Source organism: Rana temporaria, chromosome 2 (assembly GCF_905171775.1).
Source record: "Rana temporaria chromosome 2, aRanTem1.1, whole genome shotgun sequence".
NCBI classification, from domain to species: Eukaryota; Metazoa; Chordata; class Amphibia; order Anura; family Ranidae; genus Rana; species Rana temporaria.
Window position 1 is genome coordinate 241,803,317 of NC_053490.1, and position 121,896 is coordinate 241,925,212.

The window sequence follows — 121,896 nt, forward strand, 5'->3', positions numbered from 1 at the left end:
TGCCACTAGCGGTCAATGCGCTGGTACAGCGGCATTTCAAAAATCAAAGTGAAGAAGTAGCAGCAAAAGAGAAGTAATATATATAAAAAAAGGGAAAACAGTTATTTTCCTTGCTGAATTCTTCCTGTACTGCTGAATCAATGAATGAATGAAAAACTTATATAGCGCGGCACATGCAAACTAAATCGTCTCTGGGCGCTTGTTGTTCCTTTCTCCTTTGATATCAAAAGAGATGAGTTTTGATCTTTCTTCTGAAGGCAAGATGGTTCTTCTCCAACCGAATGCTGGTCGGTAAAGCGTTCCATAGTCTAGGACCTTGGAGCGCAAATCTTCTTTCTCCTTTGGACTTGAATTTGGCTTTGGGTATCTGAAGCAGATTTTGGTTTGGTGGATCACAGAATGCGATTGGAGTTTTGAGCTTTTATCTTTTTGCATATATTTTGCGGAGCCTTCCCATGGATGCACTTATGCGTCAGACATAAGCAATTCTGTCTTTTACTGGCAACCAGTGAAGGGATCTCAACAAAGGTGAGATTGATTCCCATGTTTTTTTCCCAGTCACAAGTCTGGCGGCCGTATTTTGTACGACTTTCAGACGAGAGATTTGGTACTTTGGGAGTCCGAAATAGAGAGCATTTGCATAGTCCAGTCTGGAGTTCACAACTGTTCCCACCACGACTTCTACATCTTCTTTAGGAATAAATGGAATAAGTCTGCGTAGTAGGCGCAGCAGATGGTGAGATCCGCTGACTACTGACCCTATTTGTGCGTCAATAGACCCAGTAAGTCACTGGAGTCCCCTTTCACCTCCGGATGAGGCTCTGTGTAACCTGCAATTTTGGCCAGGTGGGCCACGCCGGCGGGGTCCATGAATGTGCGCACCCTGAAGGTGGATGCCGCACCTGGAACCCGGACCCCGCGAAGATTTTTTAGCACATGACACCTGTCACAGATATACTCTCCCCCAGCATGCCCCGCGAGGGAAAAACTCCTCTGATTGGCTGCTGGGGAAAACTCGCTCTGCCAGAACCCCTCTGGTGCTAACTGCTGGCCAGGGATGGCACTGCATCCCTGGAGCACAGACTGACTCAGTGGATATTTCTTTAAATGGCATGAGACATACAACATACACAACCCTATCTATCTAGCTGCCCATTCTCTGCAGTGTTGATAGTAGGTGGGTCCAAGAAAAAAAAACCTGTATAGGAAAAAATAAAGAAGCATACAAATATACATTCTGATGTTACCAATATAATTTTCCATGTACAGTTTTTGGGGTCAAAATTAAAAACTGTGCACTCGAGCCCAAGCGCAAAATTTCCACTTCTCCCCAAGAATTCTAATGTAAGTGCTGGAACATATTACTCTGATTGCAAGAATATAAAATGGGAGAAAGAAACCATATATACATTTCTATTCTGCATAGTAACGTTGCAGAACACTGCCACTAGCGGTCAATGCGCTGGTACAGCGGCATTTCAAAAATCAAAGTGAAGAAGTAGCAGCAAAAGAGAAGTAATATATATAAAAAAAGGGAAAACAGTTATTTTCCTTGCTGAATTCTTCCTGTACTGCTGAATCAATGAATGAATGAAAAACTTATATAGCGCGGCACATGCAAACTAAATCGTCTCTGGGCGCTTGTTGTTCCTTTCTCCTTTGATATCAAAAGAGATGAGTTTTGATCTTTCTTCTGAAGGCAAGATGGTTCTTCTCCAACCGAATGCTGGTCGGTAAAGCGTTCCATAGTCTAGGACCTTGGAGCGCAAATCTTCTTTCTCCTTTGGACTTGAATTTGGCTTTGGGTATCTGAAGCAGATTTTGGTTTGGTGGATCACAGAATGCGATTGGAGTTTTGAGCTTTTATCTTTTTGCATATATTTTGCGGAGCCTTCCCATGGATGCACTTATGCGTCAGACATAAGCAATTCTGTCTTTTACTGGCAACCAGTGAAGGGATCTCAACAAAGGTGAGATTGATTCCCATGTTTTTTTCCCAGTCACAAGTCTGGCGGCCGTATTTTGTACGACTTTCAGACGAGAGATTTGGTACTTTGGGAGTCCGAAATAGAGAGCATTTGCATAGTCCAGTCTGGAGTTCACAACTGTTCCCACCACGACTTCTACATCTTCTTTAGGAATAAATGGAATAAGTCTGCGTAGTAGGCGCAGCAGATGGTGAGATCCGCTGACTACTGACCCTATTTGTGCGTCCATTGTCATGTAGGTGTCAAAAATGACCCAGAGACTTTTGACTTTGGAGCTAGGGGTGATGATTTGGCCCAGAATGGGCGGGGGTGTCCAGGTTGTTGCTAGTTGATTCTTACGACTGGCGTGAAACAGAAGAAGTTCTGTTTTGGAATTGTTGAGTTTAAGATAACTCTTTGTCATCCAGTTTTCTGTTAAAGAGAGGCATGTCTCTAGACTGAGGTGATGATCCTTTTTGTTGCAGATGCGAAAATACAGTTGCGTGTCGTCTGCATATGAGTGATAAAGTAGTTTTTGGCTACTGATGATTTCAAAGAGAGGGCGAAGATAGATGTTGAACAGCACTGGTGACAGAGGGGATCCCTGAGGGACTCCGCATGACGTGCGTTTTTCAGAAGTGAAAGGTCCCAATTTCACTGTTTGTGATCGGTTTTCCAGAATGGAGGAGAACCATGATAAATCACCTTCTACGACTCTGGCTACCTCAGCCAGCCGAGTCAGTGACAGTTTGTGGTCTACCGTGTCGAAGGCTGCGCTTAGGTCCAACAGAACCAGGAGACTAGATTCTCCTTCGTCTGCAGCCTCGAGAGCGTCATCCCATATTTTGAGCAATGCTGTTTCCGTCCCGTGTCCGGGACGGAAACCCGATTGAAATGGATCAAGTAGATTATGGGTATCCAGATGCTGTTGCAGCTGTTGTACCACTACTTTCTCCATTACCTTGGAGAGAACGTTTAGGCCTGTTATGGGACGGCGGTGAGTTGGGTCCTTGTGGTCTAGGGTGGGTTTCTTCAAAATGGGTTGGATCGTGCCCTCTTTCAGCTGGGAGGGCACTATGCCTTCCTTGAATGACTGGTTTATAAGCTGCGTGATAGGCGGTGCCAGGATATCGGCACATTCCTTCAGCAGTTTAGTGGGGATGATATCATTAGGCGCTGTGCTGTTTCGCAAAGTACCGATGATATTTTTTATGGCATCGATGGAGATAGGTTCCAGAGTGAACTTTGTTGATTGTAGAAAATGTCTATGGATGTTGTGTGAATGATTGAGGGGGGGGGGGGTTGAGGGGGGTATTGTTTTGCTGAATGCTTTCCTGAATTCTCTTAATTTTATTGATGAAGAAATCCGATAATTCATTGCAAAATTCTTGGGTATCTGAACTGGGGGCTTCAAGACAGCCTGGATTCATGGTCTGAGTGACCACTTGAAGAGTTCACGCGGGCGGTTTATGGCGTTGGTGATGGCGTTGGAAAAGTGATATTTCTTGGCTTTGAAGATTTCTTTATGGTATTTTCTTGTTATTGCCTTGTAGATGATGAGGTTCTCCTCTGAAGAGCTTCTTTTCCTGGCGGCTTCCGCCCTTCTGCGCTCTTGCTTCAGTAATGACAGCTGGTTGTTGAACCAGCCGGAGTTGTTTTTCCGGATGCAGGCTTTGCGTTTCGGCGCTACTAAGTCGGCTGACTGTAATAGGGCTGTATTTATGGCATCCAGTGTTTCTGAGGCTGTTTGAAGTGGTTGGATTGTTTTTATTTTATTCCCTAAGGTAGATTTGAAGAGTTCCGAGTGGAGCTTCTTCTGAGATGTAGTCCAGTGTGTTGTCACCGGCTTAGGTGTTCTTATTGATGGGGGAATTTTGGAAATTATGAATTTAATTGCATGGTGATCTGTCCATGGCAACGGTTCATTTTCCAAAATGTTTATTTTCAGATCTTGTCTGAAAATTAGGTCGCACGTGTGACCTGAAGCATGTGTGGGCCCACATACTAGTTGCTGTAGCCCTAATCCTTCCAGGTGGTCAATACAGGCGTCGGCAACGGGATCCTGTGAGGAGTTTGCCCAGAGATTGAAGTCCCCGAGCAGCAAAAGGTGTTTTTTTTTAATCCAAAAAACAAGTTTATTGATCATAAATTTGTCACTTACAGTCCAAAGTACCGTAATCATAAACAATAGAGCAGATCCATACATGGCCATGTACAAAACATTCACAAGTGTAAGTATAAAACAACATTCTGACAGGTCCCATGGGCCGCATCCCGCCCTCACACCTCAACCCATCTCTCTAGCCCAAGATTCTGTCCATGACCAGGTCGTTCGGGGCTAGCCCCGGCGTTCCCAGCCAGGAATCCCATAACCGTTCAAATTTTCCGGAGCAACCCCTATGCTGGTATATGACCTTTTCCATCCTTAACGTGCTACCGAGTGCAGTTATCCATTCCCTAACCGTGGGAGGCTCCTCGGATATCCAGTGCCGCATAATTAGTTTCCTGGCCATGAACAGGGCCCTGGTGATGGCCTCTCTAGAGTGGGGTTCCCACTCCAGCTCATCCAGAAGATTCAGGATACACTGCTTAGGGTCTAATGGGATTGAGACCTGGAACACCGCGTTTAGCGTGTCTATCACACCCGCCCAGTAGGTGTGCAACTTGGGGCAGCGCCAGAGCATGTGTATCAAATCCCCATGGTCTCTTTTACATCTTGCGCATGTCGGTGTGGGCCGCACCCCCATAAGATGCAATCTGTGGGGCGTATAGTATACTCTTAGGAGTATATACAGTTGTGTGAGTCGCTGTGTCACATTTAGGGAGCAGCTGTTAACTGACTGCAGGGCCTCCTCCCACTGCTCCTCCTCCAGGGGGCCTACATCCGCTTCCCACTTCTTCCTAACTGTCAGAGGGTGTTTTTTAAGGTACCTGCAAAGCAGTACACTATAGCTCTGGGATATAAACCCTTTAGACGTTTCTGCGCTCTTGAGCTGGGAGAGGATTGGAAGGGATTCCACATGCCACTCTGAGGCCCTGGATTGGGCGACAAATGCGTGCCTAAGCTGCATGTAGTAGAAGAACATGCTCGCTGGCAACTGGTATGTCTCCCTCAGCGTCTCAAAAGGCAACAGACCACCACCACCCAGAATCTGTGATAAATAACGGATCCCATATCTCTTCCACCTTTCCCCTTGTTGCAGTTTGGCCAGTTCAGGATACGATTCATTTGCCCAGATAGGGCTAAATTCGGTGACCCCCGAGGCCCCTTGTAAATACTTGGCTTTGTTCCATATCTTCTGTATTAGGCTATAGGTGGGGAAGTTTTTATGGGATCTTTCAAAGGCCAAGGACTCCAGTGCTGTCGGGATCGACGCTCCTCCCACCGTCCTGAGCATAATATGCTCAGAGGCGCTGGGGACCCTGTCTGACTGCCCCCCCTCTAGTACCATGGTACCTATTAAGTGCTGCAGTTGCGACGCCAGATAGTACAGCCAAGGATTCGGGAGGGCCAGCCCCCCCTCCTCCTTGGGGCGCTGCAGGTGCTCTAATTTTATCCTGGGTGGGCGGTTCTTCCATATCAATTCTCGAAAGATGGTGTTAACTATCCTAAAGGTCTTTAGGGGGATAACCACCGGGAAATTGTGCAGCATGTAGAGCAGTTGGGGCATTAGAATCATCTTAATCAGATTCACTTTGCCCGCAACTGACATACACAAAGCATTCCACGTCTTAGCCCGGGAGCGAAATCTAGCCAGCAGCGGGGAGATGTTCAACGAGCCATATTCCCCAATACGCGGCGTCACCTGTATTCCTAAGTATTTAAAGGTAGTGGCTACAGGGATACCACCCACACTGTCTCCGTGTTGCAGCTGGGTGTCATCCAGAGGCATCAAGGCAGACTTAGACCAGTTTATTTTAAGGCCCGAAAACTCCCCAAATTTGACTACCGTTTCCATTGTCCTGCTCAGGGATTGCTCCGTATCACCTAACAGGATCATCGTGTCATCTGCGTACAGCATCACCTTCTCCTGTCTATCTCCATAGCAGAAGCCGGTGATACCCCTATGGTCCCTAATCTGACTCGCCAGTGGCTCTATTGCTAGGGCAAACAGCAGGGGGGACAGTGGACACCCCTGCCGCGTACCCCGGCCCAGAGCAAAAGACACAGACACTCTCCCAGCCTCTCTGATAGCCGCTTGGGGGAGATGGTACAGCAACCGCACCCAGGAGATAAACACCTCACCGAATCCGAATCGCCGCAGCACCCCCCAGAGATACGGCCACTCCACGCTATCAAAAGCCTTCATAGCGTCAAGCGACAGCAGAGCTCTCCTCCCCAAATTATCTGCCCTGGACTGCATGTTAAGAAATAGCCTTCTGAGGTTTATGGCTGTAGATTTGTTGGGCATAAATCCCGCCTGATCCGGGTGTATGACTGAGGTAATTACTTTATTTAACCTGAGGGCCAGCACTTTCGCAAGGAGTTTGATATCAGACTGGAGTAGTGAGATCGGCCTGTATGAGGCCGGATCCACTGGGTCCTTGCCCGGTTTAAGGATTAGTACAATGTGTGCCTTAGCCATGGAGGATGGGAGGGCACTAATCTCCCTTGCAGCATTAAATACCCTCAGTAGTCTGGGCAATAGGATCTCCGAGTATTGTTTATAAATCTCCATGGGTATTCCATCGCCCCCTGGAGCTTTACAATTGGGGAAGGTCGCCACTGCCTCCTGTAGTTCTTTTAGGGTCAAGGGAGAGTCCAGCTCCGAGCTCTGGGAAAGGGATAGACACTGAAATGCTATGCCGTCCAAATAGGCGGACAGCTCCTCAGTGCTACAGGTCGAGGCCGGGCGATACAGCTGTTCGTAAAAATCCGCTAGTGTCTGTATGATTAGGTCGGGAGTATGAACCAGTCGCCCAGCTACGGTCCGCAGTGCCCCAATAGCTGGGGACTTCTGTTCAGAGTTCGCTATCCTAGCCAGGAGACGACCCGTCGTCTCTCCCTCCTCAAAAAATGCAGTTTTGGTGAAAAAACGTTTTTTTTCCAGCAAAAGGTGTTTGCTGTTAAGGGTATAAGTGGAGATAAACTCCATCAGTGATGGTAGAAGCTGCGATTTTGGGCCAGGTGGTCTATAGCAGAGAAGAATACGGATGGTCTCCTGGGGATTTATTTGCAATTGCAGAGTAAGGGTTTCCATGAATGGAAGAGGGTTTTGAAGGACTGGTTTAGTGATCACGAGGTGAGTCTTGTGGATCACCGCCAGGCCTCCTCCTCTTTGCCCTATTCTGTTTTCAGTTATAATACGATAGTTTTCTGGCACCAGTTCTCCTAGAATGGTGTTACAGTCGGCTGTAAGCCAGCTTTCTGTAATAAAGAGGCAGTCTAAATCGTATTGTAGTATGAAATTATAGATTTCTAGTCAGTGTTTTACTGCTGATCTTGTGTTGATCAAAGCACATGATATGTGCTTAGGCTGGGGTGAATGACTGAGATTTTTGACAGTCGATCGTTGATCGATTCTCAATAGTTGCTCAATTCTTAGGGCCTTTTTGGTGACGGCTGGTAATATTGCAGCAAATCGCCTCAGACCCCAAATGGTTTCTGCAGAATACCGCAGATTAGCAATAGTCGCCAATCACTGGGGGAGGAAGGTTTTTAAATGGCGATGGAGGGAAGATTCACTGAATCCTCTCTCCCTGCTTGGTCCAGAGGAAGGCAAAAAAACCCTGGAAAAAAAATCCTTCCTGATCCCTAAAAGGCGATCGGACGAAACCCTGGATCAAGTGCTGTTGGGTTGTGAAGGAGGGAGTGGGGGTGAGAGATATCTCTGTTGCTGGGGTGTACCAAGATGGCCACCGATCAAGACACAGGACCCAGGCTGGGGGGCTGTCAGCTGTGTGGATCGGTAAATACAGGGGAGGCTGGTTGTTAACCGGGGGGGATGGAGTCCTTCTGGGGTAGGGGGGGTATTCTGGGCAGTTCTGGAGGTGTTTGCTGGGTGTGGGTACGGCGCGCCGCTAGGCTGCGGATGAAAGATGGGGAACTGAGACGGGGAGGTAGCGGGGGGATGCCTCAATTGTGGATGGCAATGTGGGGGAAAAGGAGAGGGGGAGAGCCGCAGTGATTAGGCCATTTTGCAGCGGCTTGTCCTGAAAAGGATGGCCGCCAGACGGCCACTGAGAACAGGGGCTTACCTGGAGATGTCTGCGGAGAAAGCGGGGGGCCCAAGGGGAGGAGTATGAGGGAGCTGTAGTTGTTGCGTACAGCAAGGGGCTGGAAGGAGCCTGCCTATCTGCCTGCCTGCCTGTCTGATCCCTGGGTGAGATTTTCTCCACGCATTCCAATCTCCACGCATCACAATCAATGGACCGGGGAGACCTTCCTCCTGTGACGACACACCTGATGGAGGCTGCGCCGACAGAGACGGCCATGTGGGTGGTCTCGGCCTCCACGCATGCCGCGCGGGCCATACAGTCACTGGTATTCCCCATCCCGTCCAGCGGGCTTACCTTCTGAGGGTGGGAGAACAAGGCAGCCGGCAATGAAGTCATAGTGGACGGGACGGTGGTACTTCCATCATCCGGGGCCTCCGACTCCACGCTTTCCTTGGAGGGGAGAATTTCCGGCCATGGGGCCTCCACCTCCGCGGTGACTGCTCCCGAGAGCCGATCCACGTGATACTCTTTCGGGGGACCCACGGGCAATACCACATCGAACAGATATGTTCCGCACCTCCAGCATTGGATGAAGGGCATAAGGCAGACAGCCAGCTCCTGGCATTCATGGCAGGCCAGGCCCAGCATCTCCGTCCCCACGTGGGACAGCAACACAAATTGTCCCTTGGTGGACAACCTAATGCCCATGTCCGTCACAGGTGTCCCAGTTGAGATGGGCACAGAGGACACTCCCGGTGTGGTCAGGGGGCGCCTCAGTGCAGCAGGGACAGCAGAATCCTTCGGAGTTCCGGACATTCTCTGTGGCGATCCGTCCTCCACTTAGGAAATGGTGGTTCTGCTAATTTGGCGCGGAAAATGGGCGTTCCTTGCTAGTTTGGTGCAAAATCCCACTGTACGTCTCACGCAGGGGAGGGTGGCTCCTCCCACTTGGAATAACTTGTCCGGACACGTTGTAGGCGCGTGCTAGGCCGCACGTACGCCCAAGCTTAGCAATGCGAGGTTAACTCCCTCATAACCGGACAGTTCAAGCACACAACACTGGACACTCTTCGCTCTTTAATAAATGGTCACTCACTTTTCTTGTTGCCAATGGTAACAGCCGAAAACCCAGACGACCCCCCACGTGTAGCGCTACCCCCGAAGGAGCCGCTGATTTGTTATTGGGATCGGCATATTAAGTTCCCTTAATGTGGTCTAGGAGTGCAGTTGGAGAACAAAGCAGTGAGCGAAGGTCCAGACAGTGAATAAAGGGTTTTCCAATGCTTTATTTCCAGGCCAACGCGGCCAACATCAACATCAAATAGGAAGACAGGGTTGATGAAGAGAAAAGCATAACTTTGCGGTATCAGGCCTGGATATGAACCGAGCAGTCCTGCTCTCAGTAATGTCAATTTGTGATACGTGGCCACTCTAGCCAGAGAGGGTGAAGTGCCCCCGGACAGACCCCTCTCACTAGTCTGGCAGCCGAAGTGTCACTTTGAATTTGCTGGGAGGAACAGGCCTCTCTCACAGACCTGGCTCTAGGGCCTCTGCCACAGGCCTATTACTTTAAGCGAACTAAATAGATGAATGGAGTAAATCCTCCCAGTAGGTTTTGGAATAGGTCACCGGATGACAGCAAAGCGTACCTGTCAGCATTACAGTCACCAGATCCCCGATTGGTTCGTTCAAGCCCTGTTGGACAACCTGCCTCCGGGTTCCCCTCAAGCCGACCCCCCAATCGAACGGCACCCAGCCTGGGATCCTCTCAATAGAACTGGGGACCCAGAAAGTCACTGGAGTCCCCTTTCACCTCCGGATAAGGCTCTGTGTAACCTGCAATTTTTTGGCCAGGCGGGCCACGCCAGCGGGGTCCATGGATGCGCGCACCCTGAAGGTGGATGCCGCACCTGGAACCGGGACCCCACGAAGATTTTTTAGCATGATACCTGTCACAGATATACTCTCCCCCAGCATGCCCCGTGAGGGAAAAACTCCTCTGATTGGCTGCTGGGAAAAACTCGCTCTGCCAGAACCCCTCTGGTGCCAACTGCTGGCCAGGGGTGGCACCGCATCCCTGGAGCACAGACTGACCCAGTGGACATTTCTGGAACAACAGAAGTTCAATTTAAGAAATTGCGAATGGGAGCAAAATAACTCTCCCATTCCCCACTAACTGTAGCGTAGTGCCCATACTGAAAGTAAGGGGGCGCTACATAGGTAAATACTATTTGTCACTCTTACCTTTTGGTATTTTCTTTTCCAATGCTATATTTATGCCCCTGGCTGACTGTTTTATCATCCTTGAGAATGTAGGACCTTCCTTCTGAATGGTCGCTATTTTATCCATGTTTTTCAGGTTTCCTCTTTACTTACCTTTCACAAGTCCTGTGTGATGCTTTAGGATTGAGCAATTCACCTTATGCTCACACTGCTTATTTTTCCATCACTGGCAGCTTACTCAGCACCCACCCACCCATTTAACACTTTTAAATTATCTCAATTAGGTATGTATTGAGGCTATGTTAGTCCTTGTTGGAGGAAAAGCTACCGCAAATTATTTTTTGTGGTCTTTTAACCCCTAACTGTTTTTCCTTTTTGAATTTTCTATACTCTAGTGTGCAATATTAGCCCCCTGCAACCACACTAAGGTTGGAGTTTTGCTGTGATTGGCGCTGCAATGTGCTGCATTTTGGCTCTGCTTTTTTCTTGGACATACAGGGTATGTATGGCTCCCACTTTGGTCATTTTACCTGGTTACTTCCACACTTGAAATCATTGTTTATGCATTGAGTCTTTGAGAATATAGCCATGTCTTGAAGCATTCCTTTGTTTATACTGTAATGTATTAATTATGTATGTATTGTACAGGACGCCATGGCTGGGTCCTGGAAGGACGTTATATTTCCCCTCTGTTTGGACTGTGGTGCCTTTAAGGGAATGGAAAGGGTTAACACACCTGTGTAAGGAAGTAGTTTAAAGCAGACAGGAAGTGCAGGTGAGAGTGGAGGAGTGTAGGAGAGTCCAATGCATGGTGAATGGTGGACAAGGACAGCTGTGGAAGCTATGAAAAGCTGTGAAAGGACTTGGCAGTGTCCTGCCTAAAAACCTGCTACTGAAGGACTTACCTGGAAGGACTGTTTAACTGCGATAGCAGTTCTGAGCTGTACAAGTCGGTGAGACTGTTATTTCTTTTGTTTTTGCTGCTACTAAGCCATTTAAGTTTAATAAACCATAGCTTTGATTTAAAGCGGTAGTTCACCCTCTCGTAGTTGATTTTACCATCGAGACAGGCATTGTAGCGCGAGCTACAGTATGCCTGTCCCGATTTTTTTAACCCCGTACTCACCTCGTAGTCGTCCATCGTAGATTCCGGCTCCCGCGGGGAATGGGCGTGCCTATGGAGAGGGAGGATGATTGACGGCCGGCCCTGGCACGTCACTCTCCCCGAAGACAGCCGGAGTAGGTCTCGGCTCTTCACGGCGCGTGCGCACAGGCTATGCGCACGCGTCGTGAAGACCAAGCCTATTTCGGCTATTTCCGGAGAAGCGTGACGCGCCAGAGCCGGCCGTCAATCATCCTCCGTCTCCAGAGGCACGCCCATTCCCCGGTATCTTCGATGGACGACTACAAGGTGAGTATGGGGGGAAAAAATTCGGGACAGGCATACTGTAGCTCGCGCTACAATGCCTGATTTAAAGGTAAAAGAAAAAAAAATATTTTTTTTCCCGTCGATAGGGTGAACCCCCGCTTTAAGAAGCCTGTGTCCTGCGATCAAGCTGGTCCCCCAAACATTACACTGGTGGAGAATGCGGGCAGGACTGAATAACAGGCATAAGAAGAGAAAAAAAAAAAAAAGTTTTTTTCTTTTTGCATTGGACTTTATGTTGAACTGACATTTAAAGGGACAGTACATTGGATTTATGTCCTGGGTTAAAGCTGCACAAACGTTGAAAGCTGAAGCAATGGAGGAGCTAATTAAACAGCTGACCTTGGCTAACATACAAGCGCAAACTTACCACAAAGAGGCGCTGGCTCTGCAGCAAGAAAATACTCGCCTGTTGGTGGCCCAGTTAGCAGCCCAGCAAGCAGCCCAGCAAGGGGTTATGCAGGCTCAGGTTACTGCCTTAAAGGAAGCGGTGCAGCGGCTGTCTCAGGTTCAGGAGCCAGCGGCTGTTGCCCCTGGCAACCAGATGACTGTGAGGGCAAGCCATTTTTTACAGAAATTGTCCCTAAGCGATGATGTAGAGGCATTTCTTGCTACGTTTGAGAGGACAGCGGAGAGAGAAGGATGGTCTCAGGACCAATGGGCCGGCCTCATTGCTCCTTTTCTCACTGGAGATCCTCAAAAAGCCTACTTTGACCTGCCACCAGATGATGCTAAAGACTATCAAAAGCTAAAGGCAGAAATTCTGGCTCGTCTGGGGGTGACTACGGCCGTTCGGGCCCAACGTGTACACCAATGGAAATATCGTCCAGATCGGCCACCCCGGTCTCAAATGCATGACCTGGTGCAACTAGTAAAAAAATGGCTGCAGCCTGAGGTGTTGTCTGGCCCCCAAATTGTGGAGCGGGTCGTGCTGGACCGATACCTGAGGTCCCTGCCAGATGACCTCCAACGGTGGGTCAGCCATGGAGACCCCAAAACAGCAAACCTCCTTGTTGAGATGGTGGAACGATATACAGTGGTGGAGGACCTGCTCGGACCTACCAAGCGCCTAGGGCCTAGTCTGCCACGGCCTGTTCGACCAACTGCTGCCCTTCGAAAGGATGTTCCAAGGAGCCCTGGGACAAACACCCCGGAAGGCCAAGAGACACTCCCGGTACCTTCGCAGCGTTCTGTTCCTGTTCGGAGAGGAGGGGATGTACAATGTTGGCGATGTCATTCCTGGGGTCATACCCGGGCACACTGCCCACTGCAAGAGGAGCTCATGGAATGCGGGGTTCTTCGGAGGGGGTCTTTTTGTGCCCATAAAGTGTGCACCACACACCTCGACCTGGATGAGGAAAAGTTTGAGTGTGAAGTCCAAGTGAACCACCTCCCTGCCCGGGCTTTGTTGGACTCTGGAAGCATGGTAACCCTGGTTCATCCTAGAGTGATTGGGAAGATCGGTCCGGTAAGAAAAACTTTACGGGTGGTATGCATTCACGGGGACACTAGAGAGTACCCGCTCATCATGTTGTCTATCTCCTCAGCATGTGGCACTGTTACTCAAGAGGTGGGGGTGGTAAAGAACTTGGTGCATGATGTTATAATAGGACGAGACTGTCCATTGTTTACAAAACTGTGGGAACAAGGAGAACAGTTCAGAGACTGGGGAGAAACCAGCCCCCCTGTTTCTGCTGTTGAGAGGGATAACCCTGAACTGCCAAACGTTAATGTGGACCCAGATGGGGAAAATGCTAATGATTGGGTTAATGGTGATGAAAGTAGTGTTGATACTATTGAGGATGTTAAGATATGTGGTCCACAGACCTACCAAAACACTAAGGGGGAGGAGCCTTTCCCACTTCAGGTAATGCTGGGGCAAGAGGATGAGGAAGTGGCCTCTACCCCTGCGCTGCCGGATTTGGGTGTTCCCCATGGGGCATTTGGGACTGCTCAGATGCAGGACCCCACTTTGGCCCATGCACGGGAACAAGTGGTAGTAGTAAATGGGGTTCCCCAAGAGCCAGGTGCGAATGAGAGGTGGCCACACTTTGCAATATATAATGAATTGCTGTATCGGGTTACCAAGGAGAGAGAAAATGTGGTAGAGCAATTGTTGGTACCCCAACAATATAGACGAAAGGTTCTGGACCTGGCCCATAACGATGTGTTAGGGGGACACCTGGGAGTTGAAAAAACGGAGGCACGGATCACCGACCGGTTTTACTGGCCAGGTCTGAAAGCAGAGGTAAAGAGATACTGTACCTCTTGTCCGACCTGTCAGTTGACCGCTCCGGTGACTCATTTTCGGAGCCATTTGGTCCCTCTGCCCATAATTGAGGTCCCATTCGAGAGGATAGCCATGGATATAGTGGGTCCCTTGGTAAAGTCAGCTCGAGGTCACTCCTACATATTGGTGATTCTTGACTATGCCACCCGATATCCTGAGGTGCTACCCCTGCGGAATACCTCCTCAAAGGCCATTGCCCGGGAATTATTCCAGATGTTTACACGGACTGGTTTCCCCAAGGAAATACTCACAGACCAGGGTACCCCGTTTATGTCAAGGGTTATGGCCGATGTGTGTAAGCTGTTCCGGATTAAACAGCTACGCACATCGGTCTACCATCCCCAAACGGACGGGTTGGTGGAACGCTTTAATAAGACCCTTAAATCTATGCTCAAGAAAGTGGTACAAAGGGATGGGAAAGATTGGGACTGCCTGTTACCAGCTCTCCTGTTTGCTATCCGGGAAGTGCCCCAGGCCTCCACGGGTTTTTCGCCCTTTGAGTTGGTATATGGGCGGAGACCTCGCGGACTTCTTGACGTGGTTAAAGAGGAGTGGGAAAGTGAACCTGTTCAGCATAAGAGTGTCCTGGAATATGTCTCCCAAATGCAGGAAAGGATCCAAACCGTGATGCCGCTAGTCAAAGAGCATTTGCAAAAAGCCCAGGAGGCTCAACGACGGGTCTATAACAGGGCTGCTAAAATAAGGCACTTCCAAGTGGGGGATCGAGTAGCGGTGCTAATTCCCACTGTGGAAAGTAAGTTCTTAGCCAGGTGGCAAGGACCCTTTGAAGTTGTGGAAAAAGTGGGAGAGGTCAATTATAGAGTCCATCAGCCAGGCAAGAGGAAACCGTATCAGATATATCATGTCAACTTGTTAAAGCCCTGGACAGACAGGGAACCGGTGACCTCCCTGGCTAGTGCAAGGCTTGAGCCACAGGTTGGGGTGGAGAGTGTCCAAGTAGCAAATACCCTATCTAAATACCAAAGTCAGCAGGCAAAGGAGTTCTTGCAGAGAAATAAAGAGAAGTTTTCAGACTTGCCGGGGCTAACTAGTATCATAGAGCATGATATTATCACGGAACCTGGAGTCAAAGTTTTTGTCAGGCCCTACCGCATCCCAGAGGCTCAAAGGAAGGCCGTTTCAGAGGAAGTAAAGAAGATGCTGGACCTGGAGATCATTGAGGAATCGCAGAGTGAGTGGTCGAGCCCGATTGTGTTGGTACCAAAGCCCAACGGGACTCTGCGATTCTGCAATGATTTCCGGAAGCTTAATGAAGTTTCACGGTTTGATGCCTACCCCATGCCCCGGGTAGATGAACTTATTGAGAGACTAGGTCCAGCTAGGTATATCACAACATTAGACCTTACCAAGGGGTATTGGCAAATCCCATTAACTAAGGCTGCTAAAAAGAAAACTGCTTTTTCTACTCCAGAGGGGAGTTTTCAGTACAAAAGAATGCCTTTTGGACTGCAAACTGCTCCAGCCACGTTCCAGCGAGCAATGGATAGGATTTTACGACCTCATCGGGAGTATGCCTCAGTGTACTTGGACGACATAGTCATTTTTAGCAGAGACTGGGAGTCACACTTGCCCAAAGTCCAGGCAGTACTGGACTCTCTCTGGAAAGAGGGGTTTACAATAAACCCTGAAAAATGTGCTTTGGGAATGGAGGAGGTGAAATACCTGGGCTATATTGTGGGTAGAGGGGTGGTGAAACCTCAGGTCAGCAAGGTAGAGGCTATAAAGAGTTGGCCCCGCCCACTCACAAAAAAGCAGGTACGTGCATTCCTGGGCATGGTGGGATACTACAGGAGGTTCGTACCCAACTTTGCCACATTGGCGGCTCCATTGACCGATCTGACTAAGGGTCGGAAATCGGTCATGGTGGAGTGGAATGCAGACGCTGAGAAGGCTTTTTTGGTGCTCAAGTCAGCACTGTGCCAACACCCTGTCTTGATAGCGCCCAATTTTTCAGAAGAGTTTGTTGTCCAAACTGATGCTTCCGATGTAGGATTGGGAGCTGTGTTGTCACAGGTTGTTTGTGGTGAGGAACACCCAGTAGTCTTCCTCAGTAGAAAGTTGACACCAGCGGAGAAAAACTACGCTATTATTGAAAGAGAGTGTCTGGCCATTAAGTGGGCTCTGGATTCCCTCAGGTATTACCTCTTGGGGAGGAAGTTTAGGCTCATTTCTGATCATGCCCCTTTAACATGGATGAGGCAGGGTAAAGGGACTAATGCCAGGATTACACGTTGGTTCCTGGCGCTCCAAGAATTTAAGTTTGTAGTGGAGCATAGGCCCGGGAGACTGCATCAAAATGCAGATGCCCTCTCCCGAGTCCATTGTTTGAGCTCCACTGTTGCCTCCACCTCCTTGGCGTTGGGGCACAGGGGGGGGATATGTACAGGACGCCATGGCTGGGTCCTGGAAGGACGTTATATTTCCCCTCTGTTTGGACTGTGGTGCCTTTAAGGGAATGGAAAGGGTTAACACACCTGTGTAAGGAAGTAGTTTAAAGCAGACAGGAAGTGCAGGTGAGAGTGGAGGAGTGTAGGAGAGTCCAATGCATGGTGAATGGTGGACAAGGACAGCTGTGGAAGCTATGAAAAGCTGTGAAAGGACTTGGCAGTGTCCTGCCTAAAAACCTGCTACTGAAGGACTTACCTGAAAGGACTGTTTAACTGCGATAGCAGTTCTGAGCTGTACAAGTCGGTGAGACTGTTATTTCTTTTGTTTTTGCTGCTACTAAGCCATTTAAGTTTAATAAACCATAGCTTTGATTTAAGAAGCCTGTGTCCTGCGATCAAGCTGGTCCCCCAAACATTACAGTATGTATATCTTCCATTAGATTATACAAAGATATAATGACTGACTTACACCCCTGAGGAAGGCAACGATTTTCCGAAACATGTCGGGATTTATGTAACAACTCATGTCAATCTTAGTCGATCACTATTGTTTTTATCCCCTGTTTTTCTATTATAAATAAAATGTTTATATTCAAAAAAATGTTGTATTGATTTTTCTGTACGATTTGTTTAAATGGCACCGTTATAATCCCTCTCATCCTTCACAATCCTATACCATAATCTATAGGGATGAGGTGCCGGATCTAAAAGAGGACACACCAATCACTTTTATTCACAAAATATGTCTCTACATCATGTTTCTGTCACATAAAGAAGGGCGTTGACTTACTAAGGATGGAAGCATTACAGCATGCAACCAGAGCTTAGCGATTAAAATATATTTGTTAGCTTCAAGGACTATATTCCAATACACCTCTACATGCGCGTGACCTTGAGTAAAGCACCCCAGGTTAGAGGTTCTGTACATCAATATCACCTGCAGCATGCAAGGATGTATTAGGTTACTAAGGGAAATGCCATGAAATAGCATCAACCCTTAGCCAAGAAAGTTTAAGGGAGAACAAGTTTGAACTATTAGGCCAAGGCCTATAAGACATTTACACTCATGCCAAGCTCGTAGTACTTGAGAGTTGTAGTGACAACTGGTATCTGTATGTAGCGCCTGTGTACTTTCAGTCCAGGTGCTAAGTTAAATTTAGAAGGGGGATGAGAGAGTTATTTTGCTCTCATCCGGTTAATCTGTGTAAATTGGGTCTCTGCCGGGCTGGGCTGCCTGTGGTTTCATTCTGTGTTCTAGAGATGCCTTTCCATCTCTGGGTGGCAGGTGGCGCCAAAGGGGTTCAGGCGGAGGTGCCTCTCTCCAGCAGCCAATCGGACGGGTTTCTCCCTCGCGGGGCATGCTGGGGGAGGGTATTTCTGGTGCAGACGCCATTTTGTGAGAGGAGTTCCTGTTTGGTTAGGAGTGCGGCACCCACCTTCAGGGTTTGCGCACATCACGGGCCCCGGCGATATGGCCTACCAGGCCGGGGGGAGCACGTGCTATGCAGTGTCCTTGGTTCCTGGACCATTATGGCCCGGAGCAACTGAATCTATGGGGGGGCCCCAGTCGTCCACTGGGTCCCCAAATTTCTGAGGAAGATCCCAAGCAAATTGTGGTGTTCAGGGGGGAGTCAGTCTGAGGAGAGCCCGGAGGCAGGCAATCCAATAGGGCCTAGACAATCCATCGGGGATCAAGGTGACCGGACATTGGGAGTTTGTCTTTTGGCAACCTGTCAGTCGGTGACCTGCAAACTGAGAAGACTACCTGAGGGAGATTCAGGCAACTACATTATCGAGAAGGATTCGCTCTACTATCTACGTTCTGGAGAAAGGGCCTGTGGCAGAGGTTCCACTCCTATCTTAATTTCAGCCAAGTCTGTGGCAGAGACTTGTTCCTTCTTAAAGCGGGGGTTCACCCTATTAAAAAAAAAAAAAATTTTTTTATTCTAGCATTACATTCGGCATCGTAGCGCGAGCTACAGTATGCCGGTCTTACATTTTTTATCCCCGTACTCACTGTGCTATTCCACATTGAAGATTCCGGGGAATGGGCGTTCCTATGGTGAGAGAAGGTGATTGACGGCCGGCCCTGGCACGTCACGCTTCTCCGGAAATAGCCGAAATAGGCTTGGCTCTTCACGGCGCCTGCGCATAGCCTGTGCGCAGGCGCCGTGAAGAGCCGAGACCTACTCCGGCTGTCTTCGGGGAGCGTGACGTGCCAGAGCCGGCCGTCAATCATCCTCCCTCTCCATAGGCACGCCCATTCCCTGCGGGAGTCGGAATCTTCAATGTGCAATAGCACAGTGAGTACGGGGATAAAAAATGTAAGACCGGCATACTGTAGCTCGCGCTACGATGCCGAATGTAATGCTATAATGATGTTAAGGAGGGTGAACCACTGCTTTAAGGTTCCGAGTGATACCCTGGCTGCCAGGTCGGTGTGAGAGGCCTGTCCAGGTACACTATACCCGCTCCGGCTGGAGTGGCGACGAAGCAAAAGTGTCGCTAGAAGCAGGACTGCTTCTATTTGTTCAAAGGCCTGAATCTGCAATTCTCCTTTTCACCCATCTTTCTCTATCTATCTCAAGTTCACTGTTTGCCGTGTTAGGCAAAAATAAAAGCACAGAAAACGTCACCCTGCTGTTTGGACATTCCGTTATTGCTCTCATCATCTGATCATCATCATACCCCTAGACGCATCACAAAGGTAACACGCCATCCCTATTCTGTCCAGCGGCTCCTGCGGGGGTAACGCTACATGTATTCACATTTACTATAGTGAGGTAATAGCACTTGTGTATACGTAGTAAGTAGCTTAGGTAATTACAGTTGCATACTTGGAGTAATTCCTATGGAAGTATTAGTATTATTTGAGACAGAAGCAGTATAGCTCAGGTATGTATTGTGCATAGATGAGGTATTAATAGCTGCATACATTAGATAGACATAGCATTGGTATATTGTAGGTTGCTGAGCCTTTTAGTTAATACTTTGCAAGCAGGGTTTAACATAGTAATATCTCCAATTTAGTATGTTGATAAGCAGACGGCACATTCAGTAACTGTATTGTAATAGTTGAAACACTAGCAGTAAATCTTCTATAGGACTACAAGTGTAGTAAGGTACTTATCTGTTTGTAGCTTCATTTAGGTTTGGAGACTGAATTCCCATGAAGGAAGATGGTTGTTGAATGCCCTGAAGTTAGTTTGTAGTAAGGCTGTATTGCAGAGAAGACATCAGCAGCAAAGGAGTAGTGGTTTCCAGGAACGGTGTTGCAGCATAGGGAGCTGTGGAGGCGGCATGTGTAACAAGGCCGCTTTGCTGACAAGCTACAGCTCACAATACTGCTGGGCCACGACTGACACACGGCTGTCAATAATAGAACAACACCTGTATCTCATATAGCAGCCTTTATAGGCAAGAGATCAGGTGTAACACATTGCAGTGGATTCGAATAGAGCGCCGTATAAGACGCACTTCCGCGTTCCAAGCTGGAACACATCATGGCGCCGGGCGATGATGTCATTGTGCACGTGCCGTATGCGTTCCAGCATGGAACGCATTACGGCGCTGGAGGCGCCCAGTATACGAAGTGACAGGCGTGCAGAGCGCCTGTTAACAGAGAACAGGCAGCGCCTGTTACACTGAGGCTCTGATTGGCTTTAAAAAGGGTGGGCAGGGGGTGCAGAGCACTGCCCCCTGAGCCCACCCAGTTGTGCGACATTGTCTTCCTGCTTCTTCTCCGGGCAAATCAGGAAGCAGGTCTTAAGAACTGATTGGCCGAGAGGAGAAGCGATCGTATTGGCTGGAAGCAGGGGGAAGGCGCCAAGAATGAGAGACAGGGGGAAGCCGCCAAAGCTGCTTGTGGCCTGGATGGGGTAAGTGCAGGGCCAATGGGCAGACGGACGGGCGAGCAATGGAGGGGTTTGACCGAGAGACCGACTGACTGACTGATCAACCGACCAATCGACGGGGGTGGGGGGTTTGACCGACCGACCGATAGACTGACGAACGAATGGGAGGGGGGGTCGGGTGTTTTTTTTTCTGCTCCCCCCCCCAAAGAAAATAGAGCACCAGCCACCACCACCAGTACCCTCTCTGATCACTTTTACATAAAAGAGCATAAAAGAGCATCGCTAGCCCTAAAAAAATGTACACCAGGAACAAGGCTGCATAACCACTTGCTGAGGAGAATGTATATATATATACGTACGTACGTACGTACGTACGTACGTACGCTGGTCGGGAAATGGTTTTGCCCTAAAAAAGGTTACATTTATTTGCTTTTGCACTGTAGCATCTTGTAGAATTATTACTTTGTAACTGTTGATACAAAGCCATAAGTATTTATTGTGCTCTGTGGCTCCATCTAGTGGCCTTAATGCAGTATTTTACACTTCCCATAACAATGCTTAAAGTGGTAGCAAACTCTTAGGCCCCATACACACGACCGAGTTTCTCGACAGAATTCAGCCAGAAACTCGATGGGAGACGTATTCTGCCGAGAAACTCGTTGTGTGTACACTTTTCGCCTAGAAACCCGTCGAGGAACTCGTCGAGCCAAAAAGTGAGCAGGTTCTCTATTTTCTCGACGGGACTCGAATTTGGATCGACGAGTTCCTCATCGGGCTGTTTTCTCAACGAGAAACTCGGTCGTGTGTATGCTAAGAAACCCGTGCAAATGTAGGAGACTGGAGAACACCCTCGGTAAAAGTAGCGTTTGGAATGGAGATAGCACATTCGTCACGCTCCAACATTATTGCATCGTTTATTTGCAGCGCTTTACCAAAAATATTCGAATGGCACAAAACAGCACCATTCTTTTTTTCTTTTGTTACACAGAGTTCTGACAAAGTTTGTGAAACCTTTTTCTTACTGATCTCATAATTATATTTTCTTAAAAAATTGGCCCCTTATTTTGGTCCTGTATTTTAAATCCTGCTCTTAATTTCCCCCTTTAATTTTTTACACTAAAAATTCTAATCATCTTTTTTTTTTGGATGTCAAGTTCCCCCCATTGAAACCTTATTGCTTTGAGAAGAAGAAGAGGAAGAAGAATGATGAGCAGGAGAAGAAGAGGAAGAAGAATGAGGAGCAGGAGGGGGAGAAGAAGAAGGTGGAGGAGGTTGTGAGGTAGCTGGTGGCTGAGGATGGCCATGTGTGCAAATAACAGTATCCTCAGTGAGAAGACCCCTCACCGCCTTATTGGCTAGGCTGATGAGGAGTCCCTCAAAGAGGAGGCTCTGGTCCTCCGTCATTTGGTTCATTTTGGCCAAAACGACCGTCACAAAGCCCTCCTGAGCGGTGGCAGGCTGCTGAAGGCAGGCATGTGCGTCCCGAATGAGGGCCAGTGATGCGTCACGTACCCTCGTATCCCTCATGTGCCTTCTTGGTTGAAGGCGAAGTGGAGGCACCTGACACCTGGTACTCCTACTGGGCCCAGCCACCTCCTCCAAGCGACTTGGGCCTGCCACCTCCTCCAAGCCACTTGGGTCTGCAACCTCCTCCAAGCCACTTGGGCCTGCAACCTCCTACAATAAACGTGGCCCTGCCACCTCCTCTGTGCCACTCACCCTGCCCTCCTCCTGCCTGGCATTTTCCTGAACCTCCTGCTGGCTGGTCTCCTCCTGTGTAGTTAAAAAAAGGTACAGTTTTACTTTTGTGTTCTAAAATAACACACAATTTTCAGCTCATGACTGTTGCAAACTGTTTTTCACGAAATTGCTAAGCCAATCATTCTGACCCCTGCATTTTTTAGAATCTGCAAAAAAACATTAGTGGCCAATACTGACTAATGATATGTATAACACATTTATCTCTACCTTTTTTTTTAGCTTTAACATCTTAACATCTATTTAACAACATTTAAACACCACACATATGCACATTGAAAGTACTATACCTGGCTCCAGACGGAGCAGCAGGTTGGCTGGAAAGAAGGCTGGAGGGAAGCCTGGACCTTCTGTTTCTTCTGGGGGGAAGGCTTGAAAGTGACTCCCTTACCTCCAGGTGTTCATCCAGGAAGCTCAGTCTGCTATAGTACCACAACGTGGGTACATATACCTGCCCTGCTCCAGCTCCAGACCTCATCGAATTCAAGACCTTGTTGCGTGCCTTCCTGTAGGTGCCTCTCAATGTCCCAATTTTGACCTCCAACTGCTCAGTCGTCACATCACACCCCACCTGTCTGCGCACAAGTGGGAGCAGGCTCTCCAGTGCTGTTTTCCGCAACTCCCTATTCCGGGATATCGGGTCTTTGGTGGCCCACAGAACTGGCAGGTCTCTCCACCTGTCTATGAATATTTCTAAAAATTCCGGTTTGTTAAACTGGTTCATATTTTCCTGTCCAAAACCAAGGAGAAATAAATAATGTCAATCCACAGTCTATAAAGTCAAGTACTCTTTATCACCATCTAGCCCTTAAATGTCTGTCTTTCCTGAATAATCACAAGACAACAGCGCTCAGAATAATCCAATGACAACAATCAGTTAGCAGGGGTTAAAGATACGAGATGAGATGACAGCAGCAATTATAAAAATTAATGGTTAAAAATTCATGGTTAAAAATTCAAGAGTGAGAATATGATCAGTCCATGCATTGAAGCTGTATTCTCTAGGCAAATTCCAATAGATGACCAAGGGCTGCTCTCCAGGAGTGAAGTCAACTCAGGCATACATGTAAAAAGAAAGACAGGAAAAAAAGCGCCTCTGGGTCATCTGGTTTAATTAATACCCAAAAAGTTGTCAGAGGCTGAGCGCTTTTCGCGCCTTTGTGAGCGCGAAACTTTTTGGATATTCACGCTTAATTGTCTCGCCCCTCTCGGATTAAATGAAGAATTGGACGTAAATACCATCTTATAATATACAAAAATATAGATAATAGTAACCGGTGTTTTTTATGATCTCTATAATTCCTATATCCCTTACAATGTGGATAATTTACATGATGCATAACCCGCTGTTATTATTTTAATATATATATTTTTACTAATAATTTCCCATATAGCCTTGCTGGCTAATAATGAATGATTGATTCTCTATCTATCAGTTGATTTCTGGATATTATTTTCCATTGCATATGTGCATGTATATGTATGTATATGTGTGTGTATGTATGGGTGTATGTGTATGTATGTATATATGTAGATGTATGTATATATATATATACCCTTTTGATTATGTTTTTAAATAGCTGTTAGAGTATTACTATTATTTCGTTGGATGCTCTGATATCATTATATCTCTATTTTTATATTTATATATATTTTTATATTATTAATCTCCATGAATGTATCCTCGATATGAATTTTACATTTTTTATTTATTTCCTGCTCCGTTTTTCATGTGTATACAGGAAGTGCCGTTTATTATTATTATTATTTTTTTATATATTCATTATCATTAGTTGATCTGGCACCCCTGCAAGTTTTATAGTATGGCTATAATTGGCCTAGCCCTTCCCAGACACATATATGGATCATTCCATTTAGGTATCTTCTAATTCCACATATTATATTTTTCTGACCGTTCCTATAATAATTATAGGTGTCTCTTCTCTTTACAGCCATTAACGGTTCTTTTTTTAATTCTTCTCCTTTCTCTCTTACTTTTGTACACCGATCGTATTTCCAGGCTCCCCATTGGCTAACCACCATCACATGTTCTCCCCTTTATAATCCTGTAAGGCCTTTTCCTCTTTACACTTGAAAAAGGAGCGCGCGGTCTTGTCATTGACTGACGCTAGGCTCTGAAACGCGTTGTGTGTTACATTGGCCCTTGTCGGCCACCGTCCCGCTGACGTCACCACCTCCGGAACGAGCGCCGTGCACTTGCATTTACTCTGAACTATACTGCTTTGGCCTCTATCGGCCACCGTCCGGCAAACCTGATTGGATTGAGCGCTGTGCTTCGGCACCGCTCCTACACAGCCATCAGTCCCGGCTTCTCTTCCAGCTGATCTGTTCGTCCATCACCAGGATTGAGACACGAGCTGGCTCTACGCCATACTTCCTCACTTGCACTCCTGCTCCTGCAATACTTTATGTAAGTGTTGGATACTTATACCAATCAATGTAATTAAACCAGATGACCCAGAGGCGCTTTTTTTCCTGTCTTTCTTTTTACATGTCTTTCCTGAATAGGCCACTGCTGTCCCAAGTTCAAAGCATACCTACACGCTTGTCGTTCAAACGTCTTTCTTCCGCACCCCGGTCGGACGGACGCCACGTGTGTTGAAGCCTTATATACACTCCGCACACGTCGTCCGCCCATGCTTAAAGAATTCGATGTTTCACCCCGCCCCTTATCTTCCTTTGCGCAAACGACAAGGAGGAATTAGCAGCAGATCATGTGTTGGGTCAGTTCGTATGAAAAAGATGACCAGTTGTGTCTAACTAATAAGGCCTAGATCCTCCTCATTTGTGTATGAAACGTTATATAAAAGCACTCCGATCTAGTTTGGTCAAGACATAAAAGCGACCATTTGCTTCATGTATAAAACGACGTGTTTTCAAAATACATCCTGAGAAACGACATTGCCCACACACCAATAGTTGTATCAAAATGCAGAAGCAAAGCGCGGCTTACGTACGACGGCACTATAGCGGGCCATTTCCTTAAATTTTTTAACTAGCTTTCTCCTAGCTTATCACCATAATATGTAGCCCACAAACTCATTCGATCACTAATAACCTTTAAAATGTAGTTACATACCATTGTTTGACCTGATCGTTATATCCGCCGTCTTCCACAAACTGTGAACGCCCCTTTCACTCACGTGGTATCCCTTTATACACGCGCATGTGTGACTCTACGCACGTCTCCCCACCCCTGACGTTCACGGTGTAGTCCTTTCCCCGCTCCTTTTCATTCTAGTTTTTTTGTGGGAGCACATGCAGGAAAATATGGCAGCACTACAGGAGCCAGGCCAGGCGGGACGAGAGATCTCCAGGAGAAGGAGATTTAAGGCCACCAACATGATCTTTGCTGAAATGGTGGAGATGGTCCTCATCTTCAAAGCGGAGGACTATGATGGGAGGCATGGGCCATACAAGTACCCGAACAAGGTCAAGGCCGGAATAATGGAGAAGGTGAGGAGGAGTCTCCATCGCAAATTTGGGGTCAGAAGATCGAAAGAACAGATAAGAAAAAGGTGGTCGGACCTCAAAAAGCGGGAGCCGGAACAAATGAGCAGGATCAGGAGAGTTATTAGAAGTAAGTAATTTTCATGTGTAATTTTTATGTTGTTTTTTTTCGGCGCCATGTGTTTTTTCTTTCAGGTTGTACTGTATCATGTTTTTGGGCCCAAAAATTTGTCGTCAAAGTCGTCGTACATTCGGAACGACGACTCCTACGACAAAATATTGTGCCCAAAACCATGACAATTGTGACATTTCTGAAAATTTTAAGTGAGATCAATTGTGGAATTAATGTAGATGTGCTATTAACTAAATTCTATTACTGTAAAATTAAAAAATATACAGTAAAAGGAGAGTGTGCTCAGCAGTTGGTGACACATGTGGACTCATTTGCATAATTGTTGGCCCCTTTAAAAACCCATTTTGGGGTTCACACAGAGGTGATGTGATCCAGTGTATACTTGGTTTGCTTACATGTTTAAAACTAGACCAAAGGTACAAGAAATGTCATGATCTTTGGGAATGCCTACAATCCTGTGTTCTGCCCAGAGGGGTTGTTATAAACATCAATAGTCCCACAAATTGTCGAAAGTGAATCATATTCCTCTTTCAGGCCTATAAGCTTTTAAAATCATGTTTCATTTTCGTCATTCTCTTAGTGCGTCATGAAGCTTCAACACGGGAGCAGCAAGTCAGCACCCAAGCCACACCCCCGAGGGATGGTGATGATGCGCAGCCTGCCACCACATCCGGTAAAGTAACATATAACACAGCTTCAGCTAATCTAGATGTAGCCCTGCATAATTTTAATACATGTGTTGGTCACACATTTCAGGAGCTGGTGGCGGCTTAGATAGCTTCAGCGCACATCTGTTGATTTCTGATATCCAGGCCTGCAGGGAGGAGATTGAGGACATTCAACGTGCGAACAGAGACATTAACCAGAGGACAAGAAGAGTGGAAATAAAGCTCAAAAATATAATTGATGTTCTGGGGAGGGTGTGATTTAGTGGGTTAAAATTCATGACAAGACAAAATAAAATAAAAAAATTGTCTATTTGTATAATCAAAAAGACCAAAAAAATGAAAAAATAAAAATTGTCTATTTGTATAATCAAAAAGACCAAAAAAATGAAAAAAATTAAATTGTCTATTTTTACAATCAAAAAGACCAAAAAATATATAAAAATTAAATTGTCTATTTTTAGAATCAAAAAGACCAAAAAAATATAAAAAAAAATTGATTTGTGTATCTTTATTAGCAAAAAGACCAAAAAAATAAATATATATGTGATTTGTGTATCTTTATTAGCAAAAAGACCAAAAAAAAATAATCAGAAAACAAAAAAAAATTTGGAATCAAAAAGACAACAAAAAATCTACATATTTGAAATTGTTTGTAAAAAAAACCTGATTTGGTGAAAAAATAAAGAGATTTGTAAATTGCTAAAAGTGTGTGGGGTTTGGCTTTAAATACGTATAACTTTATATGTGTTTTTTTTGGGGTCACCTGGGAAATGTTTGATAGTTGATAAGGAAAATACACTTGACACTACATGTAGAACAATAGTTACAATTAGTAAACACCTACAAGCAACACAAGCGAGACATAACAAGTTTTTCAAAAAGATTTGTATTTATTTTTTAGTAAATAAAAATTACGGCAAATTGCCTTGGGATAGTATGGCCCCCCTACCCATGAAATAGTCCATATAGTTGTCCCTGACTTCACGGGCACTCTGGGGGGGCAATCCTGTGTGGCCAGGTTGAAGGCCCGGCAAAGTTTCAGCAGGGGTCAAAAGTTGTGCCTCGGGCCCAACCGGGGCCAGATAGGTAGGAGATTGTCTCCGCAAATAGTTATGCAGTATGCAGCACGAGAAGATGATGACATTCCACTTATACTCCACCATGTGTAGAGAAGTGAGAAAAAGGCGGAACTGGCTGGCCATGATGCCAAAAGTGTTTTCCACCACTCTCCGGGCTCTGCCCAGCCGGAAATTAAACACCCTCCTCTCTGGGGTGAGGGTGCGCTGAGGGAATGGCCTCATAAGATGGGGTCCCAGGGAGAACGCTTCATCTGCCAAAAACACAAACGGCAGGCCTTCAACATTCTGGTCATCCGGTGGCAATGACAGATCCTCATCCTGAAGGCGAAGCGCGAACTCCGTCTGCCTGAAGGCTCCCCCATCCGATATCCGTCCGTTCATCCCGACATCCACAAAAAGGAATTCATACTGTGCTGACACCACCGCCATCAGCACAATACTGTTGAACCCCTTATAATTATAGAACTGGGAACCAGAACGGGGTGGAGGCACGATGCGGACGTGCTTCCCGTCGATGGCTCCCCCGCAGTTGGGGAAGTTCCAACGGGTCTGGAAGTCCAATGCCACAGACTGCCACTCCTGTGGTGTGGACGGAAGCTGTGGAAGAAAAAAATTAAATAAAATAAAATTAGCCACATAACCTTGCAAGCAGATTATACAAAGACATTATAAGCATTCTAACATTTCTTGGAAGTAGCATATTATACCTAAATATATTTAGACAATTAGCACATTAAACATCCCCTCTGATGGGCCAGTGCCCAAGTTTGGGGGAGGGCTAGATGAGTTTGGGAGTCCAAAAAAAAAAAAAAATATTGGTGAACATAGACTTTACAACACATTTTGGAGGGGAGGGCTAGATGAGTTTGGGAGTACATATAAAAAATGTTATTGGTGAACATAGACTTTACAACACATTTTGGAGGGGAGGGCTAGATGAGTTTGGGAGTACATATAAAAAATGTTATTGGTGAACATAGACTTTACAACACATTTTGGAGGGGAGGGCTAGATGAGTTTGGGAGTACATTTAAACATTTTTATTGGTGAACATAGACTTTACCAACACATTTTGGAGGGGAGGGGGGGGAGCATTACAATGGATATAACACAATACATTGGGAAGTGACTAGGCTAGGTAGGTTGGGGCCCAGGATAGCATGCTGGGGAGGTAAGTGATGGGAAATAGGCATGTAGGCCAAAAAAGGGGCATCAATAAAGTTTACAGCATGCATGGGGGGAAAGTGGAAATTCATATCATTTTCCAAACATGGTAATTAGGGAAGGAGGAGATAACTACAAGACATTAGCATACATTATAGACATAAAATGGGATATTAAAGGAGAAAACTTACCCTCATATATTCCTCCTGCAGAACCTGGATGATGGCAGAGCAGGTGTCAGGAATGATGAGGCCCAGAGCCTGGGGGGAGATGCCCGTCGAGAACTTTAAGTCCTGAAGGCTTCTCCCAGTTGCCAGTACGGAGGGTGGCAACTAGCCTCTGCTCAGCACTGATTGACTCCCGCATAACGGTGTCCTGCCTGGTAATATAGGGGGACACCAAAGCCAACAGGTGCTGAAAGACGGGATCAGACATCCTCAGGAAATTCCTATAATCAACAGGATTATTTTCCTGAAGCTCCCGCAGCAAAGGCATGTGAGAGAATTGGTTCCTACGGAGCAACCAATTCTTGGTCCATGAACGCGTCCTCCTCCTGTTCATGAACTCCTCATCGTCTAGGTCATAAACAAACAGACCTACACACAAAAGATGCTGAGCACGAAGTCGACGATGACGAGGTGCCTGCAACATGGCTACAAGGTTAGGAACGAACGACAAATCAGAATTGCACTAAACAGACCGCAGTGAAGAACAGCAAGACCTATGAAGAACGACCTGAAAATCAAAAACGAGCGGACAGGACCGCAATGTAAAACAATACGACCTGACCGCACGTCCCGATAGACTAGATACGATCCCACAAGTACAAACTGAACGGCAGAGATCAATCTGAAAGCAGGAAGACTGAAAAGCACGAATCGTCACTCACCAAACTTTTACTAACATGCGTAAACACGAAATCAGCAAAAGGAGCCCCAAGGGTGGCGCCAAAGAATTCAAACCTCCCCTTTATAGTGACGTCGTACGTGGTGAGCGTCACCGCGCTTGAGAACGAGGAAATTGTTGTCTGTTACGTCTGTACGCAAAGCAAGCCTGTCGAGTTTCTGGACAAGTCTAACTAGGAACTCGACGAGGAACTCGATGTGTTTGGCACGTCGAGTTCCTCGGACGTGTGTACGGGGCCTCAGATCAGGGGTCAGCAACCTTTTTCCACTTAAGGGCTGTATTTAATGTATGTGAATGCATGGAGGGCCACATTAACCTGCTAATAAATAAAGACAATAATCTGGACCCCTTTACATTACGCAGCCCCCGCACTTCTGGACATCTTTACATTGCACAGCCCCACACCTCTGGAACCCTTTACATTACACAGCCCCCATACTTCTGGACACCTTTACATTACAGAGCCCCCATACATCTGGACCCCTTTACATTACCCACCCCCTGCATAACACACAGCCCCTCCTGCACATCACTCAGCCCCCCCTGCATATTACAAAGCCCCCCTCCATGTTATGCTTTAGAATTGCACACACTCTTGGTGTAGAGACATAAAAATCGACTTACAGTACTTAAAAATCTTTTTTTAATTTATTTTTTATTTATTTTTACACTGTCCCTTTAAAAAAAAAAAAAAATCTGATTACTTCTATTGCTGTCATAGAGTGTGTGGCGAGGAGAGCTGATCAGCGGCATCTCCTCGCAGGGGACATCTACACATGTAATTAGGGCACTGATCATCAGTGACCTTATTACAATATAGCGCCACCAGTGCCACCAATCAGTGACAGCACTCAGTGCCCACCAGTTCCAGCAATCAGTGCCCATTGGTGATGCCAGTCAGTGCTGGCTATCAGTGCTGGCTATCAGTGCTGCCCATCAATGCCACCCATCCGTGCCACCTATCAGTGCTCATCAGTGCCACATATCAGTGCCACCTATCAGTGCCCATAAGTGTGGCATATTAGTGCCTCCTCATCAGTGCCACCTAATCAGTGTCCATAAGTGCCGCCTCATCAGTGCCCAAAAGTGCCGCCTCATCAGCGCACATCAGTGAAGGAGAAAAATTACTAATTTTCAAAATTGACTGACACAAACGAAGAAAAGCATAATTATTTTTTCAAAACAATTTTTGGAGTAAAAAATAAAAAACCCAGCAGTGATTAAATATCACCAAAAGAAAGCTCTATTTGTGTGAAGAAAATTATGAAAATTTCACATGGTTACAGTGTTGCATGACCGCGCAATTGTCATTCAAAGTGTGATAGCGCTGAAAGCTGAAAAATGGCCTGGGCAGGAAGGGGGTGAAAGTGCCCAGTATTAAGGTGGTTAAAGAATAATTGCAGGCATCTGCATGTTAGACATAGTTACAGTACATTTGTTCAGTTTGGACCAATGGAACTATTGTATTTATATACCATACCTTTGTAACTAAAGGAAAAACATGGATTCTTGTACAATGAGCGTATCTCTGCGGCGGCGTAACGTATCCGATTTACGTTACGCCGCCGCAACTTAACACGGGCAAGTGCTGTATTCTCAAAGCACTTGCTCCGTAAGTTGCGCGGCGTATCGTAAATCGGCTGGCGTAAGCCCGCCTAATTCAAATGTGGAAGGGGGGGCGTGTTTTATGTTAAACTACTGTGACCCGACGTGATTGACGTTTTTGCGGAATGGCGCATGCGCCGTCCGTGGAATTTCCCAGTGTGCATTGCTCCAAAGTACGCCGCTAGGACGTCCGGGAATTCGCGTATCTAGCTAATTTGCATACTCGACGCGGAATTCGACGGAAGCCCCACCTAGCGGGCAAAAAAAAAATGCAGTTTAGATCCGATGGCGTAAGAGACTTACGCCTGTCGGATCTAACGAATATCTATGCGTAACTGATTCTAAGAATCAGACGCATAAATACGACGGGTCGGATTAGGACTTACGACGGCGTACATGGCGCTGCGCCGTCGTAAGTCCTTTAAGAATCTGGGCCTTTGTGTTTTTGTTTTGGATAGAGTGAACAGGCATTATAACAAGAAAATCCTAAATTTTGAGTAATCACCAGAACAGGAATATAGGGGAACTCTTTAGCTTGTTCTGGTGACCCTGGGGACAACCAGAGATTCTCTCACTTTAGAGGGATTTCCTCTAATGCCCTGTACACACGATCGTTTCTTTTTTCAACGGAATTCCTCTCAAGCTGTCTTGCATACACATGGTCACACCAAATTATGACCGTCAAAAACGCGGTGACGTATAACACGTGTTTTTTTCTCCGTCGGAGTTCCATACAGACGAAGGGGAATTTCCGATAGGAAAATTTCCGTCGGAAAAAAAGAGAACCTGTTCTCTTTCTAAGTCCGTCGGAATTTCTGACGGAAAAAGTCCAATGGGGCACACATATGGTCGGAATATCCGATGAAAAAATTCTGTCTGACTTTTTTCATCGGAAATTCCGATCGTGTGTACGAGGCATTACTTCCTCTTTTGTCTATGGAACAGAAAATGAAGGGAAATCTCCCCAATGGGATACATACAAACTGGCAGGGGTTATAACCTTCTCTTACTCTATCCATAATAAAAACAGAAAAATCAACAAATTTAAGAACAAAAAAAAAATATTTTTATTTTATTTTATTTTTACTTTAAAAAAGATCTATTACTAGAAATGTTTCATGTTTTTTTATTAACACCCTAGGGGACCAAGTGCTTATAACACTTGGTCCTGTTCAAATCCGTACGTTACTTTCTAAGCAGCAGGGTCAGATAGGTTTTCCCCCATCCAACAACACTGCTAGAAAGGAGGCAGATTTGTGATTGACGCAACCTGGCCAATGGACAGGGCCGTACCTAGAGCATTTGGCACCCGGGGCGGATCCTATATCTGGCACCCCCCCCCCCAAGGTAAAATCTAAAAACACCCCACTGTGCCCCCTGCATCCTTCAATATCTCTTTGTCACTACTGTGTACCCCTCTCCACAACTGCACCACTGGACCCCTTACATTATACAGCACCCCACATTTCTGGACCCCTTTACATTACACAGCACCCTGCACCTCTGGACCCCTTTACATTACACAGCACCTTGCACCTCTGGACCCCTTTACATTACACAGCCCCCTGCACCTCTGGACCCCTTTACATTACACAGCACCCTGCAGCTCTGGACCCCTTTAAATTACACAGCACCTTGCACCTCTGGACCCCTTTACATTACACAGCACCCTGCACCTCTGGACCCCTCTCATTACACAGCACCCTGCATCACTGGAACCCCCTTCCATTACACAGCGCCCTGCATCACTGGACCCCTTTACATTACACAGCATCCTGCACCTCTGGACCCCTTTACATTACACAGCACCTTGGACCCCTTTACATTACACAGCACCCTGCACCTCTGGACCCCTTTACATTACACAGCACCCTGCATCACTGGACCCCCCTTCCATTACACAGCGCCCTGCATCACTGGACCCCTTTACATTACACAGCACCTTGCACCACTGGACCCCTTTACATTACACAGCACCCTGAATCACTGGACCCCTTTACATTACACAGCACCTTGCACCTCTGAACCCCTTTACATTACACAGAATCCTGCACCTCTGGACCCCTTTACATTACACAGCACCCTGCACCTCTGGACCCCTTAACATTACACAGCATCCTGCACCTCTGGACCTCTTTACATTACACAGAACCCTGCACCTCTGGACCCCTTTACATTACACAGCACCTTGCACCTCTGGACCCCTTTACATTACACAGCACCTTGCACCTCTGGACCCCTTTACATTACACAGCACCCTGCATCACTGGACCCCCCTTCCATTACACAGCGCCCTGCATCACTGGACCCCTTTACATTACACAGCACCTTGCACCACTGGACCCCTTTACATTACACAGCACTCTGCATCACTGGACCCCTTTACATTACACAGCACCCTGCATCACTGGACCCCTTTACATTTCACAGCACCTTGCACCTCTGGACCCCTTTACATTACACAGCACCTTGCACCTCTGGACCCCTTAACATTACACAGCATCCTGCACCTCTGGACCTCTTTACATTACACAGAACCCTGCACCTCTGGACCCCTTTACATTACACAGCACCTTGCACCTCTGGACCCCTTTACATTACACAGCACCTTGCACCTCTGGACCCCTTTACATTACACAGCACCCTGCATCACTGGACCCCCCTTCCATTACACAGCGCCCTGCATCACTGGACCCCTTTACATTACACAGCACCTTGCACCACTGGACCCCTTTACATTACACAGCACCCTGCATCACTGGACCCCTTTACATTACACAGCACCCTGCATCACTGGACCCCTTTACATTTCACAGCACCTTGCACCTCTGGACCCCTTTACATTACACAGCACCTTGCACCTCTGGACCCCTTTACATTACACAGCACCCTGCACCTCTGGACCCCTTTACATTACACAGCACCCTACATCACTGCACCCCCTTACATTACACAGCACCCTGCATCACTGGACCCCTTTACATTACACAGCACCCTGCACCACTGGACCCCTTTACATTATACAGCACCCCTGGACCCCTTTACATTACACAGCACCATGCATCACTGGACCCCCCTTACATTACACAGCACTCTGCATCACTGGACCCCTTTACATTACACAGCACCTTGCACCTCTGGACCCCTTTACATTACACAGCACCCTGCATCACTGGACCCCCCTTCCATTACACAGCGCCCTGCATCACTGGACCCCTTTACATTACACAGCACCTTGCACCACTGGACCCCTTTACATTACACAGCACCCTGCATCACTGGACCCCTTTACATTACACAGCACCCTGCATCACTGGACCCCTTTACATTTCACAGCACCTTGCACCTCTGGACCCCTTTACATTACACAGCACCTTGCACCTCTGGACCCCTTTACATTACACAGCACCCTGCACCTCTGGACCCCTTTACATTACACAGCACCCTACATCACTGCACCCCCTTACATTACACAGCACCCTGCATCACTGGACCCCTTTACATTACACAGCACCCTGCACCACTGGACCCCTTTACATTATACAGCACCCCTGGACCCCTTTACATTACACAGCACCCTGCATCACTGGACCCCTTTACATTACACAGCACCCTGCATCACTGGACCCCTTTACATTTCACAGCACCTTGCACCTCTGGACCCCTTTACATTACACAGCACCTTGCACCTCTGGACCCCTTTACATTACACAGCACCCTGCACCTCTGGACCCCTTTACATTACACAGCACCCTGCACCTCTGGACCCCTTTACATTACACAGCACCCTACATCACTGCACCCCCTTACATTACACAGCACCCTGCATCACTGGACCCCTTTACATTACACAGCACCCTGCACCACTGGACCCCTTTACATTATACAGCACCCCTGGACCCCTTTACATTACACAGCACCATGCATCACTGGACCCCCCTTACATTACACAGCACTCTGCATCACTGGACACCTTTACATTACACAACACCCTGCACCACTGGACCCCTTTACATTACACAGCACCCTGCATCACTGGACCCCTTTACATTACACAACACCCTGCACCACTGGACCCCTTTACATTACACAGCACCCTGCATCACTGGACCCCTTTACATTACACAGCACCTTGCACCTAATGACCTATTTACATTACACAGCCCTTGTACCTCTGGACCCCTTTACACTACACAGAACCCTGCATCTCTGGACCCCTTTACATTACACAATACCCTGCACCACTGGACCCCTTACATTACATATCACCCTGCATAACTGAACAGATGCAAGGGGGTCTGACTGCAGAGTGGAGCTCCACCGATTATAGGAAGCATGTGGCCTCCACTCCACTTTTTTACTGAACTTTATTGTGAATCTCTGCAGCTAGAGCTCCACTGTCACATGAGCGATTCACAATAAAGTTCAGAAAAAAAAAAAAAAAAAAAAAAATGGAGGACACATGCTTCCTATCATCAATGGAGCTCCACTCTGCAGCCAGACCCCCTCAACAGATGCAGAGAAGTGTACGCTTCCAGCCACGTTGGTGTAGTCAGCGCATGCGCGACGACCCCGGAAGAGCCTGCTCACACGTGTGGTACAGGACGGCATGGCTGCGCTCTCAGACATGGACGGAGCGGTTTCTGCACCGAAGGAAGACAGGCTGGCCGCTGTTCGTGGGGTCCTACAGCAGAACAGACAGTTCCTGGACTTCTTTTGGGACATCGCCAAGCCCGACCAGGAAGTGAGGCTGAAGGCCACAGAGGACCTCATTGAGTATCTGAAAGCCAGCGAGAAGGTGAGCCCAGCGGAGCGCAGACATTTCTAGTGGGGGGCTGTGAGCTGTAGGCACCTCTGCAAACACGTGTTTTGGTTCCATTCTCTGCATGGCCATGTCACTTTTCCTAGTTAGTGACTGAGCAGTCCATAGCCAGACTCTCTGGCTTCCAGGGACACTTCCAAATCTTCAATCGTCCTGGAAATAGTTGTGACTCATCAATCAGAGACGCACATGGTGACATGTCATGATCTGTTCAATATTGTATACTTAGATTTGACTTTTCTCATGTTTTTCTAGTTAAAGTGGCACTCTGGCCCTTTTTACATACCCGGTCCAATCCACTATAAAAATTGACAGCCAGACTTGATTGGAAGCTCCATAGGCAGGCATATGTAAATGGGTGTGCATCTGTTTATATCCGCTTCCCTCTTCCAGGTCTGGAAAAAGTAAAAAAGATCCAACCTAAATGCGATGGATCAGAGGTACTCTGATGTAAACGGAAGCCCATAGATTTAACATGGGTCCAGAACGTTTTTTAAAATGGTGCTAAACACTGAAGTGACACACAAAGAGGAATTGAAGCCCACAGAGGGAGATTTGGACATTACGATACACCCACCATTAACATGAGTAAACATTGTTTATCTAAAAGTGCAACATTTTAGATGAACATTGTATAGGGACTGATACCAATCTTCATTGGGGTTTAGGAGCATACTGTTCTAAATGACACACAAAAATCGTGTCTTGCCAAAAAATAAACTTAACTCAGTGTCTCTGTCTCAACTCCAGTCCTTTAAGGTGCCCCAACAGGTCATATTTTTTTAGGCTTTCAATTATTTTGCACAGGTGATTTGATCAGTTTCACTGCCTTAGTAATTGCCACAGCTGTTTCATCTGAGGGAAATCCTGAAAACATGACCATTTGAGGGTGCCTTGAGGACTGGCGTTGAGAAACATTGACTTAACCCTTCCGCAGGTTCCTGAGAAACAAAAGGATCCCCAATCTCATGGGAACGCACTCCAACGCTATTGAGATCTAATAAAACTAGGGCACACAGAATCTGGTGCAGCTGTACATAGTATCCAGTTTCTAATTTCAGCTTGTTCAATTAACCTTGACAATAAAACCTAGAAGCTTATTGGTCAGTAAGGATGAGCTCCAGTGTGTTTGAATGGTACACTTGCAGAGCCCGCCAGGAAGTGTGCACGGTGCTGCGCTAATCAGAGCCAGGGAGACATTGACCCGATGCTCGGCTGCAGAGATCGGGAAATGTCTCCCTGGCTGTGATTAGCGCAGCGCCGTGCACACTTCCTGGCGGGCTCTGCATGTGTAACTTGCGAACACGCCGGAGCTCATCCTTATTGGCCAGTATGCAAAGCTGCACCAGATTTTCAATGCACCAGTTTTAGTGAAACTCAACCAGTGTATCTGGTCGGATCACACTAGAATGCGTCAGGGGTAACCTTTATCTTATAGAGACATTGGCGATGATTTACTAAATCTGGAGAGTGCAAAATCTGGTGCAGCTTTGCATAGAAACTAAGGTTGCACCGATGCTAGTAAAGGTACCGCTACTGATCATTTGCATGAGTACTTTTACTTGTGCAAATGCTCTGGTGTTTGACCCAATACTTGGGCATCTTCAGGGGTGATCAGTGCAAGGGTAGGGGCTGTTACAAGCACTGATCTCCCTGTATAGCTTTTTTGACAGCCAGTTCTCCTCCTCCCTCTCGTGGCTGTCAGGGAGATTGGTGCTTCTAACTGCCCCCACAGCAGCACCGATCACCCCTGGCTGTCCCCTTCTGTTCTCCATGGGTCCTTCTCTGGTTCCCCCTGTGTCCTCCTGGTCCCTATCTGTTTTGTCCTCCGGGTCCCCCCTGTGTCATTATCTGGGTCCCTCTGCGTCTTCCCTGGCTCTCTGTGTGGTCTTCCGATCCCCCAATGCCCTGGACCTGTCAGGATGGAGAGTAGAGGAAGGAGCCAGTAAATCTGTAATTTACCATCTCCTTCCTTTTCTGAGTGGACAGAGTTACTGACGCATAACTGAATCATTGTAACCTGTGTTTATGATGTTTCAGTTTTCGAATGAAATTGAGCCTCTGTCTATTCATCTTCATTGCAGCTGAGGCTGCAGAGAAATGGGCTGTGGATTCTGTGTCCTCAATCCTTTTCTCAAAGGGGAGATATCAGGGGTCTGTTTATGTTTAGACCCCTGAGATTTCACCAAAGCCCCCCCCCCCCCAACTCGGCTGAAAAAAATAATAAAAGAAGAGAATTGTAATATTTCAAAGTTAAATTGTAAAAACACTGACAGTCGACAATAACACCCCCCACCCCCACCAAAAAAAAAAGAAAATAGTAAAAAAAAATAACCAAAATGTATACATAAAAAAAAAAAAAAAAAAACTGACACGTTTTGCCAATGTCGCATGACATTTACACTTGTACTGTCTTTTAAAAAAAAAAGTGGTATTGGTGCAACCCTAATAAAAACCAATCAGGTTTTATTGCTGAACTTAATTGAACAAGCTGAAGTTAGAAACGAATTGGCTACAATGCACAGCTGCACCAGATTTTGCACTCTAATTCTGGTAAATCGTCCCATTGCCAATGCAAGGCGAAGTGACAGTATTTCTGAGGCCTGGTTCACACTGGTGCGATGCCAGACATCGTATGTGATTCTCACCGCGTTGCTGTTCAGATCACATGCAATGAATTTGCGATGCGATTTCAGCCATACAAACTGGCTGAAATCGCACCGCATTAAGACCAAACACGCACAGGACCCTTTTTTTGGTCCGCACCAGAATCGGATTGCATGGGTGTTCACACCCATTTGATCCGATTCATATCCAAACTGTCCGTTCGGAGTGTGATATGCGAGCTGAAATGGGGATGTCGTTAACATTGTATGACACTCCCCAGCAGTTCGCATAGGGCAGTGTGAACTGTTGTGCGATGTGGGAACCTGCAGTGGATTCGCAGGGTTCCCGCATTGCACCAGTGTCAGCCGAGCCTAAAGGGGACTCCCATACAATCCTTGCTACATTGCAGCTGCTTCCTCTTTTGCAGCCGCCACTGAATCAGCTGTGTTGGCAACATCACTCCCCCGGTCGTGTTGGTGCTTGGGCCTAGCCATTGGCGCCTGGGCACCATCATAGGGAAACGGGTCGCATGCCGCATTTTCTCATGTGTTGCTGATTGCAGAGGAGCGATCGGCTGGCGGGGTGTTAAACATAAGGTGAGTATAACGGGTTTGAGGGATTCCCTTCATGTGCAAGGTGACATTGTGTTATAATTGTATACAGCTAGCACTTTATACACATACAAGGTTAAGGGCGGCACATATCAAATCATGATATACGTTGCAGGAATACAACGTAATGCATTGTAGATGTGTATCGACATTTAAGGTAATTGTAGCTCAACCCAATTCAACAGTGAGCTGCACTACACCTGCACGACAGCACACTGCAGTGCACACATCTATGTTTTGTGCTTTATGTTTCCCTATGCTGAAAGAAAATTGTGCAGGGCCTAATTTTTTCATGTTAAGGTGGTATGACATTCCATTCAAAATTGTCAGTCTGGGATATGTCCCTTTAAAACACAAATGCATGCATTTTAGCACAGTGTTTGGTGTGAATGGACTGAACAAACTTCGTTATTTCACTGCAAGACAAGTGGCCTTGAGTTTCTTCAACAAGCTGCAATATGAGTTCTACACTGACTGTAACGCAGAACTGAGAAGTTTGGCATAGAAAAAAACTTTAATTGGTTACATTTTTGTACAGCATGTTTGTTATACTTGTGTTATGCAGCCTCTGTGTTGCATTTGCTAAATCTCTCTGTAGATCATATATTTTTTTATTTTTTTTGTACAGCAGAAAATGCTTTATGAATGACTGTTAATTTATTTGAAATTGCTAATATTTTACACATCACACAGGAAGATGAGCTGAAATACTCCTTCAAAAGACTTGTGGATGGATTGGCAGCTACACGTGAGGCAGCGCGGCCAGGATTCAGCTTGGCATTAGCTCAGGTTTGTATTTCAAAGCTGATAATGGTTTACATTTATTCTGATTGTTCTGAGTGCTCTATATTTAAATCCTACTTTTTATTTTTAAAATAAGTGCACAGTTGACACAAAAAAGTGCAGTTGAATGATTTGCAGGCATGTCTACAGATACAAATAATTACCATAGAGTCTTGCTTCAGTGTTTTTAACAGCCTTCATGTGTCCACTGTCTGTATGCAGCCAGACTACTACTGACTAAACTGTCACAAAGATGATTATCAACATTGATGGAAAAATGTACAAGGTGAAAGTTTAAAGGTTAACTCCAACTTTTAGACCATATTTTGGGTGCAGCATGTAACATGGTGAAGATGGGACCCCCACCCCATTGAACCTTGCAAAAGTGTGCGAGAAACTAAGACAAAATGCATGGTAACAAAGTACAATGCTTTCTGGTATGGCACAATGTAAAAAAAATAATAAAAACATGCACTAGTTTGCTGAGTTTTAGACGTAGGAAGGCAACTCATTGACATAAGTGGTCTGCCCTATTGCAACACAGGGTAATGTGCATAAAAACACACAGCAACACATGTGTCCTGGAGCATCGTTCAGGTGCAATCCCAGCCTAAAAACAATGTTTCTCCCTCGTCTTCCAGGACGGCACGCTGAGAGTAGACTGGCCACCTGACAGGAAACACAATCAAAAAAGAGGTTAAAAGGCCCCACCCTTCCCATGTGCCTCAGTTTCTGATTGTGTTTCCCCTACAGCGAAACAGTTTTTTATTTTCAAGCTGACCTAAGGCCTGGGGCTGGTGGTCCCCCCCCCGGAGTCTAGACCACAGGTACTGGGTGCTTTTGGGTCCGGTCAAGGTGCTTGCACTTTCCCGGGGGGGTATCCCTTCTTTATGGTCTAGGGAGGCTGAAAGTGCTAACTAAGAAGAGTGCCTCCCTGGACGCCAGAGCCTCCTAGCTAGCAGGGCTTCCCTAGTGCTCTGAGGCGGCCGTACCTCTCTCCCCCCCCCGTCTTCCCTCCTACCTTACAGGGAGACTTCCCCTCTGCAGCGTGGTGTCGGCTGGGCTGGGCGCCGCTCCGAGCGGCGCCGTCACTTGCTGGGCGCGTATTGATGACGCGCACGCCGTCCGACGGCGTGACGTCACTCCGCCCCTACAAGATGGCGGCCTCCACCGACGGATGCCACATTTCGCTGCAGAGCACAGCAGAGGCAGAGCAACACGCAGCCGGGGAGAGAGAAGGGCCGGGCGCCCTCATCATGGAGGACCGTCTGACAGACCTGGCTGCTGAGGAGTCCACCCGGGGTGAGTCCTCCTTGTGTTCGGGGGTGGGGGGCTTCCCCCCCCCCCCCCCCCCTCTTGTTGTAGAACCTCAGCTGTGAGAGTATGTTGCTAATGGGCCTTTCTATTTTACATTATGTTTTAGGAGAGGACCCTTCTGCCCAGGGGGAAGCCAGTAGATCTACTAAACCCCTTAAAAAAATTAAGAAATGTGGGAATTGTAATGATAAGCTCCCGACAGACTATAGCAAACCCTTTTGCTCCAAGTGTATCCTTAAACTAGCTGGGAAAGAGACCTCGCAAATCATGAAGGATTTTCTCTCTGTGCAGTCAGAAATGCTCGCCACTCTCAAGGATTTTAAATCTTCCTTGAAAAGTAGGGAGTCTGATCCCCCTGTGCCTGGTCCTTCGTCCCAGGAGGGATCCACTTCTGCGCGGCTGGCCCGCCAGCGAACTAGGAAGGCTCCTTCCTCTGACTCCGAGGATTCTGAGGTCACTCTTCAGGACGAGGGCCTGGTGGAAAGCCAGGCGGAGGAAGAGGACGAGGATGCCAGGTCTGGGAAATATATATTTTCCGCAGATGATATGGAGGGTCTTCTCGCAGCCATTTACGCCTCTGAGCAGATCCAACATCCAGCGGAGCAGGTTTCAGCCCAGGACAGGATGTATTTGGGTTTAATTAAGCCTCAGTCTAAGACTATCCCAGTGCATCAATCCCTCAAGGATATTATCCGGAGGGAATGGGCTGAGCCAGAAAAGAAACTTCCCAAGTTTAAGACCTGGAAACGCCGCTGCCCCTTTAAAGATGAGGTGGAGGATACCTTTTTTAAAGTTCCTCGTCTTGACGCATCTTTAGCTCAGGTCTCTAGACAATCCGATCTCTCTTTTGAGGATGCAGGGAGTTTAAGGGATGCCATGGATAGGCGTGCTGATACCTCCCTCCGTAGAGCCTGGGAAGCCAATGCAGCCGCTTTGGGTCCTGCGTTAGCTTCAGCATGCGTCGCAAGGAACACTGCCGCTTGGACTTCCAGGCTGTTAGATCATCTAGCAAGTTCTTCCAAGTCTAGAGAAACTCAAGAGTCCCTCCAGGTGATCGGCAGTGCGGTAGCCTATTTGGCAGACGCAGCTATTGAGACGGTTCGCGCTTCAGCCAAGACTGGAGCACTTATTAATGCTTCTAGGAGAGCTGTCTGGCTGAAAACTTGGAGGGGCGACCTTGCGTCAAAAAACCGCTTGTGTGCGATTCCGTTTGAGGGTTCCCTCCTGTTCGGCACCGCATTAGATCAGGCCCTAGCGAGATCCTCTGAAAAAGGAAATAAATTTCCCTCCAAACCTAGAGCAAATAGGGGGAAGTTTTTTCGTCCCAACCAGAGGAAAACCCCCCCCCCAGGGAAGAAATCGGCACCCGGCAGGCGCTGGGGGTTTGGAAAGGATAAGCCAAAGAGTGGGATCCTTTTTTCCAGCCCCAAGCCTGGTGAAAAGGATCCCAAGTGACGAGAGGGTAGGGGGCAGGCTCTCCAGGTTCCTTCCCGCTTGGGAGGAGATAACCAGGAGTCCTCACGTCCTTCAGATCATCAGGGAAGGTTACAGGCTAGAATTCCGCCAGTTTCCTCCCCCCATTTTTCTCCTCACACACCTACCAAGCGATCCTCGCAAAGCCGCTGGACTTTCCCAGAACGTTGCCAGCCTGGCCGAACAGGGAGTCATAGTCCCAGTCCCTCCAAATCAAGAGGGCCAGGGAGTATACTCCCATATTTTTGTCGTTCCCAAACCACTCGGGAAATTCAGATTGATCATCAATCTCAGACCCCTAAATGTTCATCTTCAATACAAAAAATTTCGTATGGAGAATGTGTACAGTCTCAGGGGCCTCTTGTTAGAAGGCGTGTTCATGGTGACAATAGACTTGAGGGATGCTTACCTTCACGTTCCTATTTGTCCGGATCACCAGAGATTCCTCAGATTCGCCCTCACCTCTGCCCAAGGAGTTCAGCACTGGCAGTTCTCGGCCCTCCCCTTCGGACTGGCTTCCAGTCCGAGGGTGTTTACGAAGGTCCTGGCAGAGGTGATGGCTTTTCTACATTTAAAGGGGATCTCCCTCGTCCCTTACTTGGACGACCTTTTGCTCTTCAACCTGAGTCGGGATCAGCTCCTTCTGGACCTGGCCACTGTCATAACCACCCTGGAATCCCTTGGTTGGATCGTGAACAGGGAGAAGTCTTCTCTCCTTCCAGAACAAAGGAAGATGTACCTAGGTTTTCTTATAGACTCCCTAGAAAGGAAGCTTGTCTTATCCCAAGACAAAGCACAGGGTCTTATGACAGCGGTCAGGTCCCTAGTGGCGGCTGTAGATTCCTCTTTCAGAGAAATCATGAGGTTGTTGGGACGGATGACTTCGTGCATCCCGGCAGTTCCTTGGGCACAACTCCACTCAAGGCCCCTGCAGGCCTTCCTTCTCTCATCTTGGGGGGGAACGGAAGAGACGTTGGATACCAGGGTCAGTATCCCGGTTCCAGTAAAAGACACCTTACAATGGTGGCTATTGCCCCAGAACCTTTTAAAGGGTCGTCTGTGGAGTCAGGTCAACCCGATCAAAGTCACTACAGATGCCAGCAGCTGGGGGTGGGGAGCCCATACGGAGGAACTTCGAGCCCAGGGTTCTTGGAATCCCCAGCAAAGGCGGGCTTCTTCCAACTACCGGGAGTTATTGGCGGTTGGGGAGGCTCTGGAAGCCTTCGAGGAGAGAATTCAGGGCCGAGAGGTCCTAGTCCTCTCCGACAACGCGACTACGATCGCCTTTCTCAACCGGCAGGGGGGCACCAGGTCACACTCTCTCCTAGCCCTCTCCCTGAGGATCCTAAGTTGGGTAGAATAGAGGGTGCCCTCCCTTCTAGCGGTCCATATAAGAGGGACCCTCAATCTGGAGGCCGATTTTCTGAGCCGCCAGCCCATCCTTCAGGGGGAATGGGAATTATGCCCGGAGACCTTCAGCTGGATTTGCCAGCAGCTCGGTCGCCCAGAAGTAGACCTCTTTGCGTGCAAGGGGAACAAAAAGGTGAGCAGGTTCTTTTCCCTCTCCCGAGAGCAGGGTTCACTGGGGGTGGATGCGTTGGCTCAACCCTGGAGATTCCGGTTGGCCTACGCCTTTCCTCCCTTGAATCTCATCCCAAGGGTTCTGCAAAAATTGAACGCCTCAGACACCAACCTGATTTTAATCGCTCCTTGGTGGCCCAAGAGGTCCTGGTTCCCCACCCTGAAACATTGGGCTCTAGCTCCCCCGCTTCCTCTCCCTCCCCGGGCGGGTCTTCTGCGGCAGGGGCCGGTCTCTCATCCGAACCCAGAATTCTTCAGCCTGACGGCATGGCTCTTGAGAGGTGGAACCTGCAGCAGAGAGGCTGTTCGGAAAAGGTGATAGGAACCCTGTTGGCTAGTCGCAAGAAAGTCACCAGACTCATCTATGCAAGAATCTGGGGGGTCTTTTCGCGCTGGTGCTCCGCGAAACGGATCTCCTACCCTGACATCCCCGTCATCCTGGATTTCCTCCAGGATGGGGTGGAACTAGGCTTAGCCACTAAGACCTTGAGAGTCCAAGTTACGGCCTTGTCCTATTTTTTGGACAGGAGCCTTTCTGGGGATCCTCTTATTAGGAGGTTTCTGACAGCCAGGGACAGACTTTCCCCTATAAAAGTCTCTAGAGTTCCCCCTTGGGACCTCTCCCTAGTCTTGAATCAGCTATCTAAGGCACCATTCGAACCTATAGATAGTATTCCAATTAAATTACTTTCCTTTAAATTTACTTTTTTGTTGGCTATCACGTCTGCCAAAAGAGTTGGAGACATGCATGCTTTTTCCATTAAGGAACCCTTTCTTCGGGTTTTTGAAGACAGGGTGGTACTGAGTCAGGATCCTCTGTACCTGCCCAAAGTGGCAACTAAGTTCCACAGATCCCAGGAGGTAGTCCTCCCTTCGTTTTGCGCAGATCCCAAGAATGAGAAGGAGGCTACTTTTCATTGCTTGGACGTAAGACGTTGTCTTTTGATTTATTTAGAGAGGGTAAGTGAGTTTAGGAATTCCCCTCATCTTTTGGTTAATTTTTCTGGTCAGAAAAAGGGTCAGCAGGCAACAAAAGCTTCTATATCCAGATGGATCAGGCAGGCTATTTCTTTATCCTACACCTTAGCGGGTAGACCAGTTCCTGTTATCAAGGCCCATTCCACCCGATCACTGGCAGCCTCCTGGGCAGAAAGAGCAGGAGCTTCCATAGAACAAATATGTAAAGCGGCGACCTGGTCAAGCCAGAATACGTTCGTCAGACATTACAGAGTCGAACTGCTGTCACCGCAAGATCTGATGTTTGGTAGGAAGGTCCTACAGACGGTGGTCCCGCCCTAAGGTAGGCCCAAAGATTGCTTGCTTTTCTCTCAGCGTGCCGTCCTGGAAGACGAGGGAGAAATGACCAGTTACACTTACCGGTAGCTGGATTTCTACGATGTCTTACAGGACGGCAGGCCTACTTCCCTCCCTGTTATTTACTGCTATTCGGAGTTATTTTTTTTATTAGGTCCTAGGACCGTGTTCTAATAGCGGTTACTTATCTACAAACTGAGGCACATGGGAAGGGTGGGGCCTTTTAACCTCTTTTTTGATTGTGTTTCCTGTCAGGTGGCCAGTCTACTCTCAGCGTGCCGTCCTGTAAGACATCGTAGAAATCCAGCTACCGGTAAGTGTAACTGGTCATATTTTCTCATCTTTGACGCATCAGGTAGACCGGACACTACTATAGAGATGCACAATTCTAAAAATGCTAAAATGAGAATCACAATTTTTTTGCTTAGAAGATGGATCACGATTCTCTCACAGCGCAACACCATCTTTCACATTAAATAAAAAAAATTGTGCTAATATTACTGTTTTTTTATTTTTATTGAAGTGTATTTTTTCCCAGAAAAAGACCGCTGTGCAAATACAGTGTGACAAAATATTGCAACAATCGCCCTTTTATTCCCTAGGGTCTTTGCTAAAAAAAATATATGTTTGGGGGTTCCAAGTAATTTTCTAGCAAAAAAAAAAATCTGATGTTAACTTTGTAAGAAACAAGTGTCAGAAAAAGGTTTAGACTTTAAAGCGGGATTCCAATCGCATCTTTAAAAAAAAAAAAAAACATTTCGTTCTGCATTACAATGTTACATTTAAGTTCACTTACCATACTTATATCGGTTGCTGATCGGCCGAGTTATAGTGAAAAGAGACTTAAAATCTCTTTCCTGATGTTCTCATTTTGCTTGTGGGCATGTGAAGCCCACAAGCAGTTACTTCCTGGACTCCGTGACGCGAGTGACCAGGACGGACCGCCTGTCCCGCCCCATTCTCGTGCATGCTCCTTACAACATAATCGCAGCGCCGTCAACCACTCGGGTTGCCATCGCATCGGAAGTGCCGGCCATTTTGATGGCAACCAAAATCAACAAGAACAGTGTCGAGCCGCACGTCCTTCTCCGGTTCAGGGTGCTCTGTGACTGTGGCCGAGAGATCAAAACAAAGGGCTATTCCCACATTGAAAATGCCTCCTGCATGTATCCTTACCTGTCAAATGTCTGTTATAAGAACTGAAATACTGCAGATTCTGTGGGTTGGTCTGTTGTCTGGAGCTCGGTGGGTGGAGTCGTGATGTCGATAGACTCCCCGCCCACCTCTACACTCCCCTTGTCAACATGCATTTTTTCCTGTGTATTCCTTACTCTAAAATCTACTATGATCACCAACATCCAGTCAAAATCCAGAAAAGTAACCACATGACTTCAGAAAAGGAGTGGGGGTGGGAATTAAAAAATAATGCCTGTCTCGGACTAGTGCCTGAGATATGTAAATAACCTGTCACTCACAGCAAGGGGGAAGAACGGACAAAAGTTTCCTCCTGTTTGTCCGTTTAGCTCACTGAAAAAAGAGGACTGCTCAGAGCTGGATTAATTCTTTGTGGCAAGACTGGGCACAGATGATAGGAAATCTTATACTCTACATTGTGACAGATAAATAAAATGTGGGTTTACATCTGCTTGAAGCTGATTGGTGCAGCTATGTATGACCACCAATCTTACTGAATTCCCCTCAACTTACCTACTTAAAGCGGTGGTTCACCCTCCGTGACACGATTTTACCATCGAGACAGGCATTGTAGCGCGAGCTACAGTATGCCTGTCCCGATTTTTTTACCCCCGTACTCACTGTGTACTCGTACATTATAGATTTCGGCTCCCGCGGGGAATGGGCGTGCCTATGGAGAGGGAGGATGATTGACGGCCGGCCCTGGCACGTCACTCTCCCCGAAGACAGCCGGAGTAGGTCTCGGCTCTTCACGGCGCCTGCGCACAGGCTATGCGCAGGCGCCGTGAAGAGCCAAGCCTATTTCGGCTATTTCCGGAGAAGCGTGACGCGCCAGAGCCGGCCGTCAATCATCCTCCGTCTCCATAGGCACGCCCATTCCCAGAGGGGAGTCGGTATCTTCGATGTACGAGTACAAGGTGAGTACGGGGATAAAAAAATCGGGACAGGCATACTGTAGCTCGCGCTACAATGCCTGATTTTATGGTAGAAGAAAAAATATATATTTTTTTTTTTTTGGGTTTATAAGGTGAACCCCCGCTTTAAGATATTTACTCTCTCTCCCTTTTGTGTTGAGGCTGGTTCCTGAAAGCAGACCTAAACCCTCCTATCATTTTCAGCCAAAGAAGCTGCCATCTGGGCCTCCTATTTGATCTTCAACTGCCATGATGCTGCACATGTGATCAGTTACGATACCAGCTGTTTGATGGATTTGACAGTTTGGTTGAGCGCAACATTCACGTCACATGCTGGGAATGGAACAGTTTTTTTAAACTGCAGGGAAACCTCCAATTAACCACTTAAGGACCGCCTCCTGCACATATACGTCGGCAGAATGGCACGGCTGGGCACAAGCACGTACCTGTACATCCTCTTTAAGTGCCCTTCCTTGGGTCGCGCCCGCGACCCAGTCCAAAGCTCCGTGACTGCGGCCGTGGTGTCCCGCGATCGGTCACAGGAGCTGAAAAACGGGGAGAGGTGTGTGTAAACACACCTTCCCCGTTCTTCTCAGTGGCAATGTCACTGATCGTCTGTTCCCTGATATAGGGAAAGGCGATCAGTGACGTCACACGTCCAGCCCTGCCCCTACAGTTAGAAACACATAGGAGGTGACACATAACCCCTACAGCGCCCCCCTAGTGGTTAACTCCTAAACGGCAGTTGTCATTTTCACAGTAAACAATGCATTTTTATAGCATTTTTTGTTGTGAAAATGACAATGGTCCCAAAAATGTGTCAAAATTCTCCGCAGTCACGAAAAAAATTGCTGATCACCGCCATTGGTAGTAAAAAAAAATATTAATAAAAATGCCATAAAACTATCCCCTATTTTGTAAATGCTATAAATTTTTTTGCGCAAACCAATCGTTAAACGCTTATTGCGATTTTTTTTTTTTTTATTATTTTTTTTTTTTTTTTGTAGAAGAATAGCTATCGGCCTAAACTGAGAAAAAAACATGTTTTTTTATATGCTTTTTTGGGGGATATTTATTATAGCAAAAAGTAAAAAAAAATTTTTTTTTTTTTTTTTTCGAAATTGTCGCTCTATTTTTGTTTATAGTGCAAAAAATAAAAACCGCAGAGTTGATCAAATACCACCAAAAGAAAGTTCTATTTGTGGGAAAAAAGGACGCCAATTTTGTTTGGGAGCCACGTCACACGACCGTGCAATTGTCAGTTAAAGCGACGCAGTGCCGAATCGCAAAAACTGGCCAGGTCCTTTACCTGCATAAAGGTCTGGGTCTTAAGTGATTAAATGAATAAAGAGTAATGATAAGGGTGCCATCATCCAAAAAGCAATAATGGATAATTGGGTGCAAGGAGACTATTCCCCAAGAAGAGAAAAGTGGTTGCTGTAAATGACTGCCATGTTCCTGTATAATCCAGTCTGTTTTATATTACTGTTTAATGGAAATCACAGCTGTGGATACAGCAAGCTCTGCTCACAAAGTCAACATAACATCTTCCCCAAAAATGTTTTTTATTTTTAAAAAGATATATAAAATAGCGGCATGGCTGAGAATAAAGACACAGAACTTTTTATCCCTGTGTTTTAAAGTTTGTGTATTGAGGCTATAATGTTCTGTATGGGTGCTTGTGTAGTGTGGCTGTTTTTGTATGTGGTATCCTTGTTTGAAGTAGCAAACGGCAGGCAAATCAAGTAAGGCACTTACAGTTGATACAGTTTTTAGTCACAGTAGCAAACCCGAGAATGGATTTAGGTAAGTCCTGAGTCATCGGTTACAAACTATTACTTATTTTGTGATTTATTTTTCCCCCATCCCTGGACTTTGCAGAAATAATTTATAACTGTAAATCCTTGTCTTTGTAAAAAAAAATATGTATATTTTTTATTTTATTTTTTTTTACACAAAGGTTGTGCAGTGTTTTGAAGAAATCCCATTGACAACAGTATTTGAATACATTGATGAGAAATATAACCTTCAGAGAGTAAAAAAGGTAAGTGCTCACATCCATATTTTTTTTTTTTTGTTTTGTTTGGACTTCCTTCCCGTGGGCCTGAATATTTCTTATGGTAGGGGGGAAAAGGTCTGGTCATCGAGACAGGAGATGAGGACAGATCTCCTTGCAGGAGCATAGGCAGAGAATAAAATAAGTTTTAACCTGCCCTCATTCTATTGAAAATTATTATTTTTTATAATAGTGTTGCACTTTAGAGTGTTACACTATAAAACAGTTTTTTTTTTTTTTTTTTTGTTTTTTGTTTTTTTTGTTCATGTTGTAGGATTGCAAATGTGACATTTCCTTTAGTAGCAGAATATATTGAATTAGGATTATTGCTTTTGACCCGAGCCCTCACTAATAATTTTGTAATTTTCAGAAATTGATCAGAAATGCAGCCTTTGGGAATTTTTTTGGCGTTCTCGCGTTGTTCCAGTCTGGTCGCCTCGCCAAGGTAATATTCTTTATGACAAAACATACAAGGGAGAAAAGAAGTGAGATGATTTTATTATCGGCCGCCTCCTGCAAATGCTTGCTATAAATTGACCGAGTAATGTGGATGAAACTAAATATTGTGTACAAGCATAAAGCATGGCAACTTTTTTGTGTGTGCGCAATCTTGTTTGTCTTGGGTAATAATGTAAAACACAATTATGTGCAAAATTGATTTTAACTGAGACTCAAATTTGTGATCAGGCTAGAGAAGTGAAGACCTTAGTATATGGATACCAGTTACTATAGCACATTGAGAGTAAAGTGTGCTCGACCGAGACCAAAGATTGTGAAAGTGTCATGTAAAATTCTAGTTATCCATTGTGTTGGATCTTGGTGTTACTTAACCCACAACAGTAAAATTGGTTTGTATATGCAGTAAAGCATGCTTGTTTTACTCACTGTAAAGGTTAATCTTCTGCATTGTGTATAAAGGCTGTGTGATCTGGTCTCCTCTGATCCTCCTCTTTTACTGACTCCAATACATCTGCTGATAGAACAAAGGCTAGGGGACAAGCTGCACATGCTCAGTTTGGTGTGTATTGCTAGAGGAAAACTAAAAAAAACTTTTGTGAGCGTGCATGTGATCACAGGGCCAATAAGCACTGTCCAGACAGGTGGGTTCAGGGGTCCTGCAGCCTTATAGGACAATAAGGAGAAAACGAAAACTCCTACAAGCTTTAAGCAGACACTGATAGAAGTCACAAGACTGCTTTAACTCCTGATGAGAAGGTTGTTGGCTGTTTATATTTAATAGAACTATTTAGGGCTGCAATTAACGATTATTTTCATAATCAATTAGTTGGCCGATTATTGTTTCGATTAATCGGTTAATAACCTAAAAAAAAAAGGTAATTTTGCAGTGATTTGCATTTTTTTTATATTTTTTTGGCCAATTTGTTGTTGGGCAGATTAAAAAACACAAATTGCCGCAAAAACGCATTACATACTTTTCTGCAGCTTCTCCATTGAAGTATACTGAACCAAAAAAAACAAATGGCACAGTTTTGCATTAAAAAAAAGACCTTGCCCTTTCCAAATAGGTAGCAGCCGAAAAAAAATTATGGATGTGAACGTGTCCCATAGGAAACCATGTCAGTGTACTGTAATGTGTTTCTGCAAAAAGCACCAAAAATCACAGAGGTGTTACCCAAGCCTGAGATGTTTAGTAACATAATGGGGTTAAAAAAAAGCAAAATTGGTACAAAAAGAGCAAATCGCTACTGTAAGGGGTTAATGTTTTACTGTTGGACAGTGAGTAATATTTACCGTAGCGATTTGCTGTTTTTGTACTATAAAAGGGCCTATTTTTTTTTAACCCCTTTATGTTACTAGCCGATTAATCGATTATGAAAATGGTAATCGATTTCATAATCGATTAGTTGTCGGTGAATCGATTAGTTGTTTTGGCCCTAGAACTATTGCATTTCCATGTTTTTACAATACCAACTGCAGATTGCCTCAGTGTCCCTTACAAAGATAAGGGCCTTAGCCTTCAGCACTCTCAAGGTCCATTTTGCTTCCTTATCAGTATATCACCTAGATAAGAACCTAGCCAATAAAACCCCTGGATTAATTGGCTCTTCAGTGCTTGGTCTCAGTCCTCCTGAAAGTCCTTGCAATATCTTGGCACTTGCAGATAGTACTGCAAAGACATACAAATTCCTCCTTACAGCTAATTAATTTTTTTCCTATCCTTTTTTGTTAAAAAAAAAAAAAAAAAAAAAAAAAAATCTTATTGAAAGCCACACAAAATGTTTCTGGTCACTATTACATCTGTTCGCTACAAGTCCATCAGCAAAAAGCTTGGTGAGAAGGAGACAACTGTTGAATTGATTATTTCCAATGGAAAAAATGCTAAATAACCATCAATCGCCCTTGGTCTAGAGCTCTATGCAAGATTTCCCCTCATGGGGTACGGATAATGAGAAAAGTGAAGGATCGGCCTAGAAATACACCAGAGAAGCTTGTGAATGATCTCAAGGCAGTGGGGACCACAGTCACCAAATAAACCATTGGTGTAACAATACACTGCCATGGATTGAAATCCTGCAACCACCCGCAAGGGCCCCCTCCCCACAAAGGGACATTTCAAGTTTGCCAATGAACATCTAAATGATTCAGAGAAGGATTGGGAGAAAGTGCTGTGGTCCGATAAGACCAAAATTGACCTCTTTGGCATTAACTTGACTCCCTGTGTGGAAAAAAATAAATGCTGACTATGACCATAAGAACACCATCTGTACAGTCAAGCACAGAGGTGGAAACCTTATGCTTTGGGGCTGTTTTTCTTCTAAAGGTACAGGCTGACTTTGCCACATTGAAGGGGCCAATGGACAGGGCCATATATTGTAAAATCTTGGATGAGAACCTTCTTCCCTCAGCCAGAGCATTGAAGTTGGGTGGTGGATGGGTCTTCCAGCATGACAACCCAAAGCATATTGTCAAGGCAACAAAGGTGTGGCTCAAGAAGCACATTAAGGTCATGGCATGGCCTAGCCAGTCTCCAGACCTTAATCTTTTATAGAAAATGTATGGATGGAGTTGAAACTTTGAGTTGCCAAGTGACCGTCAAGAAACCTTAAGGATTTGGAGAAGATCTGTAAAGAGTGGACCAAAATCCCTCCTGAGATGTGTGCAAACCTGGTGACCAACTACAAGAAATATTGCATCTGTGCTTGCCAACAAGGGTTTCTCCACCAAGTACTAAGTCATGCTTTGCTTGGGAATCGAATACTACTTTTACTCCCTGAACGACAACTCAATTTATAACCCTAGTATCGTTGGATTTTTGGTTGATATTCTGTCTCTATCATTTAAAATGCACCTATTCTAAAAATTATGGACCCTTCATTTCTTTGTAAGTAGACAAACTTTCAAAATCTGCAGGGGGCCAAATCATTTTTCACCCTGTATGAGAGAAATTGAAGCGTTCATTCTGAGCATCTAACAAATGGCATAACCTATACAGCAGCAGGGAAACCTTGTCCCCTATGAATCACAGCTCATTTCAGAGTTTTTGTCCATGTCTTGGGCTGAAAGAGCCAGTCCCTCAGCAGATCTGTATGGCCACCACATGGACCAGTATTACATTTATGAAGCACTATCTGATAACCTATCCAGCCAAGATCAAGCCTTTGAGAGGAAAGTGCTTGTCGCCATGTTTCCACTTTTTTTTATATTTATGATTAAAGTGTATGTTGCCCCAACATTTCAGATTTTTGATGATGTGTCTTGTTACATGCACTAAAAGGTACCCTGTTTTCTTTGTGTGAATCACCTGGTGATCCTGCCAGTGTCTCTGCTCCTGCCAGGCTTTCCTATTTTAAACTGACCATGCCAGGGCATCAAAGCGCATCCAGTTTGGTCAGTCTTATTTGCATTCCACTTGGGAGCACAACCTGCCTGTACTTCAGTGATCAGATTCATTGCTCTCCACTCAGCAGAAATGTCAGTCATTGCTCTCTCCTCTGCAACTCTGAGCTATATAAGGGGTGTGCGTAGCTGGCTCTGGGTCTTAGCTGTGCGCTGAGAGGTGGAACCAGTAGTCAGTTGGGCCACTGGGTTGATCCTGACAATATTGTCAAACTCCTAAAGAGCCTGGAGTGGCTCTGTTTTTTCGTCTGATAGCGGGCAATAGCCTGATATATATAAAAGGGTGCAAACGTGAGCGGCCTAAGATTGCACTTCCGGCGCCAAGGAAACTGAATGGCTCAACCCGAGTGTGTTGGAGGTGGAGATAAACAAATGTGTATAATAAAAGCAAAGTATGCTGTGAAAGGGTTATGCCAGAGGTAGTCAAATGGCATAGACTTTGTGAGCAGCTATTTTAAAAAGGGGGGTAAAACCCTTTCAAGTATATAACAAGTAGAATCAAACGTGAACAGGTGTTCAAATTGATAAAAACAGCGCTAATATGTGGATAATCATCCAAATAAATAAAATAAAGTGGTGAAACCTGAATGATACTGATGGTGTGAAGGGTGATCTATAGCTGGTATAAGTGCACCTGGCACCAGATAATGCACCAATGATGTGGATAAATCCCAAAACAAATAATGGGATGTGTGCTTACCACAAAAAACAAACCTTCAGATCAAACTGGTACTGTATGGGTTAATACTCAAGCAGGGTCATATGTGGAGACAAAAAGACAATAACATACATACACACAAAGACTTCCTGTGTAGCCACGCCCACGCGTGGCTACACAGCGCTACACAGGAAGTCTTTGTGCGCTCCACCATCATCCAATCATATCCAGGACACAGCATACCATCGCATCCGCAGCACTAGCGCGGCCCCTGTGGACGGGAGGACACCAGTGAGAGGCGGTGAACTCGTTTCCTTTGGTTTTTTTCATTCATAATCACTGTACGGGCATACACTAGGGACTTGTCATCCAGCTAGGCTAATGGGCTGTTGTGTAGACAATACTGTACCATGATCATGTTATTGTCTTTTTGTCTCCACATATGACCCTGCTTGAGTATTAACCCATACAGTACCAGTTTGATCTGAAGGTTTGTTTTTTGTGGTAAGCACACATCCCATTATTTGTTTTGGGATTTATCCACATCATTGGTGCATTATCTGGTGCCAGGTGCACTTATACCAGCTATAGATCACCCTTCACACCATCAGTATCATTCAGGTTTCACCACTTTATTTTATTTATTTGGATGATTATCCACATATTAGCACTGTTTTTATCAATTTGAACACCTGTTCACGTTTATTGATTCTACTTGTTATAATAGCCTGATATAAGTTGATTCTTGGTGGCATGAGTGTGAAATGTAAGTGTATTCCTGTGACCCACAATAGAAGTACGGCCAAAAAAAGCTTTGGTCACATTTCTCCTTTTAAAGAGGAAGTAAAACCCCCCCCAAAAAATACAACCTGAAAGACAAAGGCATAATGAGCTAGTATGCATAGCATACTAGCTCATTATGAATTGCTTACCTGAGATCGAAGCTCCCGCAGCAGTCCTCATCCCCCCTCCTCCGTTGCCGCCATGTCTCCCAGAGTGACTTCCAGGTATCGCGGCTCTGGGGCTGTGACTGCCCAGAGCCACGGTGATGTCACTCCCGCACATGATCGCCGTTAGAAGCGGCACGCTCAGTGCGCTTGCGCGCTGTTGTCTACGGCGAATGCTCCGTAGACATCGCTGCCTGTCTATTACAAATATCTCCTAAACCGTGTAGGTTTAGGAGATGTTTCTTTGTACCTACAGGTAAGCCTTAATCTAGGCTTACCCTGTAGGTAAAAGTTGTCTGTAAGGGTTTACAACAGGGGTCTCAAACTCAAATTACCTGAGGGCCACAAGACAAATTTTCATATGCCATGGGGGGCCGCATGCAAACTTTCAAACTTCAAAAACAACAGTACTGGTGTCAGCGAACACATTATTAACCCCCAGCACTGGTGTCAGCGAGCGCATTATTACCACCAGCACTGGTGTAAGTCAGGGTTTGACAAATGTGCTTGGAATCTAGGAGCCAGCTAAAAAAGTTAGGAGCCAGAAAACGCACCCCGTCCCGACGAGCTTGCGCGCAGAAGCGAACACATACGCCAGCAGCGTCCGCATATGTAAACGGTGTTCAAACCACACATGTGAGGTATCGCCGCGATTGGTAGAGTGAGAGCAATAATTCTAGCACTAGACCTCCTCTGTAACTTAAAACATGCAACCTCTAGATTTTTTTAAACATTGCCTATGAAGATTTTAAAGGTAAAAAAGTTTGTCGGCATTCCACAAGTGGACGCAATTTTGAAGAGTGACATGTTGGGTATGAATTTACTCGGCATAACATTATCTTTCATAATATTAAAAAAAAATGGGGATAACTTTACTGTTGTCTTATTTATTTTTTAATTAAAAAAAGTAATTTTTTCCCAAAAATTGCGCTTGTAAGACCGCTGCGCAAATACGGCGTAACAGAAGGTATTGCAACGATCGCCATTTTATTCTCTAGGGTGTTAGGATAAAAAATATATATATATAATGTTTGGGGTTCTAATTAGAGGGAAGAAGATGGCAGTGAAAATAGTGTAAAATTACATTAGAATTGCTGTTTAACTTGTAATGCTTAACTTGTAATACCAACGGCCACCACCAGATGGTGCCAGCTCACATCTGGTGGTAATAACTTGTAATACCAACGGCTCACCACCAGATGGCGCCAGCTTCCCTCTTTTCTCCCCCCACTTCTGCCCTGCCTGCGGGCCATTTATAACTGGTCCGCGGGCCGGTACTTTGAGACCACTGGTTTACAACCACTTTAAGGTTTGTCATCTTGCTGTTAATAGGAACTAATGGCTCTGAGGAGGAACCTTTTAAACTTTTTTTTTTTTTTTTTATACCCGTTTTAGGTAGTCATCTTTTTAATGAACTGTCTTGGAAAAATTTGTTATTGAGTAATAAATATGTAGTACAAATTGAGTTTCCTTTTTTAATGTATGCCTAAAGCATGTTTTTAGATGAATCTGTTTGCAATACTTTCTTTTCTCTCCTTATACAGGACACACAAGTATTACTTCAGTGCGTGCAGTTGCTGCAGAGCCTGGCACAATACAGAGACGACTTGAAGGATTTGCCCAGGAAAACATTGGTTGATATTTTGTCTGAGGTGGGGAACTAACAACATTTTTTACCTGTATTAAATGTAGTTGCTACTAAAAAGTATTTTGACTCCATTTTGTACAACCAATAGTAATGTTTGAGATTATAGAGTGTACTATACTATTTAAGTTTCTGTTGAATGTAATACAAGTGCTTTTATTTTTTACATGTGCCAAAATCTGAAACCTGGTCACAAGGTGATCTTACGTTCCTGTACAGTGCCTTAAAGCAGAGGTTCACCCTAAAAACATGTATTTAACATTCCATTCAGCATAATTCCAACATTTACACTATGCCGTTTTTTTTTTTTTGCTGTACATACCGTCTTATGGTTTTCCACCCGGCTTCCGGGGGTCTCACTCCCGCAGGAGTAGGCGTTCCTATGCAGAGGCTAGATGATTGACGCCTTGTGAAAAACTTCCCCCCGGCACATAAGGCGCGTCACCTGTTTTCCAAAAGTAGCCGAACTGCAAGTCGGCTCTATACGGCGCCTGCACCTGCCGTGTAGAGCTGACTGCGCAGGTGCCGTATAGAGCCGGCTACTTTCGGAAAACTGGTGACGCGCCTTATGCGCGGGGGGAGTTTTTCACAAGGCGTCAATCATCTAGCCTCTGCATAGGAACGCCTACTCCCACGGGAGTGAGAACCTGGAAGCCGGGTGGAAAATAACAATAAGATGGTATGTACAGCAAAAAAAAAAAAAACGACATAGTGTAAATGTTGAAATTCTGCTGAATGGAATGTTAAATACATGTTTTTAGGGTGAACCTCCGCTTTAAAGTAATCATACCTCCTTAATTTGCCACATTTTGTTACAACCAAAAATTTTTTTTATTGGGATTTTAGGTGATAGACCAACACAAAGTGGCACATAATTATGAAGTGGAAGGAAAATTATAAATGTTTTTCATATATATGTGTGTGTGGCCCCCTTTGCTCTGATACCCTTAACTAAATTAGTGAAACCAGTTGCCTTCAGAAGTCACTTAATTAGTAAATAGTCCACATGTGTGTAGTTTAATCTCAGTATAAATACAGCTGTTCTGTGAAGCCCTCAGCAGTTTGTAAGAGAACCTTGGTGAACAAACCGCATCATGAAGGCCAAAGAACACACCAGACAGGTCAGGGATAAAGTTGTGGAGAAGTTTAAAGCGGGGTTAGGTTAAAAAAAAAAAAAAAAACGTCCCAAGCTTTTGAACATCTCCCAGAGCACTGTTCAATTCATCATTCGAAAATGAAAAGTATGGCACAACTGCAAACCTACCAAGAAATGGCCATCCACCTAAATTGACAGGCCGGGCAAGTAGAGCATTAATCAGAAAAGCAGCCGAAAGGTCCATGGTAACTCTGGAGAAGCTGCAGAGATCCACAGCTCAGGCGGGAGAATCGGTCAACAGCCTAGACCTCCTCTGTAACTCAAAACATGCAACCTGTAGATTTTTTTTAAACGTTGCTTATGAAGATTTTAAAGGGTAAACGTTTGTCGGCATTCCACGAGCGGACGCAATTTTGAAGCGTGACATGTTGGGTATGAACTTACTTGGCGTAACATTATCTTTCATAATATTAAAAAAAAAATGGAGATAAAACAGTAAAGTTATTTTTTTTTTTTTATTAAAAAAAATAATTTTTTCCCACAAAAGTGCGCTTGTAAGACCGCTGCGCAAATACGGCGTGACAAAGTATTGCAACGATTGCCATTTTATTCTCTAGGCTGTTAGGATAAAAAATATATATAATGTTTGGGGGTTCTAATTAGAGGGAAGAAGATGGCAGTGAAAATTGTGAAAAATGACATTCGAATTGCTGTTTAACTTGTAATGCTTAACTTGTAATACCAACGGCCACCACCAGATGGCGCCAGCTCACACAAGGAAGAGCTGGGGACTTCACAAGGACGCAAAAGCCGCGGCCTCAATTACCGGACATCGCGGGCCCCCCCGAGATCGAGCGGCGGGGGAGGTGGGGGCCTAGTCCGCCGCAATCCTGGGGGAAAAGGCTCTCCGCAGACTAGGCCGAAGCCGTGGCCTCACCTAAAACATCCTGGCCGCGGCGATCCTGGGAAAAGGCCGCGAGCGGCAGGCAGGATGTTTTAGGCGAGGCCGCGGCTTCGGCCTAGTCCGCGGAGCGCCGGTCCTATGCAACAAAATTATAAAAAAAAAAATTTCCACCTTCCAAGCCAAGTCGCCAGGACGCTATTTCTAGTCGCCATGGCGACCTGGCAACCCAAGATTTGTCGAGCCTGATGACCGAAAACTGCCTGTTTGGGGGGCACCCTGTTGGTGACTGTAGATTTGTTAATTGCTTAGACAAGCAGATGCATTTTTTTTTTTTTTTTTTGTGCGCTATGGACTTGCTGTACCAAGCCCGTCTACTGCCTTGCTGAATAAAAGCACATGATGATCCTGTTTGGAGTTTTCATGGGAATTCTTGTCTTGCTCCCAACATGTATGTAGCTTTAACTGACATCTTTTTTAGATGGGTGCTACTGCTTACCTTTTTGATCTGCAGATGAACCAATGTTCCTTTTGAATCGCACTTCTGAACAGTGAATGCAAACACTGATTGGGGAAGATCTGTTTTTGCTGTTGGATCAAGCTGCTGTATTTAAGGCTCGTTCAAACGTATGGACTGGCGGTTTTCTGCATTGCATCAACAGTCACCAAAGGGCACTGTTTTCTGTCTGCCCTGCTCACGTTGCACTAGAGCCCCTGGGTGCTGAGCAGTGCAGAAAAATTAATACTGTTTACGTCTTTCTGCAGTGGCCCGGAGCTCACCTCAAGGCTATGTGTACTGTCCGTTTCTGCACACTGCAGCCAAGCTGTGGTGCATAAGAGTGAATTCAAGTCCTATTAAAATTTCAATATAGTTTGGGAAAAAATCTACACAGTATAAAAGTGTATCGCTGCTTCAGACCGTCCACTGACAGCTGTCCACACAGTAAAACCCTGCATTTGAGTTTTTTTTTTTTTTTTTTTTTTTTGGCCTGATTTAAAAGCAGCAGGGGAGGGACAAAGCACCTTACATATGCTTGGGTATTTCTGTGAATGTTTTTAGCATGCCTGTGATACAAGCTGTGGATTAACCGCTTTTGTATGCGGTAACTACAGTATCTGGAGAACTACCATGTGCCAATTTATTTACTTTGTGTATATTAATATACCTGATAACTCATATGAAATCCTTTTTTTTTAGATTTCTGAATCTACTTTTCAAGAAGTGCTATTTGAGGTGCTGCGCTCTGACCTGACATCAGCATTTAGCACTCCAGAACAATTACACTTGCTGCTAGTGGGAATGCAGAAGTTTCCAGGAGTGCTTAAGCCCAAGAATTTAAAGAAGCTTCTTGGGTCTTCCATGATTACTGCACAGGAAAACCTACCAAAGTAAGATGACCTGAGCTGTCTGGGAACTTATCCTTTTAGACCTATGGAGGTTGCTATTGCTAACCTCTCCTTGAAAATGCTGGTTGTCTTTGACCTGAGACTTGTATGCAGATAAGTAGCTCTGACTTGATCTGTATATTCCAGGTCAGTGAATCGGAAAGATTAGTTGATTAGGTCAACTAATTTTCAAAAGTTTATTAGTTGACGTAATTTTAAAATGTAAAGTTGTATTTTGGCACACAAGACGTTTTGGAAACTCAAAAGCTTTTTTGCCTGGCAGCAGCCTTTTGGCAGAAAACTCCTGACACTTGTAAAAGTGTGTAACGCGTTTAAGATTTACAGGTGTTAATACATTTAATTGGCTGGAAAAATGTATTGATGCTCAAGAGCTGAATGTGCCTAGTGTTAGCATTAACAAGTACAGTCCTGACCAAAAATATTGGCACCCCTGCATTTTTGTCCGTTAATGTACCACTTTGCCCAGAAAATTGTTGCAATTACAAATGTTTAGGCATTCTCATGTTTATTTTGTATTGGTGTGACATAAAAAAAAATGCAGAAACAAAAAGCCAAATCTGACACATTCGCAAAACTCCAAAAATGGACTGGACAAAATTGGTACCCCCAATTCAATATTTGGTAGGACGCCCCTTGGAAAAAAATAACTGAATTCAATCGCTTCCTGTAACCACCAATGAGATTCTTATACCTCTCTAGTGTAATTTTGGACCACTCTTCTTTCGCCAACGCCTTGAGGAGCGAACCTTCACTATGTGTGACTGTAGGGACTGTATTATGTTCTTTAACCACTTAAGCCCCGGACCTTTAGGCAGCTAAATGCCCAGGCCAGGATTTGCGATTCGGCACTGCGACGCTTTAACAGACAATTGCGCGGTCGTGCGACGTGGCTCCCAAACAAAATTGGCGTCCTTTTTTTCCCCCCACAAATAGAGCTTTCTTTTGGTGGCATTTGATCACCTCTGCGGTTTTTATTTTTAGCGCTATAAACAAAAATGGAGCAACAATTTTGAAAAAAAGCAATATTTTTTACTGTTTGCTATAATAAATATCCCCCAAAAACATATATAATTTTTTTTCCCTCAGTTTAGGCCGATACGTATTCTTCTACCTATTTTTGGTAAAACAAAAAATCCCTATAAGCGTTTATCGATTGGTTTGCGCAAAATTTATAGCGTTTACAAAATAGGGGATGGTTTTATAAATTTTTTTTTTTTTTACTACTAATGGCGGCGATCAGCGATTTTTTTTTTTTATTTTATTTTATTTTTTTTCCCCGTGACTGCGACATTATGGCAGACACTTCGGACAATTTTTACACATTTTTGGGACCATTGTCATTTTCACAGCAAAAAATGCATTTAAATTGCATTGTTTATTGTGAAAATGACAGTTGCAGTTTGGGAGTTAACCACAGGGGGCGCTGACCGAGTTAGGGTTCACCTAGTGTGTGTTTACAACTGTAGGGGGGTGTGGCTGTAGGTCTGATGTCATTGATTGAGTCTCCCTATAAAAGGGATCACTCGATCGATGCAGCCGCCGCCACAGTGAAGCACGGGGAAGCCGTGTTTACATACGACTCTCCCCGTTCTTCAGCTCCGGGGAGCGATCGCGAGGGGGCGGCTAGAAACGAATAGCCGCGTCCTCGTCCCGGATCGCTCCCCGCGGGTTTTCGACCGCCGCATGTAACCGGGGGGGGGGGGGGGTCCCGATCCGACCCGCGGAAAGGCGGGGACGTACATGTACGCCCATATGTCTGTACGTGCCATTCTGTGGACGTATATGTACATGCGGCGGGCGTTAACTGGTTAAGGCCCTCATTTATTTTTCTGAAAACAGTAGAATGATGGGCCTTAACAAAAAGCTGTACTTTTGTTTTGTCTGTCCACAGCACATATTCCCAAAATAATTTTGGCTTCCTCGGGTAACTTTTGGCAAACTCCAATCTTTTTTTTTTCCCTTTTTCCTTTTCCTATGTAACCAGTGGGATCCTCGTGGTTCTCCTACCATAGCGTACCTTTCCATTCAGATGGTGATGTATAGTGTGAGCCAACAGTTGTACCTTGAAGCTGTTTGTGGTTCTTTATTCACCAGCCGAACAACCCCTTGTTCCAATCTTAGACCAATTTTTCTTTCATTTATGTCCAGGGAGATTACAGTGCTATGGCTGGTAAACTTCTTGACAAAGTTGCCAACAGTGGACACAGGAACCTTTTTTAAAGCGGAGTTCTGTCAAAAAAAAAAAAAATATTAAAGTCAGCAGCTACAAATACTGCAGCTGCCGACGCTTAATATTAAGACACTTGCCTGTCTAGGGCGCCCATGATGTCGACACTCGAGGGCCGATCTCTCTCTCGGTTGCTGCCGCCACTATCTTCAGTTGGGGAATCTGGAAGTAAAGCCTTGCGGCTCTGTGCGTTCCATCTGGTCCATGCTGTCTTCTGGGACGAAGTAGGCGCTGGATGTGGCACAGGTCACCGCGATCACTGCGGTGATCTATGCCCGGGAGTGGGAGCAAATACCTGTATTAAACAAGTATTTGCTCCCTCCTCCTCCCTGAGAGAGGTGCCAAATGTGACACTGGAGGATTCCAAAAAGCGGAAGTTCCACTTTAAGATCTCTGGAGATGGACTTTTAACCTTGAGATTGTACATGCTTCCCCCCCCCCAAATCCTCAGACAATTCTTTGCTGCTCTTTCTCTTCATGTTTGGTGTAGCACATACAGACACAACAGAAAGGTTTTAGTAAATTTTTCACAACTTTTTTTGGTTGCGGTGTGATTTCTATATGTCACCACCTGTTAACAGATGCAGTTGAGTTTTTAATTACAAATTACTGGAGCATCAAACTTGAAATGCAGTTTTTTTTTTTTTTCTTTCAATTTTGAGAGTATGCCAATAATTTTGGAATGCGTCAGATTTGGCTTGACTTTTATCAAGCGTTTTTCTGCCAAAACGTTGCTGCTCCTAGAGGCACTGATGGCTTTTTGAACCTGCTAAGATTGTTTGCTTGGACAAAGGCTAACAAGCAGGGGAGTTTAGAGGCAGGGAAAAGATGTCCGATGCCCCTAGAAGCATTTGCAAAAGTATCCAAGTGTGCATGAGGCCTCTGGCTCCCCATAGAGAGGGAGAACCTGTGCCGTACCCTCACTGTTTTCAAGTTCTTTCATACACAAACCAGTGTTTCCAGACGGGATCATTGCTTTACAACCTCTGTGTCAGCTTTTTTTTTATGTTCATTAGAGAAAGTGTGACAATACCTAGTTTTGTTTAAAAAATGTAGAAATCTGCACACAAATTCTAGTTCAGAGATTCAGAGTCAACGTAAGAATTGGGTTTTATTTGTAATACAGATGAAAAATGCCTATTCTTTTCAATTTTGTCAAGGTTGTTGGATCTGTTAAAAATGGCTGCCAAGTCTGTGAAAAAGGATAGGTGTCTTCCAGCAGTAGCTTTGGACCTGGTGAAGATTTCTCTAAAGGAGCAGGCTTTTGAATTGTTTTGGAAAGAGGTTGTGGAGGATGGTCTGATGCAGGAACAGTTTGGACCATGCATGTAAGTGTTTATATTTCTTAAGCTTGATTTGCTTAGTGTTGCTGACCTTTTTTGACAAATGGACATCTTGCATTTACTTGCCTTGCAAGACCAAATGTATAACTCCAATAACTTAATATAGTGATATTTCTTGATGGTAACTGCATTAATTTTAAACACGCTGCTTGTTTTGGTTTGTCAGTTATTGTTTCATTTTTAAATCTTCTTCTTTTCTTTTTTTTTCAGTTACATGTGTTATAGACTCCTGGGTGCTTCTTTACCTCTACTAGATAAAAGCCAATTGCAGCTTGTTCTTAGAAGTGAAGTCATGGTACATTATGGAAATCACTGTGTCTCAACTCAGGTAAGGGCCTTTTGACAACTCTGGCTGACTTGAATTTTCTTTTTGTTTTCATTTTGTAGCATCATTACCCTTGTCTGAAGGATAGAAGACTGTCCATGTTTAATATTTTAGATATTGAATTATTTTACAAATGAACATGGGCCAAAGCTTTTAAGGAAGTAGGACACTTGGTAACACATAGTCAAACACCACTTTACTCCCTAATCAAAATACTGTGTTGCCTGCTTTAGTTGACTCTTAATTTTTGCACCCTCTGCGCTAGTGGCACAGATTCTAGTCTGCGATTGATGTTTGTTAAATAAACAAAGGTGGTCTTATTCTGCATGTCCAGGTAGCCAGTTTATGAAAATTTCATTTAGTCGGCTACAAATACGGTAATATTATGGTAGTTATAATATTTGCAGTCAAGTTGACATGTTTAATCCTTGTTGTACTATATTTGTTTTATATAGCCTATAGACCGGTTTAAGTTTGCCCCTGAGATGTACACCTATGTAGATGCCTTTTTGGAAAACTGTGAAGATTCAGAAAAGCAACTTAAAGTTCTTATCGGATTCTCATCGCTTACAAACCAAGGATACCCAGTGGTTCCCAGCACATGGAAAGTGGTTAGGCATTTAAAGCCATCTGCTTTGCAAAAATACATTGATTGGTTGAAAAACATGTTCCTTAGTCCAGATCTTGATTCCTGCCAAGATTTTAGTACCAGGCGTCAGAAGGAGAAACAGGAGCAAGAAATGACGTGAGTTAAGGATTGATATGTGTGTGCACATTGTGAAGCGGAACCAGCTGGTCACAATGATATATTTTTATATCGATGTATGGGAAACCTCACGACCATTAATTTGTCTTTTTTCATATATTTAAAGCGCTGACAATATGGTATTGCGCCTGAGAAAATGGATTGTTCCTCGCCTTACTAGTATCATCGACAATACCCAAGTAAAGCGAGATGAGGATCAAGTTATGGATATTGCGCGGTAAGATATTGGTTTGTTGCCACTACAAATGGCGAAGAATCTTCTCTTTTTTTTTTTTTTTTTTTTCTCTTCTTTGTGTTTTTCGTTCTATGTAATTTCCTGATGGTTGAACTGCAAGTTTAAATGTTTCATTGTACTAGGATCCTGCTAACAAAATTCCTTGTGCTTTAAATCCGTAGGTTTATTTTATTCCACGCATTTTTTCACGCAAAGAAATCTGTGTCTGACATTCCGGAAACGGAGATACATCCATCAGTACCCCTGAATGACCAAATACGTACACACATTGCTGAAGCATTTTTCAGGTTTATATTGAAACTTATTTTGGCTATTTGTATTCACTTGGGTTGCAACTCTTTTTCGAAATGTTCGCTGGGGGACACGGCAGACCTTTGGAGGGTACAGGTCATGCACTTACAAGTTTGGTCACAAAAGTGGAAGTTAATGCTATTTCTCTGCACAAACGGTGAGGGATAAGCTTGCATCTTGTTGTCCTTGGAGGTTGGAGACCTTTCTATATTCTTTTAGTCCAGTTTTCTCTCTTTTATATTGGACTGTGTTTGACCATCCCCAAAAAGTTTGCTGTATTCCTCCAGTTTATTCTTAGGGGGGAGGGTTTCTCAATGCCAACTAATTTTCTCTGGTGGGGACACAGATTCCACTCATATGTTGACATTTTCTGTAATTGCAAATTATTATTTTTCTTTTCATCTGTTTTACCACTTCTAGTTCTTTCTGTCTTTGCTGTAGATTATAACCCTTAAAGGGAGGAGCACTGCCTTTTCTCTATCTTCCTTTTATATTTGGTGTTTAAACTTGGAGGCAGAGCCTGTTCCAAAAATCTACTGGAATTTATTTATTTTTTTTATATATAGCGCAATTCATTTTTTCTTTATCTTTTACAAACCCACATTAAAGTGATATTAAAGCTTCAGATGTATTTACATTACAATAACAAACATGTCACACCTGCCTGCTCTGTGCCGTAGTTTTGCACAGAGCAGCCCCAATCCTCTTTTGGGCTACCCTACTGAGTAAGGGCACACCCAGTATGGTTAATCATTTTACTTTGTTCCTATGTTGGGTTAAGGCTGTAGTAACAATAGAATTGTACCGATTTTATTTCTCATCCTTATTATAATAAATGACCCAATTTAAAATTGTTTTTTTTGCCATTAATGGGTTGACAGAAATGTAAGTTGTATTCCAAGAAGGTAGAAAAAATAATTCTTGTGTCTGTCAATGATCGACTTTCAGCTTGCTGCTTAATCTGAACAACATGCCTGCCCTTGGAGAAAGTTCTGCAGATAACACTATAAAGGAGAGACATGTGGTTGGAGTTACAGCAGATGGGAGCCTTTGGATTAATTGCATGGTGCGCTATGCTAATTTGCTGCTGTCACGTGAGAAAGTTGTTAAAGCGGTTAAACCATTCAGCGAAGAGGAAAGGGAAGCTTGGGATCGGTAAGCTCTGTAACTGGTTCATTCTGTTATTTAAAGTATTGGTACTATTGAAGGGAAGAATAAAGAACAGGCTAGCTTATGTAATTTTCTTTTTACAAATGAGACTAGTTTTCATCCAAATTCATAACAATTTGGTATGTCTGCATTTTGTATTTTTTTTTTGTATTTCAAGAGTTTGGTTTTGCAAATGGTTTAGAAGAACGTGCTAAACTCATCTAAACTCTACATGGCATGATGATTGTAAGATATAAATGTAGACTGCAAATTTTATGGAATAAAAATTTCCAACTAGATATAGAACAGACTGTTGGTAAAATAAAACAAACTTTTTCGTCTGTACAATAAGCAGAATGTTGTTCAGGTTTTAAAGTAGAACTATAGGCAAAACTTTTCTATTTTTCTCCATTTTAGATGGAGCAAGGGAGTGTTCACCACAAATTAACCACTTTCCACCCACTCTATAGCCGAATGACGTCTACAGTGTGGGCTTCTAGTGTCGGGAGGGCGTCAATAGACCACCTCCCATGATCGCTCTGCTTGCGCTCTGGGATTGCCAAGTCCTTTGGACTGTGCTGATCACAGAACAGGTTAAAGGGCCGTTAACAGTGGGCCATTTACTACGTGACAGCTGATCATGGAAGTAACCAGAAGCCAATTATCTGCTTTCTTTTCCCTCCTCACGCTCAGCGTGAGGGGAAAAGATTAAAGCCAGTAACCGGCTTCTGTTACAGGGACGTGGGTCCCTGACTCAGTGCTTACCAGTGCCATCCATCAGTGCTGCCAATTAGTGCCTCATCGGTGCTGCCTCATTGCCACCTCATCAGCGCACATCGGTGAAGAAGAAAAAGCATCTGTTTGCAAAATGTTGAATAAAGTATGAATTAGGGCTGCAACTAATGATTATTTTCATAATCAATTAGTTGGTCGATTTATTGTTTCGATTAATCGGTTAATAACCTTACATTTTTTTTTTTGTGGCGATTTGCATTGTTTACATCTTTTGGGCCAATTTTTGGGCAGATTAAAAAGCACAAATTGCCGCAAAAATGCATTGCATGCTATTCTGCAGCTTCTCCATTGAAGTATATTGAACCCAAAAAAAAACGTTTTTGCTTTAAAAAAAATTAACTGTAGTGTGTTTCTGTAAAAAACGCCTGAAAACAGGTGTGACCCAGGCCTGAGATGTTTAGTAACGGGGTTAAAAAAAAGAACATTAGTACAAAAAGAGCAAATCATTACTGTAAGGGGTTAATTTTTTACTGCGTGAAAGTAATATTTACAGTAGCGATTTGCTCTATTTGTACTATAAAGGGCTAATTTTTATTTGTTAACCCCATTATGTTACTGGCCGATCGTCCATGAAAATGGTAATCGATTAATTTCATAATCGATTAGTTGTCTCGGCCCTAGTATAAATGTTTGGTCTTTAGCAAACATATTAAAAACCCAGTGGTGGTTAAATACCACCAAAGAAACCACAAAAACAAAAAAAAACTATTTTGTTTGGGTACAGTGTTCCTGACCGCACAATTGTCATTCAGTGCAACAGCACTGAAAACTGGCCTGGGCAGGAAGGACGTAGAAGTGCCCAGTAAGCAAGTGGTTAAGGGAATTGCTTAGGGACCCCCCATGTCATCAGTGCTAGTGTCCCTATTAGAAGATTTTACTTCTATTAGGCTGGGTTCACACTACGGTTTTCCCGTCCGTCAGCCGCATACGATTTCAGTATTGAAAACGTACGGGCCCGGACGGGAAAACGTATAGATAGAGAATGCATTGCAAATCGTATGCATCCGGGTGCGTACGATTTGCTGGCAAAACGTTTTTTAAACGTCCGCAAAACCGTGTTCAACCACGGTTTTGCGGTCGTTTTTAAAACAGTATGGCAAACGCATACGTTTTCCTTTAACATTAATGTTAATGGAAAACGCACATGTGTGCGGTTCCATACGTTCCCGTCCGTTTCAGCCGCATACGTTTTTTCATATAAATCGTATGCGGCTGACGGACGGGAAAACCGTAGTGTGAACCCAGCCTTACTGTTCTGGGGACAACCCAACATTTTGAATTTTACTTTCAATGATAAACAGGACAAAATAGAGAGGGTGAATCTTCCTAATGGGGGCCCAGAGAGCAATAAGACAAGCGTTCTAATCTCTCTGATGCACTCTATTCAGAACGTTTTTGTTTTCTTTTAGTTATGCTTAAAGTATTTTATTTATTTTTTTTTTGCTTTCGTTCTGGAAGAAAACATTGGAAATCATGCACTGTTAATTTTTAAAGACCGCCCGTGTAAATTTTGGAAGCTACCAATGTTTAGATGAGTGTACCTACATGTTTTCATAACACCGCAGACCTTTACTTTATTATTTTGTAAGAGAACATTTTTTTGTATTGTAAAACACCATATTGAACTGTTAGGTGACAAGATTGTACATTTTAAATATTAGTATTTTACATTATTTAGTAGATCCATCTTGTCGGATTTGTTTCTCTATGCAGAATGCTTCAATATGTAGAAGACCTGCAAAAGAAGCAAGCAACCAAGAAATCAAATAGCATGGAGCTATCGGCCTATCAACAGTTGTTGTTGCTAGTAGGAATTCATCTTTTTAAGGTAAAGTGTAATCTGCTAGAACATGCCATCTGAGAGGTACTGACTGTTTTCCTCACTACAAGCTTCACCATGTCTTAGAGGGTGGTGAAATAAAAACTCAGGCAGATGGTGTCGTTTGTTCTTTATCTGTTTGTTAGGTTTACTACCAGTGCTTTGCTTTTCTATCACAATCCAAAAACATACTGGTAGTTTAGTTACCGTAGCACTAGACCTAAATGATACTACGGTGTGTAATATATCTGTGTGTTTGAGTAGAATGGGTGCATTCATCTTCCCAATGAGATTTCCTGATGCCATTGCTGAAACCCTAAAAAAGTGCAAGTTTGACTGGTTGTAATGCTGATTATTTTCAATACATTATTTGGTCCTTGAACTAATGCTAGCACACAGACCTTGAGTAATGACTTGGTCCGTTACTCAGGAAGAGATCTGCATTGGCAAAATTCAAGTGGTTGAATATACCCAGTGACGTTTCTGGCCACAGGTGATAGAGATGAAACAAATCCTCCATAAGTTTATCTGCAGTCTTCTCTTCATCTGTTTTAAAGTCCAGAATCTATAAAGTTTGACTGAACTGTAAGAAAAAAGGGGGCGGAGAGCTGAAATTACTTTGCAGAGCTCAGTGATGAGACATGAACAGAGGGCTGTCGATAAGATGGATGTCCCTCTGCTGTTGCCTTCTTTTCTCTTTGGTGTCAGGAAAACTCGTTATTGTTAGTGATTCGTAGAGGAAAGCAGCAGCAGACAGAAATTACACTTAGGGGTTGAATTACTAAAATTGTAGAGTGCAAAATGTGGGCATGGTAGCCAATTGGGTTTTAAAGCGGTAGTAAACCGCACCAAAAAACAAAAAAAATGGGCATTACATACTAGCACATTATGACAGACTTGGGTGAAACAAAGCCCTCCAGCGGCGTGCTGTCATCACTGAAGGCACTTTTATCTTCACCCGGTCTTCTTTCTGGGTTCATGGGCTTCCAGGATATGAATGGAGGAGCCGGCGATGACGTCCCTCCCGCGGTAATGTAACCGGTTGCATATAAAGTAAATATCTCCTAAACGGTGCATGTTTAAGAGAAATTTATTGTACCTATAGGTAAGCTTTTATAGGCTTACCTAGAGGTAAACAATATACATGGGAGTTTACTCCCACTTAAACCTCGCCTTGTTTAATTAAAAAAAAAAAAACCTGGACGCTGATTAGTTTTTATTCAGAGCAGCACCAGATTTTACGCTGTCTTTGGAAATCAAACCCACAGTTTTCTTATAATAGAAATTGAGGATTTTTATTTTTAAGACTCATAATTGGGTGGATACAGCATCGGTGCCAGTCTAGGGTTGTGTGCGGATCCCTACCATACTGTCATGATCCTTCCCCAGCCTGGGCTCTGATGTCAGCGATAGCAGGCTTCAACCCACATCTACTGAAATGAGAATGAACTGCACTCCTGTGATCCACAGAAGTACAGCCAAACGAGTTTTGGCTGTACTTCAACTGAGACGAGTACACATTCTACAGTAGAGCTGCACAATTCTGGCTTAAAATGAGTATCACAATTTTTTTGCTTAGAATAAAGATCTCTATTCTCGCGGCATAACATCTTTCACGTTATACCACAAATTGGGCTAACGTTACTGCTTGTGAATGTCGCACGTTTCTCCATACTTTGAAGTACCTTACTTTTTTGAAGGCTGCAGTGGCAGATCAGGATGGCAAAGAAGTGGAGGGAAGTAAGCACTCACTCCTGTTTGCTTCCCCACTATAAAAATACAGCAAATATGAAACATAATAGGATAAGAGAAGCTCAGTTAAAACCATTTTATACAAGTGTTGCCCATTTAGATTTTGTTATTCAGATTTAACTGCCTCTGTTGAAAACTATTGTGGCGCCTATGTTTTACTCTTGTATACCATTAGTAGCTATAATCTCTTTTAATGACCATTTTTATTTTATAGACCCCAGAGGAGATTATGGAGCTGTTAAATGATATCCACAACTGTCTGGAAAAGGCCATGAACAAAAAAAAGAAGAAAAAAAAGCAAACTGAGGGTTTGTTCTGTGTTTTAATATGTTAGAATTCCAGATTTTTTTTTTTTCACATTTTCTTGATGGTGCTATTAGTTAAAGTGGTTGTTAAGCCACTCTCACTGCTTTTATTATCTGCTCAAGTGTGTGTGTGTGTGTGTGTGTGTGTGTGTGTGTGTGTGTGTGTGTGATTTATAAAAAACAAAAACAAGACTATACTTCAAAGCACCAGTCAGTGCTCACGTGACTGGCTGCATCTCTTCTCTCCCCGTATGACAGCTAGAGTGGGGGGTGGGACCAAGATTCCCCCGCTGATGTCAGTCGGGAGGAGGAGAGAGCTGGCCGGTCACGTGCGTGCCGATCGGCTCTCTGAAATGAGGTATCTGTTTGTTTTTTATAGAGAACACACACACACACACCATTTAGAGACAGAGGGGATAGTATGAAAATGTACATGTTATTTCAGCAGCAGGGGTGGGCAGTAAACTGACCACGGTGTCACGGTTCATCATGGCTGCTGAGCCCTGGTCAGTTAACAGAGGAGAGGGTAGAAACTGGCAGAATCGAACAGGTTTTTTAGAGTATACAGGGGGCCGAATTACACAGCACAAGCACTGTGCTGTATAACATGCTTTAGGGACAGGATCTTTGTTACTCCAAAAAATTGGAGCACTTGGTTCTGCTAAACAGAAAGTAGGTTAAATTGCATTATTAGTCTTGAGGCAGAACGGCAGGCAAAAAGCTAAACACATTGTATGTGGAGTGTTGTACTTGCCAAAGAATTAATTCTGTTCAACATGTCTTATGATTCTCATATCCCTGGTCATGCTGCATATCTGGATAGCAAGGTGTCAGTTTTTAGACATTTTAGTGATTTTTGGACCTCTGGAGCTAAAAGTTTGGGGTTTTTAGCTTCAGGCTTTAAACATGGCTGTCAGACTATCCACGTAGTAGTGGCTTCTTCACCTGTCCTACAGCTATTTAAAAAGCTCCTTTCTGTAGTTTAAGAGTGACCAAAAGTAAAGATGGCATTTGCAGACCTCTTTATTGAAATGTGATTACATGTTCTCTGAAGTTTTACCCCATTGATTTGATGGTTTACAGATAGTTAGTCTTCCTTTATTTTAAATGTTATGCCCCTATCGCCCACATCATGGATCAAGTTCTTTCCTGTTGTCACTTTTTTCAATCACATGTTGACACACAAGAACTAATATAGCACAGTATAAGTACAATTGTAAAACCTTTCTAATTGTGGGCTATCCTATACGTATGTAACGATGCAATGAAAGGCCGAAATAGTGTTTTGTGATTTGGTGTGGTGTCTAGTTGTATGTTCATGCACGTGCTTTAATCACCTGTGTTCACGTAAGTAAATTTTATTGTATGGTGGTTGTGCATTGTACAAGATGGTAATCACACTCTTACAGTGGGGATCAAAAATTTGGGCACCCCGGGTAAAAATTTGTATTAATGTGCATAACGAAGCCAAGGAAAGATGGAAAAATCTCCAAAAGGCATCACATTTCAGATTAGACATTTTTATAATATGTAAAATCATTTACACTTTCAAAATGACAGAAAACAAAAAAATGGCGTCTGCAAAAGTTTGGGCACCCTGCAGAATTTATAGCATGCACTGCCCCCTTTGCAAAGCTGAGACCTGCCAGTGTCATGGATTGTTCTCAATCATCGTCTGGGAAGACCAGGTGATGTCAATCTCAAAGGCTTTAAATGCCCCGACTCATCTGACCTTGCCCCAACAATCAGCACCATGGGTTCTTCTAAGCAGTTGTCTAGAAAACAAACTAAAAATAGTTGGCGCTCACAAAGCTGGAGAAGGCTATAAGAAGATAGCAAAGCATTTTCAGATGTCAATATCCTCTGTTCGGAATGTAATTAGGAAATGTCAGTCATCGGGAACAGTGGAAGTTAAAGCAAGATCTGGAAGACCAAGACAAATCACAGACAGAACAGCTTGCAGGATTGTGAGAAAAGCAATTCAAAACCCACGTTTGACTGTTCGATCCCTCCTGAAAGATCTGGCAGACACTGGAGTTGTGGTACACTATTCCACTATAAAGAGATACTTGTACAAATATGGTCTTCATGGAAGAGTCATCAGAAGAAAACCTCTTCTACGTCCTCACCACAAAAATCAGTGTTTGAACTTTGCAAATGAACATATAGACAAGCCTGATGCATTTTGGAAACAAGTTCTGTGGACCGATGAGGTTAAAATAGAACTTTTTGGCCGGAATGAGCAAAGGTACGTTTGGAGAAAAAAGCGCACAGAATTTAATGAAAAGAACCTCTGTCCAACTGTTAAGCATGGGGGTGGATCAATCCTGCTTTGGGGTTGTATTGCAGCCAGTGGCACAGGGAACATTTCACGAGTAAAAGGAAAAATGGATTCAATAAAATTCCAGCAAATTTTGGATGGTAACTTGATGCCATCTGTGAAAAAGCTGAAGTTAGAGGATGGCTTCTACAAATGGATAATGATCCTAAACACACCTCAAAATCCACAGGGGATTACATCAAGAGGCGTAAACTGAAGGTTTTGCCATGGCTTTCACAATCTCCTGACCTCAACATTGGATAGACCTTAAAAGAGCAGTGCGTGACAGACAGCCCAGAAATCTCAAAGAACTGGAAGACTTTTGTAAGGAAGAATGGGCAAAGATACCTCAAACAAGAATTGAAAGACTCTTGGCTGGCTACAAAAAGCGTTTACAAGCTGTGATACTTGCCAAAGGGGGCAGAACAAGATATTAACTCTGCAGGGTGCCCAAATCTTTGCAGATGCCTTTTTTTTCCCTGTAATTTTGAAAGTGTAAATGATGGAAATAAAATCTAACTTTCTCTTCCGTTCATGGACGGACACAGCAGCATTGACCTGGGGGTTATATATCCTTCCTTTCAGAAGAGACGGCAGAAAAAAAACAGCACTTCAAGTGTTAAAACACTTCTCTCAGTACAGCACCTCCCAGGGCATGGGTCCCCCGGGTACATCCCACTCTCTGCCTCATGCAGCTCCAGTTTTTTTCTGCCTAGCGTTGGAAGACATGGCCCTTCTGGAGCCCATGTGCTCTGGAGATTTTTTGCATTTTTTTTTGCTTTTATTTGATTTTTTTCCTGCATGTTTGGATCCTGGGATCTACAATCAACTGCCGACTGGGTGACAGGCTAGATCTTGATCCTTGTAGTACCCCCCCCCATGTTCGGCCATCGAGCGTGTGCCAGCCTTTAGCTACGCGCTGGGCCGTCCACGACATGCCCAGTTGCTCCAGGGGTGGCCGGTGAGCTATATGCTACAGGGCACACATATGACCGGTCTCTATGGATTTGTCACAGTGTGCTGGGCCGACAGCCATGCCGTATCTACCTGCGGACGTTGGGTCTGTCTGGAATGCCGACAGCCGGTGGTCGCAGGATGGGTAAGTAGTATCCCCTTGCCAGGGTGGTTTGGCTGGTGCATTCCTGGGGAGGTCCTGCTTTCCTCTCTCCCTTCCTCTCCCTCCTTCCCCGTTCTGGGTGGCGGCTGTGAGGTGGGGGGTCCACCTGAGGGGGGCTCCGTTACTGCCCGGGGGCTGTGCTGCTGTGAGGTGCTATTTTTTATTACATTTCTGGTGCTGTGTGTGCTTGACTGTGTTCTGCTGCGTGTTACTGGGGTTTTAAAACACGTGTATGGCTGCCATTTTACCGGGGTTGCGGTTCTATGCATCGGTGGCCATTTTCTTGTAGCCCACATGCTGTTTTTCTGCATGTCGGTGGCCACCTTGGACAAGTTTTTGGCCTCTAGTGCCTGAAATAACGGCGCCAAAGCCCGCAGAATACTTCCTGAGGGACGGCACAGCACGGACAGTGCTCTCAGCTCTTCAGCAGCACTACACTCTGGTCGGGTTTGTGAGTCTCCTGGGGGGTCCCCTGCTCTCTGTTGCGGCCGGGAGGGTGGCCTGTGGGTCCTGCCTTGCAGTACTAGGGTGGCATATATAGGTGGGTCAGCACGGAGTCTGAACCGGAGGCTTCTAGCCCAACCATGCCAGAGTTAACCCTTAGTGCTCCTGCGACCTCGGTGGATGCTATGGCGGCAGTCCTTGAGGCATTTGTTGCCAGGATTGAAGCGGCCAGAAGGGGAGAAAGAAGTGCCTCCTCCCTGCTTCTGGGGATGTCTGACATGGAATCAGGCCCTGCTTTTGCATCTGGCCCTGGTACCGTTATGTCAGATGATGCAGGCTTAGCCCACACGGACAGGGAGGATGACTCTGCTTCAGTGTCAGCGCATGATAAGGAATTTGTTGGAGCTCTTATCACTGAGTTGCGGGATACCTTTTGGGTTCCGCAAGCCACCCCGCACCGCAAAAGTGTTTCCTTGTGCTCCATATCTGGACAAATTGTTGTACAAGGAATGGGATCGGCTGCAGAAAGTTTTTGCTGTTCCAAAATACTTTGCGGTCCGTTATCCCTTTGAGGGGGACTTGGGACGTTGGGTTTGCGAAGTAGTTTCCTTTGGGTACAAGATGGAGTTCCTCTCTTGCCCACCAAACAGATTTTTTCCCTCCAACCTCTGGCTTCCTCCGGGTCGCCGGAAGGATCTGTCAGGAGCGGTCCAGGATCTGCTGGTCAGGGGGGTGGTTGTACCGGTTCCCTCAACGGAACGGTTTCAGGAGTTTTACTCCAATCTGTTTGTACTCCCCAAGAAGGAAGTGGTCTGTCCAATCCTGGACCTCAAGGCCCTCAATTGTTTTGTCAAAGTGCAAAAATTCAGGATGGAGTCGATTCGCTCAGTTGTAGCAGTGTCCCCTGGCGTCTACCCCTGAGAGAAGATCTTCTGTCGCAGGGTCCGATCTTTCACCCTGCTTTACAGTCGCTGGCTTTAACGGTGTGGCTGTTGGAAGCCAGGTGCTGAAGGATCGAGGCCTGTCGGGCTCGGTGGTCTCTACCATGTTACGAGAACGGAAGTCTACTTCCCAAAAAATTTACCATCGTACGTGGAAGGCCTACATCGCTATGTGTGAAGAGATAAAATGGCACCCCGTACATACGTGATGTCCCGGATTCTGCTGTTATTACAGCGTGGAGTGGATCAGGCTCTCGCCTCAAGTACGGTTAAGAGTCAGATTTCGGCTCTAGCTGTCTACTTTCAGCAACCCTTGGCGGCGCACTCCCTGGTGCGTACGTTTGTGCAGGGGGTTCGGCATGTGGCCCCTCCTGTGCGCCCTCCACTGCCTCCATGGGACTTGAATTTAGTCCTTTCGGTGCTTCAAGAAGCTCCGTTTGAGGACATTCGGAAGATTCCTTTGTTGACTCTGTCCCAGAAGGTGGTTTTTCTGGTGGCAATTATCTCGGTCAGACGAGTATCTGAACTGGCGGCCTTGTCCTGCAAGGCTCCTTACTTGGTCATCCATAAGGATAAGGTGGTGCTGCGGCCACAGCCGTCATTCCTTCCAAAGGTTGCTTCGGCTTTTCACATTAATAGGACATTGTTTTGCCATCCTTGTGTCCTCGGCCAAAAAACCGGAAGGAGGCCACTTTACATTCCTTGGACGTGGTTCGGGCCCTACGGGTGTACTTGTCTGCTACGGCTCCATTTCGGAAGTCTGACTCACTGTTCGTGTCGGTGACTGGTCCTAAGAAGGGTCTGGCGGTCTCGTCGGCCACCATTTCTAGGTGGATCAGACAGGTCGTGCTCCAGGCCTATGCCCTAATGGGACGGGCGCCTCCCTTTCAGGTTACGTCGCATTCAACCTGGGCGATTGGTGCCTCTTGGGCTTTCCGCCATCAAGCGTCTGTTTTACAGGTGTGTAAGGCAGCGACCTGGTCGTCAATCCACACTTTTCTAAATTTTACAAGGTGGATGTGAGTGCATCTTTGGATGCCTCCTTTGGCCGCAAGGTTTTACAGGCGGCAGTCTAAGGTTGAAGTTCCTCCGTTGAGGAACTCTGGTTTGTTTGGGGTGAAGCTTGGTTTGCTGTGTTTTTTTCCCCCACCCCTCGAAAAAAAATTAAACTGCTTGGGGACGTCCCTAAGGTCAATGCTGCTGTGTCTGTCCATGAATGGAAGAGAAAATAGGATTTTTGTACTCACCGTAAAATCCATTTCTCTGAGTTCATAGACGGACACAGCACCCACCCCTCCTTTTTGTTTGTACTGCTTGTTTACGAACTGCAGCTGCATGAGGCAGAGAGTGGGATGTACCCGGGGGACCCGCCCCCTGAGAGGTGCTGTACTGAGAAGTGTTTTTTTCTGCCTAGTCTCTCCTGAAAGGAAGGATGTAAAACCCTAAGGTCCATGCTGCTGTGTCCGTCCATGAACTCAGAGCAATGGATTTTACGGTGAGTACAAAAATCCCATTTTTTTTTTTTTTTTTTTTTTTACATATAAGAATGTCTAATCTGTAATTTGATGCCTTTTGGAGATTTTTCCATCTTTCCTTGGCTTCGTAATGCACATTAATACAAATTTTTACTGGGGTTCCCAAACTTTCGATCCCCACTGTATATTTTGTATAGTTCACGAGTACCATGGGATTATTTAACCACTTCCCGCCCGGCCTATGGCCGATTTACGTCCGGGAAGTGGTTATGAAATCCTGACAGGACGTTCTAGAACGTCCTGCAGGATTTCATGCCGCGCGCGCCCGTGGGGGCGCGCATCGCGGCGATCGGTGATGCGGGGTGTCAGTCTGACACCCTGCATCTCCGATCTCGGTAAAGAGCCTCCGGCGGAGACTCTTTACCACGTGATCAGCCGTGTCCAACCACGGCTGATCACGATGTAAACAGGAAGAGCCGTCGATGGCTCTTCCTCACTCGCGTCTGACAGACGCGAGTAGAGGATAGCCGATCGGCGGCTCTCCTGACAGGGGGGGTTAGCGCTGATTGTTTATCAGCGCAGCCCCCCCTCGGATCGCCACACTGGACCACCAGGGATGCCCACCCTGGAGCACCAGGGTGGGCAAAAAAAAAAAAATGACAGGAAAAAAAAAAAAAAAAAAATGACAGAAAAATTAAAAAAAAAAAAGCATAAAGAAAAAAAAAAGATGCCAGTCAGTGCCCACAAATGGGCACTGACTGGCAACCTGGCTAAAATCAGTGCTGCCACCCCAGTGTCCATCAGCGCCACCCCAGTGTCCATCAGTGCCACCCCACAGTGCCCATCCATGCCCAGTGCCCACCTATCAGTTCCCATCTGTGCCACCCATAAGTATCCATCAGTGCCGCCCATGAGTGCCCATCTGTGCCGCCTATGAGTGCCCAGTGCCGCCCATGAGTGCCCATCTGTGCCGCCCATGAGTGCCCAGTGCCGCCTATGTGTGCCCATCAGTGCCGCCTATGTGTGCCCATCAGTGCCGCCTATGTGTGCCCATCAGTGCCGCCTATGTGTGCCCATCAGTGCCGCCTATGTGTGCCCATCAGTGCCGCCTATGTGTGCCCATCAGTGTCGCATACCAGCGCCGCCAATCAGTGCCACCTCATCTGTGCCCGTCAGTACTACCTCATCGATGTCCATCAGTGCCATCTCATCGGTGCCCATTAGTGCCGCCATATCAGTGCCCGTAATTGAAAGAGAAAACTTATTTACAAAAAAATTAACAGAAAAAAATAAAAACGTAATTTTTTTTCCAAATTTTCAGCCTTTTTTTAGTTGTTGCGCAAAAAAAAAAAATCGCAGAGGTGATCGAATACCACCAAAAGAAAGCTCTATTTGTGGGGAAAAAAGGACGCCAATTTTGTTTGGGTACAGTGTAGCATGACCGCGCAATTGCCATTCAAAGTGCGACAGTGCTGAAAGCTGAAAATTGGCTTGGGCGGGAAGCTGCGTAAGTACCTGGTATGGAAGTGGTTAATGACCATTATTCCTACTGCGTCACAGACAAAAAAAAAATATTTATTTGGTAAGACATTCTTGATGGACTTCAAAATGATACAATGATGTGATTTGACATTTAATTTGTTGTCTTTTTGTATTGTCACATTAATTACAATACTCCCATGGTAGATAAGTATAGCTATTGACATAGACCCTTTTTTTTAAAGAAAAATGTCTGTTCAAACATTTTGTCATTTTTATATTCATAGATTCAGAAGAACCAGAGTGGGTAGAAGTGATGGTGGAAATTCTTCTGTCACTCTTCTCTCAACCCAGCAAGCTTTTCCGCATGGTGGCAAGAAACGTGTTCAAGATGATTTGCCCATTCATTACCAAGAATGCTTTACAGCTGATTCTAAATGTAAGTTTATATAAGCATTAAAGTTAATGAAGCATTTTATTAAGAATTGTAATTGTGTGAATCCTAATGAGCTAGACAACATTTTTATTGCAGGTTTTAGACCCTGAAGAAGAGCAGAATGAGGAAAGTGCTGTTGTTGTTACAGATGAAAAGGGTCAGAAAATGCAGGCTTCTGGGGACGAGGTGACTTTTCAATTTTACAGAAAATGGCTAATTCTATTAAACTGTTACTGGTATCGCAAATACTGATCATATCTGTTGCCTTTCTGTTTATATATATATATATATATATATATATATATATATATATATATATATATATATATATATATATATATATATATATATATATATATGCTAGGTGTAGATTAATGGTGAAAGTATGTTTTTTAGGATCACGTTGTTTTTACTGAAGAGACTTGTAGCTACTGTAGGAAGCTCTGAATTTCACTATAATTTTCTTCTTGTTAAATCCCTGTTGAGATAAGATGGCAGCCAGTTAAAGGGAGTGCATTATTTTCAGTGGGGCAGCTGACTCAGACTTGTGAGAAGATGTGGTATTGCCCAGCCATTTTGTAGCAGTGAAAACTGGGAAGCCTACATGAGTGATGAGCAAAGGTGCCTAATCCTGTACATATGTAATTTAAAATTACTTACAGAAATGCATTTTAAAAACTCGAATAAGAGATATTTATTTTATGTATACTGAAGACTATATATTTAGTCACAATTCAACAAAATTGTGAATGTTTAAAACATTTTTTCATTTTATGCAACTAACTAATGGTATATACTTGTGTACTGAATAAAGTATTAACCATTATCCCATGCTTGAGTGGGATTGTCATAAATAATAATTTATTTTCTTACTTTTCTGGTCCATATGGGATAAAGTACATGTAGTTCTTCCTAAATCTAGCTATGAGGTCTGACCTGCCCCCCCTCTCCTCTTGCCATAATCCAACAACAGCTAGAAATAAGATGGACGCTGTGTAGCAGCAGCTTATTTCAGCTCTAAGAACTTTCATCAGACAAGCAACTGCAAGAAGTTCGTAGGGGGTGGGGGCATATCGGTCTCCAATTCTCTTTCTGTTGCTTGTTTCAGAAAATTGCTGAGAGTTGAGACAAGCTGCCATTATGTGTTGTCAGTCTCCTTCCTAGCTGTTGTTGAATTGCCAAAAGCAGGGGGGGGGGGGGGGTAGATTAGACACCTCATAGCTATGATTAGGAAGCACCTAGCAACATAGCAGGTAGAATTGTAAATGGCAATACATCTACTCAGTTGAGAGGAAGAAACTGTACTTGGTGTTGCTTCCCTCAGATGGTGGTTTTCAGATGGGATTCCTTTTTGTTTGCTGTTTTTCTCATATTTGCTAGTGAGTTAGTCTGAAACACAGCCTGTTTTAAAAAGATACATTGTATTATAGAAGGCAGTCACCCAAAGCTGTATTTAAAGCTGGACAACTGGTGGACAGAAGCCTGTCGACACAGCTCCTTGACCTGCCAAAACGCCATGCAGGAGCTGCTTACTGACATCTTGACCTGGCTTCAGTACTTTTAGTTACTTAAAGTGGAATTCCAGGCTCTAGATAACAAAGCTCAAAACTGCTCCCACCCCCCTTCTGACGCCTATTGTAACTACCCTGTAGATGGGAGATGTTTATGCTTGCCTAATCTTAATGCACGCTCTAGTGTCTGATCTCACCAGTGGATGGCTTCAGGGGAGAGCAGACCTTGCGACAACAGGCTTACTATGGAACATCAGTTGTCCGATGTCCCTACTCTCCCCTAAAACTGCTGCTGTTGAGTCAATCTCGTTACCAGAGTTCCTTGAGAATAGGTATGTAGGAGCATCTTCCTTTAACAGGGTAGTTAGTATAGGTGTTGTAAGAGGGGGCAGGAGCTATTTAAGGCTCAGTTTTCAGTTTCAGCTTTCAATTTTTTTAGTATATCTGAACAAGTCCCATATATCAACAGCAGCTTAAGTAGTACATGTTGGGGATCTACAAGTAGGTAACTTATTCCAAGTCTATAAGATAAGGTATAGGGGCAATTGTCATGTAGAGATGTATGTAAACTATCAAGTATCCAAGATTTGGCTGGAAATGTTGCTTTATGCAACCAAGTAGGTATTTTATTACCTGGTCAGGATGCAGGCAATATTACGTTTTTGTACTTGCGCTTTGTGTAATCCAAGAATGCATGATGTCACTTAGTAAAAAAAATGCATGATGTCCATCAATGACACCTTTTTGCTTTGAAATTTTACTCTTATTTTGCTCTTCTCTTGGGCCATTTTTCAATAGGAATTGAAAATAAGTAAGGGTCTTTACATTAAAATATGATAACTGATTGCTTAATGTCCATTGTTGGCCATAAGGATGATGATGAGAGCACTTCTGATGAGGACAGTGCCATGGAGGATGATCAAGAAGAAGACAAAGAAAGTGAAGATGAAGAGGAGTTACCTGAAGAAGATGTAAATGAGGTTTTTCGAAAACAACTAATGGATGCTCTGCATGCAGGCAAAGCTGTGGTAAGCTAACAGTGGGTGGTAGGGTTAAAATAATGAACACAGTTGGTGACAAATAATAAGTTCTTATTTTTGATATAGGATGGTGACAACAGTGATGATGAGCTGGACGATGAGACCATGATGGCTCTTGATGAAAATCTCTCTGCTTTGTTTGCTGAGCAGAAGAAACGCATTCAGGCAAAGAAGGACCAGAAAGCCAAAATCCGTCATGAGAAAATTTTAAGGAGGGATTTTAAGACCAAGGTGCTAAAGGAGTTCCTTTGCTGTAAACTAATGATTTTATCAAACCGCTTCTGACTGAGGTGGAAAATAAGTTGCAAGTAATAAGTGGACACTCTCTCCTTTTCATTCGGCACAATCTCTCCACCCCCCACTAGTTGTAGAAGTGCAGTCGCAGCAACACAATTGCATACTGTTCATGATACTTGGGGTAGATCATCCAAAATATTTTCTTGACAAATTAACACTTAATGAAAAAAAATAAAAAATCAGATAGTACAATCATCCTTATGAAAAGAGGGGGGGGTGTAATGGCGCTTACCAGTTAAAATACGCAAATGATTAATATATGCACAATAACATAAATGTGTTTCACTCCTTATTCCTTGAAACCCTCCAAGCATCAATATCAATGAGAAGGATGAAATATCGTGAGAATAATGAAAATCCAAAATTATATGATTGACTAAAAGGTTTCGGTCATCAGATATTTTTCTAAAATTAATTTCCAAAAAACATAATATGTGAGAAAATATATGAATCCCTCAGTGGATAAAATATCAAACATCCAGTGCAAAAAATTCCAATAATAAATAAATATGAAAAAATATGCAATATGGATATATATAAATCAATATAAAACTGTAAACAAAAGTTTATGTGCAGTCCCATGCTTAAAAATATGTAAATAGTGTTTAATCAAAATATCCGTGCTTCAATAATTCAACAGTGTGTAGTGCTTCAAAACCAATAATCCAAATAATAGTGTTTCCAAAGTGCAAATGTGCTTCCAAAGTAGCTGTGCAGAACAAACACCAGTGTATGGTAGTACAAGACTCTCGCCTTGGGAAAGGCTATAATGAGCCTATAATGATTGCTGAATAATGGCAAAGCCCAGCAGATATCCCTGCAGATCAGTGTTTCCAGGACAGCCTTCTCTCCAAAATCCCAGCTGCAGGTCTCCCAGGTTCTAGCCAGAACGCTCCCAGCATGGATGGCACTAAATAAAACACATAAGGAGTCCCCATAGTGTAGTATGCAATCATAAGGGTTTTTTAATAAAGGTAATGCACTCACATTTAAAACGGCTAACATTAAGCATAAAGCCGCATGTAGCTAGCAGGCGTGTGTCTCTGAGGTATCCCCGTTCTCGGCCGTGAACGGAGATGACGTCACCGACGGCTCTCCTGAATCTTGACGCGTTGCGTGGCAGCCCGACGCCACTTAATCATAAGATGATACCTCAGGGACATATTTTATTTATAATATTAGTTTTTAGTGCCCTTGGTTAGACGGGTTTTGCGCATTAGTTCCCCCCCCTTACACAATCATCCTTAACTTAATTTTAAAACGCACAGATACTACTTTTGCATCCAATGTAGCAGAAAGCTGTGAAAATGTAGTTTCAATTGTTTTATTCAGATGGCAGCAAAGCTTGTGCCAGTGTAAGCAACCAGTATATTTTAGAATGTGAATGCTACTCTAAGGCCCCTTTCACAACGAGGAGTTTTTCAGGCGGTTTAGTGCTAAAAATAGTGCCAAAATACCGCCTGAAAAACTCCTGCCCCAGCATTCTCAATGTGAAAGCCTGAGGGATTTCACAATGAGGCGATGCGCTGGCAGGAGAAAAAAATCTCCTGCCAGCAGCCTCTCTGGAGCGGTGTGTGTATACCATACCGCTCCTTCCATTGAAAACAATAGGACACCGCGATAATACCGCCGGCAATGCACCTCTGCATCACAATGCTTGATTATTTTTTTTTATTTTAATCATTGTTGAATTAACCATTTTATTAAATTTATTGCACAACAGTGCTGTTACACGTTTGTGTGCGCTGCGCTGAATATAAATTCTGCTAGCCTATACTTCCAAGTTTCAACACACTAGTTTGGTATGATTTGAAGCACATTGTCAGCAATTGTTCTGTTTGCATGCATTGAGCCTGTGTTGAGCATACACCTGGTTTGTACGGGCCCTAAAGAGGAATATATATTTTTTTTTTATTAGTTGAAAAATATCTACCCCTGCAGCAGAGGGACTGAAAGTTTTCAACGTAACACAAGTTTGCTCATGTCACCCCACTCATTGTCCATTGACTACCTTCTCCAGCTCCATAGCAGAAGGTCCATACTTCCATATGGATCTCGAGCTAAAAGAATAGTCTGCAGGGAAGCTGTATATTGTTCCTGCAATGCACTGATTGCAGTTGCTTTGCAGGCTTTATTGCAAAAGATTCATAAATTCACACTTTCTCTTTGCAACATGGGTGTGTTTATCAGCGTCGTACAAAAAGTGGAATATGTCGTTAAGATAAAAACAAAATGATGTGCAAGCATGATTTTTGTAAATGTTACATTTTATGCCCCTTGTTTGATAATGGCATTTTTATATTTATATGAAGGTACTGGACCTGATTGAAGTGTTTGTGAAGAAGCAGTCTAGCAGTCCACTTGTGTTTAATGTTATAGAGCCTTTGCTTTCTGTAATACAGCAGAGTATGAGCTCAGACTCTAACCAACAGGAACAGGACTTTCTTCGAAAAACAGCAGACATATTCATGTAAGTATAAAGGCAGGTTTTATACTTCTAAAAGGTAAATGTGTTTAAATATACAAATGATTTCCTTTTTAAGCAGCTGAATGCATTAATGTCCTCTTTTCTATGGAATAATAGGACCCTTTGTCTGTTTAGCCACCCTAAGACAATCCCTAGTTTACTGGGGATCGGCACGCCCCACTTTTTTCAACATTTTTGGGATAACTCGCTAATGCATCAGGGGTGATGGAGGTGACAATTCTAGGTTCATATGGAGCTCTTCAGTCGCTGCTCCTATAGAGGTTTCCAATTGATGGCTGTTCTGCTTTTTGCGATTCGGATGTACCTTCTCTGCTGAGTTTCGTTTAGCCTCTTTTCTTTGTAAAAATTTGTATAGAATCTCTTGAGAAGGAAGTCCTTAACTAATATTCATTCCTCTGTGTATATAAGGAAATTCAGAAGCCTAAATCGCAGGGCCTGGTTAAAGGCAGAGAAAAATGGGCCTCCCCACCTTGGATATTGATGATGATTGGGATGATATCTGGGGCAATTTTGTTCCATCCTTTGATTTTGGCTAGAGATAAACTTATACAGTTTAAAATTGTTATTATCCTACTCCACCTAGGGGAAATTCTTGGCTATATCCAGTCTGAGAGTCCATAACTAATACAAGCCGGCGGCCCAATAGCTTCCTCATTAGAGAACTTTTACTTGAGCGTAACAGCAATAGAAAAATCCATAGAATGCATTCTGGCTGAAGCCTTTCTCATAGCAGGCTGAGGAAGGCTTCGGCCAAAATGTGCTAGTATCTATGGATTTTGCTATGCTTAATTAAGTCTTCTATTGAAGAAGCTGTATGGGTGCCGTATCACAGTGAATAGCCTCAGCACCGACACTCTGCGCGCATACTTGCATCATACAGCGATAGAGCTTGGGTGAGTTTCTCTGCTATATCCAGTCTATGGATGTGCTATGCTCTCAGTGCAGACTTCCCCCATATCTTCTGGACTTGTCCAGCTCTTCATGACTATTGGTTATGGGTCCTGTGCTGCAGAGATTGGTTACTGTTTGTTGGGCCTTGGCTGGTGGAGAGTGACCAGAACCTTACTTGGTATTTTTACTTTAAGCCAGGAAAGCAGTCCACTGGAAATTCCCTATATCACCCACTCTCTAGATCAATGAAATAAAAAAAGAAGGGTAGTCGCGCTAAAAAAAAATAAAAAAAATGTGATTGATAAATACCAATGTGAAATGACAATGCATTGATATGAAAACCAATATAAACACCAATAAAGTAGTAGTACGTGAACATTTATATAATAGTGCAATCCTCGTATCAAACTTAATGTAACAAAGTAGTCCACAGTGTAACATATAAAAAGAAAAACCTGAAGATATGAACACAGTCCCAAATAAAATGATGGAAAATCAATGAGTCCAAAGGTGCTAGAAGAATCCACAGCACAGTGATCACTGACAGACAGGAGACCTCCACCCACGGGTAACACTGACTCTTACCAAAAAGAGATTTTAAAACAGCATAACAGACAGAAAGCCAATCTCAACAGCAGCAACAGGTTCGATCATCCATCCAATGGTAAAACCTCAGTGACAAATAATCCCCTCTAGTAGCAGCCCGATGCAGCACTCCAGAGATTATGAAAATACCAAGGAGAACTCATAGCCTGATACTGTATAGAGGTTTAGTCAATAAAAGCAGATTGTGCACTTACATCAGTGTTTCTCAATTCCAGTCCTCAGGCCCCCCCAACAGGTCAGGTTTTCAGGATTTCCATTATTTTGCACAGGTGATTTGATCAGTTTCACTGCCTTGGTAATCACCACAGCCTTTTCATCTGAGGGAAATCCTGAAAGCCTGACCTGTTGGGGGGGGGCCTGAGGACTGGAATTGAGAAACACTGACTTGCATCAATCCATGTAAAATCGGGCATAAAACACAGCCGGCCGGCCTGTAGTGGAGCGTGTGTCCGGAATATCCGGATCCTCACACGTGTAACGTGGTGACGTCAGAGCGCCGCCTCCCAACGTTTCGTCTCAACAGGGACTTGTTCAATGAAAATTGATAGTGATGTGCAGAGCCACATACAACAGCAGAAAAATACTCTTCTAAAAGTGTATTCAGCATAGCTTGAAAACCCCAATACTGTGATTATCACTTGAATTCCTTTATCTTGCAAGGAAGGTAGGGCATTGCGCTACATAATGGGGCCCTTCTTTATGCACCTGCTTTTTTGAATTACGTTTAATTCCACTGGATCTCCCTCTGGAAGGATTCCTGTGGGAGTTGTTTCTCTGTGATTACAACATGCTGCCTAGCCTTATATAGCTCTCTATTTTGTGAGAGTAATGTATCATATCTTACCCGGAAAGTTAGTGTATTTCATTTGAGTAGGGCTCCTTTCACACGATCGCCCACTTGGATCCGCCTGTTCGTTTTTTTTTTGTTTTTTTTGTTGATCAGAGCGGGCCACTCGTGTGTCCGCTGACACCCAGCTGCCATCGGAGCAGATCCGTTCAAAACAGACAGATGTTGATGCGTTCACCATCCATTCAGCAGATAGAATCGGATGAAAACTGACACAGTGGGGCTCTGATAGGTCCGTCCCTGCGCAGTGAGAAGAGACGGACCCATCATGCGCCTGCTCAGCTGGGATCAACGGAGCGATCCCCCGCTGAGCTAGCATAGTCCGTCCAGCGGCTCTGCCCCATGTGAAAGGGGCCTAAGAAGATGGGGGCTTTACAGCCGCAGTCATTTTCCACTAGAAACGGCATCAGTATGGATCTTGTATTTTTGTAGGAGTCTTCAGGCTGTCTGGCTTCCAATTTATAATCCAAAAAACATAATGTTAGGTTATTAGGATTTTACATAGTTTGACCCTGTTGTATGATATGCAGCATAAAAAAAAACACAGCTGAGACTGTAGAAACGACATATGAAGATATGTAAACTTTTATCTGCCATAAGATTATCATCCTGATCTGCTATTTTTTTGTTATACATTCAGCACAGCTAGGTCTTCATTGCACTTAGAGCTTATATACTTTAATTTCTCTTATCGTCCATGGACGGACACAGCTCCTTAAGTCTTGACAAGTGGGTTATGTTCCTGTTTACAGGAGAGGACTAGGCAGAAACATGTTAAATGGTTAAATACATGTTAAATTAACAGAGTTGAACAGCCCCGCCCAGGGGGCGGTCCCTCCAGACATAACCCTCCTCACTGCAGCATGCAGCCTCAGTTTCGTTCTGCCTAGCAAAGGAGAAGGACGTATGGCTCCCTTTGGGCCCAGCGCCCTGAGGAGAAATTTTATTTTATTCTATCTTATTTTATTTTCACTTTTTCTTGAAGAATCTTCTTTCAACTGTCGGCTGAGTGACAGGCTGGATATTATAGATCCTTGTAGTCTACTCAGTCCGACCAGCAAGCGTGGACACACCTATGCAAAGAGGCTTGGTCTGCCACGTCGTACCTCATGACTCCTGAGGTGGCCGTGAGCTTTACTCCGAGGTCCACATATGACTGGGCTGTGGTGTTGCCTCACTCACAGTGGACCGGGCCGACAGCTACCTCCATTGCGGTTGTATGTCTGTCAGGAATGCGTCAGCGAGTCCTCGCTCGGACGGGTAAGTACAGTCCCTCCTACTTCGGTGGGTTGGTACGGCTGGGCATTCCTGGGGTTCGGCGGTGCTCTGACAGTGGAGGAGCACTCCTCCCTTCCCTGCTCCGTTCCCTTGCTGCATTGCTAAGGCACGCTGTCCGGGGGGGGGGGGGGGGGGGGGCTTTCCTGAGAGGGCTGTGTTATCTGGCACCTTTTACTGTCTGATACTGGGTTTTTCCTGTGGGGGTTTTCACTGTAAAGGCGTGGCTTCGGTCTACCATGGGTATGCCAGCAGGCGGGCTACTGGAGTCACCTGATGCTGGACCAGGGTGACTGGTTTTCTGTGCCCGGGGGTGTTTCGGCTCCCTTGCAGGAAGTGAGTCTCACAGGACAGGCGAGATTATGGCTCAGCGGTAGACTGCCTGCCCTGCAGGCAGTTGCCTCTGGGTTCAAGCCCAGGAAGATCTGTGTCGTTACGTTGGCCGGGCTCGCCTTGGTTTTTTTCCACTTTTGGATCTCCTGGCCGCTCGTCTCCACCGCAAGGGTGTCGAAGTAGTGACCAGGTCTAGTGCTCTGGTACTGACGCGTAAGTTGCGCTGGTGACCCTGTGGGGGTCTGTATCGGCGGCCTTATACCGTTCCTCCATTTGTGTTGCTTCCTCAGGTGCTCCATAGAGTGGAGGCTGAGGGGATCCCGATGTTCCTAATCACTCCAGATTGACATTGGCGTCATTGGTACGCCGTTTTCGGGCACTTCATAACGGAGGTACCCTGGCCGTCGCCAGGGCGAGAGGTCCTTCTGTCTCGAGGTTCCATACTTCCTTCTGTTGTACAGCTTGGTGTGGATCTCAAATTACTTTTAAGCACCGTTTGGGGACAGAGTTCAGCCTTGGCTGTGTTCTTTCAGTGGCCCTTTGGGGCCCGTTCCCTGGTGGGTACCTCTTTTTGCAGGGGGTTTGTCATATTCTTTCCCCTCTTGGCCCATCTCTTCCCCAATGAGTTTTGACTTTGGTGCTCTTGGTTCCTCAGGAGCTTTCCCTTTGGAAACTTCAGAGAGATTTTCTCTTAACACTATCTCGGAAGGTGGCCCTTTTCTTCTGTTAGAGGGGTCTCTGAGCTGGTGGGCTTGTCTTGCAAGCCGCCATGCTTGATACTCCATAAGGATTAGGTGGTGGTGCGCCCGCGACCTTCCCTTCTTCCGAAGGTGATCTCGGACTTTCGCCTGAATAGGGGCATTGTTCCGTCCATCCTTTTTGCCCTCGGCCGGCGCATCCTACGGAGGTTGCTTTTCATACTTCTGGCGTGGTACGCGCTTTGCAGGTGTATCTACCTGCTACGGCTCCGTTTTGGAGATCTGACCCTCTTTTGTGTCAGTGTCTGGTCCACAAAGGGCCTGGCGGTCTCGTCGACCACCCTGTCTCGGTGGATCTGACAGACCGTCATACAGGCCTATGCTCTTAGGGGGCGGGCCCCCCTTTTTTCCGGTCGCGGCACTTTCGACCAGGGCACCTGGTGCTTCCTGGGTTTTTTCCGACTTCATACGTTGGTGTCACAGGTGTACAGGGCGGCGACTTGGTCGTCCGTTCACGTTTTTTGTTTTTCAAAATTTCCTGGTTGCTGTGAGTGCATCATATCATGCTTTCGCCCGCTAGCGTTTGCAGGCGGCCATTTGAGGTTGCATCTCCTCCGTTTGAGGAGCTCTGCTTGTTTTGGGGTGAAGTTAAAATTGGTTTTACTGATATATTTCCCACCCCTCGTTTTGACACTGCTTGGGGACGTCCCACTTGTCAAGACTTAAGGAGCTGTGTCCGTCCATGGACGATAAGAGAAAATAGGATTTTTTGTACTCACCGTAAAATCCTTTTCTCTGACGTCCATGGACGGACACAGCTCCCACCCCTCCTTTTTAGGTTTGTACTGCTTGTTACGAACTGAGGCTGCATGCTGCAGTGAGGAGGGTTATGTCTGGAGGGACCGCCCCCTGGGCGGGGCTGTTCAACTCTGTTAATTTAACATGTATTTAACCATTTAACATGTTTCTGCCTAGTCCTCTCCTGTAAACAGGAACATAACCCACTTGTCAAGACTTAAGGAGCTGTGTCCGTCCATGGACGTCAGAGAAAAGGATTTTACGGTGAGTACAAAAAATCCTATTTTTCAGCGATCTGTGTCGTCTTTGCTGCTCCTTTACCACTGCAGCCATTTTAACCCTCCTGGGTGGATTTAATCTGCGTCCATGGATTTTGCAGGGCTGTCATTAGTTTTCTTACTTTACCATTTAGTGAGTCACTGACTGGGTTATGCATGTGCCGATCATATAAAAAAAATGTTTAAGGGTTTGTAAAGGTAAAAAAAAAGTTTTCCCTAAATGGCTTCCTTTACCTTAGTGCAGTCCTCCTTCACTTAGATCATCCTTTGATTTTGTTTTTAAATGTCCTTATTTCTTCTGAGGAATCTTCACTTCCTTTTCTTCTGTCTGTAACTCCACACAGTAATGCAAGGCTTTCTCCCTGGTGTGGAGAAAGCCTCTTGAGGGGGCGAGCAGGAGGGTCAGGACACTATACTTTGCAGATAGAGAAAGGAGCTGTATGTTAGTGGGCGTCCTAACACTCCTGCTCGCCCCCTCAAGAGGCTTTCTTCACACCAGGGAGAAAGCCTTGCATTACAGTGTGTAGTTACAGACAGAACAGGAAGTGAGGATTTCTCAGAAGAAATGAAGACCTTTAAAAGCAAAATTGAAGGATGAGGTAAGTGAAGGAGGACTGCACTAAGGTAAAGGAAGCTATTTAGGGAAAACATTTTTTTACCTTTTACAACCCCCTTAAGTAGCTGATTATATTCTGAAAGAGTTTCTGATGCCGTTAGTGCTATTGGTTGGTCCAGTGATTACATCCACATAGCTTTTATGTTATTGCCTTCTGTCTGCTTTAGAGAATAATAACGTCATTGTCTTGTGATTACCACCCTTTTAAAGGAATGATTTGTGTAAAAGCAAGCATTACTGCAAAGATGTGTCGGAGATAAAAGATGGTCTTCATGATATGATGGAGAGACTAGTGAAGAGAGCTTCCAAACAAAGTGACTCCTCTGTGGCTCTGTACTGTTTCAGGTGAGTAAAATATGCTTGGGTATGGTCTTCAGTGATCTCTCAAGCAGGCAATGATTTTTATTTTATTTGAGCAGAGCTAGTATATTTGCACAAATCTAGTACTGTCAATTTAAATGGAATTCCAAAGCAAAATTATAAACCTTTTTCCATTGTTGGTGCAAAGTACCCCCTCAGTCTTGCAACACATTATTTATTTAAATGGGTTCAGGAGTGTGACCGAGCCTGCCTCTAAAATAAGCATTTACCTGTTTAAACTTTTTTTTACTTTTATTTTTTTGGCTGAGGGGTTGCAGTTAAGTATGTTTTTAAAATGTACTGATGTTAAAGGAAATCTGATATAGTTTGTAATATTTTCTTCTTTTTTTTTTTTTTCTTTTATGTTCAGGGATAAAAAAAAATCTGTTTACAGAACTTTGGTGTATATAAACTCTAGCAATACATTTCTTGTATTTGGTCTGTTAAAATAGTGTTGAAAGCAGTTTATTATACATGTTTGACGAGAGCAAAAAAATAGGTGTTCATCCAACCAGAAATCTTGTGAACAGATAACTTCAGTTTTAACTTCAGTCCATCTCAGGAGCTGCCAGTGTAATCCTGTTACTTTGCGCACAATGACGATTTCAGATTTAAGCACTGATGCAACACCAAAGAATAGCTGTACTCTCTTATATCCTTTAAAGCGGAACTTTGCCTTAGGGGCCTATTCACTCTAGCAACTTCATGTGAATTACAAAGGAGAGCTGTGGGGTTCCTATTCATTTTGAATGGGCTGAAATCGCATTACTTTTTGAAATGCACAGCAACTGCATCGCAGGGCACTTTTTTGTACCGTGTGATCAGGTATGGGCAAATGCACTGCATTTGCAACCTTTGTTTGGGGTGTCGTTAACTTTGCACTAACCCCCGCAGCAGATCGCAAGGGCAGTGTGACTGGAATGTGGTGTGGGAAGCCGCACAGGGACAGGGTTTTCCTGCACTTCATTCTAGTGTGAATGGGCTTTTGAACAAGAAGTTTCGCCACGCCTCCTTCCCTTCCCTTATGAAGTGTTTGTGGGAATGTGCAGTGAGTGAAATCTCAGTACAGAAACCTCAGCCACCACAGATGCATATGTAATGCAGGTAGGCATTAAGGCTGACCCTTCTTGCGACCACACATGAGACTTAAATGATCATAAAGAGGTCAAAACTTGTAGATTAAGAGACCCAAATTGCAGCTTCCTTTTAATTAAACGCTTGCCGACTGATGTTGAAATCCGTGTGATGAAATTCTGAAAACAAATGTGCTAGATCCTTTTTGGTGCTCTTTTGTGTTGATATCTGTAATCTGCTATTGTCCATTTATTGTTTGTACTTCTTGACCTTTCAGTGCATCACTTTACCTGTTTAAAGTATTGAGATGGACTAGCCAGACAGTGGAGAAAGATGAGAAGAGTAAAAGCAAAGACCTACCTTCAAAAGTATGTAAAGCTTAAATATGAGAATTTGAGTTCATTTTGATAGTATATCCTTTTATCTTAAAGTGATACTAAAAACGTTATATATATAATTTGGTAACATTCTGTCATTACAACAAGGTGTCACACATATGGAGGGAGGGGGGATACATTTAGCAAGGTACCAATGAGGGCAACGGTAATAGCAGGGAGACATACCAATATGTTGTGGTGATGTGGGCACCCTCCTTGTCCGAGACATTCGATCTATATGGACAAGCCTCTCTCCCCAGGTGGGGAGAGAGTAGGGTGATCGCAAACATAAAGGCGGTGCATATATGACTCGGTGCATTAATATCATGAGTAAACTTGAGATACCATGAACATTCAAGTGACCGTTCGGGTAACTTGAATACGGAAACACGAACGTACCAAGGTATTAAAAAGGACAACAAAATTAGTAGAAGAGAATAAGGAAGGAGAATAAAATAAGATAATTCTCACCAGGTTCATAGGCTGATTGAGCACAAATTATGTAGAGCCGCTAGTCATTGGAAGATGGTTCGCTTGGACAAGTCTCCTAAAGGAGGGATCTGCCAAGGCAAGTAAGGCAATGTAAAGGCTAGATGAAGCTGTGATCGTGTCATGTACGTGGTTTTTCCAGGCTGCCCATGTAAGTTCGAAACATTCTCGGGTATCTTTACAGGTAGCGAGTAAGTTCTCTGCCTCCATGAATCTCCCCCATCTTCCCCAGCCAGTCGAGCTCGCTTGGGATGCGCAAGCTTTTCCAGTGTATTGGTATGAGGTGTTTAACTGCATTGAGGTGGTGGGGGAGGGCACTACGTTTATAGCGAGATAAAGGCATGGGGGGGGGATGTGAAGCAAAAAAATGTTTATAGGATGGGCTGTTTATACGAAGACCATCTGATATAGGCTTGCCAACCATAGACCAAAACGGTGTTGGCACTGGGCATTCCCACCATATATGGAGAAATGTTGCCTTCATTCCACACCCCCTCCCGCACCGGTCGGAAGCAGAAAAATATATTTTAGCCAGAGAAGGTACCCTATACCACTTTGATAAAAGCTTATAATTTTCTTGGGTCCTAGAATCTACAGAGCTTGAGTGGGTCAGTCGATACAGGTGATGAAGCTGCTCCTTTTTTGAAGCATTCCTTTATGAAAGGGGCTTTAAGGCTAGGTGTTGCTGTCTCGAACATCTTGTACAGGGCTGAAATCCTGTGGGGCAGAGGGGTATCGGCCGCCCACATGCGTTCAAATTCAGTTAGGTTGGTCCTAATCTGTGAGTTTCTTTGACTCTTGGCTATGAAAGCCTCTAGTTACTGGTGCCTCCAGAAATCGAAGGGGAAGTCACTGTATCGTTCCCTGAGAGTGGCAAATGAAATCAGCGAGTGACCCTCCACAAATCATGCCAGTCCAACAACCCCATTGCTTGCCATTGTTCTGAGGAAGGATACCCGAGTGCCAGCGGGGACATCCGTGGTGCCAATGGTAAGCAGGGCATTCGCTCTATCCCATATCCTCAGGGAATGTAAGGTTGGTGGGGACACCCAGTCAAAGAACCCCCTATCTCCTGCGAGGACCCAGGGCGCATATGACAAATCGCGGCCCACTATAGTCTTTTCCAAAGAGAACCCACAGCTTATAGTTTGCGTGGAACCTCCAGTTGAGGACACGCTGCAGTAGAATCACCTGGTAGTATTGGTATACGTTGGGTATACCCAGACCCCCCTTTAGCTTGGATCTTTGTAGCAACGCCATGGCAAGGTGTGTCACTTAATGAAGAGACTGCGGAGCTCCATGAAGAAGCGCTGAGGTAGATGCACAGGTACCATCTGCAGGAGAAAGGGTATTTCGGGGCAGTATCGTAATTTTAAGGATATTTGTATGACCAGCCCATGGGAATGATACTCTGTCACAGGACTGCAGATTTTCCTGAGTAAAGGGGCATAATTATGTATGTGTAGGGAGTCGAGTCGGTCTGAAAGCTGAACGCCCAAGTATCTCAGAATGGGGACGCCCATGTGAAGGGGAAATATCCTTTTAGGTAGGAGGCCAAGGCCAAGGGAACGGTGATCGGCAGGATCTCGGATTTAGTATAGTTAATTCAGAAGTTGGACACTTCTCCATAGGCAGATAATTCTCCCATCAGGTTCGGCAACAAGACAAGGATTCACTACATGAAAAAGGATGTCCTCTGCATAGGCAGAGAGCTTGTGTTCTGGGGACCCCACCTTCACCCCCCTGATCGAGTTGAATCGGACTTTCTGCAGCAGTGGTTCCAAGACAGGGTGAGAGTGGGCATCCTTGTTTCATGTCGTTGCGGATGGGGAATACCGCAAAGAGACTACCTTTAACCTTTACCTGAGCGGTAGGGGAAGCATAGAGCGCTGAGATCCAGCGTAGCATGTGTGGGCCTAAACCCGTTTGCATCAATACTGCATTTAGGAAGTAGCAGTCCACGCAATCGAATGCCTTTTCCGCGTCTGTGGATAGAATCAAGTAGGGAGGCATCCGATTGCATGTGCGGGCCCAGAGGATGAGTTGGAGAGCCCCAATAGTTGTCTCTGGCCTCCCGTCCCACTATAAAACCTGTCTGGTCAGCATGCATCATCTCAGGAAGGAGGTCTTTAAGGCGGTTGGCAAGAACTTTAGAGAATATCTTGAGGTCCGTGTTTAGCAAGGACATTGGGCGGTAACTCTGTGGTAGGGTGAGGTCCTTTCCCTTTTTTGGGAGTACTGTGATATGTGGGAGTTGCCCGTTGGTGCCTAGGGAGTTGAGGAATGTGCATAAAGGGGCATGGAGCTTATCAAAAAACTTTAGGTAGTAAGCCCTGGTAAAGCCGCCGGGCCCCGGGTTTTTTCCCATAGGGAGAGACCTTATAGTGGCCAGCAACTCTGCTGTAGTGATGGGGAGTTCTGATTTCTGTCCTGGGGATAGGTTGGGAAGACCTACTGAAGAAAGGTACCTTGCTATACGTGATTGCTTAAGAGCTACTTCTTCCGGAGAGGAGGCAGAGTCCAGATTGTACAAGGCTTTGTAGTAGTCTCGAAACATGGAGGCTATTTTTGAGGTATGTTGGACCGATACTCCGGTTGGAGAGTGTAGCTTATGAACATGAGCTAAGATGTGCCGCTTACGAAGCGCCCTTGCCAGTAACCTGCTGCATTTGTTGCCGTGCTCATAATACGTATGGGCAATATAATGCAGCTTGCGGTAAATTCTGCCGTCTAACAATTTTGATAAAAATGTACGCAATTCGGTCAGGTGGCAGAGCTCCTCAGAATCCGACGTTCATTTATGGTTTACCTCGGCACGTTGCAGGGCCTGTAGAACTCTCTCTGGAGGTCCACCTGCTTTTTTTTTTTTTTTTTTTTTTTTTTTTTTTTTATATATTTATTTCGGAGCCTAGTACGATGAGGGTGCCTTGGACTACCGCCTTATGTCCCTCCTATAAAATGCCATGGCTGACCTTGCCATTGGCGTTTCCCGCGAAGTAATGTGACAGTTTTTTTTATTTTTTGTTTGTTTTTTTGTACCCTGTACCCCCAAATCACCCAAGTTCTCGTTCAATTTCCAGGACCGTGTTTTGTCCATTACTTGGAACAGTGCAAATATATAAGGGTCACTGGGACAGGGTCGGAGATGGTGATCTAGTCGATTTTAATGGTGTCTACCAGCATGTCAAGGAAGCCCTGGTCTACTAGCAAGAGGTCTATTCTAGTGTACACCTTGTGGACACTGGAATAATGGCTAAACTTTTTCTCTGAAGCATGCAATGCTCTCCAGCAATCTACCAGGGTATGTCCCTGGAGAGCCTTACGGAAGTGCCTTAAAGCGTGTGAATGTGTTCTGTTCGCAGAAGTGTCTAGGGAGGGGTCAGGGCTAACATTGCAATCCCCCCCTAGAATTAGCCTACCCTCCCGGAAGTCTGCCAGATTGGTTAGGACTTTATCAATAAACGTGAGTTGTTGGGGTTGGGGAGGGGGGGGATGTATACATCTGGCCCATGATGGTGCCTTTCAGGAACACAAAGTGCCCCTGGGGGTCCACACAGTGATCAGAGGGTTGACACAGGCAATTCTTATGAATGGCTATGGCCGTGCCACGAAATTTAGGTTTTGGGGAGTTGCTTAAGTACCAATGTGGAAAGAGGTAGGTGGGTAATTTTGGCAGTAAGGAATCTGTAAAGTGAGTCTCCTGCAGAAAAACGTCACCTGCGCCCTGAGACGCCATAACCTATTGCGCTTGTTTGGGGAGCATAGACCACAGACACTGTATGACCCCCCCCCCCTTTTCCGTGGAACTTTGATAGATGGATCACCCATCCCAGGATTGGACGGGTGATCTGTCAAAGTGTCTGGACAAAGAGGAGGGGCTGTACGTGACGGCACGTGGCAGGGAACACACAGCTATTAAAATAAAGCAGTTTTGTTCCCGGCTCTCTTCTACTCCGATTGCTGGCAGAATGTCTCCCATACAACCCACCTGCCGGCATTGCTCACCCTCCCTGCTCCCAGGCAGCCATAGCTCGTCAGCCCTTAAAATCCACTCGCAAAGGGCTGTTAAAACATATAGCTCAATATGGTTTAGCTTGTACCTTTTTTTTTTTTTTTTTTTTTTTTTTTTTTTAACCAACAGCAGATTCTCGTTCTCCCTCTTAACTGTGAAAAAAACATGGGATTATAGTTAAATCTTATACCCATAAACCCTTGTTTTTTTCCTTTCATTTAAGAGGGCTGGGCGGGAAGGGAGCTTGTGTCTTTTAGACACATGCTCCCTTCTATGACACTGCAGTGAGAGGCGTGCCTCCACTGCAGATTTTTATTGGACAGCTTGGGCCAATGATACTATTGGTCCAAAACTCCAAGCTGTCCATTGAGCTTGGTGTCTGACAAGAAGACACCTCAGTCTGCTGCAAACAGTGTGCCAGCTTGTATTTAAACTGGCTGCTCTGCAGCTTCTGACAGGCTGCGCAAGGAGCCCTGTATCTCCGGAGCCATAGATGAAAGGATTTTTATGTTCATGGCAGGTGAGGCCCTGACTGCACCTTCCTGATATATAGATATTTTCTATTGTGATTCTGCATTTCTGCTGTGATTATTCACAGCAGAAACAAATCTGTGGGTGCCAAGCAATGGATGTCTGCCAGCACCCACACTTTTGTGCAAACAATATAATCAATATACTCCTGCTTGTGATTTTTTTTTTATTGGATATGTTTTATATCAAAGTAAAACATTTGTTGTTTTTTTCAAGATTGTTCTTTTTTTTTTTTTTTTTTTTCGCAAAAAATATAAAAGAATGCAGTGATGATTAAATACCACCAAAAGAAAGCTCTATTTGTCAGGGTAAAAAAGACATTTTATTTGGGTACATTGTTGTGCGACTGCCAGTTAAAGTAAAGCAGTGCCGTATCGCAAAAAATGGCCTGGTCATGAAAGGTGGTAAATCTTTTGACAGTCAAGTGGTTAAATCATTTTTTTACATTACGTTACTTTATTTTTATTTTCTGTAGCGACAGGTTCACCTTAATTCTTGTGCTGTTTTCATAGGTGGTTTGTATGGGCTGTTTGGATCTTCAGCGAGTCACGGAACTCTACCAAGAATCACTGAAGGGATTTATGACCAAGAGAAACAGTCCTCTAACTGCAGCAATGTTTTTGGATCTTTTCAATCGGTTTCCTGTAAGTAATACCCTTCATTGTTGGCTAACAGAGCACCATGAAAAGTCTTTCAGAACATTTAGAAACTGGGTACCCAGGTTAAATATGTATTGCAAAATAATATTCATTCTTTCATGCTAACCTGATTTATTAAGTCTTCAAGTACCAGCTGCATTTATTATGTGGTGGTTTATGCATCTACAGAAACAGACAATTCAGTGTTAAGTGTATGTCTGCGTGTTAAAACACTGGTTAATTGTTTGTTCTTGGGACTCCATTGATAATAATCGCGTGTTCTAGCTCGGCAAAATAGCCAGTCAGGGAATTTTTTTGAGTTTTTTGGGCAATGTTTTCATCAATTGTAATTTTGGATTTGGTCACCATTAGGGGTTTAACGGATCGTCACCGATCCGTGATCCGAACCGGCCACCCCGTTCGGATCGGCACACCCCGCGATCCGGGGAGCGCTCCGGAGCCTAGGCCTAGGAAAGTCCCCGGCTTCGGCCTAGCTCCGGAGCGGCGGCCAGTCTGCTTGCCAGAGCCCAGCGTGACACGCCTCCCCGGGGAGGCGTGTCACGCTGTGCACTGGGCTCTAGCAAGCTGAATGGGAATGTTAGCAGTGAAGCACTGGTGTGAGAGGAGGGGGGGGGAAAGGGGGAAAAAAGAGCACAATAGCAATTCACAGGGGTGGATTAAAGAGGAAGCAGGTGAGGCTGTTTGGGACTTAAAGTACAATCTTGATGTTTTTACAGCTATTATATATATATATATATATATATATATATATATATATATATATATATATATATATATATAGCTATTGTGCTCTTTTTTCGGATCAGCAAAAAAAAAAAGGTTCCTTTTTTAATTGGTCCAAAAAAATATATATTTTATTATATATATATATATATATATATATATATATATATATATATATATATATATATATATATATATATATATATATATATAATAAAAAATTTTTGGACCAATGAAAAAACGGACCCTTTTTTTTTTTTTTTTGCTGATCCAAAAATGATCCGATCCGTGACTCCTGATCCGAGGATCGATCCGATCCGTGAGTTTTTTGATCCGTTGCACCCCTAGTCACCATCATTACAGTATTTGTAAAGGGATTAGAACACAATTGTTTAATAGGTTTATTTGTGTGCCGTAAAAGGAGTCAAACCTACAAATACAATAAATTAGGCAGACATTACACTGTCCACTACTAGTTTTCTTTATTGACCTACTGATCTTCTGTCCTCTTCATTGTGTACCTTGTAGATCCAGTTGGTAGGCAAGTGTTGGGTCTAGTACTAGTCTCCTCTTCCAAAGAGAAGTTTTTAATGAAGATGCCTTCTAAAAGAAAGCTGTGCTGATGCCCCCCACCAATGCCTTGTCCAATCTACCCAAGCCCAGTGTCAATCGGCATGTCCTGTTTACAAAATGAATCATTAGCTTTACACATAATTACATTTTAAGCAGTGATCAATAGCTATAGCAAACAAACGTGCCTTATTTGCTGGTATGCTTTTAGAAGTTATTTTTTTGCTCCCTTGAAGTAGATTTCATGATATTAAATTAATTTGATACTCAGACATCTGTTTTTTTTTTCTTATTTAAAGTTTATATGCAAGCCTCTTTTGGGTATCGTGATGAAGTCAGTTATGGATGGAGCTCGGCAACATCAACAGGTGAGAATATAATTTTTTGTAGTTTTTCCTTAAGTAATTTACATTTTTCTAAAATGTATTATTGATGCCAGTAAGACTGAAAATATAGTGTAAAATAAGATCGGAATATATGTATTTGCCTTGCGTTGGCTGGAGAAATGGTCCTTGTCCTTATTCTTGGTACAAATGGCTACTGGTCCTCTTAATGCTCCCTTATTGTGTTGTCTGATGCAGTGTATTGAATAACATATACCAGGGATATGCAATTAGCGGACCTCCAGCTGTTGCAGAACTACAAGTCCCATGAGGCATAGCAAGACTGACAGCCACAAGCATGACACCCAGAGGCAGAGGCATGATGGAACTTGTAGTTTTGCAACAGCTGTAGGTCCGCTAATTGCATATCCCTGCCATATACTATAAGATGTATAAGATGTAGCACAGAATAAGGTGATGTATCTCAACATCACTCCGTGTATGCTCATGGATGCTTTCTTTATTTGATATCGGGGTAGCTGCAGTTCATTCTTGATCAGTGTCGGTCTTGGCAAAAATTGAGCTGCAGTAGTGATTTTCTTCTTCCCTCTTGGGCAATAAAGCATACAAAATTGCTGATAAGCTGCTGGAGGCCTTATGCCCTTTGTTTTATAGCTTTCTACAGCTGGTCTTCAATCCCCAGAATGTGGAGTGCTATTAATTAATAACTGTGCCAATCAGGCTGATTAAATTCTAAGAAGCAATCTGAGTACATCTCCCATGTTTACACTGTAGAGAAAGTGACCTGCTTTGTCCAAAAAAGCCACTGCCAAACCACAAATTTGCTCTGTGATTTCTAGATTGTAAGCTCCAATGAGCCGGGACCTCTGATTCTTCTTGTATCAAACTGTAAAGCAACGTCTGCCTTCGATAACTGGTGACGCTATATAAATCATGTATTATAATAATAATGTAGCATGACAAGCGACAATCTTCTAGTTGTATTACGGCATGAGTCTAAACCGAATTGTAGTGTAAACTTAATGTTCATGGCGACTAATGGCTAAATTATTTTCTCTTCCGTTCATGGACAGACACAGCAGCATTGACCTTAGGGTTATATATCCTTCCCTTCAGGAGAGACTAGGCAGAAAAAAAACACTTCAAGTGTTAAAACACTTCTCTCAGTACAGCACCTCCCAGGGGGTGGGTCCCCCAGTACATCCCACTCTCTTGCATCATGCAGCCTGTTTTATTCTGCCTAGCGTTAGAAGACATGGCCCTTCTGGAGCCCATGTGCTCTGGAGTTTTTTTTTTTTTTTTTTTCGTTTTTATTTGGATTTTTCCTGCATTTTTGGATCCTGGGATCTACAATCAACTGCCGACTGGGTGACAGGCTGGATCTTGATCCTTGTAGTAGTCCCCCCCCCCCCCCCCCCATGTTCAGCCATCGAGCGTGTGCTGGCCTTTTAAGTAGGCCGTCCACAACATGCCCCGTTGCTACAGGGGTGGCAGGTGAGCTATATGCTACAGGGCGCACATATGACCGGTCTCTATGGCTGAGTCACAGTGTGCCGGGCTGACAGCCATGCCGCAAGCGGACGTTGGTTCTGTCTGGAATGCCTCCAGCCGGTGGTCGCAGGACGGGTAAGTAGTATCCCCTTGCCTTGGCAGGGTGGTTTGGCTGGTGCGTTCCTGGGGAGGTCGATTGAGGGTTCGCCCTGCTTTCCTCTCTCCCTTTCTCTCCCTCTTTCCCCGTTCTGGGTGCCGGCTATGAGGTGGGGGGTCCGCCGGGGGTGGGGGTCTCTGTTACTGCCGGGGGGGGGGGGGGGCTGTGCTGCTGTGAGGTGCTATTTTTTTTTTATTGCATTAGGGTGCTGTGTGTGCTGTACTGTGTTTCTGCTGTGTTACTGGGGTTTTAAACGCCTGTATGGCTGCCATTTTAACCGGGGTTGCGGTTCTATGTATCTGCGGCCATTTTCTTGTAGCCCACATGCTGTTTTTCTGCATGTCGGCGGCCATCTTGGAAACGTTTTTGGCCTCTAGTGCCTGAAATAACGCCCCAAAGCCCGCAGAATACTTCCTGAGGGACGGCACAGCACGGACAGCGCTCTCAGCAGCGTTGCACTCTGGTCGTGGTGGTGAGTCTCCTGGGGGGGTCCCCTGCTCTCTGTTGCGGCCGGGAGGGTGGCCTGTGGGTCCTGCCTTGCAGTACTAGGGGGCATATATAGGTGGGTCAGCATGGAGTCTGAACCGGAGGCTTCTACCCCAACCATGCCAGAGTTAACCCTTGGTGCCCCTGCACCCTCGGTGGATGCTATGGCGGCAGTCCTTCAGGCGTTTGTTGCCAGAATTGAAGCGGCAAGTGGCCAGAAGGGGGGTAAAAAGCGCCCCCTCCCTGCGCCTGCTTCTGGGGATGTCTGACACGGAATCAGGCTTTGCTATTGCATCTGGCCCTGTTTCCATTATGTCAGATAATGCAGGCTTGGCCCACACGGACAGTGAGGATGACTCTGCTTCAGGGTCAGCGCATGATAAGGAATTTGTTGGAGCTCTTATCACTGCGGTGCGGGATACTCAGTAACTTGAGGATTTGGCAGAGGCATCATTTTGGGTTCCGCAAGCCACCCCGCACCGTACAAGGAATGGGATCGGCCGCAGAAAGTTTTTGCTATTCCAAAATACTTTGCGGTCCGTTATCCCTTTGAGGAGGACTTTTAAAAAAAGTGGGTCTCTCCTCCGTCAGTGAACCCCCCCCCCCCCCCCGTGTGCAGACTGAACAAGGCTACCACGTTACCTGTGAAAGGGGCTCCCGCTTTTAAGGATCTTGCAGATAGGAGAGTTGAGGCTGTAGCCCGCTCCATGTTCACAGTAGTGGGCTCGGCGGTGAGACCGGTTTTGGCTGGGGCTCTGGTGTCGCAGACACTTACCGAACGGGCAAAGTCCTTGCTGCAGGAACTGGAGGGGAAAAATGCTTCTGAGCTATGTGTGGACCTGGCCGAACAGTTGGTACCTAAAGTTTGTGAGTTGGCCCTGGATTCGCTCCCCTTGCTCTCCAGGGCATCCGCCTACGCGGTGGTACTACGCCGCCTCATGTGGCTGGAGTGTTGGTCTGCGGACCAGTCTTTTAAGAAGGCTTTGGTGGACTTACCCTTTAAGGGTGAACGACTTTTTGGGGCGTCCCTGGATGACAACATAAAGGATGCCACAGGCGGTAAGAGCACTCCGCTCCCACAATCTGGGAAGGAAAAGGAGCCTCGCCGTAAGCAAGGGCCCTCCTTTACTGCCCCCAAGCGTTTTTTTTTTCGCCCGCCAAGTGCGGCAGGAAAACGTTTTCAGGGAGCTAAAGCACCCGCTGAAGGGCAAAACCGTCCCTGGTACCGCAAGCCCAACAAGCCTGCTTCTGCATGAAGTTCTGCCCCCGCCCGCATCTCTCCTCGGGGTACAAGATAGTTTCTCTCTTGTCCACCAAACAGATTTTTTTCCCTTCAACCTCCGGCTTCCCCTGGGTCGCCGGAAGGATCTGTCAGGAGCGGTCCAGGATCTACTGGTCAGGGGGGTGGTTGTACCGGTTCCCTCAACGGAACAGTTTCAGGGGTTTTACTCCAATCTGTTTGTACTCCCCAAGAATGAAGGGGTCTGTCCAATACTGGACCTCAAGGCCCTCAATTGTTTTGTCAAAGTGCAAAAATTCAGGATGGAGTCGGTTCGCTCAGTTGTAGCAGCGCTCCATCAGGGGGGATTTCCTAGCATCCTTGGATGTCAAGGACATGTACCTGCATATCCCCATAGGCGCAAAACACCAGAGATTTTCTGCGTTTTGCGATCGGGGAGGACCACTTTCAATTTGTGGCCCTCCCGTTAGGCCTGGCCTCGGCACCACAGGTTTTCACCAAGGTGCTCGCTCCGATTCTGCCTTGCTGAGGCAGCGCAGGATCGCTATTGTAGGATACCTTGACGACCTTCTTCTGAGAGCTTCTTCAAGTTCATAATTAGAAGAGGACGTGTCTATCGCCTGTCAAACCCTCCGAGATTCGGTTGGCTATTGAATACCCAGAAAATCGGTACTGTACCGCCCAACGGCTGAAATACCTGGGGTTAGTCCTGGACTCCTCAGAGGCAAGAGTTTTCCTCCCAACGGAAAAACTACAGACATGCAGTCTGCGGTGCAGCGGTTTACGACCCAGAAATGGGCGTCGCTTTTGCATGAGAGTGCTGGGTGGACAAGCTCCCTTCGTCTCAGGATTACCAGATTCGGTGAGCGCCTGGTCAGGTCCTCCCTAGTGTGGTGGCTGACGTCTCCGGCACTTCGGGCCGGAAAATCATTTCTGCCGTGCCATTGGACAGTGATCACGATGGATGCCAGCCTCTCTGGCTGGGGGCGTGTCTGGGGTGTCCAATCAGCCCAGGGGCGTTGGATTCAGGAGGAGTCCCGCCTACTAATCAATGTACTGGAGCTCCGAGCGATCAAGTTGTCTCTACAAGTGGTCTCTGGGTCTACAGGGCCAACCGGTCAGGATCCAGTCCGACAACGCCACGGCCGTGGCATATGTCAATCATCAGGGGGGGCACGCGGAGCTCGGCTGCAGCGACGGAAGTCGCGCACATCCTCCGTACATTCTGGGCTCTGGTCGGCCGTGTACATTCGGGGGGTGCTGAACTGGCAAGCCGACTACCTAAGTCGCCAAACGCTAGACCAAGGAGAATGGTCACTACACCCGGAGGTGTTTCAAAGTCTGTGCCAAAGATGGAACATTCCAGACGTGGACCTTCTGGCATCCCGTCTCAATCGGAAGGCGTCGCGGTTCGTGGCCAGGTCAAGGGATCCGTGGGGCGGACGCGTCAGACACGTTGGTGGCACCATGGGTTCACGATCGCCTAATCTACTACGCCTTCCCTCCTCTGAAGCTTCTTCCTCGCCTGCTGCACAGAGTGGAAGCCGAGGGGATATCAACAATTCTGATCGCTCCGGATTGGCTGCACTGTCCCTGGTATGTGGACCTGGTGTGTCTGGGTGGCAGACGTTCCTGGCGTCTACCCCTGAGAGAAGATCTTTTGTCGCAGGGTCCGATCTTTCACCCTGCTTTACAGTCGCTGCTTTAATGGCGTGGCTGTTGAGAGCCAGGTGCTGAATGATCGAGGCCTGTCGGGCTCAGTGGTCTCTACCATGTTACCAGCACGAAAGATTTACCATTGTACTGGAAGGGCCTACATCGCCATGTGTGAAGATGAAATGGCACCCCCGTACATACGTGATGTCCCGGATTCTGCTGTTCTTTACAGCGTGGAGTGGATCAGGCTCTCGCCTTAAGTACACCCGCCACTGCCTCCATGTTACTTGAATTTAGTCCTTTCAGTGCTTCAAGAAGCTCCGTTTAAGGACATTCGGAAGATTCCTTTGGGCAATTACCTCGGTCAGGACCGAGTATCTGAACTGGCGGCCTTGTCCTGCAAGGCTCCTTATTTGGTCATCCATAAGGATAAGGTGGTGCTGCGGCCGCAGCCATCATTCCATCCAAAGGTTGTTTCGGCTTTTCACATTAGTGAGGACATTGTATTGCCATCCTTATGTCCTCGGCTAAAAAATCCGAAGGAGGCCACTTTACTTTCCTTGGACGTGGTTCGGGCCCTACGGGTGTACTTGTCTGCTACGGCTCCATTCCGGAAGTCGGACTCACTGTTTGTGTCGGTTACTGGTTCTAAGAAGGGTCTGGCTGTCTCGTCGGCCACCATTTCTAGGTGGATCAGACAGGCCGTGCTCCAGGCCTATGCCCTAAAGGGGCGGGCGCCTCCCTTTCAAGGTTACGGCGCATTCAACCAGGACGATTGCACCTTTCCGCCATCAAGCGTCTGTTTTACAGGTGTGTAAGGCAGCGACCTGGTCGTCAATCCACACTTTTTCTAAATTTTACAAGGTGGATGTGAGTGCATCTTCAGATGCCTCCTTTGGCCGCAAGGTTTTATAGGCGGCACTTTAAGGTTAAAGTTCCTCCGTTGAACTCTTTTTTTTTTTTTTTTCCAACCCCTGGAAATTTTTGGACACTGCTTGGGGGACGTCCCTAAGGGTCAATGCTGCTGTGTCCGTCCATGAACGGAAGAGAAAATAGGATTTTTGTACTCACCGTAAAATCCATTTCTCTGAGTTCATGGACGGACACAGCACCCACCCCTTTTGTTTGTACTGCTTGTTTACGAACTAAGGCTGCATGATGCAAGAGAGTGGGATGTACCCGGGGGACCCGCCCCCTGGGAGGTGCTGTACTGAGAAGTGTTTTAACACTTGAAGTGCTGTCTTTTTTTTTTCTGCCTAGTCTCTCCTGAAGGGAAGGATATATAACCCTAAGGTCAATGCTGCTGTGTCCGTCCATAAACTCAGAGAAATAGATTTTACGGTGGGTACAAAAATCCTATTCCACCAAGTGTAAATGTAATGTGTACATCCAAAACATTTAACTAAGTAATTCCAGGCAACAATTTAAAATCATTGCTTACCAGTGATATGCTGAAAATATTGCAGCCAAGTCAGAAAGGCTACTTTTGTTTACCTTCAAAGATGTGTTGTCTTCAAGCCTATTCACACTGTCCCTCTTGCTTCAGTATTTGTCACTGACCTAGAACAAGTATACAGATGAAGAATGCTGACTTTTCTCTAATCTTCACAATCTTTGTGTGTTGAATACATTGTTCCAGCACTATGGCCTGGTATTTAGTGTGTTCAGCTGAAGCCTGGGTTTCTCCTGAAATGTCTGTAATCGGATGGAACCAATCACATTCAAATGGCATTTTAAGGAGAGTTCAGGAATAGTAACCTTATTTTCCTTCATATCAGATTTTGAAAATCTACCTAAAATTTCAAATTTACTGAAGTTTCTTATTAATCTGATGACAATGGTTTCCTAAAGGGTGCATTTCTGTGAAAATAAAAAGCTGCATCGCTAAAGCTTCTTTTGAGGGTCATGGAAGTACACTTACTTTTTCATTCCTGTGAATTACTTATTGACAACTATCGGCTGATTGTTACTGATTCGCTCCAGGGGTCTGGAAAGATCCCAACTAGGGATGCACCGAATGTTTTTTTTATTTTTTTATTTTTTTTGGGTGCTGAAACCGATACCAAAAAATACACTAGGTGGAAAACCGATACCGAAACGGCACCAATACAGAAAGTGTCCGTTTAAAAAAAAAAAAACATTTTTATACAGGAGATGGTCAGAGACTGGGGACGTGGCACAGGAGATGGTCAGAGACTGGGGACGTGGCAAAGGAGATCAATGCAGCCTGCCAGTGCCCATCATTTGCAGTCTGCTTTAGTATATCAGTAAGGGGGACAGGGCAGTGTTGGCAGGAGCAGTGTTCTTGGCTTTGCCCATCTATGGAGGAAAGCTGTCAGCACACAGCACACATTTTCTGTCTGGATCCACCCAGCTGCCTGACAGCTTGCTCCACTATGCAGCTGTGAGCCGAAGCCAGCTGCTCCCACACCCTCTTCAGCCCGGTGCTCCAGAGCAGAAAGCTTTGACGAAGGCTACTTTCACACTGGGGCGAGAGCGTGAGAACGTCTGCAGTAAACCGCCGCTATATTTGGTGGCGATTTTCCATATTTTTAGCGGCACTTTTCAGCCACTAGCGGGGTGCTTTTAATCCCTGTTAGCGGTTAAAGAAGGGGTTTATACTGCCTGTGTAGTAGGGCTGTACATCTTCACCGGTCTCACGATTCGCTGCGATTACGATTATCAAGTCCACGATTCGATTCCGCGATGCATCACGATTGCAGCGCAAGTGCGCATGGCTTTCATCAGAAAAAAATGGAGTACTTGTGGTTTTTTTTTTTTTTTTTTTTTTTTTTTTAGAACAGATAAAAAAAATGTAACACTTCCTGCATGTAGCAAAGTCTAAACACAGCAGACATGCTACAGGAGATGGTCCGAGACTGCGGACATGCTACAGGAGATGGTCCGAGACTGCGGACCTGCTACAGGAGATGGTCCGAGACTGCGGACCTGCTACAGGAGATTGGTCCGAGACTGGCGGACCTGCTACAAGGAGATGGTCCGAGACTGCGGACCTGCTACAGGAGATGGGTCCGTGACTGCGGACCTGCTACAGGAGATGGTCCGAGACTGCGGACCTGCTACAGGAGATGGTCCGAGACTTGCGGACCTGCTACAGGAGATGGTCGAGACTGCGGACCTGCTACAGGAGATGGTCCGAGACTGCGGACCTGCTACAGGAGATGGTCCGAGACTGCGGACCTGCTACAGGAGATGGTCCGAGACTGCGGACATGCTACAGGAGATGGTCCGAGACTGCGGACCTGCTACAGGAGATGGTCCGAGACTGCGGACCTGCTACAGGAGATGGTCCGAGACTGCGGACATGCTACAGGAGATGGTCCGAGACTGCGGACCTGCTACAGGAGATGGTCCGAGACTGCGGACCTGCTACAGGAGATGGTCCGAGACTGCGGACCTGCTACAGGAGATGGTCCGAGACTGCGGACCTGCTACAGGAGATGGTCCGAGACTGCGGACCTGCTACAGGAGATGGTCCGAGACTGCGGACCTGCTACAGGAGATGGTCCGAGACTGCGGACCTGCTACAGGAGATGTAAGAGCAGAGTGGAGATACGAGATAGGCGGGCCGGGCAGTCAGTCACATTAGCGTGGCATATACTAACACTACCCTCCCGCCTTTCTACTAATCTAACAGTTCTGGTCAGTGGGCGGGGCTGACGCCAGGAGAGACGTGAGTCGTAAGAGGAGGGAGGCGGGCCGGGCAGTCACATGAGCGCTGTGAAAAATGGTACTGAACGGAGGCGCTCTCCCGGGAGGGGGGCGGGGCTAAACATCGATTATTACTGTCGCATGCATCGGGGACACCCGAATCGCGATGCAGCGATTTAATTTGACACCCCTACTGTGTAGTGCCGCTGTCGAATCGCTGCCCATTTATTTTAATGGACAGGGACGGTTTAGGAGCGGTGTATAACGCTGCTCCTAAACTGCCCCAAAGATGCAGCTTGCAGGACTTGTTCTAACACTACTCCTGGAGTGACAGTAGAGGTGCTTTACAGGTGCTATTTTTAGCGCTAAAACGCCTGTAAAGCACCTCGGTGTGAAAGTGGCCTTAGTCTCTGCTCTAAGCAGACCCGGAACCTGAGCGATCAACAATCATGATCACTTAGGCCTTGGTGTCAACAAGGGACAGCTGCAGCATCACACTAATGATGCAGCAGAGAGAGAAGTATGATGGTTCTCTCTCTCCCCCCCCCCCCTCTTTATCCCCCATAAAATGCATATATATTATTTTTTCTTCCCTTCATTGTTGTCAGCACTTCGTTTTGTAAGATTAATAAAGTTGCCTAGAGATCTGCTAAACAAATGAGCAGTGTTGTGTTAATACAAATTTATACAATGTTTGAAACAGATTTCGGAAGGTCTAGGTATGTCTTTTAAAACTTGAAGCTAATATCACCCGCTCTACACCTACACATTATTTGCTGGTGAATTAAAAATATAATAGCTGTAATGGCTTGCTACTCCCTACTGAATGCATTCTAACTAAATCAAGAGTGCTCAGTGTTTGATCTAATAATGCCTCATGTTTGGTCCTCTGGACACCCAGTAATTTAAGCCTCACACCCTTCCCTTATAAGAGATTATCAGAATGGCTGTTTTGGAGGGGACACAATGAAACCATATGCACAGACTGAAGGGAAAAAAATGTTTTCACATAGCTGTGGGGATTATGTTTGTCAAATTTCTGACAATTTGTAACTTTAATCTTTTACACAGGTTACCTGGCAGCATTAGGTACATTTTATCAACTCATTTTTTCTCAACTTGTTGTAAATCTGACAAGTGGCTTAAAGGATACAATTAAAAAACCAACAAAAAAAAGGAATCAAAAGAAATACAAATTTGGTGTCTCTTGAAAACATGCAGTATTTCCTCTTCATTCAGTTTCTTCACTTTTTGATATATATGTATTTGACTTGCTGATTTTTAAAGTTAACATTTTGTTGCATGCTGTGTGTTTTACTGCAGATTTGGCAGTGGGCATTTTAGAAACTTACATTCCAGCAGCAAAATAGATGCTATAAGTTCGTATCGGGGTCGGCAAAACCGTCGATCAGGGGCAGTTGACGGGTAGATCTCATACCTTCCTTTTCAACCCCAGAATCTGGACAGGATTAGGGGTGGCATTTACAGGAACCAATCCCCTGTATTTTCCCTCTGCAGCAGCTTAAAGGGTCACTAAAGGCAAGGGGGGGGGGCGGCAGCAACCGATGTTTTTTCACCCTTAAAGGGTCACTAAAGGACATATATATATATATATATATATGTATATATATATATATTATATATATATATATATATATATATATATATATATATATATATATATATATATATATATATATATATAATATATATATATAATTTTTTTTTTTTTTTTTTTTTTTTAGCTAAATGGCTTCCTTTACCTTATTGCAGTCCTGGTTTCATGTCCTCATTGTTTGTTTTTGCTTTGATGTTGCTGTAGTTCCTCTGTTATGGACCACTTCCTGGTTGTCTGTTTCCTGATCACCACAGTACTGGGGAGAGTTCTCACGGTGGTGACTAATCAAGGAGGTGGATTACTGTTTTGTCATCACCAATCCAGTTTTCGTTATACAATCCATCACTGCCCTCTATTGGCTCTCTGGCTCTGTACATCAGAAACCAGGAAATCACACAGCAAAAACGAAAATTAAACTGCAGGCACATTATATATTGGTTTTTAGATCTATTTTTTAATCATTTTTAAAAGGAATCGGGTTAACTATTATGTCTCTATAAACCACCTGTAAACAGTCATTTTCAGCAAAAAATGTTTTCCTTTAGTGACCCTTTAATGCATAGATTGCATTAAGGTGAAAAAAAATGTTCTTTACAACTCCTTGCACTTATAGAAGTCTAAATTTCAGCTGACCCGCAGAAAAGCCACAGGTTCACCGGCTGCACCCTCGGTGCGGGTATACTGCAGTGTGAAAGCAGCCTTAGGCCCCCTCTGACATGATCAGTCTGACCCAATTGGACCCTTCGTTCACCTCTATTGAGCCACAGATGTAAACGGACTTGTGGCTGCTTACACCCACCTACCTCTAATTCGATCCGTTCAATAAAAAAAACAGAAGGGGGATCCGTTCCCTTCCATTTGGGCAGATTGGATTGGAGGGCCAATATAGTAGTGTGCTGTGCCCCTGTCTGCATATGCAGAGTGGACATGGGCCCGTCATTTGCCTGCTCTGTTCATTGTGACCCGCGACTGGTTACCAAGTCGCTTAAGTGGCCCTCGCTCGTTGGGCATCCCTGCTGTACAGCAAGGGAAGTCCTAAAAGCTTGTAGGTCTTTAGGGAGACCTGTCCTGGTGTTTCTGATTTCCTGGTGCTTATGCTTACTCCTCCTCTGTATAGTCCCAGTGTTGCGCCAAAGGGTTTAATGGGCAGGCAGTATAATGAAGGTGAAAAGAAGCTTCTGAAAATACGTCTGATGAAGAAATGCTTTAGGCAGCTGTTTCCACGCGTCGCTTCTGGCTCTACCAGTGGAACACATGCCAGGATCCAGGTGGTGTCCATCCTTTTGAATGTAATAGTTTTTTTTTGTTTTTTTTGTGTTTACATCGATTGCAAAAAGGGGAGTGCGTGTTTTTTTTTTTTTTTTTTTTTTTTTTTATATCAATATATCCAAAAGGTTTTTACACTGAGGCTCCCTCTCCGTATTTAGTTTACTGCCTTCTCATGAAACCCTTTGGAGCAACAAAGGTCTCATGATCAGATATGTTCTCCATCTTTTTAAAGGTTTCCTCCCCCTGTATGATATACATTTCTAATATTTTGTAGAGTTCAGTGGTTTTTGTTTGAGAAGCTAGCAGGAGGTCAAAGATCGGGTTTAAGATGTACCCAGTGGCATAGAAAAGTACCTAAACTATATCTGAAGCTTCTTTTCCTGGCTTGTGGGATTGTAAAGGTTTAGTTGCCATAAGTGCTTTCATTTTACCTATGTTCAATATGGTCTCTGTCCAGCTGGGATACAATTTCACAGCCACAATCTTCTAAGCCATTAGGTACATGGTACACACTAATGAACCTAGTCTGGTATATTGCTTCTAGGGGTCAGTGAGCCTTTATTAACTGTGTATGAGTAGGATGCGGCACCAATGGAATACATGCACAGAGCTGTGTACCAGACCCCTCTGAATCACAGTACTTGTTTTCTCCGTTGTAATATGGCACTATAATCCCCCCCCCCCCCCTGTTCGAATCAATGGTTTTATTTCACTAGCTGTATGGTTGTTTCGATTGGGGATAATTAATACTGCCAACCATATATATATATATATTTATTTTTTTTTTTTTCAGGCACAAGCATGCACTCTTCTTATGAAATCTCTGCAGAACCTTGCTCAAACACAGTCATTGTCTCAGAGTGAGTGGCAGGTTCTGATTAAAGAAAGTTTGACACAGGTTACAGAGGTAAGTCAGTCCAGGCTAAATGGGCAATCTGCATTTTATAACAAAACATGTAGAATGACTAGTTTTTCTTCTTTTATCTGGCTGATAGGCCTACATTATAGAGTCCAGAAATATACATTTTGGCGTTATTTAATTACCAATTAAACATTCTTGTTTACTGCCTTAGGAGAATCTGTGGCTTGCTATTTACCACATTTAGTATACAATATTTTGGTGCACAACAATAGTAAAACAGTGTTTGCATGAAATGAGGACAATCTTTGGAGGGTGAGGTGTAGAACTAACCGTTGTAATGACACGACTTGACAGATGGACTGGAATTGGGCTTTGTTCTCAACACTTCCAGGCTTTCAATGTAAGGATAATATAATAACGGTCTTTAACCACTTCAATATAGGGCACTTTATCCCCCTTCCTGCCCAGACCAATTTACAGCTTTCAGCGCTGTTGCATTTTTAATTACAATTGAGCGGTAATGCAACACTGTACCCCCCCCCCCCCCCACAAACAGAGCTTTCCTTTTGGTATTCGATCACCTCTTGGGTTTTTATTTTTACCCCTACAAATAAGACCGAAAATTTTTAAACCGCTAAAATTTTTCTTTGTTACAAAACGGTGTAAATAAGTCTTCTCCTGATGAGGCAGTACTGATGGGCAACGATGAGGAGATACTTATATGTGCCACTGATGGGGGGGCACTGATGGGTGGCACTCAGGAGGCACTGGAAAGCATAACTGATGGGCACTGAGTGCCATCCGTATTGGACAATTGGCATCCCTGGTGGTTCTGGGTGGGCATCCTAATCATTTAGCGCTGTCAGGATAACTGAACCACTTCCCGGCTGTCATTCTGCATACAGCGGGCAGGAAGTGGTTAAAGCAGACCCTGGGGGGAGGGGTGGTTAAAAGGCAGTTAAGCCATGGATTGACTGCCCAACTGAAACAAACCATGCAGCCAGAGGGGGCTGTACACACGTTGCAGCAGCAATGCTTTGCTCTGTGGTCGCAGCAAATGTAACTTAACATGCCAAGTTTGATGGCCAGCACCACCTGTTAAACTCACCTATTGAATTCAACGGGACCACACTTCAAACTGCAAAATGCTTGGCTTGTGGTTGTGCTGCAACTTTTCAATCCAATATCTTTGTTCGCCAAAAAAAAAAAAAAAGCCACAAAGTAGGCACAATGTCTTGTGCTGTTTGGGGTCATTCCCCTTTGTGTCAATACCAGTGTTTACGTGCCCACTATAAGCACTGCAGTCTGCTTAGCTGACAGGTTTCTGCCTGGAATGCGGAGAGGATTTCCTGAGCTGGATCACAACACATTCTTAGCTGTGAGGTGGTGACATACTACAAGCAAGATAAACGTAAATGAGGAGTGGGGTGAAATTTGTAGAATGTCAGACAGATTTTTCATAGTTCAGTGCAGTCAACATTACAGTATTCAATGTCGGGTTTATTTTCATACTGCAAATTGATCAAAAAGTATATGATAATAGAATCATTTTGGGTAAGCCTTAATTTCTGTTTTTGCCAGATGTTAAAAGCTACAGAAGAGATTAAAGTGAAAGTTGACCAAGAAAGATTAATAAAGTGCTTTGAACTCCTTAACTACCTACTCAAAGTCATAAATCAACAGGTATGTATAAAAGACTAATAAATGACTTAACGCTCCTATATGAAATTGTTTTAGCAATACCTTTCTGACTGCAACAATCAGACTTCAGTTAGTTTCTTTAAAGAAACTGTAAATTACCTTAAAACTTGTTCTTCATGTTTAATTTCCTAAAGGACACAACGTGTAGATTTTTTTTAGGCAAAGGCTAGCTTCTCCCCCTTGACTAGTGTCCCTAGTAGCAAGCCACTTGCTTTGGGGACACTGGTGTGTGTGTGTGTGTGTGTGTGTGTGCGCTCACTCCGGGCCAAGTCACTTATTTTTCTGCTACACACGCCTTCTGTCGTATTATCATCCATTAAAGGAAATTACATTTTATATACATTTTAAATTGGTGTGAAGGCACACACACACACACACACACACACACACACACACACACACACACACACACACACACACACACACACACACACCAGGCATCCTACCTGTGTTGTATGTTTAACACAAGAATTCTGTAGCTGACATGTATTTGTAAAGTACAAAATGGGGTAGGTAATTGTTAGTTTCCCATCCTGCCTTCACTAAGGTATATTTGCAAATACTGCTGTTTTCTTTTGCAGAAACTTGACATTAAGTTGGCAAATCTCCTTCCTGTCCTTCAAGATCTGAACCAAAAAGAGGGATTTGGGAAACCAGTAAAAGTGGAAGACATGTACTGGAACGTGATGAAGTTACTTGGCTTTATGTATGTATAGTTTGTGTTGTGCATCATTTTACTTTCAAATGTACTAAAGCATACAACGGTGCTGTAGCAAAAATACTCCCTAGTTAGGGCCTGTGCACACCATCTATTGAGCTGCACTTGGTGAACTCCATCAAAAACAATTGTTTTCTATATGCCAGGTTAACACCATGCAGTAAAATAAAGCCCAATGGACATGGTACAAACAAGCCATTAAGGAAAAGGGCTTATTCCTTCTCTAATTTTATTGACGCATGCAGAAATTGCTTTACTGTGTTAAGAGATACCCACTGCTGGCTGTAAGTAAACTTGTACACTGTAGCTCTGTGATGTTAAATGTATGTAAATTTAAATGTGCAGCGCTAAAATCAGCCCAATGGATCTCTAATATATATATATATATCACGATTCTTGCGGTGTTACATCTTTCACATTATACAAAAAAAATTGGGCTAACATTAGTTTTTTTTTTTTTTTTTTTCATTAAAGTGTATTTCTCTTATCGTCCATGGACGGGACACAGCTCCTTAAATCTTGACAAGTGGGTTATGTTCCCTGTTTACAGGAGAGGACTAGGCAGAAACATGTTGGATAATTAAATACATGTTACATTAACGAGTTGAACAGCCCCGCCCAGGGGGCGGTCCCTTCGGACATAACCCTCCTCACTGCAGCCTCAGTTTCGTTCTGCCTAGCAAGGAGGACGTATGGCTCCCCTTGGGCCCTGAGGAGAAATTTTATTTTACTTTTTCTTGAATCTTCTTTCAACTGTCGGCTGAGACACAGGCTGGATAATATAGATCCTTGTAGTCTACTCGGTCCGACCAGCAAGCGTGGGCACACCTTTGCAACGAGGCTGGGTCTACCACGCCATGACTCCTGGGGTGGCCGGTGATCTTTGCTCAGAGGTCCACATGTGACTGGGCTGTGGTGTTGTCTCACTCACAGTGGACCGGGCCGACAGCTACCTCCATTGCGGTTGTAGTTCTGTCAGGAATGCGTCAGCGAGTCCTTGCTCGGACGGATAAGTACAGTCCCTCCTGCTTCGGTGGGTTGGTACGGCTGGGGTTTGGGGGTCCTCTTCTCCCTTTCCTTGCTCCTTTTCCCTTGCTGCATTGCTAACATTGCCGCTGTCAGGGGGGAGGGGGCCTGCCCTCCATGTGTGCGACCCAGGGTTCAAATCCTGGGCATGCTAGGCATGGGCATGCTAGGTTCCGACTCAGCGTTGGAGTATCTAGTGTTGATCCAGACTCCTCGGTGGCAAAGGTCCTTCTTCCCCTGGAGAAATTGCAGACTCTTCAGTCTGCGGTGAAGGTATTGGCATCATGCAATCGGTCTTCTCTCCGGGCACCTGCTGGTTCGGGGCCTGTGGGTAGCCTCCTTCAAGGCGATACTGTATGCCCAGTTCCACACTCTGGTTTTCCAGGGGAAATACTGTCCAGGTGGTAAAAAATCTCTTGTCTCTGAAATCATCCGATTCCGGTGCGCCACCTAGTCAGTCTCTCTGAGTTGGTGACAGAAATCCCAGACTCTTCGGTCCGGGAAGTTGTTTCTTCCTTCCAGTGGTCGGTGTTTACGACGGATGCCAGCTCATGGGTTGTGAACCTGGGGGGTTCACAAACCTGGGGGGTCCAGTCGGCCCTGAGTCGCTGGACTTGCGTGGACCTACGGCCACACCTCCCTGAATGTGTCTGGTCTCGGTAGCTACCCAGGGTCGGGCCTGGCTAGTGCCTGGGTGGGAGACAGCCTGGGAATACCAGGTGCTGTCTACTGTTCATATTTTAGGCGATCAGGCTATGCTTCTCCTTGTGGTCGAACAATCTGGTTTCAGCCGGACAATGCCACGGCCGTCTATACCATCAGGTATACCGGCAGGCAGACTACTGGAGTCACCAGATGCTGGACAAGTGCGACTGGTCTTTGTGCTTGGGGTGTTTCGGCTCCCTTGCAGGAGGTGAGCCTCACAGGGCATGGATCTCTTGGGCACTCGTCTCCGCTGCAAGGGTGTCGAAGTTAGTGGCCAAGTCTAGTGATCTGGTACAGACGCGTCGGTCACGCTGGTGGCCCTGTGGGGGTCTGTATCGGCGACTTTTTGCCGTTCCTTCATGGTAGTTGCTTCCTCGGCTGCTCCACAGAGTGGAGAATGAGGAGATCCTGATGATTCTAATCGCTCCAGATTGACCTTGGCGTCCTTGGTACGCCGATATCGGGCGCCTGGTAGTGGAGGTACCCTGGCGGTTGCCAGGGCAGAAGGTCCCTCTGTCTCGAGGTCCCATACTTCCTCCTGTTGTACAGTCACTGACTTGCTCAACATGGTTATTGGAAGTCAGACTTTAGGTGACCAGGTCTGTCTGACTCGGTCAACTCAACAATGCTGAGGGCACCGTAGTCTTCTTCCGGAGGATCTACCGTTGCACCTGGCAGGCCTACATGCGATGGGATGGTGTGACGTCCACGGACGTACTTGGTGTCCAGGGTCCTGCTGTTTTTAAAGCGTGAGGTGGATCTAAAAATTGCTTAAAGCACCGTTTGGGGGCAGATTTCAGCCTTGGCTGTGTTCTTTCAGTGGCCTTTTTGCGGCCTATTCCCTGGTGGGCCCCTTTTTGTGTGCAAGGGGTTTGTCATATACTTTCCCCACTTGGCCCATCTCTTCCCCCATGAGTTTTGACTCTGGTGCTCTCGTTTCTTCAGGAACCTTCCTTTTGGAAACATCAAAGATTTTCTTTTGACACTATCTCAGAAGGTGGCCCCTTTAGTGGCCTTTACCTCTGTTAGAGGGGTTTCTGAGTTGGCGGTCTTGTCTTGCAAGCCGCCATGCTTGATCCTCCATAAGGATTAGGTGATGGTGCGCCCGCGACCTTCGGGCTTTCGGCCTTTCATACTTTAGGCGTGGTACACGCTTTGCGGGTGTACCAGCCTACTACGGCTCCGTCTTTGGAGTTCTGACTCACTTTTGTGTCGGTGTCTGGTCCACAAAAGGGCCTGGCGGTCTTGTCGACCACCATTTCTCAGTGGATCAGGCATGCCGTCATACAGGCCTATGCTCTTAAGGGGCGGGCCCCCCTTTCCGGTCACGGCACTTTCGACCAGGGCAATTGGTGCTTCCTGTTTTTTTTTTTTTTTTTTTTTTCGACATCATGCGTCCGTCTCACAGGTGTGCGAGGCGGCGACTTGCTCGTCCGTTCACGCTTTTTCCAAAATGGGTGCTGTGAGTGCATCTTACAATGCTTTTTTTCGGCCGCTAGTTTTTGCCGGCGGCTGTTTAACGTTGCACCTCCTCCGTTGAGGAGCTCTGCTTGTTTTGGGGTGAAGTTAAAATTGGTTTTACTGATATATTTCCCACACCTCGTTTTTGGCACTGCTTGGGGACGTCCCACTTGTCAAGATTTAATGAGCTGTGTCCGTCCATGGACGATAAGAGAAAATAGGATTTTTTGTACTCACCGTAAAATCCTTTTCTCTGAGTCCATGGACAGACACAGCACCCACCCCTCATTTTTAGGTTTGTACTGCTTGTTACGAACTGAGGCTGCAGGCTGCAGTGAGGAGGTTTATGTCTGGAGGGACCGCTGTTCAACTCGGATAACTAAATACATGTTACATTAACAAACATGTTTATGCCTAGTCCTCTCCTGTAAACGGGGAACATAACCCACTTGTCAAGATTTAAGGAGCTGTGTCCATCCATGGACTCGGAGAAAAGGATTTTACGGTGAGTACAAAAAAATCCTATTTTTGCCCCCCCCCCCCCCCCCCCCCAAAAAAAAGAGACTGCTGCGCAAATACATTGCAACAACCACCATTTTATTCTCGAAGTTCTCTGCTAAATTGTGTGGTGTATGTGTGTATGTGTGTATGTGTGTGTGTGTGGGTGTATGTGTGTATGTGTATATATAATATATATATATATATACATATATACATATATACATACATACATACATACATACATACATACATACATACATACATACATACATACATACACGTGTGTGTGTGTGTGTGTGTGTATATATATATATACACCCTCCCTCCCTCCCTTATTTATATGTATGTTAAGAGATGGAATTTTAGTTTCATTGCATTTTTTTGGGCTTAAGTTTTTACTTTTAAAATTAATTAATGTGAAGCCATTTGCAGGCTATTTTATTAACTACTTTTTTTTTTTAAACTTTTATTTTCCTAATAATTGTAGGCGGCCTAAAAAGGAAAAGCCAAAAGTAATACCTGTGGCTGTTTCTGAAGAAAGTACCTTGCCCAAAAAAAAGAAGGGTGTCTTACCAGAGAGCAAGATACGCAAGAACCGGAAGAAGGGCAATCCGAACGCTCCAGCTAACAAAGAGGAGAACTCAGAAGAACAGCAGCCAGGCACCAAGTCTAAGAAAAAAAAGAAGAGAAAGAAGGCAGGACAACAAGAAGGTGGAGCAAATGAGAACTTGGGAGCACCAGGCAATAAGAAGAAAAAACATAATGAAGATGCCAAGGGCAAAGTGGACACAACAAAACTTGAAAAGGCAAAGAAGAAAAAGAAACAAAATAAGCCAAATAACAGCTAGTGGCACTTACCTATATTTCTACTACACAGACTGATTTTTTTTTCAGATCTTGTACAGAATTTGTAGTGTATGTTTGTTTGTTTTTTTAAACTCTGATTACAGTTCATTTTAACTATTCCTGTTTTCATTAACAAGCCAGCTGTGATGAACACTGATATCAAAATGTTCAGTATTCTGTTATGTATACTTTATAAATTTTACAACAGGCTGTCATGGCTGTATAAAACACCAGGGGGAGTAGTTATGCTATGGTTTCCTCTATATGTTACAGCTTAAAGTAGTAACATCATTGTTCTATAAAGGTTTCTACATGCAAATTCCAGATATCACTTTTTCAGTATCCTGAGCTGAAAATAAAAGTAGTATGTTGCCCCTTTGTAATGCCATGAGTGGGAAGGTTTTTTGTTGTAATACTGTAAGTATTGTTTTAAGTAAACTGAAGAATGAGAATGACATATTGACCTCCTTCATTTTAAATCTCCTTGGATTTGTTTAATCCTACTGGTAGAGCTTGGTTCACCATAGCTTGGTCTTGGAAAAAGATCAGGTGTTTGTAGATATTAGGATATTGCTATTTTTTGATGTTGCATACACACTGGAATTCATTTTGCATATGAAAAAAGTATCATAACCAAAGCTGTATTCCTGATAATGTTTAATGATAGCAGTCCTAATAATTTCTGTACAGCACATCTTTATGAAGTAGAAATGTTCATAAAACGATGAGCCAAGAGTGCAGCCTCTTTATCTGCTTGCCCTGCCAGTGAATTGTGTGTGTGTGTGTGTGTGTGTGTGTGTGTGTGTGTGTGTGTGTTTGTGTGTCAGCCGGTCTGACCAAAGCCAACCATGCTGGAAAGCAAGCAGCTGACTGGCTCTTGATCAGTACTCGGCCAATGGCTGGCAGAGTGCTCAGCAGGGAATATTGCTATACTAACATCAGATTGTTGGTATAGCAGCTCCGACCAGAGCTGTGAGTTCAACCACGAAGTTGAATGAAGAAAAAAAACTCTTGGTGTGTACTAGGCTTAAGAGATCCTCAAATGCTTTAATACAATTCTGTATGCAGAGGCCCCTTTATATGCACATCAACTCTCTAGCCCTCAAGACATTGAGAAATAGCTGAAAAAGTACATTTGCAAACATTCTTGATTTGCCAGGATAATGGTAGAGCTTAGGTGTTTTCAAGTGCTCTTATTCTTTAAAGTGTCTCTAAGGATATCTATATGTTCACTTTCCCTGAATTGATGTTCATGTACACAATTTTGGCATGTGGCTTAAAACAATGAAATGCTTTAATATGTTCAAGTTTGTTTTTATGAAGCTGTGTGGAATGATTTGGAATGCGTTTGTATTTTTAACTGAGATTTATGGAACAGTGTTTGCTTGCATTTGCTGTGCTTCACGTTTTGGTTTCAGTAAGTTTTAAGAAAGAAGTGCACAAAATTCCAACATAGCTATAGTTCCCATAAAGGGGGTCAAAGGGTCACACTAGTGACTAGATTTGTACAATAACAAGTGGATTATTTAAAGCGGAAGTTTAGTATCATCTTTTTGGAAATGGCACCAAACAAATGAGTTGTGTGTATCCCATTACTTGCACTTCTGCTTATTACTGCTGCTGGATACTTCCCTTTTGCAGGGAATGCCCCTCAGTGTGTCCATACAATCCTCCCCATTCTGTGAGGCTCCTTTTTTGTCAGTCTACTTGGGTGATTTTATTCACTTTTTTTTTCTTCCTAATCTTTAAATGACACTTCTATCAAGATATCACTGTTTATTGCCTCAAGGCTCATTAACAGTTTTCGGATTGATTACTCTTAAAGTACGTATTTTCCTCTAATTTTAGTGAATGGCCGTGAGTCTTTTTTTAAATGCACTTTCACTGAAATTTTTTACTCTGTTGTGGGGGTCACCATTTGCAGATGATGGCGGCCACTCTGCTCATTGGGACTTTCAATGCTGCAGACATTTTTCTGTGCCTTGATACAATCTGGTCTCAGGTCTACAGACAATCCCATGGACTTCATGGCTTGGTTTGTGCTCTGACATGCACTGTTAACTGTGGGACCTTATATAGACAGGTGTATCCAAATCATGTCCAATCAACTGAATTTGGACTACAATCAAGTTGTAGAAACATCTAAAGGATGATCG

General features: G+C 44.9%; 1 protein-coding gene across 1 annotated transcript; it reads left to right on the plus strand.

Moving 5' to 3' along the window:
• Positions 1 to 35,617: 35,617 nt before the first annotated feature.
• MYBBP1A (MYB binding protein 1a) lies at positions 35,618 to 120,195 on the plus strand. The gene is made up of 27 exons (XM_040336707.1): positions 35,618 to 35,909; positions 39,845 to 39,940; positions 49,688 to 49,771; positions 50,154 to 50,228; positions 56,791 to 56,898; positions 60,087 to 60,277; positions 63,683 to 63,850; positions 64,076 to 64,193; positions 64,646 to 64,935; positions 65,063 to 65,173; positions 65,353 to 65,478; positions 66,431 to 66,637; positions 69,140 to 69,254; positions 71,212 to 71,305; positions 79,366 to 79,517; positions 79,611 to 79,700; positions 81,898 to 82,053; positions 82,132 to 82,296; positions 84,675 to 84,832; positions 91,403 to 91,537; positions 92,904 to 92,994; positions 98,548 to 98,679; positions 100,287 to 100,355; positions 112,714 to 112,827; positions 114,364 to 114,465; positions 115,065 to 115,189; positions 119,382 to 120,195. The coding sequence occupies exons 1-27, from the start codon at positions 35,721 to 35,723 to the stop codon at positions 119,740 to 119,742; spliced, it is 3,822 nt and encodes a 1,273-aa protein (XP_040192641.1). The 5' UTR covers positions 35,618 to 35,720; the 3' UTR covers positions 119,743 to 120,195.
• The last annotated feature ends 1,701 nt before the right edge of the window (positions 120,196 to 121,896 follow it).

Bases quoted from the DNA above. Each gene is read 5' to 3' on its own strand.
- MYBBP1A (XM_040336707.1), top strand. From the start codon at position 35,721: ATGGCTGCGCTCTCAGACATGGACGGAGCGGTTTCTGCACCGAAGGAA. The intron at 65,479-66,430 runs GTTTATATTGAA...ATCGACTTTCAG, and splicing joins ATTGCTGAAGCATTTTTCAG to CTTGCTGCTTAATCTGAACA. The intron at 92,995-98,547 runs GTATGTAAAGCT...CTGTTTTCATAG, and splicing joins GCAAAGACCTACCTTCAAAA to GTGGTTTGTATGGGCTGTTT.